At 35.5% G+C, this 144,179-nt stretch overlaps 3 protein-coding genes across 7 annotated transcripts; 1 reads left to right on the forward strand and 2 right to left on the reverse strand.

Moving 5' to 3' along the window:
* Positions 1 to 2,954: 2,954 nt before the first annotated feature.
* On the reverse strand, positions 2,955 to 44,808 carry NUP37 (nucleoporin 37). 2 transcript variants are annotated; one of them, XM_026013067.2, is made up of 11 exons: positions 44,741 to 44,808; positions 44,095 to 44,241; positions 43,247 to 43,464; positions 35,703 to 35,827; positions 32,117 to 32,189; positions 30,407 to 30,501; positions 12,939 to 13,029; positions 6,081 to 6,262; positions 5,542 to 5,592; positions 3,699 to 3,792; positions 2,955 to 3,215 (listed from the first exon to the last, which is right to left on the reverse strand). In XM_026013067.2, the coding sequence occupies exons 3-11, from the start codon at positions 43,400 to 43,402 to the stop codon at positions 3,102 to 3,104; spliced, it is 981 nt and encodes a 326-aa protein (XP_025868852.1). In that variant the 5' UTR covers positions 43,403 to 43,464; positions 44,095 to 44,241; positions 44,741 to 44,808; the 3' UTR covers positions 2,955 to 3,101. The 2 variants fall into 2 exon arrangements, with proteins under 2 accessions (XP_025868852.1, XP_025868851.1); XM_026013066.2 differs by lacking the exon at positions 44,095 to 44,241.
* A 55-nt stretch (positions 44,809 to 44,863) lies between these two features.
* PARPBP (PARP1 binding protein) lies at positions 44,864 to 116,901 on the forward strand. 4 transcript variants are annotated; one of them, XM_026013102.2, is made up of 11 exons: positions 44,875 to 44,967; positions 49,348 to 49,505; positions 62,431 to 62,658; positions 68,892 to 68,999; positions 78,302 to 78,472; positions 81,080 to 81,234; positions 90,428 to 90,611; positions 92,176 to 92,354; positions 94,725 to 94,806; positions 112,847 to 112,982; positions 113,613 to 116,901. In XM_026013102.2, the coding sequence occupies exons 2-11, from the start codon at positions 49,353 to 49,355 to the stop codon at positions 113,951 to 113,953; spliced, it is 1,737 nt and encodes a 578-aa protein (XP_025868887.1). In that variant the 5' UTR covers positions 44,875 to 44,967; positions 49,348 to 49,352; the 3' UTR covers positions 113,954 to 116,901. The 4 variants fall into 4 exon arrangements, with proteins under 4 accessions (XP_072580837.1, XP_072580836.1, XP_025868887.1 ...); XM_072724735.1 differs by lacking the exon at positions 62,431 to 62,658 and having other exon boundaries at positions 44,873 to 44,967; XM_072724734.1 differs by lacking the exon at positions 78,302 to 78,472 and having other exon boundaries at positions 44,882 to 44,967.
* Positions 114,122 to 115,445, reverse strand: PMCH (pro-melanin concentrating hormone). The gene is made up of 3 exons (XM_026013100.2): positions 115,197 to 115,445; positions 114,654 to 114,852; positions 114,122 to 114,366 (listed from the first exon to the last, which is right to left on the reverse strand). The coding sequence occupies exons 1-3, from the start codon at positions 115,443 to 115,445 to the stop codon at positions 114,317 to 114,319; spliced, it is 498 nt and encodes a 165-aa protein (XP_025868885.1). The 3' UTR covers positions 114,122 to 114,316.
* Positions 116,902 to 144,179: the final 27,278 nt, after the last annotated feature.

A 144,179-nucleotide genomic window follows, 5' to 3' on the forward strand; every position in this document is an offset into this window, starting at 1 on the left:
TTTTGGAATTCTTTCCCAATGCCTGTTAAAGTAAATGTTTTTGAATCAGCAAGGTGTTAGATTAAAGAAACAGAGTGTTCTCTCCTGTCCCTGTTACTGAGCACACCGACAGCTTGATAAAGATCTATTGGAACAGAATGTTGCTTCTGAGGACTTGACTATGCTCTCATGAGGAATATGTGGAAATGGACCGTCATAATGGTGATTTTTACTTTGTAATTTTATTTGGGCTCAAAACTAAGGCTATTACGGGTTTCATATAAAGTTGGGTTGAGTTTAACTTTTAGAGCTACAGGAAAACATGGGGAATAATCTGGAGCAAATACTTGTTCTCTCCTCAGAAATCAGTCTTGGGCACAATACTGTCTCATAACTTCCCAATCAGCATTTCTGGGATAATGTCAGATTTTGGACAATTACAAAAAACCAGACACAAATGTGCAAACCAGATTTCAATTTCTTCTTCACTGACATGAGATTTAAAACAGCAACAGGAACATTTCTAGGTCAGTGTCAATATGTAGTCACAAATTACCAAAGAAACAAATTGGAGTGCATGGGTGTGTGATTTTGTGTTTTGGCATGGGAGAGACATTGAAATATTCACGGTGTACAAGCCAAATCATAAAAATAAAATAGGACTTATGATCCCATCATTTTGAAAGAGTGGGATTTAGTTCTGACATCTTGCAGATTTGTGATATCCCGACTTTTGCTTCAATAATCCTAAATAATATAAGTTTTACAACATAACTTTTTTTCTTTCTACAATGTTTGTAAGTGAAGCAATCCTCAGGAAAACTTATTTTCAACAGAAGTCCTCTTAGATATACAGAAACATGGAAAAACTAAAAATGTGTATGGGATACATACACATACACAAAATCAGAACTCATGTTATTTATCAGGAATTAGAAGTTATGCCCAATAAAAATTTTTCATTAAATACTGCCTCCTGTGTTAGTCTAATTTAAACATAGTTTACCAAGAACAAAGTTTTCTAAGGAAAAAGAATGCCATTACATCATTTAAAGTAACTGGACACGGTAAAATTTAACAAATGCTTATTCAGGATAACCTGAATACTGTTCCTGAAGCTAAGAGGTAAAGATATCCCTCTCATTTCTTGAGACTTTAGTGTCACCAGAGTCATCATATTAATTTACAAATGAAACAACCATTTTCTCATTTTAAGGGTAACACTTCCCACCTCGTTAGCATAAATCCACAAATTTGGTCCTTATAGGACCCCTGTGGGCTATCTTTTCCCAGGACAGCTTCCCTTAACACATTGTAGTCTTATTAGGTTACTTCTTCAGACAAATTATTTTTGGGTAAGCTTTCATTCCCATTTCCTAAACAACCAAAATACAAGGCCAACGTACCTTTTCAATCTCCATTATAATCACAACCCATTCAATTACTAAGTCAACTTTCCTGAGGATAAAACAATTTTCAAATACACTGGCTCAATCTGTCATCTCAATATGTACCCCTTATTTTGGGGACACATCCTGAAATGACAAATTTTTACAAATTCTTTTGCCTATCCTAATGCTATTGAGGGTTCTCTGTTCCATCACAGAGATTGTTAAAAGGAAGTATATAAAAATTCCCTGCTCTTTGTCTTAAGTTTCAATCTGCTTATGAAAGGGTAAACTATTCCTACTATTTGGTAATATTTTATTGTATCAAATAACTGACTTGGAAATTGTTATGCTATGCACTTTTGTCATCTGTACTTTAAGCAGTAACAGTTTATACCAAACATCTACATAATTACAAAATTTATTGCATTAAAATTATCTGCAACATTTGTCTCTTAAAGCTAATTTTCTTGATTCCATAAGATATGTATTATAAGACATCTTATGAATAATAAAACACTTGAGTAAAAAAATTCATTGGCATTATTAAGTAAATATAACACCTAAATTCCTCAAAAATAAGAACTGTACATCTCTGAAATAAATTAATAATACCTACAAATCCCTGAACCATGAGGTAGACCATCAGAGGTGTTTTTATTCATGTTAACTTAACCCTCACAATAACTCCACGAGACAGTGACTCCTAGTTCCATTTTACAAGAGGAAATGCAGTTGTAGAGGGTATTAACTCACACAGCCGCAGAGTTTGTAGGAATCAATTTTTTTCTATACTTGACTGATAAACAGAACTATAATCTTATACTCTTCAGATTACAACATGATGTGTCCCAGAAACATGATATGGCTGCCTTGCATAATGATAATTTCAAGGATTTTGAGACGGTGAAGAGTTCTACTGACACTAGGTATCATCTCAAAAACATTTCAGTTTCTGGGGTAAAAATGGTGAAGATTCATAAAAGGCAGAGGCTGTCAAGATAGTAAATTATAATCTATATTTCAAGGTTATCTTTATTCTATACACCAGATAGAACTTCTAAGAATGTTGAGATGTCTAGTCAAAAGAAATCTGCATATAGTAAACAGGGTTGAGTAAATTGATCACATTTTTAAAAAATGAAAATCATTCTTTATATTAAATTGAATAATAATCTTTTATAATTACTGAGAAATTGTAAGAGCCTTACACATACAGACTGCTAACAAAAATGCATACACCCACACATATACATGGAACCACTTCCAGAGTAACACTGAAATGAAAGACCTTTACCTTTTGTAAATGTTTGTGTCTCTGAGAATTAGGAAAGCAGTATATATTTCAAGTATAGAGGACAGGATATACTTTGGATAATCCTCTGAAAAATCACAAATACATATGCTTCCTTAGTCATCTCTTTTCCAGAGCTGCTGAGTCAATTATAGTCTTAAAAGATGATTTAAAAAAATGTATGTGTGTGTTATGTGTACATATGTGTTTATATATGTGTGTGTGTATATATATATATATACACATATATATACACACACGCACGCACAGAAACACAGAACAGAGAAGGAAAATGATTTTTCAAACCATTATTTTATTTAACAGAAGCAACTGGGACATTTCTAGAGCGTACAGTATATTTGATATAAAAATAAGAAATTCTTCAAAATATGTATTAAAAATACAGAGTTTATGTATCTAAGGTACAGAGAAAATTTGTTCTACATTTCAGTTACCCAAAACAACAACTTGTGGTCTCCTCCAATTGCACACAGTGGGAGAGTTCTATGCCAGGAAAGACCAGATCCGACGGCTACAGAACCAATGAGGACAGGCTACAAAATACATGAAGAATTAAACTTAATAAATCACCAAAGTTGATAAGTAAAACTACCCTTCAAAAACAAGAAATGCATCGATAAATTGTTTTTGGTTAACATAGTGGAAAGAGAATTAAAAATTTGCTTCCTCATAGGTGAAACACACACATTATTTGTTTGCAGCTGGCTAGAATGAAGGATACAAATAACCTATGAAAACTGTTGTAGCTTAGACTCAAACATTTTTGTAGCCTAAACCAAGCAAGCAAAATTATTATATTTCAATGAAAAAAGAAATAAAATGCTTCTTACATGAATAATGGCAACAAGTCTGTTACCACCAGCAATTTAAACATCAAAAAATGCTTTCTTTTTCTTTTTTTTATGATAAGACATTCATAAATGTGTTTAGTTACACATTACAAATTTGGGGCTATGAGTAAAAAAGTAAAAAACACACATTTAAAAACACATGCCACAAAACAACTCCTAAATTACCTGAGGGTGTCCTAAATGATGAATTTGAAATTGACTTGCAATTTTGCCAGGATAACCAGTGGTTGCAAACAAGTTCTCATTAATTGTGGACCACCTGAGGAAAGACAAAAATATGCTTAGTATCTTAGAGATAACTATAAGCTTTTCTAAACAAGTTATTCCTTTTTGCACAAAACCGATAGTTTTGTAAGTCTAAATTTGTTAATACAGCTTTACAACTGGACTGGAAATTTCAGGGAAGTTAGCTATAAATATTTTCTCATTCTGTGAATATTTATTAAACGCTTATTACCATGTGCCACTTTGTTAGGTTCCAAAGTTACACAAAGTTAGCAGTTCTTATAACCAAAGGGCTAGCAGTGTGGTAGGAGATATAAACAAGGCATCAGACAAATATAAAATATTTCACAGTGCAATACATTAAAAAAAAATTTAACGTTCTCATTGACATTCGTTATAAAATTAGTGATAAATTCATGCATTTAAACTCCTTGGGATGAATACAAACAACTAGAATATTTGGATATTTGAATATTTAAGTTTCAAAATATCCCAGACATTGAAATACAGTGAATTAATGAATCAAAAAGCATTAATATAGCTTCAGTGACATGCCTAGTACTGTAATAAGTGCAAAAGGGAAGATAATAAGAAAAAACAAAGGATTTTTCTGACCATAAAAGAAAAAAAAAAAAACAAACAAAAAAGAAGAAAAAGAGAAAAGGCTAAAGTCAAGTTAATATTTTTATATGGGCAGACATTAGTTGTTGTCCAATAGCCTTTCTGACATTTTCTCAAGCTAACTGAACCCCAACTACATTCTGACAGTGTGTTCAACCCCAAGGGATGACACGCAATGAGAACAATTCCTAATAAGAGAAGAGTGCTCCTTCCTCTCCTCGTACTTTGGACAAGCTTGTACAAGGCTATGATGCCTGGAACTCTGGTAGTCATCTCATGACAGTGAAGCAACAAGCCCGAAGCCAGGCCGTGGTAGATGGATGGAGAGGGAGGGGGCTGAACTCTTGGCAGTGATGACCTACTAAAGCCAATCCTCGAGACTGCCTCCTTCAGAAGCCTTTACATCTCTGTGATGTGCTCACATTTCTGAAATCAGAGTGCACCTTACAATCTATGACATTCTTACATTTTCTTGAATATATTTTTTTATAAGGTGTACAAAAAATGATGGTGTCCCCAAGTCCTATAATTTTATTGGAGTTGTAAGAAATGTACTACTGGTTTTAGTCTCCGTTAGTAGTTTTCATGTTATTTGAAATTAAAAGCACCCTAATGACTACTTTATGCAATGGAATATTATGCAAAAATCAATGAGAAAGATTAAGATGTACATATTAAAGTAGAAAAAAAGTCACAGATACAAAATATACTGTTTTCTCATTTAAAGCATAATAATGAAGTTTACATGATTTTAAGTGCATAAACACAGGCCCGTGCATAAACACGGGCCCACCTACACTTTACATCTTTATCAGAACAAACTATAAGGAAGTATATAACCCAAATTGTTGGAGTGGTATTAGTGGAGTGGCCATGTGTTTTGTATTTTATAAAATTCTTCAAAGAAGGAAAAAAAAATTCTTCAAAGAAAATATTGGAAAACAAACCACTCCCTCACCCAGACCAAAAGACCAAAGCAAAGATGTAGTTAAGAAAGCAAAATAATCATCTATTAAAAAAAAATCAGAAAAGGAACACAAAAACAAACATGCCCCCAATACCTCAATGCAAAGGAGAAGATTGGGAAAGTATTTGAGATGGTGGCACAACATGTAACAAAATAAAATCATCAAATATAACTCCAACAAACATGGTACATTACCTGAATAAACAGGCTTGATCCATGTGGACAGGTCTCTTATCTTGAGGATAACTAAAAGATAACATTTTTGTATTTTATGAATTTATGTGCTGGTCTCAAGTAGAGGAACTTAAATTAAGGTTTAAACGGTATTTTTTCTTTAAAGGACACAATGCCCAATGTACTTAAACTGTGACAAAATTCCAAATAAGCACTGGATTAACATAAATGAAATATGACAGAGACATAGATCTGATTTAGAACCATGATAGAACACCATTGTTCAACAGAGTCAATGGTTTTCTTCTTCTTTTAACATAAACATTGCTCAGATCAAAGATTTCTTCCTTTGCATTGTTCTTCCTCAGTTACTATCTGTAAACCTGCAAAGCCTGGGCATATATCTCTGTTATGTAAGAACCAACAGCTCTGATCTTTCTGCAGGAGACTTGTTTCTGCTCTACAGTGAGGCTCAGGGAGACAAGAATGGCTCTGTGGACCATTTAGCAATAGCCACTGACTTTTTTTGTAAGCAACAGATAAATATACTAAGAAAGTACCTGGATCGAGTAATATCCCAAATTAACCAATCATTTCCTGCAACAGCTCCAACTTTGAAGGTATTTTTTAAACACCAGTGGGCTGACATTAATGGCATCTGTTCTGATTCAAGAGATAAAATAGCCTGTTGAGTCAAAAGATCATAAAACCGGATTGTTCCATTCTTCTCTGCAACCATCAGCTGTAAGACAGAAAAACAAAACGACAACAAAAAAAACTCAATTCACTAGCCAAATCTGAGGCAGAAATTCACTATTATATAGTAATATGCAAATATCTGCGTATATTACAAATGGGACATCAAATGTAAATGAAATAGGAGAGGCCTACATACAAAAAATTTCTGTCAAATATTTAAAAACTTACAGAAAATTGGTGAAAGACTCAGGAAAATTTGGTACAATTTTAAATGATGATGTATAGTTACCAGGAAAAAAAATAAACCCAAAGAATTATTCTGGGAAAAGCTATAGCTTCAAGTTAAGTAGTCTAGAATGGATAGAGAGCTAAGTGTGTATTTCTCAACAGAGATATATTATGTTTACACATCCTTATGAGATATGAATTTGTTCCCAGAATGGAAGGCAGCATAGTGTGAGGAACATGGCTGCTTCCTCCACTTAAAAGCTAAGTGACTGGCCAAATTACAAATCTTTGATTGGCAGCTTTCTCCTTTCTAAAATGGATATGTGAGGATAAGAATAGCTACAGCATTTTTGTGCTGATTAAATGAGCAATACATGGGAGCGCCTGGCTGGCTCAGTACATAGAGCATGTGACTTTTGATCTTGGGGTTGAGAGTTTGAGTTCCATATGTTGGCTGTAGAGATCACTTAAAAAAAAAAAAAAAAAGTAATATATGTAAAGCACCCAGTACAATGCTTGACAAATGTTAGCCACTCACTCAGTAAATAGTAGTTACTCTTATTTCAGTTTCTCCTTTATTCTAAAATACTACTGATTTAAGATGTTGAACTTGCTTGCTTCCTTCCTTCCCCTCTCCCTCTCCTTCCCTCCCTTCGTATCTAAGAAATATTTTATCAATGCAAAAATGATTATAAGATAAATTTCAATCTTACAAAATATTAAGATGTGAAAAAATTTATTTCTCAAAGAAGCAAGGCATTAGGATACTCACTTATGGCAGTTAAGGTAAAGAGATCACTATGAATGGTAAGTAAGTGTTGCCCAAATAAAATAACAAAATGCTTTAAAAACTTTCTGTTTTCTGTAAAGTTCTAACTTTTACAGAATGGTCTTGTAATTCTGATTATATAAAGGTGAAAACATTCCTGAAGGTGTGAAGTACCAGTGGTAGCCTGGAAAGAATGAGAGACTGAATATCAATAATCATGGGTGCTACTAATCTGTTGAGTGACCTGGAGTTTGCTTTTTTCCTATCTGTGAAATGTTAGATAATTACATCAGACTCAAAATGTTTCCATCTGGCTATAAGTAAGATTATATATCACAGTACTTTTCTAAACCCTTAAAAGTATTGTTACTACTTCTAATAAGATATCATGTCTGGCTCAGAACCACTGGCAATCATTCTATTATTCATCATCTAGGAGACCATCACCAAGCATCTGCCTCTTCCTTCCCCCACTGTTTACACAGACTTGAGTCTTATTATTCAGGGTAGGTAGAGTCTATTAAGTTGCTGCAAACAAGGAATTAGTGAATATTGAACACTGATCCTAGAGGAAATAAAGGGTTGGGTTCTTGTGAGTCTCTGGGCATAGTATTTTTTTGTAAGCTGACCAATATATAATCTTGTCTTATGTATGTTTAAAAATACCATATTTCATATTTATTGATTAACAGAACCCACAGCTGGGGTGCCTGGGTGGTGCGGTCGATTAAGTGGCTGACCCTTGGTTTTGGCTCAGGTCTGATCTCAGATTCTTGAGATCAAGCTCCTCATTAGACTCCACACTCAGCACAGACTCTGCTTGAGGTATTCTCTTCATCTTTCTCTGCCCTTCTCCTTCTCCTCACTCCTCAAATAAAATAAATCTTAAAAAAAACAAAAAACAAAAAACAAACAAAAAAAACCCCAACAAACCTCACAGCTACCAGCACTCTAGCTCAGGCTTGAATAAAGCTTATCTAACACAATGTATTTTCTCCATAAAGCACATCACAGCCTTCTGGCACTTAGGAATTCTAGACCGTATTTTAGCACTTATGCTTGGGGGGCCATTTTACACGGTGAAATCACCAACAAAAAGCACAAAAATGTAGCCCTAAATAGACCACAAATAGGACACTTTTTTTAGAGTATGAGGACTAAAACAAGAAGGCAAGAGCACTGGCCTCATTCAGCCTTAGCTGGAAATGTGCTCATTGGCCAACTCAAATTTCTTGTTACTTTGAGCATGTCTGTGACTGTGAAATGCCATGAGTACTGATACTGGGGTTATAAATAAGTTCCAGTGAGTAGACAAACTTGCAGATATGGAATCTGTGAATAAAGAAGATCAACTTTATATATATTATATATGTTTATGCAAAATACAATGATAATTTCAACAGAAGTCAAAAGTAAGAGATGATCCTTGATATCAAGAAATTTCCCATTTCAGGGCACCTGGGTGGCTTAGTTGGTTAAGTATCTGCCTTCGGCTCAGGTGACCCCGGAGTCCTGGGATTGAGCCCCCACGTGGGGCTCCTTGCTCAGTGGGGAGCCTGCTTCTCCCTCTGCTTGCTGTTCTGTCAAATAATAATGAAAAAGAGTTTTCCCATCTAGAGAAGAGAATTATGAAAAAAAAAAAAAAAAAAAAAAAAAAGGACCATAGACTATAAGTAGAATATTGGTAGTCTTTGCAATTACCGGATTCTTAATAGAAAAGAAAGAACTTAAAACTACTCTTTAATAGGCAGATGTTAAAATAATACTAATACTACTAACAATAACAACAGGTCAGTGACATATATGACAAGATCAAATTCAACACTGAGCTTTTATATGCCCTGTCTTATTGAGCCTCCTAATCACTGTATGAAGAAATTACTATCATTAATCCCATTTTTCAGAGGAGGAGACTGAGGCAGAGCCTGCAACTGCATTCAGGTCCTGAACCAAGGTCTGACTACAGAGCACATGTATTTCTTATTGTAAGTTGGACTGTGAAGGTCGGTGAATGGTCTGGTGAGCTATATATAGCTGAGGGTGGGGAAGCAGTGGAAATGGGAGGAGACCAAGGGAGCCTTACCAGAATTTATAAAAATATTTGAGATTTCGAGCCTGACTCTAAAAATCTTAAGGATTTCAGGTATAAATTATGGATTGTGGACAGGCAAAGTTCATCTGGGCCAGGTCCTAAATTAGGAGAGGCAACCAAAGAGGTGGTTTAGAAAAGACCTTGTTTGGGTGGGTCCTAGCTCTGCTGTATGATCTCAAGCAAATGACCTCACATCCTCATCAGTAAGAATAGAGCTAATAACAGTACCTATTTCATAGTGTGGTATGAGGATGGTATGATTTAATTAATATATGTAAAGGACTCAGAACAGTCTTAGCACAGTACAGACACTCAAAAAACATTCACTATTATTATAGGTTGAAATCAGATTGAATACTCAGTTATTTATCGTTTTTTAAACTATGCTCAATTGTGATGATAGGTTATTTTTTAGGTTGAAAGCAGAGTAAAAACGTTAAGTAAGTTTGGGAACTGCTGTAGCTAAGAAATTTACAGAAGAATTTTTCCTTTAGGACTTTTCTCAGAACCATAAACAGAATATGCATTGAATCTTCAGAGGGGAAATATCTTTTGCAGCACAGAACACTAGAACTTGAACTAGAGTGAGGTCAAATCTGTGACTGTGTGGCCTTGGGCTAATTACTTATTAGCCTTTTCATGCTTCAGTTTTATTTACCAAATGAATAGAAAAATGTTACCAACCTCAGTGTTTTGTGAAAATTACAAAAGAGAACACATGTAAAATACTCAGCACAGTTCCTGGCACTCAGAAAGCATTCAGCAAGTGTGGTTGTTACACTTCATGTCATTTAGTAACAGTCTACTCTCTAAGAGTCAGAGATGAAGATGTCCTCAGTCCCAATTCTCTTGATTCCATGACATCCTAAACTTTTGGTTCTGTTACTACTACCTGGTAAAATCCTAGCTCCAATTGTGGTTAATTAGATTTAAGTTCTTAATTTCTTGAGATATTTTGATTTTTGTATCTTTTACTATTAAATGCTTGCGCCTGCTTTGTGGTTTCCAGACTACATGCTCTTTTGTGTAGTTCACATCTCACATGATTTTCATAAGAATTCTATGACACAGGTAATCATGGACCTACCTCTCTTCTCTGGCTGCCTCATTTTCATCCAGACTAAGCAAAACAGAACAAAAATCCTGGGCTTGATTGGATATATCAGACCAAAGAGAACCACTAGATCACTTTAGTAGTAGTGTCAACAATGACAAACAGCTAAAATCGATCTAGTGCTTATTATGTGACAGGTTCTCTTTTAAGGACTTTCTAAGAGTTCACTTATTTAGTCTTCATGAGTTTCCATTTTACAAGAGGAAGAAGTAAAGGCAGTGACTGACAGCTTTTGTGACTTGCCTGAGATCACACAGCTAGTATGTGGTAGAACTGGGACTGGACTCCAAGCTTAATCACTTTTTTGTCGCTTTTCCGTATTTTAGGTTTTTGAGTTTAGGGGTGACATGATGAAACTGGTATTTTAAGATTAGCTTAACTGAAGTGAGCAAGAAAGATCAAAGGGTGGAGAGCCAAAACTTTTGAAACAGCTAAGCCTTGGCGAGAGTTACTTGTGGGAACAGAAAGGTGAAGGATGCACCTAATGACAGAGGAGTGTATTCTACTCATGTGTTCCTAGGGAAGGAAAAATTAAAAACCTGGAAAAGGCTGCATATACGGAAGGAAGACATCAAAGGCAAGGTCAGGATTTTTTGAGTGTATGTGATCTACAGCAGGGACTTCCAAACATTCTGAAGGCATGGAAGCAATAAATGGAGGAGGTGGGGTGGGATGGAGTTTTAATGATATACAGAAGAAAAACAGAAATTAACTTAAAGCACATGGAGGAAAGGGGTCTGAATCACAAGCATTAAGATACAAGTTTTGGGATAGAAGTTGTAAAAAAAAAGTTCTCATTTGTCATCTAGGTCACAGATTTTAAAAAGTAGCCTACTTGGGGTGCTTGGGCAACTCAGTTGGGTAAGCATCCAACTCTTGATTTCGGCTCAGGTCATGATCTCAGGATCTCATGATCTCAGGGTTAGTAGATTGAGCCCCATGTCAAGCTCCGTGCTGGATGTGGAGCCAGCTTAAGATTCTTTCCCTCTCTAACTGCCTTACCCCCTCATGTACTCTCTCTAGAAAAAAAAAAAAAAGGTAGGCTATTGTATTCATACACGGTAATATTAATATTTAGGTAGACCCACTGCTATAGGGGAGAAATCTGGCAGGAAATAAAATATAGGGCCTGGTTTCAAAAATAATACTTATAGACAGAACAATCCCTATTTATGTAATATGAATAAATTGCAAAATTTTACTCATGCAAATATATAGGCTGTATATTAAACAAGCTTTCATGGCATCCCAAGGCTCAGAGAACATACTTATATAGTCTGGTATATAGTCTGGGACATCTCAGCTCAGCATTACTTCCTCAGTGAAGGCTAATGTGCAGATCTGATTAATGCTTTTTTATGTCATTGATCTATTCACTGGATCTTTTTATTCCAACACTTAAAATCTGTGTTGCTGTATTTACATGTTTTTCTTCCTGATAAGCCATTCATTGTATAACTTAAGGGCAAGGGCTTTATTCATTCTTTTATCCCCTTTTACACATAGAATGCAGTATAGATGAGAACTACCCTTTCTAACAATTCACAAATACCTGGTGAAAGAAGAGTTGGCAGAGGAGAAAGAAAAAGGGAAGGTCTACCTATATGTGCTCAAGAGGACTAGAATAATGCAGCTTCAAAAAGCAAGTGAGCAAGGTTTCAAGATAGAAGTAACAGAAACGGTTTCCTTATCTGTTAAATGAGGATCGTCATAGTTGCTATCTCATAAGGTTGCTGTTAAGGATTAAGTGAGCTAACAAGAAATGCTGACAATGGGCCAAGTACATTTAGCACTATGTAAGGGTTTGCTATAATTAATCAAGCTCATCTTTTTGGGCAGTGTGAGGATGGAAAAGAGTCAATAGAGAAGCATGAAGACATTGGAGAGCACTAAAAAAGATACTGAGGGAACTGGCATGAGATCTACACAGCTAAAGAAATAACTTTATCAAGATGGACTTAGTAACTTCTTAGATTCTAGGGAAAGACAAAACAGAGTGATGTCCAAGAGAAGATACTGGCCAAGAAGAGAACTCTTTTGTTGAATGAATCCTATCTTCTCAATGAAATAAGAAATTAAGTCAATTGATAATGTCATAGTATAGTTTTAGAATTTTAGAGAGCTGTACTCTGAATAGGAGCTGAATAGCATTGCAGCCAGCTCAAATTTGCCTTATGCCACTGATGCTTTCTTGTGAGTATAGATTTTAACTTTTTTTTTTGTTTTTAATGAATACTGCTACTAAATAGTCTGAGTATCTGTCTTTAGATTGCAATCTAACAAAGAGTAGGAAAAACGTACTCTGAAAAAATGTCATTTATGGATGATGGCAATAAAATAAAAAATTATAGAGCGTTTTTAAGTTACAGAATTCTGGACTAGTCCAAGTGCATTTATGGCAATTAGAGTTTCTGAGGTAGAAAAAGTAACTGATTTTTCTCCTCTATGTATGCATGTATTACACATGTATAGGTCTTTTCAGCTTGATAAAAGAAAGCTAAGTTATAAATAACAACCTTAAAAGTTTCCTCAGGATGCCAGCACACACTCATTCCAGGGGAATGAAGAACAAAATGAGCTGTCTGCATTCCTTCCAAGTTCCAAATCCTAATTAAAAAAAAAAAAAAAAGGCATACAATGTTAAATATATTTGCTATATCACTACTATCACTACTAAAAAAAAAGGAAACTTCCATGAATTTATTCAAAGCTATTAACTAGAGAGTATAAGGCAGACATTTATACCTAAAGTATATGTTAAAAAACACTTATAATTTTAGAAAATGTGAAAGTAGTATGAAGAATTTAACCTTTATCATAACCAATCATGGAAAAACAGTCACATACATTTCTGATCTAACACAGCAACACTGTAACACAGTAGCCAAATTAAATTATTCATATGTGCTTTTATTTTGTGGGCAGAATCTTCCAGTTTCCAGTTCACCAAACAGGCTACATTCCTACTCCAGTTGTCATTTCAGTAACAAATAATTTCTGCCAGGGGTGCTTTTTACACACGCGTGTGCACATGCACACACACACCCTTCTAATATTCCCATTTTTCAAAATACCATACAAAGAAGCTAGCTTGGGGTGATGTGATGTGAATTTGGGACGATAATTTCTGTACTTAACTATTTCTTCTGCTTTTGGTTTTTCGTGCCAGAGGCTACTTCCTATCTTACACCCTTTCTGATCCCGCTCACTCCCCCAATTCTCCTTATCGAAGGTGGCCTTGATTGAAAGCGAACAGATTAAAGGTTGGCTGAAGGAACAGATACTCAGTTCCTCCTATCTTCCTTTCCTCAGTACCTGGCGAATCCATAGTAACAAGGACCAAGTGGCTCACTGACGAGGCTTTCCTAACCTCATGGTGGAGGTCAAAACTTAGCCTGGGTGACTCAGGGGTTTAGCGCCGCCTTCGGCCCAGGGTGTGATCCTGGAGGCCCGGGATGGAGTCCCACGTCTGGCTCCCTGCATGGAGCCTGCTTCTCCCTCTGCCTGTCTCTGCCTCTCTCTCTCCTTTTGTCTCTCATGAATAAATAAATAAAATGAAAAAAAAAAACCCACAAAATTTACAGATCTCAGTAATGGCACTCTGCTGCGAGAAGTGCGACTCCCTCCCCAAGCCTGAGAGCTGCCCCACTCATCCTTCCTGCTCACCACTGTTACCCCTCACTGGCCCAGAGTGTGGCAGAGCCGCATGGCAGGAAGCAGGAGGCAGAAGTGTGAACGGTTGACAAAGTATTCACACCACTCTGGTCTTTAAGAATTTATTTTATTTATTTTTTGTGTATTTTTTTATTGGAGTTCGATTTGCCAACATATAGTATAACACCTGCAGTGCTCATCCCATCAAGTGCCCCCCGTCAGTGGCTGTCACCCAGTCACCCTGTCCCACCGCCCACCACCCCTTATTCGTTTTCCAGAGTTAGGAGTCTCTCATGTTCTGTCACCTTCTCTGATATTTCCCACTAATTTTTAAGAACTAAGACAGCCCATTAGAATGGAGGTGGGCAGGGGAATGTGGTAACTGGGTCATGGGCAGAGGGGGGCAGCTGACGGGATGAGCACTGGGTGTTATACTATGTGTTGGCAAATCGAACTCCAATAATAAAAATACATACTAAAAAAATAGAATGTCTTAGACCTTTTTTTTCCCCTAGGGTTTATAGTTCATATCTCATTAGACACCATAAAATAATTTCAACAAACATTTAAAGTTTAGGGGAAGTTTTACTTCAAAAACAGTAGGCATATGGATTGGACAATACTGCTATTCTGTGCCAAACCACACAATTTCAAATATTTATTCTCCCTTGTAGAAATTATAGGGTCTCCAATTATGAAATGTTATAGTCATAAACTAATGTAAATGTTTTTCAAGATGATTACTTGATTAAATAATTTAGAAGTGCACTCTTTTCTCTTGCCAAATCAACACTTTTCATCTATATTTACTATACAAGAGAAACAATTACAATTTAATTGAAGAGGGGAATAACATTTACTAATGGTTTGTGCAATTGTGATTCACCCCTCACAATGAATAAAATTATTAATTATGGCAACCGAATATTTCTTTCTTCTCTATTGCCTCTTGCATAATAAAGTGCTGGGCTAGCATATATTTTACCACTACTGAAATAGTAAGAATGTTTGGCAAACTCAGTAAGTCTCATGAGAGAATCGTTTGAAGGCTCCATTCTTTTGAACTTATTCTAATATGTATCTGATTTTTGTTTGCTATTCTATAAATTGAATACGTACCAGGATACTTTCATGATTTTTTCCTTTTAAATGAAGAAAACCAAAGAGGTAGAAATTATGAATAAAGATATTCAACAAAAACAGGTCAATTAATGAAATGTATTTTAATATGGTCCAAGGAACCAAATTTTAGTCTAATTTTTGAACAGTATTTTATCCTGACAGAATCTGATGCTTAAAAAAACCCAAAACCAAACTGACTTAAAAATGAAGAGGGTGATCCAGATTACTTTACCATACTAGGATACAGTGATTTATGGTTTATATTTACATGCTCATTAAGTAATTCTCAGTAGTTGCATAATCCAAGTACTAAGTATGCAAAATACAACAAATTGGGCTGAAATGAGTTATCAAAACTACATAAGATACAGATGGTACACTTTAAGTTGTTAAATCTTATTTCCCTTTTTGATAGATTCCGTAATTAAGCTCTTCTCCAATCCCTTTGTAGAGCTCAACTCATTTTTCTGTCCTTACTTCATGGCTCATCTAGTTAATATTAGTTCCATCAGATAAAAATCACATTCTTTTATTTTTTGGATACAGTTTTTGCAGTTTGCTATACATAATAAAAAAACACAAATCTTAAGCATACAGCTCAGAAAGAACAGAACCCAAATTAAGAAACAGTATTTCCAGAACTCTGAAAGTTATCTCCTGCTTCCTTCTAGTCATCCTTCCTTGCTCTCTCACAAAAAAGCACCTACTATCCTGACTTCTAACAGTACCATGTACTTTAGCTTGGTTTCAACAGCATAAAAATGGAATCATAGAGTATGTATTCCCTTGGTCTGGCCTCTTTCACATATCATTAGATTTTGTGAGATTCATGAATATCGCTGCATGTTGTACATCGTTCACTCACACTGCTGTAGGTAGTACTCCAGTGAGTACACTGTGATGTATTTACCTATTGTACTGTTGACACTTAAGCTGTTTCCAGTTTTGGTCATTGTTAATAATGCGGCTATAAATTCTCTTGTATGTTTTTTAGTAAATACAGATACTCACAAACCACTCCTCCACCCCACCCCCGAGTATATACCTGGGCATGGAATTGATGGATTATAGTTTACAAATAGTTTTCCAGACTGGTTGCACCTTTTCTTTTTTCCTCTCATATTTCTTTTAATTATCAATGGAAAAAACCTATGCTTTGACAAATTTCCAACAAAAACAATCTTAAAACCATCATTTGTCTGACAGGCAAAATGTACTTTTCAGTTGGTCTATTTGTAAGGCAGATTTTTGAAATCATCCCCTTTTTCTTATATTGTTATTTTCACATATGTATATATGGATTAACTTGCATCAATTTTAAAATATGGTGAATACAATGTATAGTCAAAGCTTTTAACTGACCTCCTTTGACAGACTCTTCCTTTTTCCCTATGGAGGATTGACAGGAACAAGAAAGCTGTTTTCTAATAGGCCCACAACATGCAGTTTTTGTAGACTTAGAGGGAATATGAGTTTTTTGCTTATGAAGCCACCGTAAGTGGTGTAAACCCATGGTTATTTATTAGTGTAATGACGCAACTAATATAATACTATACGTAAGCTGACAGAATATCAATGTGAAAGAGCTGTTTTAATGAAACTAAGTTGGTGGGAACTAACTAAAGATAAATTTCTAACTTAAAAAAATGCTCTTAAATTAGGAAGGTGTGTCAGTAATAAAAGATTAAGCAATCAAAGTAAAAAAATCTAGATATATCTAAATTAAGAATTAAGCAAATGTTTTCACTGTAGACACTGTTTTATGGGTGTGGTTCATGCAAAAAAAGATCCAGTGCTAATCAACAGACTCATAAATTACAGAAAAATAAAGGTCTTGGCCTAAAATTAAAAAATTGGCAATTAGCAAATTGGTAAATTTTCATATATTTGCTATACATTAAAAGAAGGTAGGTAGACAATTTCTTAAAATGATTTCCTAAGCTTACTCACACTTTTTAAGACTAGATTAGTTTAATTATTTAATTAATTAAATTTTAATTCCAATGTAGTTAATATACAGTGTTATAGTAGTTTCAGGTGTACAATATAGTAATTCAGTAGTTCCATATATTATTCAGTGCTCATCAAGATAAGTGTACTCTTGAATCCCTTTCACCTATTTCATCTATTCCCCCCAACCTCCCCTCTGGTAACCATCAGTTTGTTCTCTATAGTTAAGAGAGTCTGTTTCTTGGTTTATCTCTCAACCCCCCCCCCCCTTGTTTCTTAAATTCTATATATGAGTGAAATCATACGGTATTCATCTTTCTCTGACTTATTTCACTTGGCATTGTATTCTTTAGCTCCAAATATGGTGTGTATACACACACACACGCTCCACATCTTCTTTATCCAATTATCTATTGATGGACACTTGGCCTGCTTCCATAGTTTGGTTATCATAAATAATGCTGTAATAAACATAGGGGTGCACATATCTTTTCAAATTAGTGTTTTTGTATTCTTTGGGTAAATACCCATTAGTGTGATTCCTGTATTGTAGGGTAGTTCTCTTTCTAATTTTTTGAGGAACCTCCATACTGTCTTCCACAGTGGCTGCACCAGTTTGAATTCCTACCCACAGTGCAAGGGGGTTCCATTTCCCTTACATCCTTGCCAACACTTGTTTCTTGAGGTTTTGATTTTAGACATTCTTATAGGTGTGAGGTGCTATCTCATTGTGGTTTTGATTTGCAATTCCTTGATGAGTGTTGCTAACCATATTTTTATGTGGCTATTGGCCACATGTATGTCTTCTCTGGAGAAACGTCTCTTCATTTTTTAACTGGATTATTTGTTTTTTTGGTGTTGAGTTGCATAAGTGCTTTATATATTTTGGTTACTAACTCTTCATGAGATATGTCATTTGCAAATATCTTCTCCCATTCAGTAGGTTGTCTTTTAGTTTACTAACATTTTGATTATTTAACGAACTACAGGTTTAGACCATGTGAGATAAGAGATTTCTGTTGTAATAGGAAAAAAATTAATAAATTTGAAAATTCATATTACTTTTTCCAAACTTACTAATAAATTTGTTTATAATGAATAAAATTACTTAAAGTTAATTATAACCACAGAAGCATACCTTTCAGGGACATGGAACATCACAAAAAAAGAAAAGCTGTTAGAGTTCATAGCCTTCTTAATATGCATAATCAAACACATGGAAAGATAATAGACTATAAAAGTATAATAGTATCAAGTTAAACTACCTTGACCAAAACTCAGGAGCTATATGAAATGTATTGTTTACCTATTTAAATGTTTGCAAGGGATTTCAAAGAAAAGCTTTTAAGGTAAAATTAATTTACTGACATATTAAGAAGTCAATATTACAGATTAAATCAAAGGACACTGGAGTACAGATAGCATCCCTCTTCAAGTAAAGGAAAATAAATGACAGTTTTGACCTAATTTGACTATCAAAAACCCCCTCCAACCCTGCCAACCCTGTGGTCCTTTCTAAGTTGAACTCTTAGATTTCAGCTGTAAAATGTACTGATGGAGGACTATCCAGATCTACGATTATGAATTACACTTTACTTTTGGTAGTTTATTATTAAAATTATTGCCTCATTTCAGGCTGAGCATTTTTCAGTAGAATATTAAGTATCCCTACCATATGGTATTTAAATGTAATTGTCCCATTTAATTAATAAAAAGGTCCCATAAGTTGAATGTTGGTGTATCGGAAATATGCTAGATATTCTCAAGGGTCTTTTAAATTGTCAATGAGGGAGATGTTCCTTCCGAGAATATGAAAGGAAATTTCCTGGGTAATACTATGTTCTTTATTTGCTCTCCATTTTTGGCATCTCATTCTCTGTTAAGGAGTTCACTGTAGAAGGAAACTTCTGCTACTAAATATTTCTGACAAAACAGACAAAAGAAGGAATGGATGACTTAAATGACACATCTGTAATTCATTTGACCATCTCTAATCAGTAAAGCAAAAAATACTAACCATAATCTTTCTTTCTTTCTTTTTTTTTTTTTTTAAAGATTTTATTTATCTATTCATGAGAGACACAGAAAGAGAGAGAGAGATGCAGAGACACAGGCAGACACAATCACTAAGTTACTCATCACAGTATGGATAATTTAGAAAAAGGAAAAACAGTATATTTCCTTAGTATGAGAACACAGAAATAGGAAGAAGTGAAACAAATTACAAAGTAATTTAGTGTAAAATGTCTGGTTTTAGGTGCAAAATCCAGGGATTAGATGGGCAAATCTTGACAGTGGGAATGGTAAATTAGTGTGGTGACAGTGGGGGCAACAAAAATGGCATGTTAGTATAAAATAAGAATTTTGTATAGGGTATATACTTTTAGTATGTGTCAGTATTTCAAATATATTGAGGACTAAGATTAGACTAATTTTGCTTTTTATTTTAAATGCTAGATACTACTAAGCAAGTAGTATTAATGTACCAGTAAATATTAATGATAAAAGAAACAGACTACCAGAAATTTTATTCACTTGAGTGTAAGAAAAATTATAAAAATGAAAATGGTAATTGCATTTGCTTATTATTTGATCCTTCAATAAAAAAGATAATGAGTCAAAATAGAGTCAATAATCAAAGGCTGTGTGTATTTTGAAGGAGAGACAAAGGTGGCCTGTTTCAAACACAATACTAATAAACCAAGTAGTATACATAAAATAATCTACTATTGTAAATCTTCACAAAGCCTTGGAAGAGTTAAAAAACCTTATAAGCTCACATGTTATTGCTTCATTTTGTTTTCTTGAAATTATAAACAAATTCGGCAGAAACTACAAGCTTATCATCACATAGGTGAGAAACCAGCTGAGGCTGCCCCAGGGGAAAATTAACGTCTTAATTTATGTAGAGAGATAGATTTTTGAAGGATAGGAATGAGAGAAATTTTGTCACATTTAAAAATAAACCTTAAAATTAAACTCTCAACTGCAAAGAAATACCATATGGTAGTTTTCAAACAGATCATATATAATGATTTCATCTTTAAGGAATTCAGAGTAAAAGGACTTTTCCTTTAACATAAACACCAGTAATACTATCCAGGAAATATTAGAATTTCATTATTTCCAAGAAAAATTTTGATATATGTTACAACCTAAAATTTGACTATTATGTTGTAAATGAGGGAAAGTAGTCCATATTAGTGACATAAATGGGCTTTCAAAATAAACCTGAAAAACGTTTATGGATCTGATTCTCATTTATACAATTCACTTACTGCAACCACACGAGGGCCACATAAAACAAGCTTAAATTACTGCAGTCACTGATATAGTAATACACCTTATGAAATAGTGGTTTTGTATTTCATCTACAAGGGCACATGAGAGAGAACAAAGAATTGATTATTAGAGAGGGGTACGACCAGTACACAATCATATAAAAGTTTAGTAAAGTCTTGCATCACTTTATAACTTTTACTCAGTTATAACCTTGCATTAACATACTACTTTACTGCATCAAATTTAAAAAGGTCTGCAAATATGATCAACAGATTTTAGTATATCTTTTGGATAGTTCTTATAAAGACAGAATCCTTACGTTCCATTCATTGGAGGAAAACTATTACCAAACCCAACACAAACTTTATTTATCCCATTCTTGAAGCTCTTGTTATAACTGTGCAATAATTATCTTCATTCAAAATGTTACAAAAAATTACATGGACTTTTAGAAGCAGAGAACTTTATTTCTGCAATTATTTAACCATACATTAATAATACATAATATAAATTCTGCTGATTTCACTTTGTACCTGGCATTATTTGGCACAGTTTACTTGCTCCTGATTAAGGGATTAACCTTTCCAAGGAATGCTTTACTGAAGGCTCCTTGTCCCCTTCTTTCTGTTTTCCTGCGAGGACTATTTTTAACTAGATCACATATTTTAAAATCCCAGTTGGAGTGGGGGTGGGGTAGGAACACTCCATCTTACCTATGGATTTTGAAGACTCTCAAATGTACATAACAATGGTAATATGGAAAGAACTTGACTAGCATGAGGTACAGGGAAGACATTTGATAAACATTCTTTTTCTTCTTGTACAATGTTTCAAAAAACAATACAACTGGCTTAGTGAACATCTTAGGTAATTTAGTATTCCCCTATCCAATGGTTTGGTTCTATTCCTAAAAAAAAAAGAAAAAAAAAAAGAAAAAAAAAGGCAATCTTATTTTTTATATGCTGCCCCTCTCCCATTCTTTTTAAAAATGATAAGCTAGAACATGACAGCTACTAATATCCCATGTTTTATAGACGAAATGAATAGCACATTACATGTTTCTATTATTTTAGTCTTAAACTAAAAATTCTTAGTTTCTATTTTTTTTTTAATTCTTAGTTTCTAGAAGCCAATTTTTCTTCACCATAAATTTTATCTAATATTTAAAAAGACTATTGGGGAGGTGGAGGAGGAAAGGGATTTACTTCTGACATCCTTTGTAGTAACAGTGAGTACTGGGTCTTCTATTTCTTTTGTATCCCCCAAAGTACTAAATGTTGGCTATACTAAATGCGTTTAATAAATAATTGTTGATCTGACTTGTTCTTACAGAACAGTACTGTTTTTAATATACAAGAACATCTGTTATTTGGCACTGACTTGGGAATAAGATGTTCTGTATTAGTGAGTTTTTAAAATAATAAACTTAACCCATTAAATACTTAAACACCATTTTCACCTTCTTTTGGAGGTGTGGGATAATTAATCTTTCTAAACGAATATGCACTTATTTACTTCTCAAATATTATAATATTTTTAACCTCCTTTTGATAATGCTGGATCATAACTATGGACACCGGTCCTGACATTTCCCTGTGCATATGTATACATATGCATACATGCACATATGTGTATATACATATACATGTATATTTAATTATATGTGTATATGTTTATGCACATGTATTTGAATATGGTGGAGATGATGAGGAACCATTAAGGAAATGGTATCAAACATGAGGGTGAATGGTTAATGCCATAATTTACCTGAGAACTGATCTTAAACACAAAACACATCTGTCAGATGTTTTGGTGATGGCAAGATGCTGTGAGAGGTACGGAGTGGTATTCATTACTTCCCTCACTCACTCACTGAGTACCTGCCACAAGGGCACCCTTGTAAAAGCTGTGATGACTCCAAGGTAGTAAAGCAGGGCTGACCCTGAAAAATACTTTACTAGTGCAAAGGCCAGAGCAGTCTCCTCTAGAGTAATTTTCCTTACCCCTACATAAGTCTGTTTCTCTTTACTCTTTTCCTCACCTATGAACTGGGCTAATAAAATATAAAGAGGGAACATGACATCATCATTTCAAGTACGGTATAGAATGTTTTAGCAAAGGCATCTTTCAAAAATTATAAATTCTTCATAAGTAGAAGGTAACACTTCTGTAGACATGACTCTACCATTCTATCAATTTTATTAAGCCCTACATAATGCTTGATTTTGATCAGAACACACAGGTAATCTGAATATCTGCTTTTTCAATAATATAAAAAGACTAAAACTTAATGAGTGTTAAAGTAGAAGCAGCATAATGCAGTAAAGCTAGATGGCCTAGAATTCTCCTCTATAAAAAGGAATAAGAAGAAAACTTACCACATAAGGATCAAGGATTAAATGAACGGATTCATTAAATGAGAATGTAATTTACAAAATACCTCTAGAGGTGGGGGTGTTTCAAGGTAGAATATACACTTTTTGCAATTTTTGCTAGCATTCCATCCCATGGCATAACAGTGAAGTATTCTGATATTATCCACATAAAAACTGATTTGCAAGAATATTATCTTTCCTTAGTTTTTCAACTTGACATCCTATAATTTGTCTTGTGTTATTTCTACTTTGAAAACATTATTTCCCTCTTTCACTTTCTATTACTTCTGACGTGAGTTTTATTCTAATAACCATAGCTCTACTCAGGGATATGACAGTGCAGAACTCCAGATGGCATTATTTTACATTGTACTTTATGCAAAACATATCCTTCGAACTGTGCATTGGCAGCCTTGCCTCTGCCTTACATTTTCCTGTCATCTTATTTTTCTGATATTCCAATTTATTCATTGTAAACATGGACAAAGACTACCTCATTGTCTTCTTATGTAGTCCTGAGTAATTCACACTATACTGTTAGTCTGTAACAATTTTTTTTTATAGAATCCTATAATACTATTAAGATACTAAAATTATTTTTTATGATTATGTATTTTGAGAGCTTGTTTGGAGGTTCTAGCAGGGGAGCGCAGCTACTCGTATACCCTTGACCGAAGAACGGTCCTCCTCTATTGGGGATGGTCGTCCTCTACAGCTTCGGGAGGGACGCACATGGAGTGGTGAGGGAGGAAGGGGACACCCGCCTAGCCAGCCAGATCAGCCAAATCAACCCTGGCGATCAATGGGGTGACAGATGTCGCAGCCAGATCGCCCTCACATCCTGATTATATATTTTGATAGCTTATATTTCTCTGAGTTTCATTTAAGACTGTATAGCTGGCATTTTAAAATATTTTTTATTTTTTTAAAAAGATTTTATTTATTCATGAGAGACAGAGGTGGGGAGAGAGAGGGAGAGAGAGAGAGAGAGGCAGAGACACAGTCAGAGGAAAAAGCAGGCTCCATGCCGGGAGCCCGATGCGGGACTCAATCCCGGGTCTCCAGGATCACCACCTGGGCCGAAGGCAGGCGCTAAACTATGGAGTCACCCAGGGATCCCCAAAATATTTTAAAAGGGGGATGGATACTGGGGCTGATAAAGAACTGCTAATTTAAATGAGAACTCAATTTTCTTATAAACTTGCATAGATCACAGAATACTAAAACTAGATGGAAGCTTAGATAAAATTTAAGCTACCCTCTTCTATAATAACATTTCCGACTATGAGTAGCATGTTGGTTCACAATTGAATTAATGAAGTTAGATTACAGAATATAGAGAGGACAGATCTAAAAATATTGTCAGATATGAATACCATCTTCTCAGGGTAAACATGAAAATTGTTACTCGGGCAGGTGAATGAGTTAAGAGTGCAGGTACTGGGGCCAGACTGCCTGATATCCCTGTTCCTCTACTTAACAGTTATGTCCCTTTCCACAATTACTTAGCCTCTCTATATCTTAGTATCCCCATCGTGTAAAGTGAGTATAAAATAGTACTTATCTCAGAATTGTTGTAAAAATTAATTAAATTTAGCTAGGTAAGGTACTTAAGAGTGGTGGTTAACATACAGTAAAGCACTCAATAAAATATTTACTAACATTTTTGCTTATTAATACTGCAATTAATTTACACAAAATACCTTTGTCAGTCTTGAAGAAGCCTGAATGGTTTTGAAATGATTAGTCACAAGTATAAAAGTAAGTCTGTGTTTCTCCCTCCCCTTCCTCTCCTCTTTCCCTTACTGTCCCAACACTCCAAAGAAAGAAAGAAAATAGGTTAGTGATGACTGAGTCTAGCACAGTGCCTGGTGCATAGTAGATGTCTGATATTTGCTGACTGAATGAACTAGTCTATGGGTTTATAGATTAGTTTATTCTCAATACATTTATTCTTTATAACTAGAGATAAATAAATGATAACTTCTTAAACCATATACTGACATACTAGTTTAGTATAAGTAAGAACTATATTCATTCTGATTCAGAATTTGGCAATTTCAATACAATAGATAAACGTTATGAACTTGTTCAGGGGATAGACTGTTTTGAAATGATGTCCCTATGGCCATAAATCTAGCTAATTATAATTCTGTGTCTCTCTTGGAAATGACAAAGTCAAACACTAGAAACCATGCATAGGTCAAAATATTTATTTTAAAAATTATTTTAAGTTGGCACTGAGTTAGTCAGAAATATTTTTTCTGCCCTTTATAGTATAAAATGTTAAGAATTCATATTGTAGTCCCGCTCCTGTTATATGGTCTTTTTGGTCATGGATGTAATGTGATATTCCTTTGTACTGACTGTAGTATTTCACATAACATATCTTAGTATTTAAAAAATTTATTGACTTAGTCACTTACTTTATTTTATGCACCATTTTAAAGTGCATGATTCACGGCCACTTAGTACATTTACATTGTTGTGGAACCATCACAACTCTCTAGTCCCAGAACATTTTGATTATCTCAAAAGGGAACACTATTCCTACTGAGCAGTCACTTCTATTTCCTCCCACTCCCACTGTTCCTGGCAATCACTTATCTGCTTTCTGTTTCTATATATTTGCTTATTCTGGAGATTTTATATAAATGGAATCTGAGAATATTTTATGTCTACCTTCTTTCACTTAGCATAATGCTTTTGAGTTTTAACCCATGTTGTAGCATGTATCTGTACTTCATTCCTTTTTTAGAGCTGAATTGTCTCTCAATATATGGATGTGCCACTTTTTGTTTATCTAGCCATTTGTTTATTTCCACCTTTTGGCTATTGTGAAGGGTACTGCTAGAGATATTCCTTTGTTAAATTTTTGTTTGAATACCTGTTTCAATTCTTTTGGATGTATACCTAGGAGTAGAATTGCTGGGTCACATGTTTAGCTATTTGAGAAAACTGCCACAATGTTTCCACAATATCTGCACCATTTTACATTCCCATCAGCAGGGTTTGAGAGTTCCAATTTCTTCACTTTTCCCAACACTTGTTACTTTCTACTTTTGTTTTTGATCTATCCTTGTGAGTGTGAAGCAGTATTTCATTGTGCTTTTGATTTGCATTTCCCTAATGACATTTGGCATCTTTTCATGTGCTTGTGGTTATATCTTTTTTTTAAAAAAAAGATTTTATTTATTTATTCATGAGACACACAGAGAGAGAGGCAGAGACATAGGCAGAGGGAGAAGCAGGCTCCCTGCAGGGAGCTTGATGTGGGACTCGATCCCAGGACCCTGGGATCACACCCTGAGCCAAAGGCAGATGCTCAACCGCTGAGCCACCCAGGCATCTCTATTTCACATTTCTTTTGAGAATTCAAGTGTATTGAAGTCCTTTGTCCATTTTTTAAAATTGGGTTGTCTTTATTTTATTGAAGTATAACTAGTATATAGTATTATAATAATTTTAGGTGTACAGTATGATGACCCAACAGTTCTATCTGGGTTGTCTTTTGTCTTTTTAATGTTGAATTTTAAGAGTTCTTCATGTATTTTGCATACCAGACCTTTATCAGTTATGATTTGCAAATATCTTCTTCCATTCTGTGAGTTGTCTTTTTACTCTTTGACAGTATCCTCTGATGTCCAAAGTTTTAAATTTTGATTAAGTCCAATTTATATTTATTTTGTTGTTGTTTGGTGTCATATTTAAGAACCCATTGCCAGATCCAAAGTCACATATATCTGCCCCTATGTTATCTTCTAAGAGTTTTTCAGTTTTATATAGATATTGTTGAGGATTTTTTAAAAAGATTTTATTTATTTATTCATGAGAGACACCGAGAGAGGCAGAGACACAGAGGGAGAAGCAGGCTTCCTGCAGGGAGCCCAATGTGGGACTCAATCCCAGGACCCTGGGATCATGACCTGAGCCAAAGGCAGACGCTCAACCACTGAGCCACCCAGGCATCCCACTGTTGATGATTTTTGCATCAGTATTTGTAAGGGATATTAGTTTACAGTTCTCTCGTGATACCTTTGGTATCAAGATAATGCTGGCATCATAAAATGACTTAGAAAATGTTCCTTCCTCTTCAATTCTCTAGAAGTATTTGAGAGATTGGTGTTGATTCTTCTTTAAATGTTTGGTAGAATTCACAAGTGAAGCATCTTGTCCTAGGTTGCTTTTTTGGGAAGTTTTTGATTACTGATTCAATCTCCTTATTTTCTATAGGTCTATTCAGATATTCTCTTTTTCTTGAGTTTTGGGAATTTTGTGTTTCTGGGACTTTACCATTTCATCTAGGTAAATTTGTTGGTTTGTAACTGTTCACAATACTCTCTTAAAAATATTTTTTATTTCTGTAAGGTCAGTAGTAATATCCCATTTTTTCTGATTTTACTAATTGGAATCATCTGTCTTGCTGAAGGTTTGCAAATTTTGTTTTATCTTCTCCAAGAACCAACTTTTGGTGTCATCTATTCTCTATTATTTTCTATTTTTATTTCTATTTTATCTCTGCTGTCATCTTTACTTTCCTCCTTCTGCTCCCTTTGGGTTTCCTTTCTTCTTTTTCCAGCTCTTTAAAGGTGTAAACTGATGTTACTGATTCCAGTTATTTCTTCTTTTTTTAATATAGGTGGTTATAGCCATAAATTTCCCTCTGAGCATGGTTTTGCTGCATCTTGTAAATTTTGTTGTGTATTCATTCGTACTCACCTCAGAGTAGTTTCTAAATTCCCTTATTTCTTTTTTGACTGTTTATATGTTGATATTTGTAGATTTTTCAATTTTACCTCGTTACTGATTATTCTACTGTGGTCAAATAAGATACTCTGCATGACTTTGACCTGTTAAAATGTATTTAGACTTGTTTTTAGGCTTGACATAATGTTTATTCTGGAGGATGTTTCATGTATACTTGAGAAGAATGTGTATTCTGGTGATGCTGAAAGTGTGAGTGTTTTCGTATATGTCTGTTAGGTCTAGTTGTTTATAATGTTCAAATCCTCTAGTTCCTTGTTGACCTTCAGGCTATTCTATTGAGTATGTATTTTTAAGCATGGTATCACCTGCACATAAAATTACTTCCAAGATGAAAGAGGATTTGCCTATGATTGGACAAGGATTTCATTTGTCCAAGTGAACAAATGAAACATGCAGACCCAAACTATGGTAGGCATTTCTTTAGTATAGTGATAGGGATGATTCCTAGGATATAAATAGCTATTTCCATTGCCCAAACCACAGCTGCCAGTTGGATGGTGTCTTTATTAGTAACTTGGCAATTAATTCTATACTTTGAATTAATGTAGATAGTTGTACTGAAATATTTTCCTCTTGTAGTCCTCTCGGAATCCCTTCTTCCATTTGTTATTATGAATGTATGATACTTATTATTCTTCCTTAAACTTCTTGATTTATGCTGTTTTATTTTTTTTTAAAGATATGTTTATTTATTCATGAGAGACACAGAGAGAGAGAGAGAGAGACAGACAGACAGACAGACATAGGCAGAGGGAGAAGCACAGACATAGGCAGAGGGAGAAGCAAGCTTTTTGCAGGAGCCCAATGCGGGACTTGATCCCAGATCCCGGGACCACTGCCTGAGCTGCCCAACCACTGAACCACCCAGGAATCCCTATGCTGTTTCTTTTAAAAGTCTCATATATATTGTTTTTGGCCCAAGAGGTTTGACTTTCTTTAATAGCCAATCAGAACTGTCCTTTACTTCTGATAGGAGAACTAACCTGATGAATTCTAAATTTAGCTCCCCAGCTATTGCTAAAATGATGTTATCAACCTCCAAATCTCAATGGCTTATAAAAATAAGCATAAATTTCTTGCTCACAAGTCTGCAGGAAGCTCTATTTCATAATACCAGATGGGTCCATATTTGTTCCATATGTTTCTCATTCTGGGACCAGTAGCTATCCAGACATGTTCATCTTATAGGAGACAGAGGACAGTAGGTCAACACAAACCAGGTAATCATTTCAATGTCTGCTTGTATCACAACTGCTAACATTGTGATGGCCTAAACAAGCTAAACCCAATGGTGTGGGAAAATCTCCTTCCATGTGAAGGGGGAGGGAGAGTAAGTATTTGTTGAACAATAACATCATCAACCACAGTCTAGCAAAATAAGGCAATTAGGGGCATCAGAGTAAGTTTTTCAAAAAGCTAAATTTATTTAAAGGACTTACTTTGAAGTTAAGCCTTTCTCCTTTTTAGAGTAACAATGTTCTTACTTTCATAAAATGATGGTAATAATAGAAGGCAGCAGACTTTTTAAAATTCTTATTACTTGACAAAAAGTTGGCAACCCTTTGTCAGTCCCTAAAATTTTAGGACAATTTTACTAGTCTAAAAAACCCCAAAATACTACTATAAGAAAAAAAAGTAATCACAGACCACTGAATGTAATCCCAGGTCTCTAGCTATTGTTCACTATTCAGAGGTTATTCCTTGGCTTGCAAAGTCACTTATTTTCCCCCTTCTCAAGTTTCATTATTCCAAATGCTTGTGATTAGGAAAGTCCATGAGTTAGAGAACTAAAATGTCATTATTTATATCTGTGATCTATTCTAAATTTTACCTTAAAAATTATCCCATTTACTCTTCAGGTCTCTATACAAACTTGGGGTTTGTAACACTTGAGGCCCTAACACCTTAATGGCATGTAAATTTTTCTGTCCTTGACATGAACATTTTCACAGGCAGTATATAAAGAATAATGACCTATGACTCTGTAAATTTAAAAAGATGAGCTATTATGATTAAAATTGAAAGAGTAGCTAATGGCTTTACTGCCAATGTGAAAGGACACATTTAAAGGTTTTATGTGTATACAAGTATTCACAAATACTAATGATTTTGTTATAGCCTTATCAAATATTAAAACTATGTGAAATAGCAGAGCTGTGTTTTTTTCCCACAGTACTGTTAAAGCAAATGAAACTGGCACTCCTTTAGAATTCCCTCATCTCACTCCTGACTCCTCAGCTTATTTCTACCTCCTACTCTTGCTCTTCATCTTGTTCTTTACTTGTGAAATTCTCCACTGTTAGGCACTATTAAAAAATGTTATAGCTCTCATCCATTCCAAACTGGGGAATGGGATGGAAGAAAAGGATATTGAAATGCACTATATCTACAGAAAACCTTACATAGAGACTTCAGATTTGTCAAAACAGGAAATTTCCCATGTCTTTTTTTAGCAAAGAAGATTTGCAATTCATTAAGCATCAAGTTATCAGACAGGATCTGCAAAATAAATCCACAATATGGCAACTGCCTTTTATTGCCCTACTGATCTTACCCAACAGTGGAGAATTTGACCCAATATATATTTAAATTTCATAAATGCATATATATATATATATAAACTAAGAGGCAGGGAAGTTTTCATTATCTGGGATGAGAACTCACTAGTTTTGAAACTTATGTCTGTGCCATGCTTATAATTAAATAAAGTGTGCATCTTTTACAACATTTTTATGGAGTATATATGAAAATTATATTTTCTGTAATTTTACAATGTAATTCTCATTAAAATAAGATGAAAATTGAAAAATGTGCTTTTAACGTAAGTAACATACCTGCAGGTATGATCATCACTCACACTTGCAATTTCTTGGCCTTCTTTGGGATCAAACACCAAGCCATTAATGAAATCTGAATGGCCCTCTAAAATCTGACATAAGGGGAAAAAGTAGTAAGAATACAGGAAAATAATCTACAATATTTCTAACTAATATTTTTACTTCACTGCCTTAAAAACTTTCACTGCATGCTTCCCTTTTCTATAAATATTTCTTAAGCAATCTGCTATTTTTAAAGCATGATTTAAACACCCACTTTACTGGAAGGTTTATCTTGGAAAGAAGCTGATCACTCAACACACTGCTATTAGCTTGATCTTTTTTTTCTAGTATGCATTTCTTATAAAAACACACACACACTTTTTTACTGTACCTGTCCTCATCTCACCTCCTCTCTCACTTATTATATAAAGCTTTAATAAAAATTAAAGCTAGAAGAACTTTCTAGGGGCACCGAGATAGAGCCTCCTGAACTTTTTAAGTCATTCCTACTGCTCAGCAACCTTACTGCCTAATAAACACATAGTAAGGATTTCACCTTCTGAGGTCTTTATTCACTTCCTCAATGTGCCTGCCAGCACTGGAGACAAGTATTAGAAGCCAATAATCATGACAAACTAGAAATTAATTTTTGTTTTGTGGTGAGAACATTTAAGACTTACTCTCTTAGCAACTTTCAAGTATAAAACCCATTCTATTAACTATACTAATTGTGCTGTACATTAGGTTCCTAGAACTTACTTATTACTGTAAGTTTGGTACCCTTTGACCAACTCATTTCCCCCATCCCTCATCTACTCATTTCCCCCAGACCCCAGCAACCACCACTCTACTCTGTTTCTATGAGTTTGGGTTTTTAAAATTCCATATATAAGTGAGATCATACAGTACTCATCTTTCTCTTATTTTACAGAGTTATTTATTATACTAATAGAAAACATATGCATAGGGTTCACTTGTACAAAGCATTGTTTTGTTTTATATGAATTAGCTCAGTCAATGCTCATAATCTTATGAGATAGATACTATGATTATCTCCATGTTAGAGATAAGGAACTGAGCACAAAGAAATTGAGAACTTGACCAGTCACACTGCTACTAATGTGGGAGAACTGGCTTCAAACCCTGGCAGTCTGGCTCCTGTGTCTGTGCTCTTAAGTGCTTTGTAATTCTACCTTGCCCTATATGCTGCACTAATCATTGGTTGTCTCGAAGTTGACTTTCAACTCTATGCGTGTTCATGTCTATAATACTCCTACTATACCCAAATGTGAATTTCTAATTCTCTCTCATTTGTTGTGCCTACCTAATATTTTAATAATATCAAATTTATAATCTGTAGTTCTTACTATAGCCTAAAATAGAGTAAATGAAATCCTAAACTGTATACTTTAAAGGTGACCATTATACGTCATTTTATTTTATTTATTTATTTTTATTTTTTTTTAATTTTTATTTATTTATGATAGTCACAGAGAGAGAGAGAGGCAGAGACACAGGCAGAGGGAGAAGCGGGCTCCATGCACCGGGAGCCCGATGTGGGATTCGATCCCGGGTCTCTAGGATTGCGCCCTGGGCCAAAGGCAGGCGCCAAACCGCTGCGCCACCCAGGGATCCCCTATACGTCATTTTAAATTGAGATAAATCCAATTAAAAAGGCAAAATGATGTTTTCAAATAAAGTTATGAATTACAGTTGTCAACATACCTTATATTCATTTTTATCTTGAAGATCTGAAGTAAATAATCTTATTTTCATATCAGCAGCTGAAGTACAAAATCTGGAATTAAGAAAACAAAAACCAACACAAATCAATAACCAGAGCTACAAGCAGAGACAAGGATGAATCTCACATACATAAAGTCAAATGAACAAAGCAGGACAAAAAAATGATATTATTATTCCATCTGTATGAAAGTTCATTAAGTAGGAAAAAATAATATAATAACTATATTGTTTTAGGGATGCATACATAGCTGATAAAACTATTTTAAAAAGATAAGAAAATGACTGCTGTAATAATCATGAGTTTAATTATCTTTAACGGGAAGGAAGAGGGTTGATTAGGGAGGGGCACAAGGGGTCCTTGGATGCTGGGAATGTTCTACTTCTTGACCTGGTGACCATTACATGGGTGTTTGTTTTACAATAATCCTGTTAAATTGCCCATGTACTTTTTGGGGCACTTTTTGGCATGTATGCTATATTTCATAACATACAAATAAAAGGTAAGAAAACGTAAAAAACAAAGCTTATCTACCTAGTTTTTCTCCTTCGAATTTATCCTACTATTGTTTTGGGTATTCATATTTTTCCACTCAGAGGAAACTCTACAACAGATTTTTCTAACAACATTACTAATGTGAGGGTTTCCTAACATACATCTCCTCATACTTACGTCATAAGAAATCATTTAAAAATCATCTCTAATAAAATAGAAAAAGGCTACTTTAGAAGGTTTTTAAAAGAAATATTCCAAGCAAAAAGGTTTATAAATAAAGTATTAGTAAAAGAGTAATAAGGCCATGTTCAGTAAAAACATCGAAAACAAAGGACTTATAGGAGTCAAAGATTATTTACTTAAAAAAAAATTAACGAAAGGATCTTATTAAAGGAACACACACTCACCAAACTTTATGGCAAACCTTGTGTTGTTCCACCTTTCTCCAAACGTTGCTACTTGAGTTTATATGCGTTAAGTGTATTTACACCATCCTTTAATTAAACCATAAAGCCTCAGAGAACAGAAGTAAGGTGAAGAGTTGCTCTCCAGCAAGTGTGAAGAAACGCAAGTAGGGATGAATAGAGAAAGACAGTTGAATGGAAGGCAACTAAACGCTAAATATAAAACTCTAGGAATGTGTTCTTTCTAACTGTAAGTTAAAGTTAATGATGACAAGACAGCCACCAAGTTTTACTTCAGTCATCTTGACAGGCAACTCTTTAGTTGTGATAAAAATAGTATTTACTTTGGAATTTATATATAAAAGTAAAATAAGAAGTATAAAAACTTACAAATAGAGTTTAATCACAATTGTGTAAAATTATTTATGAAAAAATAGGGCATTGGGTGTAGAGATGATTTTTGAAAATGTTTTTGTATATCCCAAATTTGATATAGTAAATATGTATTATTTTGTAACAAAAATATATAATTTACTTAAAAACAAAATTGTGCTGTCAGCTTGCTCTAAAAATATTATCTTTAAAAGTGATGGTTAATGTTCTGAATTTATTATATATATTTGCAGAATTTCAAAAAAAAATTTGAGGCTGCTTATCAAAAAGCAAAAACAAAAAATCAAACAATATAGCATATCCATTAAAAGGAGGACAGGAAAAAAGGCACTAAGCAAAGCCATGGAAGAAGGTACTTTGTATAAAGGAAGAAGACACTTTGTATAGCTTTCAAAGTCCCCTAGAGAATTTAGAGACTGAGGGACTCCTGGTTTAGCTCCAGAGCCTGTGAACATTTTCTTTTAACATAAAAGGAAATGAACAGCAGACTGGCTGTTGACAATGATATACGTATGTTAACAAGCACTATTATGTGATTATTTAAAATTCAGTTAGCTAACACCTGTATAGCTTATAGAAGGAACAAAACATCTTCACAATCTTGTAGGCAAATATTCTTTAGATAGGAAATAGGATGCATATGAAAAAGTGCTCAAAATTGTGAGTCATCAGGGAAATGTTACTTCAGTCCCAACGATAATGGCTAAAATTGAAGACTGACAACAATAAATGTTGAAGAGTTGGCAGAGCAAGTTGAACATCTTTAGATTATTGGTGGGAGTATAAAACAGAAGAGCCACTATGGAAACTGGTACTTTCTTAAAATGTTAAAAACCATACGTCTACCCTCTGATTCAGCAGTTCTACTCCTGAGAAAAATGAAACCATGTTATGTACTAAAAGGTATATACAGAGGTGCTTACAGCAACTTTAGTCATAATAGCTAAAAACTGGAAACTGCCCCAGTGTCTATTTAGAGGAGAATGGATAAACAAATAGTGGTATTTATACAGGGTAATGGAATATTCATCAAAAATAAAAGAATCACCAGTACTTGTAACATGAATAAATCTCAAAACCAACAAACTAGATTTAAAAAAATACGTTCTATATGATTCCATTTATACGAACTTCTAGAATAGACAAAATTAATTTCTGAAAATTACATCAACAGTTGCTTTGGCAAAGGATGGGGTACAAAGATTAACTGGAAAGAAAGAACCTTTTGAAGTGACAGAAATGTATTACCAGCACGGAGTATGCAAGTGTATGCACATTAACACTGATCAAATGGTACCCTCAAAAGTTGAAAATTTCACATGTGAATTATCCGTTAATTAAAAAAATTAGATTAGCTCAGTAAGAGCTAACTTATGGTTGCTACACTGTTACTAAAAGAAGTCATACCTTTTAGATTTCATATCTGTGGAAACAAGGCTAGTGTTTTGTAACAAACATTAAAAAACCTGACAAATACTGCCTTGTGAAGAAGGCCTCAGCAGGTAATGTTAAGATTTTTTTCAAAAAGCAATTTTCCTTTTCAAATGCTTTCATAAAAACTGAAGCCCAAGGATTAGAATTGCAGTTTTACATTATATGGTCTCATTCATTTGGGGAATATACAAAATAGTGAAAGGGAATAAAGGGGAAAGGAGAAAAAATGAGTGGGAAATATCAGAAAGGGAGACAGAACATGAGAGACTCCTAACTCTGGGAAACGAACAAGGGGTGGTGGAAAGGGAGGTGGGCGGGAGGTGGAGGTGACAAGGTGACGGGCACTGAGGGTGGCACTTGATGGGATAAGCACTGGGTGTTATGCTATATGTTGGCAAACTGAACTCCAATTAAAAAAATATATTTTAAAAAAAGAAAGAATTGCAGTTTTATGTACTGTTTAAACATGAAAATGTGACCTATGTGTGTAGCAGGAAGGTTCATTAACGACTCAACCAAATTTACTTATTTCAACAGAGTTGTACTTTGAGTAGGTGGTGAATTCAGGAAGAATCTGTGAAGACTTCAAATGATTCAGATAAAATTCAAGAGCTTTGGAGTCAGGTCCCAACATATACTCAAGGCATCACTACCATGTTGCATATTTAAATTACAAATTCAGATAATAAGCCTAAATTATGATATAATGGCTGATGCTAAAATATCTAACATCTAAAATTGGGGAAAATGGAAATAGAGGGAAAAAAGTCCTCATGATCAAAGGCTTCAGATCACATGAAACAAAGGATATTAATACTGCATTTAAAAACTTTAAACTTACTTGATTACTGGAGGCAATGAATCAAGTCTTGTTTCTGGGCTCCAAGCTATGCCATCAACTCTGACTCCATGCTGAAACGTTCGTAATGTTTTATATTGAATTCCTTCAACGTCTGCTTCTTCCTCCTAAGCATATACAGTCAATGTTTTAAGAAGTTATGAGAACAAATACTATAAACACCATAAACAAATACTCTGATTTCACTATAATGAAGAATTTATCAGGAGGCCATATATTCCTTTGAGAAGTTCAAAAACAGATTAGATATAGAAAATTAACCGGTTCATTGAACAATGACAGAGTTGGCAGAGCAAGCTAATGTCCCTAGAAGGACGGCCTGAGATAGAAGGAACAGTGAATAAAAAAAATCAAAAGCAAACAGGTAGGTTAATCTAAACAAATATTAATCATATAAAACACAACTTGTGGGTTAAAAAGAAAAGAAAAACAACAGAGAACTAAGATATGACAGTAAGTCTGGAGGGGTGGTAGTAGCTCAAGAGTCAAAGATCCTTATTTTGTTCACAAAGAAGTTAAAGATATTAATTTGACTTTGTGTAATTAAGTATGCATGTTAAAGAGTCTTTGGTAATCATTAAAAGAAGAGAAACAGCATGCCCGACCTCCAAATTATCAGGGAGGAAAACAATGAAAGGAGGTTAATAAAACATAAACAGTAGACATAAGAATATGCACATTGGCAAGTTTTCAAGAATGAAAAACTAAAAATAACCCAAATAGCCAACAGAAAAATAAAATATTAATTATAGTATATTTATATAATATACAACAATAAAAAAAAGAATTTTGACATGGAAGACTCCATCAAATACAATATTAATAGCAACATACTGCAGAAGAACATAATGCAGAATCATTTCAATTGATACAAAGTTTAAAACATGAAAAACAATATATTCCTTTGTAACACCTACATATATGGTAACTCTATAGAGAAAAAAAGGAATCACCAACACAAAATACAGACCTGGTTACCACTTGGGGGTGAGGAGGAAAGACAGTAAGGGAAGAATGCCCTGGGGTCTTCAAAGGAATGGCTAATGTTCCATTTCTCAAGCTGGGTAGTGGGCATTTGGGAATCTACTTAATTATTCTTTATACCTTATAGATAAGTTATTTTAAAATACTTTTTATAAGCTTCAACTATTATGATTTAAAAACAAGATAATTGTTTCATTTAAATCAATACCCTAGGTCTAGAGACTACAGCAAACTTTTTTCATGACAAATTTGCCCAAGGAATCCTCTGTATTAAGTGACTATAATTTTAAGCTCATAATGACTATAATTTTAAGCTCATAGAATTATAAAATATCATCAGGGAAAAAATTCGGAGCAGGTAAAACTTGTTAGGACTATTACCTGAAGGCCTGTTCTAAGAATTCCAGTTATCCTGAATCTAAATGCAAAGTTTTATAATGTGTACCTTAATTGAATCCTATTGGATGTGTTGGTTTTTCCAACATGGCCTTTGGGATCCTAGCAAAGCCATTTCACAAATATATTACACATGGCTTTCTCTACAGAATTCAGATGCCCCTTGGAAAATAACTTTAAATTTCAGATGAACTTAGAGTTAACAGCAAAAAGTTTTTCTCCATAAAAGAAAAAAGGAAATAGATATGTACCTATCAAAAACACTGTCAAATTTCATTACCTTATATTCTGCGTGTATAATAACTGTATAGCTAACAGCCAGATATACCAAGGTAGCAACCTTTAAGCAATTTAAAAATAAGGTTAAGAGAGCCTAATCATAGCTTACTTCATAGTTCGGGTTACATCTATTTTTCCACACTGGACAAGTCAATCTTTTAAAAATGAAGTTCTTACCATCAAAATACACATTACTTTGCTACTGTAACAATAGTGTTGACACTTAGGTCCTGTAATTCGTTACCCAAAGTATATATGGAGTTATTGGGTGGCCATGGAGATAAATCCCAGGGACCGTATAGCTTGAGCTTTATGTATTACTAGTGAAAACTTTTTTCCTGGCAGCAATGTCTGCCACAAAGCCAACTAAAAGGCCAGGGTGTGTGTGTGTGTGTGTGTGTGTGTGTGTGTGTGGTATAGGCAGAGACAAATGCTATTTTGGGTTTAGTTTGGGGTGTAGGCAGTATTGTACAGGCAGGAAATTAAGACACTTTGGACAACTTGCTACAATACAAATCATTTACACAAGGCTCCGGTGTATTTGAAGTTGGGGCAAAGCCAGGTTGATGAAAGGGCTCTTCTAAGGGTTTGAAATTGGCAGGCCCTCCCACCACACCTATTTAAGGCTAAATACTGAATTTTAGTCAGATGAGACTGTAAAGTTTACTTAGTCCATTTCTTTCACCTCACATTTGAATTTATATAACATCTGGAGAGAGTTTGCACAACCTTTCTCTGAACACTCTTAAGGACAGCAAACTAGCTATTTCTTGGGGGAGCTTATTCAACTCGGGTAGTTCTAATGAGAAGAGCTCTCTTTTACATTAAACCCAAATCTGTTTTCGTGTAAATTCTACTCACTGCTCCAAATTTTCCTCTCTGGCACCAACCATATGGATTAAGCCACAGCTGATCTTAAGTGAACACACCCAAATAAGCAGATTCCGTGACAGTCTTAAAGCACTATAAGCCACAACTCCACTCAGAGTTGACCAATAACACAAAATACATTTACCATTCTGAGTCTAATCCCTCTTTCACATGACAGTTTTAAGCATTTTAATATCATTCTGAAATGTCTTTAAAAAAAAAGAAAGGGCTTCAAATGCATTGACTCCTTTGCACATAATATACACTGCTGAGAAATGAAGTAAAGATTAAACAATCTTGGGCAGCCCGGGTGGCTCAGCGATTTAGCGCCACCTTCAGCCCAGGGCATGATCCTAGAGACCCGGGATCGAGTCCCACATTGGGCTCCCTGCATGGAGCCTGCTTCTCCCTCTGCCTCTCTCTCTCTCTCTCTCTCCCTCTCTCATGAATAAATAAAATCTTAAAAAAAAAGATTAAACAATCTAATCAATTTAGAGGCAGATATAGAGCTATGCTATCCAACGTGGTAGCCACTAGCCACATGGGGTAACTAAGCACTTATATACAGCTAGTTGAAACTGCGTATACCTTATAAAGTGCAAAATCCACACCACATTTCAGACTTAGTATAAAAATTATATAAAATATCTCATTAATTTTTTATGTTGGTTACACATGAAATATTTTGGATAACCTGGGCAAAATAATACATTATTAAAATTAATTTCATCTGGTTTTTACTTCTCATAATGTGGTTACTTTAACACTTAAATTTATATTTGTGGCTCACATTGTATTTCTATTGGACAGCATTGAATTAACTCTTTTTGGTAGTTTAATTGTACTGATTCATGGTGAACCTCCAGGTGACTAAAAACTGTAAGTAACCATTGTCCCTTCTAGCTCCAGCAGTCTATCATTTTAAGACTTTATTAAATTTTAGGTTGTTCAACTTGGCCCATTAATCCAATCTATTAATATTTGAGTTCGAATCACAGTGTCTGGCATACAACAAGTGCTCAATAAATACTTGCTAAATGTAGTTTATCCTTCATTTAGCATTAGGTATCCTTCTCAGCTTCATGTTCTATATAAGTTCAATGTGCTTGCTTAAATTAAATGTTCTCATTCAAGTGCCCTATTCACTATTGGTGATCCTTTGAATAGACTTAGAAACTTTCATGTTCCCTCTACCCTTTGCACATAGGACTTCTTACATCAGTTTTCTTACTGCATTGTTTTACATTTAAACATCTTAAGGTCAAGGTCCTTGCTGTTTTTAACATATGTATTACCAGTTCTCAGCTCCTGATTTGCATTTATACTTGACAAATATATGACACCAGTTAATAGTACTATTATTCAGCTCAAATTTCCATCATATTCAAAAGAACACCATAAGATTCTGAAAAATAGTTTGCTGAAATTTAAATCTACTGTATTGACAATGTTTTCCTAAGAGTCTTAGAATGAGGATTGCCTTTCCAAAAGGAATGTGGAAAACTTTCAATTCAATTTACCTTTCCTTAGTTTTCTCTCTCTTTTTTTTTTACAGTGAGGAAAAGATAATCTCTTAATATATGGTGTTAGAACTGGACAGACACAAGCAACAGAATGAAATTAGACCACTACCTTACATTATATACTCAATGTAAAATTAACTCAAACTGGGCTAAAGACTTGAATGCTAAGACCTGAAACCACAAAACTCCTAGAAGAAAACAAACACTATCAGTTATTTGACATCCATGTTGGTGATGAATTTTTGGATCTGATTCCAAAGTCAAAAATAAGGAAAGCAAAAATAAATAAGCTGGACTGCATCAAACTAAAAACTCTCTGCATTGCAAAATAAACCATAAACAAAATGAAAGGGCTATGTACTAAATGGAAGAAGATATTTGAAAGTCACTGTATGATAAGGGGCTAATATCCAAAATAAAGGAAGAACTCATACAACTCAATAACAATAAAATAAACAATCCAATTAAAAAATGGGTAGACGATCTGTAGATATATTTCCAAAGGCAATATACAGATGGCCAACAGGCACATGAAAATATGCTCATTATCACTAATCACCAAGCAATGGAAATCAAAAGGGAAGCATGAAATTGGATGCTATGGAACCTGAAGAATCTAACATGAGAGAATAGAAACAAATGAACACGGGGTAGTGGAAGGGGAGGTCGGCAGGGGGACAGATGACTGGGTGACAGCACTGATGGGGGCACCTGAAGGGATGAGCACTGGGTGTTATACTATATGTTGGCAAATCGAACTCCAATAAACTGATATACAAAAAAACCCCAATGTTTAATGGTGTTTAATTAGTTTAAAAAATAACTTTAAAGGAAACCAATAATTTATTCTGAATCTCCAAAGGCAAATTATTGGGACTCTATTCTCCTCCATAACTGTTTGAACTATGGCTTCAACCTTTTTGAATAGCAGCATGGAAGGAAAAGAACAGGTGTTTAGAAATGGAGTCTAGGAGTCCCTGGGTGGCTCGGCAATTTAGCGCCTGCCTTCGGCTCAGGGCGTGATCCTGGAGTCCCAGGATTGGGGCCCATGTCAGGCTCCCTGCATGGAGCCTGCCTCTCTCTCTGTGTGTCTCTCATGAATAAATAATTAAAATCTTAAAAAAAAAAAAAAGGATCTTATTTTTCATTACTAGTCATACAAATCCCTGAACTTCTTTGAAGTACAATGGAAACTCTATGAGGATGGGGATTATTGCTTAATTTTATTGCCAGTACTTGGCACAGAATATTTGTGTTAGCTACTTGCCAAGTTAATAAATCCAAATTTTTTCTTTAGGTTATTTGGCTAGAAGACCTAGCTTGCCAATCTGATAGGTCTGAGGATGAACAAGGACAATGTGCAAGACATGACAAGAGCAATACAAATGTTTTTTTGCTAGCTCCTTCTTCTAATTGTCTTTTTCTCTCTCTGCCACTCATTACCTCTGCCTTTCATTTTTCTGGATTTTTTCCTCCCTTCTTGACTTTCTTAGCTGAACATAAACTAGAGATAAAACATTTTTTCAGTATTTTTTTAATTTTTTTTTAATTTTTTTTATTTATGATAGTCACAGAGAGAGAGAGAGAGGCAGAGACACAGGCAGAGGGAGAAGCAGGCTCCATGCACCGGGAGCCCGATGTGGGATTCGATCCCGGGTCTCCAGGATCGCGCCCTGGGCCAAAGGCAGGCGCCAAACCGCTGCACCACCCAGGGATCCCATTTTTTCAGTATTTTTTAACACAATTCTGTATTCACAGTTATTAATTTTAGAAGTGATTAAATAAAAAGTTAGTTTCACCTGTAGGAAGCTGCTTTATTCTTTGGTGGGTTAGTAGCCTGTACCAGAAAAATGTTTTTTTCCCCTCAGTCTTTTTCAAAAGTGTGTTATATTATTTCTCTTAATCACGTGAGCTTTTTATGATCCTAATGAATTAGTCCAGCTAAAGTCAGGCTGTGGGTCATGGCTAGCAATTCCTACCCTAACCCTAAGAGAGACAATGCGGCACAATGTAAGAGCTTTTATATTACATTCAAATCCCAAAAACCTGAAAGCTTGAATTCATACTTTCTCCTTAGGATAAATATGCATGCAGTCTAATTTTGGATAATTTTACTTATTGTACTATAAAATGCTAAATTGCATTTATGATGTCAAAACACTATATTGAAATAAAATACTGAACTGCCTCCTGAGTAAAAGAGGAAATAATAATTATGTTTATAATAGTACCATTCTAGTGGTAAAGTTACTTTAAATCTTTGAAAACTGGGATCCCTGGGTGGCTCAGCGGTTTAGCGCCTGCCTTTGGCCCGGGGCGCGATCCTGGAGACCCGGGATCGAGTCCCACCTCGGGCTCCCGGTGCATAGAGCCTGCTTCTCCCTCTGCCTGTGTCTCTGCCTCTCTCTCTCTCTGTGGCTATCATAAATAAATTTAAAAAAAAAAATTAAAAAAAAATCTTTGAAAACTGATCACTGCCATATTACCTCACCCATTAACCTTAATTTGAGAAATATTGTTTTATGAATAATATTCTGGTAAACAAAGGATTAGCCAAGATTTCTGAGGGTTGAACTCTGATTGTTTAGACTCTTTCACATGTGGAACTAGCTTTCCTGTGAGAAAACATGGTGTGTGCTCACCGCAAAGCATCCTGCTTTGGTGATTAACCATGGGCCTGTGCTAGAGGGAAACAATGCCAAATTAATAACAGTTAAAGCATTATATATATGTGTGTGTATATATATATGTATATAATATGTATATATGAATTAAACATGCAGATGCCTTCCAGGAACTTCACATGATGTACTAACTACATTCTCATAAAATCCTATTAAGTATTATTTTCCTCATTTTTATATAAGAGAGATTAAGTACCTGCTCGAGGTCATATTGCTATTAAGAGGTAAAGCCAGACAGGGGTAAAAACCTAGGCATTCTGGCTCCAGAGTTCAATCTTAATGAATATGCCTAATTGCCTGTTCAATTAATAGGGTCTCATATTTTGTGTACTCTGGATTATGCTTTAGATGAATAAAAAGCATGAGAGCATACTAATAGAAAAGCTGAATATCACGACAGCTGTAAAATCTCCTAGAGGATCATTCTTCTAGGCTTGATTTCCATGTCAAAGTGGAATATAAAAAAACCCAGATTACTTAGATCTCATTTAATTGGTGTTTTCCCTGTACATACCAAATGTTCAATTAGTCACAACCTTCAATTACCAGAATATTCCATTTCTAATTATGAGGCAAAAGACAGGCCTCGTGGTCTTTTTTTTTCACTATTTAACGTTTGCACAAATCTCAGGCATGTATTACTGGAAATATCTTCCTCTGTAGTTCTTCATATATTTTTTTTATGACATTCAAACTCAATATGCTTTCCAACTTTAATCAGTTTACCAAAGTCTGTTTTTTTAACCAGTAAAATAGCTTCATTGTCAGTCACTGAGTTTTGTACACTAACCTGAAAAGTACACATGCCAATGACCACATAATTACCGCCACCATATGCAATTAGGTTTCCTGAATCCCCACTGTCAAAGGGATTAAATTCTACCACATGCACATAATCTTCACAATCCACAGTGTAGGCAGCACTTCTTGTGGCATCTTGCTTCATGTTGTATGTCAATACTTGAGCAGTTGTAATAAAAGAGCCTTCTACTGGACAAGGTCACGAAACTGTGGATTACAGCAGAGACACAACACAGATAGAAAATGTCAAAGTATCAGTCACTTTCAGCAACTGAATCAAAATAAGGACATGGTATTTCAGATGCCACAGGCAGCTAAAAAAAAAAATTCAAGTACTTGTTTAAATACTTTATAATACTTGCAGAATAAATCGTCATAATAACCTGTTTAACCAGAAGATACAGTGAGTACTTGACGATGTAAATCACTTTAGTTGTAAATATATTCATAAAAAATTAATAAGTTAACATTTACAGAGCACTATTTGCAGGTGCCACGTTAAGGATTTTACTAACATCATGACACCTAACACTTGCAAACCTAAGAGGAGGGAAATGGCTGCCACTTTACAGAAGAATCGAGACTTTAGTAGGTTAGTTGCCATGCCTGTAAGAGGAGATAGCACTTGTAATACTTTACTATGCGTTGGACACTAATCCTAGGGAAGAAAAACAGCCCCTCTGCCTTCAAGATCACAATATCCAGTAACAGTTATGACTCAGTGTGAAAAGCGCCATAACATAAGCAGATCGAAAATATAAGATCTGGAGAAAGGTGTGTCAAAATGTGTGATATAAAAATAATATTCATAAAACCAGGCACAAAAGTTCAACTAACCTGCTATGGCCTGGTGTGCACTCTGAAAGTAGCATTCCCAGATGAGACTCAGGAATGTAAAGAGGGTTTTTTTTGTTTTGTTTTCTCTCTTAATTGGACGCAGTTGTCCTGAGAACAGTTGGGCTCAGTAACGAACACATCAAGAACCTGAGAAGTATTTACGGAGAATGAAGGGAATCCCAACTCACGTAGCCTATAACCTAGTAAGCATACGAGTGGGAATCCGGGACCTGACATGTGTTAAGGGTGACCAGCAGGTGGATGCCCATAGAGGCACGGCGGTGTGGGGAATGGAAAAGACTCCAGGTCAGGAAACTCGGTCCCCTTATTGCTCCTTAAACTAGTGCCCACTCTCACTGCATTTCAGGGTTTCCCTGCACACTGCGGGGGGGGGGGGGCGGAGGGGGGAATCTGCCCTCTAAAACTGGAAAGGCAGAGGAGGGAAGGGATTGCGCTGCAAAGAGCCCCAACGCCTCTCCTAGACAGGCAAGTCCCGCGAGACCCCGCGACCACCTCCCAAAGCCTGAGGTCCGGGAGAAGACAGGGTGCGGCCCGGGAGAGAAGTAACTCGCAAGGACACCACGGGAGCGCTGGGCAGCCAGTACTAAAGCAGCAGGGACCCCTAGGGCTCCCGCGCGATACGCACCGGGGGCGTCGGGAAGTAGCCGCAGGAAAGGCGGTCTCCGCTGGGGCACTGCCGCGGCGCGCGCAGACTCTGCTTCCGGGTCAGAGGGCGGAAGCGCCGATTGGCTCCCGAGCCTTCCCGCGAGATTTAAAAATATAACTCGGGACGAACTCTCACCGTTTGAAGGCCGCAGCCTGGCGGGACTACTGTTACGTGGGGTCTGCACCTGCCGGCTGTTCCCGAGGCAGGTGAGTGTCATCTCTTGCCCGCCCGCCTGTCACACATTAATCTGTGATTCAGGCTGGGGCTGGTGACAGCCAAGTGACCATCCAGAATGTGATTTGTTTAGTGGCTTTGCTCTGTAGCCTGCTTGGGTCTGGGGGTGTAGAAGAGTTCCCGGTTATCTGGTGAGGAGTATGGCTGGAAGGTCCTGAGGGACGCCTGAGGGACGCCTGAGGGACGCCTGGAGGGACCTCCGTAGGTTCCTTAGGGTGGCAGGAAACCATGGTTCGAGTCCCAAGACGCGAGCAGACTCCAGTTTCACTACTTTCTCTCTCTCTGTTACCGTCTCCCAAAGAATATTTAGGATCTGCACCCTGACAGCGATGCCCCTTTTTTCATTTTCTTTTCTTTTCTTTTCTTTTCTTTTCTTTTCTTTTCTTTTCTTTTCTTTTCTTTTCTTTTCAAGATTTTATTTATTCATGAGAGACAGAGAGAGAGGCAGAGGGACAGGCAGAGGGAGAAGCAGTCTCCATGAGGGAGCCCAACGCAGGACTTGATCCCGGGACCCCAGGATCACCCCCCCAGGCCCAAGGCAGGCGGTAAACCGCTGAGCCACGTCCCTCTTTCTTTTTAACGGAGCACCTATTAAGTGCGTGACCCTAGGTGGATGTTTCCTTGTGTTATAGTTTTGTGAGGTAAGCGATATCTTAACTCCTTTATGCTTGAGGAAATTTATGTTCATCAGAGATTTTAAATACCGAAGGACGTACATTTCATACATTGAGGAACCAGGATGTGGGCCCTGGAATATCCGACGTAGATATTCTTTTACCATCTCTCACTATCACCCCAGTGATAATTTCCCGTGACACAGTTTTTGCTCCAGTGCAGTTTGGAAGCTAGTTTTTTCAGGAGAGTGTTCATGATCACTGCCACCTGCCACTGTTGCTGTATAGTGCCAGGCAGCCTGAAATTCCGAGTGCTTGTGTAGTCATCGTCTTGGTGACTCCTCATAATTGGCTGGAAGGTATTATTCCTGTTTTATTTTTTTCATATATATAAATGCATATTTATATAATATAAATTATATTTATATAATATAAATGTACAAGTATTATATATATATTATTCCCGTTTTCTGCGTGATGACACCTCACCTGGGCAGTCAGGGGTAAAGTAAAGCTTGTTGCCCACTAGCTGTGGAAAGCATGGGGACTGGACCAGAGTTGGCAAACTCTTGGTCTACTTGTTTTTGTGCAGCCATTTTCGGTGCTAAGAACAGATTTTCCATGTTTGAATAGTTGAAACAAACAAACAAAAAGAATGATATTTTGTGACATGTGAAAATCATGTAAATGTTCATTTCAGTTTCCATAAAGTCTTGTTGAAGCAGAGTTATGCACCTAGCCTACGTTTATGTATTGTCTGTGGCTGTTTTCCCACAGGCGAGGTCAAGTTGAATGGTTGTGACACAGACGGAGCGCCTTGCACCGCTTAAATATTTCTGGTTTAGCCCTTTCCCACAAGTTAGCAGACCCTTGGATGAGACTCTGGGCTTTTCTACGGATCAGACACGCTGCTGAAAGCTCAACTTGTACTTCTATCCTTGACTTTTCACAAACTCCTGTGACATAGGAACTATTATATTTTCATTTCAGGACAAGGAAGCTGAGGCGGGGGAGATGACTTAACTTGCTGTAGATCTCATGGCTAGTACATGGTGTGGCCAGGATTCAAAACGGTCTAGTTCTGGACTAGTTTTCATTCTTAGTAATCTGAACTCATATTACTTTTTTTTTTTTTTGAAAATTTTATTTATTTATTTATTTATTTATTTAGAGAGAAAGAGAGAGATCGTGCTCACACATGAGCGTGGAAGAGGGGCAGAGGGAAAGAGAGATCGCAAGCCAGACTGTGCTTGGGAGCAGGGTGGGGCTCAATCTCCTGACTCTGGGATCATGACCTAAGCTGAAATAGTGGGTCCCTTAACTGACTGAGCCACCCACGCACTCCAGAACTCTTATTACTTTTAAATAGTACCCTAAATAATTTAGTACTAAAGATTTATTTCAGGCGAACTGATCATATCACTGAAGCATTACTTCTTTCCTTTTTTTTTCTCCTTTAAGAAAAAAGGTGATATTTTAAAGACAAATAAAACTTTTAGCTATTTACTAGCATTTGTGCATATGTAGATATTTTAATTTATTGGTTTTCGCTTGTATCTTTAAGTTGCATTATTGATGCAACTTTGAATTCTTGCTTTGTAAATGTTATATGCCCATTTTCACCATCATATAAACCCAAAATACATAGTAAATATTTGGGATTCTATTTATGCCACATAAAAAAAAAGAAAAAGATAATAGAAAGAGTTAATAAATGGGTTGTGTACAATGAAATATATCCAAAATAAGATAATGGCATATGAACATGTTGGAGACTAGCATACAAAGTAGGAAAAAAACCTTTCAGCAGCCATATCTGTAAACCCGTAAAGAAAGGAATTGCTTTCTTAGATGGACTTGAGTATGTAAAGTAGTGAAACTACATCTAATTATTTTGAAAGACTTTTGTCTGTTAGGAGAAGTTATGTAATATAGTGATGTAAGAGCACAGCTTATAGAGTTTGGAGTTAAGTTTGTTTTGCGATTTGCTAGCTGAATGACATGGGGTATCACATTCTCCAGATGTAAAATGGGGATAATAGTGGACCCTCTAATAGACTCTTTCAAAGATTGAAGGAAGTAATAAATATTAAGCTTTTGAAAAGTTTCTGGCATGAACATAGCTCCTAAATATTAGATATTGTATTGGTAATCTGTTGTGTAACAAACCACCCCAAAACTTAATGGATTTAAAAGAGCAGCCATTTTATTTACTTACGATTCTGTGGACAGCAGTTTTGGCTGGACTCAACTTGGTGGTTCTGCTGGCCTTGCCTGGGATCACTAATGTGGCTGCAGTTCATCTGGTAGGTTGATTGGGGCAGGAAAGTCTAACATAGCCTCCCATGTCTTTACGTTGGAATTGGTTGTCAGCTAGAGTGCCTTGGTTCTCTTCTATATGGCCTCTCCAGCAGGTGAACTTGGACTTTTTCTTATGGTAGTCTAGAGTGGCAAGACAGTAAGGACTAAAGCTGCAAAGCCTTGTATCAAGAGGCCCTAAAACCTACCCCAGGTTGGATTTTGCTAAGAAGGCTCAGAGGACTCAGTATATAGTTGTGCCCACACCTATAATTTATTACAACAAAAAGATGCTAAAGAAAATCAGCAAAGAGAGAAGCTACATGGGGAGAAAGTGCATGGGATGAATTTCTGGGGAAATCAGGCATAAGTTTCCAAAAGTCCTCTCTTAGTGGAGTCACACAGGACATGCTTAAGTCCTCCAACAACAAATTGTGACAACCCATATGAAATGTTGTCTCCCAGGGAAGCTCTTTAGAGACTCAGTGTCTAGGGGTACTGATGTAGGCATTCTTGGTTTATGTTCCTAAGTTCCAGACTCAGAAGGAAAGCATGTGTTCAGCATAAACTATATTATTTGTATAAACAGTTGAGGCACAGTGAGCTACTCTTACTGGAAATCCTCCTGAATTCTAAGTTACCAGGTGCAGCCAAGGGCCAACCTTGTAAGAAATCTTTTTAAAAGATAGACATCAGGCCTACTGCATTAACTTTTCTGCATGGGCCTTTTGAGCACTAGGCTTGGAACCCCCATGATGTAATTCTTGCCATACTCAATTGGACAGGTTACTAGACTGACTCATACTTAAAGGGGTAGAAAAATAGACCACTTCTTTTTTTTTTTTTTTTTAAGATTTTATTTATTTATTCATGAGAGACACAGAGAGAGGCAGAGACACAAGCAGAGGGAGAAGCAGGCTCCCCCATGGGGAACCCGATGTAGGACTTGATCCCAGGACTCCGGGATCATGACCTGAGCTGAAGGCAGATGCTCAACCACTGAGCCACCGAGGTGTCCCAATAGACCTCTTCTTTTGAGACAATATGGGGATGGGAGGAAATTGGCCTTTCCCCCCCCCAAATCTACCACACATATTACCATTTATCTCAAAACAAATATTTTGAAAATACAGCTTTAATTAGCTGTGTCTATAGGTTTACAGAATTTGTGTATCTGTTTTGTATCAGTTTTCAGTTTGAAGGTTGGATTTTGTTATTTCAAAAGATTTGGCTTAAGAAAACTAAAGGAGAGGAAAATATGATTGGGCAGAAAGTGTGTTGTTCTGTTTCCCTAAATTTAATGAAAAGCAATCTTAGTAAATATGAAATGACCTCTTGTTCACTACTTATTTTTCTCTAACTCTGCTTCCTTACACATGTTAAATATTAGTTTCCAATTAAAGTAAATCTTTTTAACATTGCATCCTGTCCTACTTTCAGAGAGGATGGCTGCGCTTAATCAGAATTCTATCTTGGATATGATTAAAGAGTTCAGAAGGAATTGGCACACTCTTTGTAACTCTGAGAGAACTACTGTATGTGGTGCAGACTCCATGCTCCTGGCATTGCAGCTTTCCATGGCAGAGAACAACAAACAGGTTAGTAGACTATATTTAGGTTTACTTTTCTTTAAAAGTGAATTTTGGTAGCTGCTTATTTTAATTATATTCATTTCTTTGGAATATATGCCCTATGACAATATCAACACAATTATCAAAAATATCTCTACATATCTGTCAAAATATTGCAATTGGATTTGAAATGATTTGCTTCAAAATTAAGGCCTTCATATGTGTAATATAACATAGGACATGCACATTCAATGTTTAATTTGAAGTCTTAAAGTAAATGTGCAACTGCTCTTATTGTGGTTAAAAATATTTTTATTTATGATTTCTTTAAAAAGTTTTAGAAGGCATACATAAATAATGTTGATTTTAATATTTTGTCAAATTATTTTATGACTAATTTCACACTCTGTGGTATAGATTGATTATTCTTAAGCCAGGTTATGAATCAGAATCACTTGGGTGAGTTTTTAAACAATAGTGGCTTCTGTGCTTTGGTCTTGGAAATTTTGATTCTTCTAATCTGCACTCACTGAGACTCTGGAAATTGTCTTTTTAAAATCTTTTCTTAATCTGATCCTTGTGTAGTTGGCTTGGACCAAACTAGTTTTTGGAATGAGCTGTACGTAAAGAGCTTGAGGTGTTTGGGTGATAGAAAGATAGGCTGGAGTGGTAAGAAAATGACTTAAAAATTTTGGATTTCAGGTAATATACTTAAAGGAGGGGAAATCTTTGGATGGGAGGATTTTAAAGAAGGGATGAAGGAAGGAAAAAAAATCACTTAAGAAGCATCCAGGGGGATCAAAGTCTTGATGTTTTGAAGATAATAAGGAGATGGTTTTGACCAGAGAGGATTTTTGAAGGGTGGAATAGTTTTAGTGGGTCTATTGGGCTAGATAGTGAAATGACATTCTGGTGAATTATTTTAATCCTATATGTCAGTAGTTCCTAGATTTTTAGATTTCATATGTCAATAAAATTTCCAAAAAAAAAAAAAAATTAGACACTGACAGATTTGAACATTTCTCAAGTTGGCAAATAAGGCCATTGAGAAAAAATAGAACCATCATTTTGAAAAAAAAAATATATTAATGCCTAAAAATTAGAAATTGTATAATCTTAAAATGAGAGATAGTCTTTACTATACATGGTAGTTGGCAGTTTTGTGTGTTTAAAACAATAAATATTAAGATGAATTTTGAACATAGTAAGATTTTGACAAAATTCTCTTATACAGTCATTCTTTTAACAAGTATTTGAATTTTCACTATGTGCTAGACATTATTCTAAACATTCTGAAGGAAATCTCTGCTCTAATGGCATTAATCTTGTAGTGGAGAGAGACAGATAATACTCTAATAAGATATTTAGTATTTTAGGTCATAAATACTACAGAAAAAAATAAAACAGATACAGTTAAGGATTGTATAGAGTTTGGGGTGGAAGAGTTCTTGGCGGTTTGAAATACGATGGTCAAAGAAGGCCTTATCTACAAGTTGCCATTTGAGCAAAGATTTGAAACTAGTCATGGGAATTTTTGTGGGAAACTAGTCATGGGAAGGGATTACAAGGCAAAGGGAACAGCCGATGCAAGGACCCTGAGGTGGTATTATGTCTGGCATGCTCAAGGAACAGCAAAGAGGCCGATATAGCTGTTAATATAAATGTTAAGTGTTAATTTCTTCCCTTTGGGAGGTGTTTTTTTTGTTTTGTTTTTTTTGTTTTTTTTTAGATCCTGTGTGGCAAGCATTGGGGTTAAAATGATAAGCAAAACCAGACATGGCTCCTGCCTACCTTTTCCTGGTAGACATGTAGAGAAAAATACAAATAAATTCTAAACTATAGCTGTGAGAAGAGATATATGATGCTATGAGACCAAGGAGTTGACTTGCTTGGAGAGATCAAGTTGAACTGTAAAGGAAGAAGAAGAGTTAACTAGGCAAAGACTCGGGGGCACGATGATGAGGATGAGGGAGCAGCATATGCAGAAGCTCTGGGCAGGAGACCGCAGAGAGATTTGAGAAAATGGAAAAGAACCAGTGTAGCTGAAGGGTGATGGTGAAGGTTACACGTCCCATTTGTCTGTTTCTTGTTTTTATCCACAGTCATTGTTAAAAATCAATTTTATGTAGGTATATTGAAGAAAAGAAATGGAAGTCGTACTTTTTGGATTCTGTGTTTAAAAAAAAAAGTTAGAGACACCTGGGTGGCTCAGTGGTTAAGCGTCTGCCTTCAGCTCAGGTCATGATCCTGGGGTCCTGGGATTGGCTCCCCACAGGGAGCCTGTTTCTCCCTCTGTCTATATTTCTGCCTCGCTCTGTGTCTCTCATGAATAAAAAAAATACAGTCTTAAAAAAAATAAAGAATAAAAAATAAAAAAATAAAAAAGTCAAACTTTCAGAAAAGTTACAAGGATAGTACACTGAATTCCTTTATCCCCTTCACTTAGATTCACCAATTAGTATTTTGCCACTTTTGTATCATTACTATTTTAATATTTTTGTATGTGTACATAACAAAAATATGTAAATAAACACAAGTATGTATTATACACATGCATACACATTTATTCATATCACTCTGTATGAACCATTTGATGATAAGTAGTGGACATCCTGAGTCTTTGTTCGTAGAATGTACAACTCTTGCTATTGTACATTATGTGGGTTTTGACAATTATATAAGACATATATGCACCTTTATAGTATTTACAGAATTGTTTCACTGCCCTAAAAATCCTCTCTGCTCCACCTACTTATCCTTCCCTTTCCCTAACCCCTGGCAACCACTGATCTTTTAATTGTCAGCATAGTTTTGCCTTTCTTAGAATGTCATGTAGTTGGAATCATGTAGTATATAGTCTTTTCAGATTGGCTTTACTTTCTTTCAGATGCATTTATGGTTCCTCCACATCTTTTCATGGCTTGATAGCGCATTTATTTTCAGCAGGGAATAATATTCCACTGTATGAATGTATCAATTTATCCATTTACCTTTTACTTTTCTTCCAAACGATATTCAATAAGATATTCAATATTTAATAGCTTTTTAGTTTAATAATTATTGGATTTTCTGTTATCCTCTTTTTTTTCAGATTTTACTTTTTAAAGTACTATCTAAGCCAATGTGGGTATTGAATTTACAACCCTGAGATTAAGAGTCACATGATCTTTTGACTAAGCCAGCCAGGCACCCCTGTTATCATCTATATTCTTTATTTATATATTTATATATATTTATATATATTTATATATATCATCTATATTCTTTATTTCCAAGAGCGCTTTTGTTTTCTCTTTTTGAAATACATACTCATCTTGCTTCAAGCATATATTTTTTGTTTGAAACTATTAATATTTCTTGAGGCTTTCTTCTTCTTACGTAATCTGTTTCCTCCTAGTTTCTTATTTTATTAGTCTTATTTGGGAAGAATTTCTATTCTTCTATCAGAAACTTTCTTCCTGATGATCCTTGACCATGCACTTTCAATTAAGTGAACACTAAAATGCTTCCTGGAAACTCTGCATGGAGGATTAGGGGTTGTCAGCCTGTTCTGACTGGGCTCTTTGGCTGGGGAACATTTGATACCCATGTTTAAGATATCCCTTTTACAACAGTTTCTTTAAAAAGGAGTCTTTACACAAATGGTGTAAAGTTGAGCTGCCAATGTGTTGGGGGCTTGAAAGAAGTGTCAACATTTAGAATATAAATGGTCATGTGTTTCCTGTCATTTTCATTTGGGTACTCTTGTTTTCACTTGCACTCTTCAATCCAGAGACTGTTTTAACCTCTGTAGGGAATAAACCCTCAATCTTCTGCCAAAGTAGGTTAACTACTCTCCCCTTTTTCAGCAGAAGTTAATAATTAGGCAAAAGTGTAAATGAAAATACACTAACAATGAGACAGAAGAAAGGGACATTAAGGAGTCAATCTCATTTAAAATTGCACCCAGAACCATTAGATACCTAACAATAAACCTAACCAAAGTGGTAAAGGAATTGTACTCAGAATACTATAGAACAGGGATCCCTGGGTGGCGCAGCCGTTTGGCGCCTGCCTTTGGCCCAGGGCACGATCCTGGAGATCGAGTCCCACGTCGGGCTCCTGGTGCATGGAGCCTGCTTCTCCCTTTGCCTCTCTCTCTCTCTTTCTCTCTCTCTCTGTGACTACCATAAATAAATAAAAACATTTATAAAAAAAAAAAAAAAGAAAACTATAGAACACTCATGAAAGAAATTGAGCAAGACACAAAGAAATGGAAAAATGTTCCATGCTTATGGATTGGAAGAACAAATTATTAAAATATCTATTCTACCTAGAGCAATCTATGCATTCAACGCAATCCCTATCATAATGCCATCAACGTTTTTCACAGAGCTGGAACAAATAATCCTAAAATTTGTATGGAGCCAGAAAAGACCCCAAATAGCCAAAGGATCATTGAAAAGAAAATCAAAGCTGGTGGCATCACAATCCCAGACTTCAAGGTCTACAATAAAGCTGTAAGCATCAAGACTGCATGATACTGGCACAAAAACTGACACATAGATCAATGGAACATAATAGAGAACCCAGAAATGGATTCTCAACTCTGTGGTCAGCTAATCTTCAGCAAAGCAAGAAGGAATATCGATGGAAAAAAGTCTCTTCAACAAATGGTATTGGGAAAATTGGACAGCCACATGCAGAAGAATGACGCTAGGCCATTTTCTTACACTAACCACAAAAATAGTCAAAAGTGGATGAAAGATCTAAATGTGAGACAGGAATCCATCAAAATCCTAGAGGAGGACACAGGCAGCAACTTCTGTGACCTCGGCCACAGCAACTTCTTGCTAGACATATCTCCACAAAGGCAAGGGAAACAAAGGCAGAAATGAACTCTTGGGACTTCAAGATAAAAAGCTTTTGCACAACAAAGGAAAACAATTGACAAAACCAAAGGACAATTGACAGATGGGAAAAGATATTTGCAAATTTCTTATCAGGTAAAGGGCTGGTATCCAACATCTATAAAGAACATATCAAGCTCAACACCCCAAAAACAAATAATCCAGTCAGGAAATGTGCAGAAAACATGAACAGACATTTCTCCAAAGAAGACATACACAGATAATGGCCAACAGACATGAATAAATGCTCTACATCGCTTGGCATCAGGGAAATACAAATTGAAACCACAATGAGATACCACCTCGCACCAGTCAAAATTACTAAAATTAACAAGACAGGAATCAACAAATGTTGGCGAGGATGTAAAGAAAGGGGAACCCTCTTACAGTGTTGGTGTAATGCAAGCTGGTGCAGCCACTCTGGAAAACAGTATGGAGGTTCCTCAGAAAGTTAAACATAGAACTACCCTACGATCTAGCCATTGCACTACTAGATATTTACCCCAAAGATACTAATGTAGTGATCTGAAGGGGCACCTGCACCCCAAAGTTTATAGCAGGAATGTCCACAATAGCCAAACTGGAAAGAGCCCAGATGTCTATCAACAGATGAATGGATAAGGAAGATGTGATACACACACACACACACACACACACACACATATACACTAGAATATTACTCAGCCATCAGAAAGGATGAAATCTTGACATTTCCAACAATATGGATGGAACTAGAGGATATTATCCTAAATGAAATAAGTCAGTCAGGGAAAGACAATGATCATATGATCTCACTCGTGGAATTTAAGAAACAAAACAGAGGATCATAGGAGATAGGAAGGAAAAATAAAACAAGATGGAATCAGAGACGGAGACAAACCTCAAGAGACTCTTATTCACAGGAAATAGGGTTGCTGGAGGGGAATTGGGAGGGGAGATGGGGTAACTGGGTGATGGGCATTAAGGAGGGCTCATGATATAATGAGCACTGGGTGTTATATAAGACTGATGAATCACCACTCGACCTCTGAAACTTGCATACATTTAATGCTAATTAATTGAATTCAAATTAAACAAAAAAAGAAATGAAAAATGTCTAAAAGATTATCCACAGAGGTAAGCATGATACTGAGGCTACTCCAGAAATCTCTTCACTGGCAAGTATCTTCATCATTACCTTCTGCTGTGCAGATTTTTTTCTAGCGGGCATAGTAAGAGTATTGACCTTTAGAGGCTTTGACTTCCTTTGGCAGGGTGAGGAGGGTGATCTAACTTCCCATCTTTTTTATGCTGAGTTTTGTCTCCTAAACTTTGTGCTCAGAGTTCATAAAAACCAGTTTCCTTATTGCCAGAGAATGGTAGTTACCAGGAAAATACAGGCGCCACCATTTGCTTACCTCTTTATATTTGGCACTTGCTCATTGTTTTTGACCTTTAGTAATTTCCCTTTTCTTATGGTCAATTCAGTCATGCTTAAAAAAAGTTTTCCTATTTTCTCTTGTAGCTTTAGGTATTTTATACCAGGAGGGGTCTCTGCATATCCAGTCAGGCAGATTGCCCTGTTAATGTGTCTGTTTTAAAATTATAACAGATGGTATACATTCTTTCTGCATCTCGTTTTTATTATCCAGCATTGTTTTAAGAACTCTTTAGGTGCTGATAGACAGAAAAGTTCATCTAATTTATTCATTTTAACAATCATCCTTTGTATGACTGATATATTTTACTCATTGATGGACCTTTGGGTTGTTTGAAGTTTGATATTTTTGGTATTTTTGCTATTATAAACAATTCTTCATTGAAATGAGATGTCTGTGCACAGAATGAGAGTTTCTCTAGGCCCCATACACAGGAGGTCATATGATAGATACATCTTTAATTTAACTTGATGCTATCACATTGCTCTTCAACTTGGTTATTAGAATTTACATTTATATCAACAGTATAGGAGAGTACCATTTTCTTATTTTTCGCTATATTAGATATTTCATTGGAAAAGAGAAAAATAATTTTAATTTTTCTGTTAACTAGAGCATTTAAACATCTTTTAAAATGCTTATTTGACTCTTTAGGTATCTTCTTTTTATTGTCTACTCATACATATCCTTTGCATATTTTACCACTGAGTTATTTTTTATCTCTTTCTTACTCTTTTTTTAAAAATTTTTATTTATTTATGATAGTCACAGAGAGAGAGAGAGAGAGGCAGAGACATAGGCAGAGGGAGAAGCAGGCTCCATGCACCGGGAGCCCGATGTCGATTCGATTCTGGGTCTCCAGGATCGCACCCTGGGCCAAAGGCAGGTGCTAAACCGCTGCGCCACCCAGGGATCCCTCTTTCTTACTCTTTAAAACAGTTCTGCATGTACTTTACTCTCTTTGTAACACACTTTGCTGATAGCTTCTGATGCACTCTATTTTACCTACCTTCGCTGGATATTTTCCCCTTACATTGTTTGCCAGTATTTATATGCCAGACTTCTCTACTGAGTCCTCCTTGGTGTGACCAGGTAGTTACTGGACATTTTGCCTTGATGCCCCAGTAAGGTCTCCACATCAGTTTTTAAAAGTAGACCACATTGTTTCCTCTCTCAGCTTAACATCTTGTTCATATTCTTAGTTGCAGTCTTATATACCATTGTTCACTCAGTCACTAGACTACCCAAGTGTCATTATAAAGTCTCTTTCTTTTGCTCTCCATTGCAATTCATGTTGAAGTCTTTCCAATTTTACTGCCTGAGCATTAAAAAAATACTCTCCCTCTTTAGCAACCTGAAGAAATGGTACTAAGGTAATTAATAGATTCTGAGGATATTATATAAATGGAATAGAGTAGCTAAAGGTTAAACTTTGGTGGCCATTCACTGGAAAATGAGGAGAGAAATTGAGGCAATTATTAAGAATCATTATTGAGGCAATTATTAAGAATCATTATTGTATAGTAATGGCAGGCTATCGTTTTGAAATTAAGCAGACCATGTTCAAATTACCTTCTGTTTATTTATGAATATTTTGAAACAAATATATCAAAAAGGTAAGTGAAATGTACCCTGAAGAAAACTTAGTTTTCACTGCAAAAATTTTGATCTGTTGAAGCACTCAGTTCAAGTCATTTTTTTCTTCAGGGCTTGTCTGTGGAGTACTCACTCAGGATCTCTTTCTACTTAATTTTCTACTTGCTAATTCACTTAATTCACTGTGAAGGTTCAGACTCTGGGTGGGAAAGAAGAAGAGAGGTGAATTGCAACTGAACTTTTCTCTTTGTGTATGTGTGTGCCTGTATGCAATGGAGATGGTGGGCTGCAATTCTGATTGACTCTAACTCTCAGATGGAGTTAGCTCAGGCAGCCCCAACTGCCTGACTCAGACTTCTAAGTCACTCAGCAAGATAAAGCAGCATGCACATATCCCTGCAAATGCGTTCATAAGTAGTAGATCGTCATAAAAGTTGGAGTTGGTTGTATATATGCTTCGCCTATATTTTTCACTCTGTGATTGAGCTCTATTTAGGTTTTTAATTCTCAAAAGTTTGAGGATGCAAGTCTCTAAAGTATGATTCTTCCAGCTGAATTTGACTACAATAAAACTTGAGAATACCTAGTGGAGTTGTTAGCCTGTCTATTGGCACGCTTGTTTTCTTAGCTGCTTTAATGGAGATAAAAGGTATATGAAAATAATCTTTGAATTTTAGGTTTTCTGAGGGCAAGTTTTTTTTTTCTTTTAGCTTAAATCAGATGACCTCTAGGAGTTTTATACTGCTAGAGATTTAACTTATTATTAGATTCATTGAGGACCATATGGCAAATATATATGACTTTTATTATTAAGTTGCAAATAGTGTTTTAGTTTTTCCTTTCTTTAGAATTGACTTCATGGTCTGATTCTGTCTGGCAATTAAATTATAAATGCTGTTTTTCATCTTAAATAGCTTTAAGAACATTACAAATATTCTATCGGGTGAAACAAAGATTTTAGTTTTATAACTTCATGGAAAGTCACAGCCTGTGGTTGACTGTCAGATTTGAAAATGACCTAACATTGACATAACAAAATAAGAAGAAATAGATTTTACAATTGTCTTACATTTATCTACCCCCCAACAAAAAAACCCAATTATTATACTTTGAATAAGAAGAGAGGAAGAAAACTGACATGTTTTGATCACGTACCATTTATCAGGCATTCTTTAATCTGTAAAATCTCACTTTATAACCAAGGAAAAGTATTCATAGGATCTGAGTATTTTACCCAAGGTCACAGAGCCAATTAATGCTCTTAAGTGGATCTGCTATCTTTTCTGTTTTGATAACAACAAAAATTCCAGTTAGTTAAAAATGTAAAATTTAAGTTTTTGAATAATTATAAAAATAACTTCGGCAAAATATACAGAGTACAAGTGCTCTGAAAAAGTGCTCCTTTTTTTTCTCATTTTATTCTTATGAAATACAATCCTTTTTATGTCCATCAGAGAATTAAAACATTGACCATCTTGAACTTCCTTCAGATATTAGCCAGCTGGCATGTTTTCCTAGCAAAACATTTTCTGATTTGACCACGAGCTCTCTGAATCAGTTGTTATTGGTTTGAATAATAGAATATGCTGTCATGGTGGGCACCTGATCATGAAAACTGATATCTGGAGTACATTTTTATTTGGATTTAAAATGTTTTTACAATCCCAGTATAAACACTGTTAATCTAGTCAAGACCTTTTCTCACAAGATCAAGAGTTTGTGTAGTTTAACTAGAGTCAACAAAATGAGAATGAATTGTACATTTACATTAGACAAAATTTTAATTTATTTTTAACATAAAGGATGTCATATCAAAATAGTTTTAGGAATTTTTGAGATAAAACAACTTAGTTTCCAAACTCTAAATAGCTGGATTTATTTAATTTAAATACCATTTGGAAATTTTATTGTGTAATTTTTGTGGGATTGCAAAGTCAAGTACATCATTTTTGATGCAATGCTGAGAAATTACAAATCTTTCTTACATCTGGGTTATGGATTCAAGGTTTGAGAGTTACTACTTCTTTTGGTTTTTCATTGAATTAGTTTCATGAAATATAATTTTTTAAAAAGTTTTATTTATTTGACAGAGCACACACATGTGTGCACACACAAGTGGGCAGGTTGGCAGGCAGAGGGAGAGGGAGAAGCAGTCTCCCTGCTTAGAGAGGGAGCCTGATGCGTGACTTGATCCCAGGACCCTGGGATCATCACCTGAGCTGAAAACAGACACTTTAACTGACTGAGACACCAGGTGCCCCTATAATTAATTTTTATAATTTTGATGTAACAGGTCTCTCCAAGGGACAGTAAGGATAATTTTCTTAGTTGTCTCCATATCTGTGAGTAAAAAGTTAATTATTTTAAGGCAGTTTGGACATAATTGTCTTAAATTGAGATAGTTAACTAGAAGATGTGGCTGATTTTTATAAAAGAAATATAGATTTAAAAGGGTTGGATATGTAAAAAATAGTATATTATTTGGCTCTGTTTGATTCTTTTTATTATTCTTCATTGGCTGAAGATGATGTTATAATTTTGGTTCCAGTGAATTATAGTTTTATTAAAATATCCATCCATCTTTCAGTGCAAATGATGGAAAGATCTTGGTGTTATCAGAAACTACTAACATATTAAGGAAACCTAACTGTGGAAGAGAGCAACATAATACATTCCACTAAATTACATATGGGTACTTAAAAGTATTTGTTATTCATGCTGCATTGGAAGGGAGTAGCTAGAATTTTTTACTGAATTAGGGCTAGCATTTTTTGGAGGGCACCATTATTAATATTTGGGATATTAAGTGGGAGCAGAATGCAATCAATTAAAAAAAGCCTTCAATTCAGCATGTCTGCTGACTAATATATCATGTTGATATTGAAGAAGAGAAAAACAGAACAATTTTAACTCAGTAGGAACACCCAGCAACTTAGAGAAAGAAACCATGGCTTTTTAGTACTTGTTTATAGTTTTGTGTGTCCATGAGCAGAGAAGAATCTAAATTCTCTGACCCAAGGTTTTAGTACTGATATTTTGCTTTCCCTGGAACAGTAATGAAATAAAACATGGTTTAAAAAATTTAATTTTTATGATCATGTTTTAAGACTAACAGTTTGGAAGTGTGTGGTATATGGTAATTCACTATGGCTTTGAAAATTTTATTTTATTTTATTTTTTTTTTAATTAATTTTTATTGGTGTTCAATTTACCAACATACAGAAAAACACCCAGTGCTCATCCCGTCAAGTGTCCACCTCAGTGCCCGTCACCCATTCCCCTCCAACACCCGCCCTCCTCCCCCTCCACCACCCCTAGTTCGTTTCCCCGAGTTAGGAGTCTTTATGTTCTGTCTCCCTTCCTGATATTTCCCAACATTTCTTCTCCCTTCCTTTATATTCCCTTTCACTATTATTCATATTCCCCAAATGAATGAGAACATACACTGTTTGTCCTTCTCCGACTGACTTATTTCAAATAAGAGATTAAATATACGTTGGCAGCAACCTCTTCAACCTCAGCACACACAGCAACTTTTTGCTAGATACATCTCCAAAGGTAAAGGAAACAAAGGCAAAAATGAACTCATGGGACTTCATCAAGGTAAAAAAAACTTCTGCACAGCAAAGGAAACAGCAAAACTAAAAGGCAACCGACATGATAGGAGAAGATATTTGCAAATGTCTTATCCGACAAAGAGCTAGTATCCAACATCCAACATCTATAAAGAACGTATCAAGCTCAACACCCCAAAAACAAATAATCCAGTCAAGAAATGTGCAGAAAACATGAACAGACATTTCTCCAAAGAAGACATACACAGATAATGGCCAACAGACATGAATAAATGCTCTACATCGCTTGGCATCAGGGAAATACAAATTGAAACCACAATGAGATACCACCTCGCACCAGTCAAAATTACTAAAATTAACAAGACAGGAATCAACAAATGTTGGCGAGGATGTAAAGAAAGGGGAACCCTCTTACAGTGTTGGTGTAATGCAAGCTGGTGCAGCCACTCTGGAAAACAGTATGGAGGTTCCTCAGAAAGTTAAACATAGAACTACCCTACGATCTAGCCATTGCACTACTAGATATTTACCCCAAAGATACAAATGTAGTGATCTGAAGGGGCACCTGCACCCCAAAGTTTATAGCAGGAATGTCCACAATAGCCAAACTGTGGAAAGAGCCCAGATGTCTATCAACAGATGAATGGATAAGGAGGATGTGATACACACACACACACACACACACACACACACACACACACACACTAGAATATTACTCAGCCATCAGAAAGGATGCAATCTTGCCATTTGCAATGATGTGGATGGAACTGGAGAGTATTATGCTAATCGAAATAAGTCAGAAACACAATTATATGTTTTTTCTTGTATGTAGAGTATAGAAAACATAGGATCATAAGGGAAGGGATGGAAAACTGAATGGGAAATCATCAGAGACGGAGACAAACCATTAAGAGACTCTTAATTATAGGAAACAAACAGGGTTGCTGGAGGGGACAGGGATGGGGCATGGGGTAACTGGGTGATGGGCATTAAGGGGGGCACGTGATGTGATGAGCACTGGGTATTATGTGCAACTGATAAATTGTTGAAAACATCTGAGACTAATGTACTATATGTTGGCTAATTGAATTTAAATGAAAATACATTAGAAGAGCTGAAAGGAACTAAATATTAACAAAATCAAATGTTTCACCAATCAGTGCTACTTAAGTACAGATCACTGCCCACACATTCCTCAACTGAGTAGAAGTTTAGTGAAGAATGACTATGTATTTGCTAATTTTGTCAAGCACAAACTTGCCATAGTTATCTTTTATAAAACCATCAAAATCTTTTTCTTTCATATCTGGTTTTAAAATTATTCCATAACTCAACTTGGATGTTCTCTTCAATAATGTAGCCTTTTCTATTGAATTTTTGAACAAAATTCAATGTATACTCCCATCTCAATTATAAGTAATGAATATTCTGACATCCAACTTTATCTTTTTATTTTTGGCATTGTCTCTTTCAGCACAGTGGAGAATTTACCGTTTCTTTGAGCGATGTCTTATTGACCTGGAAATACTTCCTACATGAGAAATTGAACTTATCAGTTGAAAATATGGAAGTGATTGACCATTATGAGGACATTAAGAGGACTTATGATGATTTCTTAAAGAAGAGTAATATGCTAGATCTGATTGATGTTTATAAAAAATGTATTTTGATTTCTAGTTGTGAAAATGCCAATATATCCCCTGTAAGTATTTTTTTTTTAAATTCTATCTTAAATGAAAATTTGGCTAGATTTATTTCTATTTTAAACTATGGTGTTAGCATTTATAATACCTTGATAATGCTTTTGCTTTTCAGATGATGTTAGAAATAGAAAATCTAGCTGCCTGAAAGTTATTACTGGAAAGAAATATTTCAGTGGTAAATTTTGCTGAAATTCTGTTATTATTTGGTTGAAGCAGCTTCTTACTAGATCAAAAAATTTTAACAAAGAGATCAGTTCCAAATGTGTGATTTCTTTTTGAATTTGTGCCAAGGATTGCTTTTCTATTTTACTTTCTTGGTTTAATGTGCATCTGTTCTTTTGGCATATGTTGTATAAATTATTGCAATGACTCTTTATATGGATTAAAAATACTATTTCACTGAGATGAGGTATCTTTTGTGATGACAGTATGATGCAATAAACATGAAGTTATATACTATTCCTTTTTTTTACATGTACACATATTCATTGTTTTATTTTTTATTGAATATAAATTTTAAAACTAATGGGATGCCGTCCTTTGCAGTTTGGTTTTATATACATTAGACTTGATATATTTGGATGTGTCTAGTTTGTTTTAAAGTGTTGAAATGTATTTCTTTATCTTAACGTTTGCTGGGTACCATTAAAGTAGTAGTTAAATACTGGTAATAACTAAATAATTGTAGATATAATTAGAAGAAAATGTTTATTGTATTTTCTAAGATATTAAAATATTTGATAAATATTTCCATCTGATACTTGGAAATCATGTTTTGGCTCCTTGTAATAGGAACCTCCACAGTAACAGTGGTTTATGAAAATGGAACTTTATTTCATTCTTTTATAAAAGGAGTCTTAAGGTAAGCCTCTGGGGCTGATGTGATAGCTCTGTGGTTATCAGATACTGAGGATATTTTTGTCATTCTGCCCTCCCATCTTAGTTTTTGACCTCTACCCTCAAGATCATTTGTGATCCAAGATACCTGTTGGAGCTTCAGATTCCTTATCAGCATTCCTAGTATTAGGAAGTAGCAAGGGAGCACAGCACTCTCCTTTCCTTTTAAAGAGACATAGCTCTTTTGCTTGCATGTCCTTGCCCAAACCTTAGTTACATGGCACACCAAGATGTTAGGGGAGATGGAAAATAAAGTTTTTTTTTTTTTTTTTTTCTGGGTAACATGCCAGAATAAAAACACAATCTCTGTTACTGAGGAAGAAGGGGAGAGTGGATGTTGGCAGGCAGTTTGCTGTCTTGGGCTCAATGGGCTATAATGGAACCCTTTGCCCTGTTATAACTTTCTTTCCTTTCTTTTCTTGTTCTTTCTTTCTTTTCTTGTTCTTTCTTTTCTTTTCTTTTCTTTTCTTTTTTTCTTTTTTCTTTCTGATTTTATTTATTTGAGAGAGAGTACGAGAGAGAGCATGGGGTGGGGAGGGGCAAGAGGGAGAATGAGAAGCAGGCTCCCTGCTGAGTGAGTGAGGGGGTTCAATGCAGGACTCTACTCAGGGCTTCCTCCCAGAGCCCTGGGATCATGACCTGAGCCAAAGGCAGACACTTACCCAACTGAGCCACCTAGGCCCCCCTGTTGTAACCTTCTAAGACACCCAAGCATACATACAATATGGTAATGATAAGTGTGAGGGAAGATAATTTTTTTCCATTTCTCCCTACCTTATTTTATTTGCTTGTAGAAATAATTTTTGACTACTTTTCACATGGTTATTTTAGAGAGGCTAATCAAACATAAGTATTTGATTGTAGGAACAACAAAGACAATCTTCTGATAAAACCAATGGGAGTAAAATCTGCCTGAGGTTTTTGGACACATTATTTTCATCTTATCCTTTGCTCCTAACTCTTATTGTAAAGCTCTTCATTTAAGTGAATCAACCATACTATGAGATATATAGATCTACATTGGAGGGAGTTCTGTGTCTCCAAATGTCAGCATGTTCTGCAGAACATCAGGAGTGGAGTGGAAGCTGCTGAGATGATAGTATGTGAAGTTGAAATTTTTCTGCACTCAAAATGGAAGATTTGATCTCTCATATTTGTTTGCTCCAGGGAAATTTCCAATGAAGAAAAAGTGAGCAGGAAGACAGATCCCTAGATTGATTTCCTCAAATATGCACTAAAATAACCCTAACTTATGCTAGAAGTGTCTTTAAAGAAAACAAACAAACAAACAAACAAACAAGGAGTTATTTATTTATTTGAGACAGAGTGGGGAGGTGCAAAGAGAGAGAATCTTCAAGCAGATACCCTACTGAGCACCAAGTCTGATGCAGGGTTTGATCCCAAAACCTGTAAGACCTGGGTTGAAACCAAGAGTCAGATGCTTCACCAAATGAGCCACCCAGGTGCCCCTGAAAATGTCTTTAATGCTTATGTATCTTCGTTTCTTATTTATTGTAGCCTAAATAAGGCAGGAATTACGAGGAATTAAGATAAAGGTAAGACAAGGCTGTTCTGGTAGCATGATAACTTGAACAATGCCCCTTTCCCCTGTATTTCATACATATAATTCCTCTTTTGGGGAACAAGGATGCAGGGTCTGTGGACATCTGGGAGCTTATAAGACCTTGGATTCTAACTGGAGTCCAAGTAGAAGACAGTTGGTACAGTTGGTACAGTTTGCTTTCTCATGAATTGAACAATTATCTGAAAACCATTGGAGACTTGGGCTGAGGAGAAGAAATAGTAGATCTTAAGAAGAGCTTAGCAGCCCTCAGAAATCTGGGAACTTCTGGGGAAGGTCAACAAATACCCTCTGTGAGTGTGCCAGGATTCTTTGATTCTCAGGAAGCCAAGAAGGAGCTGAATGGGTGAGCATACTATTGGTGATCCTTCAAAGACCTAAGAAGACTCTCCCTTGACTTAAGCAGATGACTGGCATCCTGTTTATTTTTCCACTGATGCTTCATAAAGACTAGAGACTATTTCAATTTCTATTGCTTCTAAAATTGTTATCACTTCAGGTACCTCAACAGTCAAGGCTATAAACCCCAAAGAGCCAATGAAGAAAAACAACAGCCACTTAAGGAATCCCAGCAGCTACAGAAAGATGAGTTACCTCAGAAACACATGTGCCCAATAAAATAGAGCTCTTAGTGGTGAATGACAACTTGAATCCATAAAAGTAAGAAATTCAAGGATACACCTAAACATAAAACTTTCTAGGTTTAAAAAAAAGAAGAAAAAAGGAAAGTTTTCCCAACACAACAGATGAATTCAGATACAAATTCATATTCTGAAAGTCAAATAAATATTTAAAGCACAGAGAGAAAAGTATGAAGATGAAGAAATCATGAAGGAAAAGTTAAGAAACTTGGAGACTGGATTTAACATGACAAATGATAGGAATTCCAGAAGGAGAAAAGGGAACAGATGCAGAAGAGGCCATGATTAAATAAAATATTTCTTGTAACCACATTTGTTATAAAATTTCCCTGAGTCTGTTAGTTTAGAGTCTTTATGAAGTTCCAGGCTATATTGAAGAGAAAAGACTCATACGTAGACATCCTGGTAAAATTCCCAAACTCTTAAGGATGAAGGTAGATATAAGTTTTCTGGTGGAAAGAACAAGCTATTTAAAAAGAACAAAAATTAAATAGCATGTCCTGAAAGAAGAGGGCAGTGACCTAAGGATCTCATCTTCAACAAGATAATCACTTAGCTAAGTTGAAGGATTTGTGAGGATATGCAGAAATTTGAAGAATGTCATATTCATACTTCAAGTGAAGAATTTGTGTTTTCAAAGACCATAATAATTAAACAGATGACCTGGAGAGCAGATAATTAGGGGATGGTAGTGAGCAATGAAACTTGGAGTGTATGTGTGTCGAGTTAAAATGATACGGAAATATGTATGCTAAAATGGAAGGCTTATGCTAAGGGAGATTCTGATACTGGTTTAAAGTTCATTGGATTTAGCTCATGACCTGAGCTAAATATTGTAGTTTGTTGGGGAGGTGGGAGCCAGGAAGTAGGAGGCATTATCACTTTTAAATAATGATAGAAATGGATCTGATGTGAGTATAGGAACATGAGGTAATCATTAATGGAATGGAGAAATATAGTTAATATGAGGATAAAAAGGTATAAATCAGTAAAATTAATAATGTATCACAAAAAAAAACTATTGTGATTTTTGTGCTTACCTCAGAAAGCTTTATGCTTTATTATCTAGAATCCTTGTCAAATTTTTAGGTCTAGGAACTCCTTTGCACTCTTAAAAATTACTTAGGACTACAAGGAGATTTTGTATGAGTCATGTCTGTTACTAAAGATTAAAATTGAGATACCTTTAAAGTAACAGTTATTAAAATATTGATAACAAACCTATTACATGTTAATATGAATAGTATTTTATGAATAAGTTTTCCAAGAATAAATTGTGAGGCTAGTGACCCTGTTTTACATTTTTAGAAATATCTTTAATGTCATGTGTGATGGAAAATAGCAGGATTCTCATGTCTGCTTCTGTTTGGTATGTTGTTTTGACTGATATATCAAGAAAATTCAGATTCACATTGGTACGTAGTTGGAAAAGGGAGAACCTCCTGGGTCCCCTGAATGGGTCTTAGGAACCTCAGGAGTCCTTGGACCATATTCAGTGAACTGATCTAGAATATTGTACTTTACATGTCATTAAACATGAAAATAGTTTTAAACCAGAGGGTAATACTATCCCATTAAAAAAAAATAACATTGTGTTTATGGAAGAATAAATCTTTGCTTTTAACATCTGTTCTGAAAACAACCACAAGTGTGAGGACTACCTGTGTTCAAAATTTGTTATATAGTAAATTCTTTTTGAAAAAGAGACATACCAAGAACCAGACTCTTAACTATGGAGGACAAACTACAAGAGCAGCAGGGGATAGGGAGAATCAGGTGATGAGGATTAAGGAGTATACATCTTGTGATGAGCATGGGGTGATGTATGGAAGTGTTGAATTGCTAGATTGTATACCTGACACTAATGTAATGCTATATGTTAATTCTACTGGAATTATAATAAACATTTTTTAAAAAAACAGTGATTGTCAGGCACACCTTCCCAAAGGATTTTTCTGTTGAAAGATAATGACTGTGAATTATTTCATAACATCAATTTTTTAAATATTGAAAAGTTGCACTGTAACGTCATTGGTGGTCATTAAATGTTTCTGGCTAGTATTTAGAAAATAGGTATCTAAGTTGTCCTTTGTTTTTATTTTCTTTTTTAAAGATTTTATTTATTTATTTATTTGAGAGAGAGAGAGAGAGAGCATGAGCAGGGAGAGTGGTAGAGGGAGACAGAGAAGCGGGCTTCTCACTGAACAGGGAGCCTGACAGGGGCTTGGTCCCAGGAGCCCAGGATCATGACCTGAGTTGAGGGCAGATGCTTAACCGACTGAGCCACCCAGGTGCCCCCTAAGTTGTCCTTTGTAACAAAGGAGTAGAAGTCAAAACTTATTTTAAAAAAAGTAAAAAAAGTAAATTCTTTTTTTAGTGAACTTGAATTTTGAGATTCAACCTATGAACAACAAAATCCTAGTCTTTCTAGTTCTTTTCTTTCTTATGATTAGCTCTGAGTTCCAGCTCATCATATTAGAAGAATAGTGGTAAATGCTATTGCCTTTTAAGAAGTATATATTGGTGAATTGTTTTCATTATAATTTTGCAATCGCTGAGAGGATAAGGGGTTTGCAATGTCATTAGGCTTTGTTAATTCTGTTCGTAGGTTCTCTCCAGGTTTGCTCATTAGGAATGGGGTATGCGAATACCTATGTGACCTTAGAGCCCTTAGAATAAATAATGTGGAGATGTTCAGTGCTGTGCCAGGGTGAAAGCAAATATCTCTTTATAATTATTTTTTTTATGGAAATTCTTATTTTGCTTGAAATATGCTGTTAGGACACTAGGTTTATTTATATATAAGTCCAAGATGAAGCATTTATTATGTGCCTTAGGTAAGCCCTTTGTCTTTAATTTTCTTCTATAAAGATAAAAGGCTTAGATTAAATTTCTATGGTTATCTTTTAACTCTCAACTTGTAAACTCTTTGAGTATGGCCATTGGAAACGGCAGCATTTTGTTAGAAAGTTTAATTCCATGTATACTTACTGTCAACAAAGATCGGGTAATAAAACTGTACGCGGGATGACACCATGTAGAGCTTGGTGTGAAATAGTACTTATAGTTGGCATAGCACTGTATTATTAGTAACCTTCTATGTTTTCTACAGAGTCAACTACGGGATTTTCTGTCTGGGAGACAGTATGAAGTAGCTGATGAAACTGATCTTTATGTACCAACATCACCAGTGAGTAGACACAACCAGGACAATGAAAAGGTACTGATAAATTATGAGTAAATTAAAGTAGGATATGATCCTCTTCAAATAACTATAATTTGATTGTACATTACAGTTATTTTGTTAATTTTTAAAAGTTTTTAATTTGTTTAAATAAAACTGTATTTGCAAAGAATAATACATTAGAGACTGGTAAGAGCCTAATAGTTTCTTCCTGGTTTTGGGCCAAGGTAATAGGCACTGTGTAAAAATAGTTATCACTCTTCCTTTTTTTTTTTTTTTAAAAGATTTTATTTATTTGAGAGAGAGAGAATATGAGAGAGATCACAAGCAGCATGGAGGGGTAGAGGAAAAGAAAGGCAGACTCCCTGCTGAACAAGGGGGCCCGATCCAGGGCCCAATCCCAAGACCTGGGATCATGACCTGAGCCGAAGGCAGATGCTTAACCAACTGGGCCACCCAGGTGCCCAGGTATCACTCTTAAGTCTCTGAAAAGTAGTTGGAAGGTCTAGGTTGCCAGAGTTCTTTGAATCTTTGTATTTGGTAAAGTCACTTATGGTTTTAAATGAATGAATCTTGGGAGGATATGTACAATTGAAAAATCTGTTCTGTCCCCTTTACAGTAGATAACTGATTCATCACAAATTGTAATAATAGAGTTTGTTGTGCAAACGAACCATAGAAAACGAACCACAGGTTTGGTCAAATATAATTTACCTTCAGTTAAATACTATGCTAGATACCTAATTAAATATAGTAACCCCTTACTAACCATGAGAGTTATGTTTATAGAAGTTTCTATGATAAATAAAATCATTATTGATAAGATAAAAAATAAGGATATTGAAAGAAGTAGTAAAATTACATTCAACTTATCAAAATCCATCCTCTTCATTCAATTTGATGAATTATCTTCTTCATTGTTTTAGGAACCGTTGCTAAGGCAGATTCTCCCATAAGTCCTGTGCCAAACAGATAACACTTTAAAAAAAATTTGTTTGTCACTGGCCTCAAATAAATATCTGTGCATTTACTTCCTAGACTTACTAATGTGCTTGAACATCTGCATCTAATATTTTTTCTGCTGTATTTGAAAGTTAAGTTTCTGACATCATGACACTTAATGCCTAAAGTCCTTCAGCATATCATTTCCTGAGAATAAAAGCATAATCATAATATTAACATATATAAGAAAACTTAAGTATTCTCTAATATCATTTACTATCTACCCTATTCAGATTTCTCCATTTGTCCCTCAAATGGTTTTATATTTCTTTAGACTCTTAATCTAGAAGTATTCCCCTCCATCTTTTTCTCTTATTTATCTGTTTAATTTCTCCTGGTATTATTTATCTTGTTCCTGTATTTCTGGTAAACTGGAATTTTTATTCAAAAGCTTGCTTGGGGGCACCTGGGTGGCATAGTGGTTGAGCGACTGTCTATCTTTGGCTCAGGGCATGATCCCGGGGTCCTGGGATTGAGTCCCACATTGGGCTGCCTGTGGGGAGCCGGCTTCTCCCTCTGCCTATGTCTCTGCCTCTCTCTCTGTGTCTCTCATGAATAAATAAATAAAATCTTTAAAAAAACACACACACAAAAGCTTGCATAGATTGAGGTTTAATGTTCGTAACATTGTGGTGGAGACACAAACTCAAGTTGTCCCAAATTGGCAGATATCTAGGATATAGATGTCATTTTCCCTTTGCTATGAGCAGAGATCTGTGGGGTGACAATGTATAAATATCCTGTCCCCCAGCAACCTTTCACCTACTGGTTTTACACATGTGTTCATGATCGTTTTCTGAATCAATTATTTCTTTACTGTTTGCAGAATGGTGAGTTTCTAACTTTGTCCTATCTTTATATTAATTTGCTGCCATTTCTCAGTAAAGCAGAGCTTGATAAGATAAAGCTATTTAGGGAAAGAGTTCCCAAAAATGGCAGAGTCACAACCTAATTCTCTTTCATTATCAGTTTAGCAGTTGGGATAATATTTATAAGATGGAATGCAAATTAGATTTTTTCCTATTTATCTTCTTTATTATGTGTGTATTTATTACCACGGAATGATGAATTTTTATTTATTCAGTTTTAAAATTAATTATACTTATTAATCTTTGATGCTAAAATGGAGGGATTCCCTTCAAGCTGGCTTCTGTGTCTTTTTCCTATTAGACTTCTGAGCACTTCCCTTTTTTCTGGTACAAGAGAATATTTCAAGCCCATTTTTTTAAAAATATTTTATTTATTTATTCATGAGAGGCACAGAGAGAGAGAGAGAGAGAGAGAGGCAGAGACACAGGCAGAGGGAGAAGCAGGCTCCATGCAGGGAGCCCGACGTGGGACTTGATCCCGGGTCTCCAGGATCACGCCCTGGTCAAGCCCATCTTTGAATGTTTTCTGCCCAGATATGATTCTTTTAGTGATTTTAACTATTTTCTCTTGCTTGAAATTAATTTTTCATTTACATTGTTTCCTTCCTCTTTTCCTCCTTTCCTCCTCCTACTGATAAAATGTTCACCAAATGCCTGGTCTTTCCTCATTGGTACTTGAGTACATTAATTTACCCCCAGAGTAGATCACTTGCAAATCTCCTCTGTGATTTATCTTATAGGATCTACAAGGAGGAAATAATAACTGTTATTGTGCCTTTTAATTAAGAGAAATAAACTGATTTGTACATATATAAAATACCTAAGCATTTATAACTTTGGCTTACAGGTATAAAAGGTTGAAGGGACATCCATGAGAAAAGAGTATAGCATATAGAAACTAATGCATCTGCACTGCAGGCATATAGTTTTCTCATTTAAAAAAAAAAAAAAACAGTGATAGTTTCATTGTGTGAATCCTCCACTTTTCTCTTGCCTTCCTAGGTTGTTTTCTGAGTATTTTGTCTACTAGTTAGCTGATAGATTAGGTTTTATGCGGACTTTTACAGTAGCAGCTATCCTCTCAACTATTTTTCTGTTACTTGCAGACTTCTAATATTTTCTTTTTGGAAAGTATTTTTGGAAGGCAATATATTTCTATTAAAATTCCAAAGTGACTTTTTGGGCTGAAGTCTTACATAGATATATTTTGATCACAAAATGTACCTTACTAATGCCACACCAGAGTCATCAAGTAGATGAATGGCATGAATTTGAGAAACGATACTTTTGTTTCCTTATTTTATTTTTCCTAAGGTTCTAAACTGCTTTAGAAATTCTGAAGTAAAGAGGGGGAAAATGGAGTAAAGGCCCAAAAAGAAAATCATCAGTTACATAAAAAATTCTATCAATATATTAGTGCTAGTCCAACTTTTTTTTTGTCATTATATGTAAGAATTTATGTGTTGACAAAGAAAGTAAAAAAATACCTGTAGAAATTGTTAATCTCAATCTAGAAAAATGGACTTTCTTCAAATTGTGATTGAATATCTGCATTTCAGTAATAATTAAGGGATAAGAAAAGAAACTTGGAATTGCCAGAAAGCTTAAATAAAATTGTTCAACTTCTAAACAAACATTGCAAATACTTTGTGGTATGGATTGAATCAGTTTATTAAATAAACAGAACATTATCTTTATTTTTGGTATCTTGGTAAAAGCTTCAATCTTGTGGATTTTTTCAATTTAGACCCTTGCTTCTGGACATCATAACTGTATTTATGTGGAGTGCTTTTCCAGAGAGCCTCTTTAAAACACACTTGCAAATACAAGAGCAGGGAAACCATAACTGCCATGTTATATGACCATAATGATAGGGATAGATTTCCAATTGCAGCCATGAGTTAAAAGAAACACTCTTGTTTCTTGGAGTGAGGACTCCAAGATGTTTTTCCCTGATGTTTGTCTAGTGTCATAGATTAAAAGGGCAGAATTGGTTAGCCCTTAAAGAGCAAGTTGTAGATGTGGAGGTTTAAGCCCCAGTTTGTACCCAGTAAGGATCAGATACATACATTTTGGTAATTCTCATTTTTGGACATCAGAAGCACAGTGAAACAGGGATTGAATGAAATTAAAAGTAGAAAGAGTAAAAAAGTTTGATTGCAGTATGAATCTCACATTTTCTCTGCTTTGATTTTTCACAAAATACGTTACTCTTGAAATGTGAAGGGATAAGATAAAGAGATTCATATGTTTCAGACTGTTGCACTGTGAGGTTAAAATGGAAACTTTTGTATTAGAGATTCACATGAAGTATTATAATTTACACTGAAAGTAAAGAATGCTTGAAATATAAGCAGAAAACTATGTTATGACTTAAGTTATAAAATTTTAGGATGGATCCTAAAGATTTTAATTTAGTTGTACCTTGGAGCAATTTTCTTTTTAAGGCAATGTAATATAAATATGTGAGTGCTTAACTTGATCCCAAGTACTTTTTTATAAATGGTTTTCATTTTGAAATATCTAAAATGGCCAAATACGTGTATTAAGTTTTTTTCATTTATCATTGAACACAAACTAATTGAGAACCTAATAACAAAAATGGATTGATTACCTACTACAGTGTCAGTCATTCTTTTAGGCTGTAACAATACATTAGTTGCTCTCCTGGAACTCATGAAGTAGTAGAAAGATTAAGAAAATACACAGCATTGGAAAGATCTATGCAGGGAATTATAATTGATCTGTATCGAGATGACAGGATTATAAGAAAGGGAGTACATGAATTGCTATTCTATACTGAGATATCATGGGGCCTCTCTGCAAAGATAACATTTGTCCTATATGTTTAATATTCAAGAAAAAAATTTTTTCATAGGGCTAAAAGTAAAGCTTTTTTTGAAAAAAATCAATTTTGCCTAAATTTTGAGTCCATATTTAAGGTAACCTTTTCCTGTCCAGTAAAGTTTTTTTAAATTGACCCTGATTGCCTCTCATGTTTCAAGACTTGTTTTTCATAAGAAATTTAAATAACTGAAAAGCATGTTACCTTTAAAAGTGCTTTTAATGCATGTGTGAACCTGAGACGTCCTTAATAATTGTTTCAGAGACTTCCTAATAATTTGTAATTTCTTTTGATTTGTAATTTTTTTGCTACCTTTTAAAGCTCTCTTTTATGCTTCCTAATTTAAAATTGATTAAACAGAATATGAAAAAAATTTAGGAAAATATTTTCTTAGTTTACAGATGATAAATTATGGAGTCTTTAGCTAAGTTGTCAGTCACTGAAGGACTTAATGAATTTCATGTTTTGAGAAGGAATTGAGTATAGAATTTGTGGAGTCCATCTTTCTAAGGGAATAGGCAAGGAGAGGATTTCAGGTAAATATGTGGGAGCGACATTTAAGAATTAGATACAAACAAGATTCCAGAACAAGAAGATGGAGTGGAAGGAGTTGAGAAGGTGATGAGAATTCCATAAAAATAATTTAATTTTGATGAAATCCAACTTGTCAGTTTTTTCCTATTGTCAATTGTGCTTTTGGTGTGATGTGTAATAATTCTACCTAATTCCAAGTCATAAAGATTTTTTCCTTAGGTTTTCTTCTTAAGTTTTACAGTTTTATACTGTACATTTATACCTATCATCTGCTTTGAGTTAATGTTTATAAAAAGTGTGAGGTTGGGGTATCTGGTTGGCTCAGTTAGTTAAGCATCTGACTTTGGCTCTGGTCATGATACCAGGGTCCTGTGGTGGAGCCCTACATTGAGCTCCTTGCTTAGCGGGGAACCTGCTTCTCTCCCTCCCTCTGTTCCTCCCCCTGCTTTTGCGCTCTCTCTCTTTCTCTCTCTCTCAACCCCCCTCAAATAAATAAGTAAAATCTTAAAAAAAAATGTGAGATTTAGGTGTGTTTCATTTGTTTTGCATATGGCTGACCAATTGCTCCCACACAACTATTGAGAAGTTGTCCTTCCTCTGTTGTTTCTTTTGCACCTATGTCAAAAATCAAATGGCCATATCTGTGTTAGGTCTTTGTGAACTTTGTTTCATTGATTTGAATGTCCCTTCATAAATACTATATTATCATGATTATTGTAATTTAAGATAATTTTTCAACATATTTAATATGTTTGCTCCAATGTCTTCTGGCTTACTTTTTGATGGTCTGTTAACCTTATCATTGTTCCCATTATATAATCTGTCATTTTGTTCTGGTTCTGGTTCTTTTGTTGTCAAGATTTTTTCTCATCTTTGGCTGTCAGAGTTTAATTATACCACAGGAATGATATTCTTTGTATTTTTCCTACTTGAATAGCTTCTTAGATCTATAAATTAATGTTTTCTACCAAATTTGGGTTGCTTTTGGCCATAATTTAATGAAATATTTTTTTCTGCTTCTGCAGGGATTCTAAGTACATGCCCCACAGAGCTCTATGGCTTTATTTTATTTTTTTTCTTCTTTTGTTTTTCTGCTTTGGTGATTTATATTTATATATTTGTAAGGTCACTGATAGTTTTCTTCCACCTTCTCCAAGTTGTTGTTGAGCTCACCTAGCAAATTTTGTTTTGGTCATTGTACTTTTCATTTTTAGAATTTACTTTCTTTATAGTGTTCACTTTGCTGTTGTCATTTCCACTGTTAATTCATTGATAATATTTTCTTAATTCATTGAACGTATTTTGTTTGGGTTCTTTGAATATATTTGTACCAGCCACCTCAGTGTTTTGCTGCTAAATCTAACATCTAGGTCCATTTGGTGTTAATTTTTATTGACTGCTTTTTATCCTAAGAAAGGGTCACACTTTCCTTTTATTAAATTGTCCAGTAATTTTTAGATGAAAACTAAACATTAGAGATAATATTTTATAGTGATTCTGGGTTTTGTCATGTTCTTCTGAGGACAACTGAGTTTTTATTCTAGTAGGTAGTTTTCTTGCCGGGATTTCAACTTCATATTTTGTCGCCTTGGTAGGTAGCTTTTTGGATATCTATTCTTACAGTTTCTCTTTGCTGTTTTTTGTTTGTTTTGTTTTTTGGGTTTTTTTTAGGTTAGCTTTTGTAAATCTTTCTTTTGCCTGCCAAATATGACAGTCAGCCAAGGATTTGGCAAAGTATGGAGCTCATTGTTTCCGTGGATTCCTTTTTTCTAGGGATTTTCCTGAATTTTCCAGTTGTTCTGACAAGTTTTGGCTCTGTACACCTAAAACTTCAAGCCTGTCCAGCTTTAGCTTTCTGAAACTTCAGCTACACGCAGTTGTGGAATGCACTCAATTTAGCAAACGTTCCAACTCATAGTTCTGGTTCCTCATGGCTAAATCTTTCTTAAATATATTTCTTTTTGGTTTTTGCCTGTATTTTTGATGGGCCCTCAAGAGTCTCCTCCATGCTTGTGCAGTTTCACTGTTAGCTAGGGATTTGGGCTCTTTATACTCTCAATTATTTCCAAGATTTTTCCCTTTAAATTTCTAGCTGCTTTCCCAGGCCTGGATTCGGAGGGCACCTTTATAGTAACTTTTATCTGCACAGCCATAATCATGAAAATTGGGCCAGTAAACAACAAACTATTCATTACCACACTACCTTCCTTGCCTTTTTTTTAAAAAGTAGGTTCCATGCTCAGTTTGGAGTCCAAAGTGAGACTTGAACTCATGACCCTGAGATTAAGACCTGAACTGAGATCAAGAGTTGGATACTCAACTGACTGAGCCACCCATGTACCCTTGATTTATTCCCTTCTTATTGCAGTTCTGTTAAAGTTAGATATTCCTCCAGTTTCTGTTTACCTTCTAGATACTTTCCAGTATCTTTAAATAATATTTAAAATTTCTTACTTACTCTTTTATGTTTATTATCTGTGAGGTTTATGCGATCACTCACTTCTCCACTATTACAGGAAGTTTAGGGCCTTTTTTATTTGATATTTTATTTATTCATGAGAGACACAGAGAGAGAGGCAGAGACATAGACAGAAGGTGAAGCATGCTCCCTGCAGGGAGCCTGATATGGGACTCCATCCCCAGACTCTGGGATCACGACCTGAGCTGAGGGCAGACGGTCAACTGCTGAGCCACCAAGGCGTCCCTTAGGGCCTTGAATAACCACAAATTTGTTATTCTTAATGCTTCTTGTTGCAGTTTTTTTAAAATTAAATTCTTCTCTAGCGTGGGTCTACTTTTTGTGTGCTTTCCCGGGTCTTTATGTTTTCTGTTTTTAAAATTTTACCTAAAAAAATAAAAAAATTAAAAATGAAATAAAATAAAATTTTACCTAATAATTCATAGTTACCTGTGGGAGTTACCAGGTACTTTCCCAGTACTAGAAGTTGCAAGGCCTAAAATAGGTGTAAGTAGATAATTTTTTTTTTTTTTAGATTTTATTTATTCAGGAGAGACACAGGGAGAAAGAGAGGCAGAGACATAAGCAGAGAGAGAAGCAGGCTCAATGCAGGAGGCCCGATGTGGGACTTGATCCCAGGACCCCAGGATCATGCCCTAAGGAGAAGGCAGATGCTCAACTGCTGAGCCTCCAAGTCGTCCCTGTAAGTAGATAATTTTAAGAACAAGATCATTGAATGCCCTGGTTTTTAAACTGCTTGACTTGACTATAAAAGACAAGTACAGTATATTTGAAAGAACTGATGCCTAGGATGCCTGGGTGGCTCAGTGGTTGAGCATCTGCCTTTGGCTCAGGGTGTGATCCCGGGATCCTGGGATTGAGTCCTACATGGAGATCCCTGCAGGGAGTCTGCTTCTCCCTCTGCCTGTGTCTCTGCCTCTCTCTGTGTGTCTCTCGTGAAAAAATAAATAAAATATTTTTTTTTTAAAAAGAAGAAACCACGGATGCCCATATTAAATTCTCACAAATATTATTTATCTTGTACTTGAACAGTCTGTAACTCTGTTTTAGTAGTTAATGTCAACATCAACTACTTGTTATTATTTTCTTAACATTTGCTTGAATCTCTTCATTGTAATACGTACTTGGTTATTTGGTATTGTCAAAGTCAGTATCTAATAATTCTCCCCAAATTAAAAAATTTAACTATTTAACTTCAGCCCTTATATCTAGCCCTGTATAGGTACAGGACCAAATAATGCCAATTGGCTCGTTCCCTAAGCTTTAGGGGGCTTCATTATTCCTTGTTATTTAGTGACAAATATCTGCAAGGCAATGAGATCCAGCCTCATCAGAAATGCAGACCTTGGACTTTATCCTTTATAACATTTTCTAAGAGGTGTTTTTCAACAATTATGATAGTTATTTGCTCATTGATACTTAGCACACTGGTTTCATGAGCAAGGATATATTAATTGTCCAACTCAAACTTTTGTTATATGGCAGTTTTCTTTTCCCAAAGAATTGAGTGAGATATTGTTATTGAATGGTCATACTATTTTTACTGCATAGAAAAAAGATTATTGACTTAAAATAACTTCAATAGAGAAAATAATATTTTGTTGTACAGGTGCAGTTATTAGCAAGAAAAATTATCTACTCATATTTAAATTTGCTGGTGAATTTGAAGAATGACTTGGCTCTGGCTCATATTCTCAATATTCCTGATAGAGGACTTGGAAGAGAAGCCTTCACTGATTTGAAACATGCTGCTCAAGAGAAAAAGATGCCTATCTTTTTGGTATGGACATGTTAAATTTTCAGGATGTTTTAAATTAAAGATTCTTATGACAGTAGATACAAGTACCTTCATATAGAATTCTTTTTTAAAAAATAATAAATTTATTTTTTATTGCTGTTCAATTTACCAACATACAGAATAACACCCAACGCTCATCCCGTCAAGTGCCCCCCTCAGTGCCCGTCACCCAGTCACCCCCATCCCCCACACTCCTCCCCTTCCACCACCCCTAGTTCATTTCCCAGAGTTAGGAGTCTTCCATGTTCTGTCTCCCTTTCTGATATTTCCTACCCATTTCTTCTCCCTTCCCCTTTATTCCCTTTCACTATTATTTATATTCCCCAAATGAATGAGAACATATAATGTTTGTCCTTCTCCGATTGACTTATTTCACTCAGCATAATACCCTCCAGTTCCATCCACGTCGAAGCAAATGGTGGGTATTTGTCGTTTCTAATGGCTGAGGAATATTCCATTGTATACATAAACCACAGCTTCTTTATTCATTCATCTTTCGATGGACACCGAGACTCCTTCCACAGTTTGGCTCTGGTGGACATTGCTGCTAGAAACATCGGGGTGCAGGTATCCCGGCGTTTCATTGCATCTGTATCTTTGGGGTAAATCCCCAGCAGTGCAGTTGCTGGGTCGTAGGGCAGATCTATTTTTAACTCTTTGAGGAACCTCCACACAGTTTTCCAGAGTGGCTGCACCATTTCACATTCCCACCAACAGAGCTAAAATAGAAATTTTAGATTAAATAGAAATAGGAGGATTCCCTTTTCTCCGCATCCTCTCCAACATTTGTGGTTTCCTGCCTTGGTAATTTTCCCCATTCTCACTGGTGTGAGGTGGTATCTCACTGTGGTTTTGATTTGTATTTCCGTGATGGCAAGTGATGCAGAGCATTTTCTCATGTGCATGTTGGCCATGTCTATGTCTTCCTCTGTGAGATTTCTGTTCATGTCTTTTGCCCATTTCATGATTGGATTGTTTGTTTCTTTGGTGTTGAGTTTAATAAGTTCTTTATAGATCTTGGAAACTAGCCCTTTATCTGATAGGTCATTTGCAAATATCTCCTCCCATTCTGTAGGTTGTCTTTTAGTTTTGTTGACTATATATTCTTTGCTGTGCAAAAGCTTCTTATCTTGATGAAGTCCCAATAGTTCATTTTTGCTTTTGTTTCTTTTGCCTTCGTGGATGTAACTTGCAAGAAGTTACTGTGGCCGAGTTCAAAAACGGTGTTGCCTGTGTTCTCCTCTAGGATTTGGATGGAATCTTTTCTCACATTTAGATCTTTTATCCATTTTGAGTTTATCTTTGTGTATGGTGCCAGAGTGGTCTAGAATTCTTTTAACTATGATAAAACAACTTTTAGATTGTGAATAGCTGTTCTTCCTTTGTATTTGAAAATCTATGGTATTTTTATTTATTACCATATTATTCAATTTATCAGGTGAGAATTTCTCTGAAGTAGTATTTTCCTACATGTGTTCTACAGAGTTGTATCTCTGTTAAATTCTCCTTTAATAAATATTTCCAAAGACAAAAGTCCCTGTTAAATGCTCCTTGAATAAATGTTTCCAAGGGCAAACAGTTTGGAAAGAGTGTCTACCTTTATTGGATATATGTAATGCATGTTTGTGTATCAAAAGCTCTGATACCTGCTTAAATTAACCTTGTTACTTAATCTGTTGTTTCCTGAGTTATTTAACCATGGAACTTTCTTCTAAATTACTGAAATTTTATGGAATTTGTTTTAAGATACACTTTAGAACATATCATCTTTTTTTTTTTAATTTTTTTATTATTTATTTATGATAGTCACACAGAGAGAGAGAGAGAGGCAGAGACACAGGCAGAGGGAGAAGCAGGCTCCATGTACCGGGAGCCTGATGTGGGATTCGATCCCGGGTCTCCAGGATCGCGCCCTGGGCCAAAGGCACGCGCCGAACCGCTGCGCCACCCAGGGATCCCAGAACATATCATCTTTAATGGAAGATGCTCTTAAGTGTAGCCACCATATATGTATTGTTAATTTTGTAAAGGCAAGGCCTTTTGAACTACACATGATCAAATAATCCTAAAATGTGAAAGTTAGATAGGGTTTTGTGATTATTTAGTCTAAATATTTAGTTCATAAATAAAGAAGATAAAGCTTGGAAGAGTTGTATTAATTGCCCAACCTTGAATAAATAAACACAGTTGACACTGAAAAACCCCTTTGTTTCATATAAAAATACCAAAAATTTCAATCTATAAAAGAATATATTCATACACTAGTATTTTATAATGAAAGAATATATTCATACACTAATATTTTATAATTACTGGCATACTCTTATGAATATATTCTTATGCTTTTAGCTTGTCACCTAACTTGGCTCCTCAGATTCTACTTGCATTACCATCACCCTTGCTGGCATGAATGTTGCATGGCCTCTGTTTCTTTATTATTTGCTTCCAAATCAAAGTGACATGAATCATAAAAAGTGCTTACTTTACCTGCATCTCTAGAAATAATATAAATGTACCCAGCTTCATAAAGTTTTATTTTTAACTTACTAAATCATTAAACATAACTAAATCATTTATTTTAATTCATAGGTGGCCACATCATTTATTAGAACACTACAGCTTGGAGGGAAGGGATATGCACCATCACCATCTGATCCTTTAAGGGCACATGTAAAAGGACTGTCTAATTTCATTAACTTCATTGACAAATTAGATGAGATTCTTGGAGAAATACCAAATCCAAGGTAATGACTTTTCATAAATTACAAATGTTTGGTATAAGTATGTCTTGAAAACTTTACTGAATCAGATGTAGACTTGAATATATGAGCTATTGAAATGACCAAGCATCAACAGTAGGGAAAAGATGAGTAAATTATAATCTCATGACCTTCCCCACTAAATTTCTGCCTATCTTTGATTCTAAATTTTTGCCAAAGTCAAGTGGCATGTACTGTTTGTCTTTTTCTGGAAGAAAGATTTTTGAGGACTGGACATGACTGAATAGATAATTTCCTTAAAATTTCTATTTTAGCACTAAAGGAAGCCTATACCAAGAATGACTAAGGGAATTGACAAAGATGATGAAATCTTTATTCTATTTCTTGTTACTTTTCCCCCCTTTTCCTGGGTGTAAATCTTTGATTCATCTGGAATTTGTTTTTATATGATACTGAAAGTAAGAGATTCCTTATCAGATAGAGTCCCATTTATAATATATGCATATTGGATGATTAGTAATTTTAGTATTAATTTTTGAGGGGGGCAGAAGTGGGTTGTATATTTCAGCAATACGGTAAATCACTGTCACTTTGGTTGGTATGCTTTGACAAGTACTAATAAAAACAGCTAGTACTTACTGAACACTTTTTAGGTGTCAGGCTCTTTATGGGGATTATCAGTTGATCATTACAATAACCTTACAGTATAGATACTATATAAGTACCCAGTTTAGAGAGAAAGAAACTGAAACACAGGGACTAAGTAATGTACCTCAGTCACATAATGTTATTAAGTAGCAGAGCTGATATCTGAACTCAGTTCTGATCTTGGAACCCATTCTCTTAATCACTGCATCTTATTTCATGAAACTTCTTTTCATTTTAAGATCCTAAGAATTTGTTTTCTGGATTTTTTTCTCAGTTGCATCCTTCTGTCTTTATGGATATCCATTATAACAAAGTAAATTTGGAAGAAAGTTTTGAATATGTTTTTTAGGCAGTATCAGTGTCATCTTCTGAACTTTCAAGTAAGGTATTCGCTGGCTAATTCTTCTGAGAATGTGCCAATAACTTTAAAAAATATACTTTTAGAAAATATACTTTTAGCAAAGCAAATATAAGTATATTTTGTTAAAGTCAAATAATGAAAAAGTCCTTCACAGATTGACTTTAAATTTTTTTGTATTTGTTTTCATTTAGATGAAAATTTTATGCATCTATTTGTTGATTTGTTTTTTCCCATTCGAGACCTTATTAACTTCTACCCTGGAAGATGGTAATTTGCCACTTACACCTTCCTGGCACCCCCTTGTCTGCCTCCTGTTGCACACACACAACTTCTCTTCTTTCATCTTTCTAATATAGTTATACCACAATTTCAGATTAAAATATACATCAGAATTTATATTATTACGCATCTTGTAAATACTGCCTATACCTAAGCTTTGTGATATGCTGTCACTATACTTCCTTTCTTGTACAAATTTTTGTGTTTCTTTCCTAGAGTTAATAATCATCTACTTTTTTCTTTTGCTTTAGTTCCTATAGATTTATCATTGATTCTTTATTGAGTTTTTCAACAAAACTATTCATATTCTTATAGTTAGATTATGGATCAGTTCTGGCTTTTGCCCTTCAGGACATTCCTTCTGGAGAGTCCTCTATATTCCTCATTCAGTGTAGACTTTTGCTTGGTAAGCCTGTTCCACAGTGGTAACCAGGAAGCTTCATTACTTTGTGAATTTCTTTGGCTCTGCCTTGTTTTTTGGATCTCAACTATATTTTTAATTGGTAAATCTCTTATTTTTTTAAAATAAAAAACAAAAGACAAAAAAAGAGAAGGCCATATGAGTAAAATATTTTATTTAAATTCGATTTGCCAACACAAACCATAATACCCAGTGCTCATCTCATCATCTCACATGGCTTTCTGAGAAAAAATAGGAAGCCAGTATCTTTATCATTTTCTCACATTCGATTGTTTATGATCTTGTATCATTTCATGTCTAAGATTATTATATTTATTTTTTAAGATTATCTGCTTCCTTGGATGGTCTTTGTTTTATCTAAGTTGAATGTTTTCATTTGTTTTGCCCTCTTTCATGTTAGAGGTATTTCTAAAATGTGTGGTGATTCTGAACAGTCCTTTCATCATATTTAAGAATGAGACAATGGAAAGCTGATTAGTAGGTCTGTACAATGGATTTCATTATAGTATGGTAGTCATTTGGCTCTTTTGTTTGGGATTCTCCAAATGTTGGTAACTACAGATCTTTGCTTTGGGAATTACCCCAGAATGTCCAGAATGACATCCTTCAGTCTCTTTCGAAAAGCTGTTAGCCTAGCTAGTAGCATTCTGGAATTTGAGGTCAGGTGGGGGGTTGATGCTGAGTCTCTCTCAGTTCAGAATGTAGACTTTTACTCAGTCACTGTGTCTTCAGTCCCTGTTGCCTTGAGGTCCAGAGCTGATCTGATTTAGTTTCTCTAGAGTAATCTTGCTTTTTATGCTGAGGGGAGAGAATTGCACTGGCCTGACTGCTCAGCATAGGAGAGGAGATTTAGGTGTCTGAGTGTTTCTGATGTAGACTCAACCAATAGAGTCTCTTATTTGCAACCCTATCTTTATTGTAGCCATCAGTTTTGAAATCAATTTCTGAGAATTTCTGGGGTTGCTTCTTACTGGTGTCTCTTTTAGTAGTTACTTATATTTTAGCTTTCTCTGTTCTGAGTAGTCAGCTACCACATGTCCATCTGCTTTTCATTTTTCCATGCTTTCATTATATGTCTCTGCTGTCATCCGTGATTGTCGTCTCTAACATTCTCTTTCTTTGTGGATTTAAAACACTTGCCTCTTTCTCATTGTTAGTGCAATTTTAGGAGGGAGCAGATAAAAATGCTTATATTCAATCCAATATAGTTTTTTATAATTACATTTCCTTTGGAGGAATTTCTGGTAGGGATAAATTATCTACAGGATAGAAGTACATTTTAGAGGCATTTAGGATGAGAGAATAGACTTAAATTATTTAATTTATCAGTGAATTATTTTGGATATCCTGTCTTGTCAGAGTAAGAAATTACTCTATGTTCTAGGGAAGACACTGAAGAAGTAGGTATCTAAATAGTGAATATGTTCATATGGGTGTCTAAAGAGTCCACTTGAGCAATCTTTCTTTTTCTTTTTTTTTTAATAAATTTATTTTTTATTGGTGTTCAATTCTGGGTCTTTTCTGATTCCACAAAAATCTTAAAATAATTTGTTCCAACTCTCTGAAGAAAGTCCATGGTATTTTTGATAGGGATTGCATTAAACGTGTAAATTGCCCTGGGTAACATTGCCATTTTCACAATATTAATTCTTCCAATCCATGAGCATGGACTATTTTTCCATCTCTTTGTGTCTTCCTCAATTTCAGAAGTATTCTGTAGTTTTTAGGGTATAGATCCTTTACCTCTTTGGTTAGGTTTATTCCTAGGTATCTTATGTTTTTGGGTGCAATTGTAAATGGGATTGACTCCTTAATTTCTTTCTTCAGTCTCATTGTTAGTGTATAGAAATGCCACTGACTTCTGGGCATTGATTTCTAATTGTTTAATATGTATTTCTCCCCAGGCTATAAAGTCTATGCGGGTTTTATTGGTTTTCTGCACTAATATTCCCTAGTCCTAGCACAGTGTCTGGCAGAGTAGACACTCAGTATTTATTTACTTGTCTGTACTTAACTGACTCACAGTAATTCACTTTTCTACTCTATTGAAGCTGTTCTGCCAAAGATCACTTGTGATCTAGTTGGTGTAGACTTTTTTGGTCTCTTTTGAGTCTTCAAATTTGATGGTTTTCTTTCTTAGAACTCTCTTCCCTGTACTTCTGAGATTTCATTCTCTTATTTTCCACCTACTGGGACTGCATATATGCAAATTATTACTCTATATTTCAGTGGGATTCAAACCTCTTTGCTGAATTTCAAAAATATATCTTTAACTATATGTTGTGACCTCAAGGGCAACTAAAACTTAACATGTTCCAAACTAAATCTTTGTCTTTTCCTGAAAACCACTTCTCCTTCTGAAGTGCCCAGTTTGACAAAGCTGTCTTTCTGCAGCTGCCTAACCAGAAATCTGAAATATATCCTAAACTCCTTTTTCTCCTTTCTCTTTCCCTTCAGACACCAGGATCCATCAATTCTTAACATTTTTGATATTCTTCTCATCTCTATTCCTATATTATTTGTTTTTTTTTTTAATTTTTATTTATTTATGATAGTCACACAGAGAGAGAGAGAGGCAGAGACACAGGCAGAGGGAGAAGAAGGCTCCATGCACCGGGAGCCCGACGTGGGATTCGATCCCGGGTCTCCAGGATCGCGCCCTGGGCCAAAGGCAGGCGCCAAACCGCTGCGCCACCCAGGGATCCCTATTTGTTTTTTTTTAATGGAAAATCTGTTTTCAAACTTTTAACCTTTCTTGCCTGAACTTCTTCACTTCTCTCTGAGTTGTTTTTTCTGCCTCCAATTTTGAGTTACCCCATCCTGTTGTCCTTACTGCTGCCAGTGGTCGTTCTAAAACAGCAGGTGTTACTCTCGTAATTAAAATCCTTCAATGATTTCATGTTAGGTTCAGGATAAGGCTTACAAAAATCTCAATATGATATAGAAATTCTATAGGCTCTAACTCCTGCCTGTGTGTTGTTCTAGCCTCTGTCTCTCAACCTTAAAACTTAAAGATAAAAATGTGTTTAATTCTTATAACTGAGTATAATAGGATAGAGTTAGTAGGGAATCACAATAATTGTTGAATCAAAAGGAGGATGGGGAATAGACAGGGAAGAAATGAAAGAAAAACTGAGTCTCACATTTCCCTCTCTACTGCCAACTTTTCATCAGGCCATATTAGCTGTAATTTGGTTGTATTTCTACATTTTGCCAGTAGGTGCCACCATAAAATGCATACTATACTTTCCTGAAAAATCTTAAATTAAGGGTTTCTTGTTACATAAAATAGTTCTGTTGTTCAAATATTTAAAATTATGTATTTCAAGTTTATAATAGCAACTTGAATTCTATTTATTGGACTAAATATAATACATTTATAGAATGTTAAATCTAGTTGAAATTATCCAGTCCAAAATATTGTTACATTTTTTTTCTCATTTACAAATATTCTAGAAGCATTTTTGATGTATCTTATGGAGCACTTTTAATCATACTTAATTTTAATTTTTAAAAATTTATTTAAAGGTTTTATTTATTGAGAGAGATAGAGAACAAGTGGTGGGGAAGGGCAGGGAGAGAGAAAAGCAGACTCCCTGCTGAGCAGGGCTCAATCCTATGACCTAGAGATCAGGACCTGAGCCAAAGGAAGATGCTTAACCCACTGAGCCACCCAGGTACCCGCATACTTAATTTTTACAGATATGTTTTAGCAAGTAGTTATCTAACTCTTGAATATGGTAGGGGAAAGCCAACCCATATAGTAAAGATATTCAGTAATTACAGTGAAATATTACCAATCTGTTTGTATTATTGCTTATTGCTCTGTCTCAGTCACTAGGTATTAATACAAGCCTGTGGATTTAATTGTGTTTTTCTTTAATAGTTTTTTTTTTCTCCCTTTTTCTGCCCTAGGGCCCTTTTTTTGTTGTTGTTGTTTGTTTGTTTGTAAAGATCTGCAATTTACCTCTTTTTCACTTAAATTCTTCTACTAATATTTGTCCAGAGTACTCATAATATATCTTCTGGGATGCCTTCCTGAATAACTGCTTTTTCCCTTACCCACCCACTCAGACTCCCTCAGTATCTCACTTTCTCACATGATCAGTTGTGACCTCTTAAAGAGAAAATATGTTGTTCATTGTGTCCCAGTGCCTAACACAAATGTCCTGGTGTCATTTGAGTTAAAACTTCAGAGATGCCAGTCTCTAGAAGCAAGAGTCTGGATTATGCCACCATGTTGCTGTGCAGATATTTGGCTCTTAGGAGAGAATGTATAACAATGGACTGGTTGTAGCACTGGTGTTTGAGGTATTTTGCCGAGGTTAAAATGTTGAGCTTCATAATATCTGAAACACAAATTTTATAAATTTTTTCCTAATATAACTCAGGGTATTATATCATCTTTAATATTTTAGGGTATTTGTTCTTATAGAAAGAGTGAGAAAAGGAGGGAAAGGTGACTTTAACCTAATACCGTTGAAAGCATTTTTTTTTTGTTCTTGTAATTGACATTAAAACACTCTTTCATATTTTATTATCCTTTTGAATCTTTTCCAAAACTCTTCCATTAGATTACTTCCCAGAGAAAGCACATAGTGTTGTGTTTTCATTTTGGCTTCATTTCATCCAATTACTTTCTGTGCTTTTGATTGAAAATCAAGGGAAAACACTGAAAAAGAAAGTGCCTATATATATATATATATATATATATATATATATATATATATACACACACACACACACACACATATATATATATAACAGTTATATATATATATATATATATATATATATATAACAGTTCTTAGAGTTTACTCAGACTTCTGATTACACATTTATGGCAGACTAGGTCCCCTGGTTGACCCTTCCACTGAAAATTGCTAGTAATGCTGGATAGCATATTTTTAAAATACTTCTTGAATGAATTGATGATTAGGCATATGTAATGAAAATATAAGCCGAAAACTAGGGGAGGGAAGAAAGCCAGAGAGGGGAGTCTAGAAGGGAAGTGAGCTTTTATTTTGAGAGTATTTAGCAATTCGGAAGATCTATTCTTACAGCCTCTAGAGTCTGAGAGTGCAAAGACAAAGCCCAGGGACTGCCTAAGGTGAGGAGTCTATTGGAACATACCCACTCTACAGGGCTACCACTCTGTGAAATGAACTGAGAGTAAGGGCTTTAGCCTGATAAAGGGTTTCTATAAAACCCTACTTAATGGTAAAATGTTTTAGCATCCTATTTAGGATTTAGGACAAGATAAGAGTTCTTGCTCTTATCATTTCTTTTTTAGTGTACTATCAGATATTCAATTCAGTGTAGTAAGGCAAGGAAAAGAAAAAGGAGATTTAACAATTAAAAGGAAGAAATTAAAAAAAAAAAAAAGAAAGTTCTATTTGATGATAATAGGATTGTAGATGTAGAAAACTCCAGGAACCTAGAGACAAATTATTAATATTAATAATAGTGTTTAACAGTGTTGCTGGACACAAGGTCAATAAACAAGCCATTGTATTCCTATGCTGTCACCAAATATAAAACTTTAAAAAAGAAAAAAGAGCTTCAAGAATATAAAATACATTTAAAAAATCTAATAAAGTCATACTAATCCTTCCCCTTCAACTAGTTCAGGTTGAAATTCTCTGATTGCCTTTTTCTACCCAGGGCTTTGTGTCCTGATCAAAGTGCTACCAGAGATTTTTGTCTTCAGGAAAACCCATTTATTCTGCTTGCCTCCCATTTAACAGCTCCCAACTTTCCACTCTAGCTCTTGTTTTTCCCTTTTTTGGGGAGAGATTAAGTGGTACTTAGAGATTTCCCCCGTTCCTGCCAAATTCAGTAAGATATTCCCCCAGAGTATTTATTTAGTCTGCCATAGTGTAAGTGGAAAGTCCATAAGTACTTTTGTATCAAAAATAATAATAATAGTAAAAAATATATATCTTATGTCTTACTATTAAACATTTTTGATTGTTGTGTGTGATAATGGTCATTTACTCAACAAACGTATCATTTCTTCTGTGTGCCAAATATAAACTGGTAGTATAAAGATTAGTAAATATTGTTCCTTTCTCAGGGAGCTCTTTTCTTTTCTCTTTTCTTTTCTTCCTTTATTTTTAAATGAAATGTTTCCCAAGCTTATGTAGTTGTCAGAATCACCTGTAGTACTTTTAAAACAATGCAACTGTTATGTATCCTTCTCAGCAGTTTGTGATTCAACAGGGTATGAGCTGGAGTTGATATTTTAAACAAATGCTGAATATGATTCTGATAATCAGGCAAATGTGGGAGACACTAGTCTAATCGAACATTAAGTGTCTCTGCAGTTTTCTTCTCTATCTTGCCTTCTCTATTTGGAACAGCTATTTGAATGTAAACAATCATATTTCCAGTATTTGTTATGAAACCTGGCTTCTTCCCCAAAACATCAAACCTGGTAATTAGGCAGTCTGGATAAAAACTTTAATTCATAATTTCCTTTATGCTGCCATGAAAGTCACAGAAAAGTTAAATAACATACCCAAGGTAAAAGGCAGAGGTGGGAAGCAGGAGGTGGGAGATGGGATCTGTTATTCTGTGCTCTGGCAGCTGCCTTTATAGCCAGGACATACCACCTTCTTCAGCACCATGCCGCCTTCCCAGGGATACCTTTAGGGAGAGAGATCTCCTGACTTTTAAAAAAAAAAAAAAAAAAAAAAAAGGCCTCTCCTAGTGTTGGGCACCTCTAATTTCTTCCTTGCAATAGATCAAACTCCTTCTTCCTATATATTTCTTACAATTTTTTAGGTCAGCCTTCTAGAGCAGGAACTGCAACCTAAATTCATTTCAGGTTCAGGCTTAGTATAAAGAAATAATTGATTTCAGGTTTTTAAAAACACTTGTCTATTGAACATAGTTGGTCCAGTCATTGGTTTGCTTTAGATCAATATTAAATAGCCTTAACTTCCCCCTTGCACACAATAACAATTCTCTTATCAGAATGCAATGTCCTGTTTCGGGTCAGTCCTCACCACCTCCTTCCTAGCCCAGAACACTCTTGTGTTCTTGGACAAGCTGTTTAACCTTTTTGAGACTCAATTTTCTCATCTGTTATTTGAGAATAATAATACTTACTGAATTGATTTTAAGATTAAAGTAATGTAGGATTCTAGGTATTCACTGAGAGATAGTGTTTCTGTTACCTTGTATCTAAACGTACATATTTTAATTATATTATGTGTGTATGGCTGCACTGCACCTGAAACTGTTATTATATATAACTAAAATATTTCCCTTCAGCTTTCAAATCAGGGAAGAAGTAACTTTGTTGAAATGGCTTGCTTTAAGAAAAACCTTAATTTTCTTGCTCATGGTTCTCATTCTTTTCTTAAATGTGTTAGTTTGATTTATGAGATCAAAGTCATATTTTTTGAAAAGTGTTGATTAACTTTGAGAAGTTTACTTTCAAGCTCATACGCATAGTGTCATTTCTAATACTATTATAAAGGTGATCTTATTTCTGTCTTCAGCATTGCAGGGGGTCGGATACTTTCAGTGATAAAGATGCAGCTGATTAAAGGCCAGAACAGCAGGGATCCTTTTTGTAAAGCAGTAGAGGAAGTTGCTCAAGATTTGGATTTAAGGATTAAAAATATTATCAATTCTCAACAAGGAGATGTAGCTGTTAGTACTACTGACATCAGTCCTGCCCGGGTAATGAACTTTTTATTTTTCATTATCCTTCTATACAAAACATTGTCACTTCTACTTATTATGGAAATGGTTTACTATTGCTACTTAAGCCAGAAGAATGTTTTTCCTGTGTTATGAGATATTGGAAATTTATGTTTCTCAATAGGATTATCAACTTGAGTAAATCATAACATCTTTGGGCCAAAGTCTATTTGTTAAAGTGGAGTATTGGATAATCTTCAGTATCCCTTGTAGCACTAGAAGTTTATAATTCTTAGTGGATGTTAAAGTGTTTTACAGTGTTTTTCAGTAATTATTCTTATGGAACCATTATTTTGCCGTCTATTCAAATATAAAATAAGAGCTGGGTTTCTCTGGTTCTGATCCCTGTATTAGGTACTGTGTAGAACAGCAATAGAAATGGTTTCTATTCAGTTTATTTTTCTTAAGTATAATTATTTCATCCTTATGATCTGTTGGTTTCTATCTCTATTACCAGCCTCCTGCAAACATGAGGAATTTTTCCTATGCTTAGTAATCTTTTAACTATATAGTCCCAGAATGTTTACCTCTTTCTTGTTTTTTTCTTTTTTTTTTAACATAGGTACTCAATCATTGTACAGTGTTAGTATTATAGGAGAAATTGGCTACCATCTTTCAGCTGTAGAAAAGAATTTGGGAGTATGTGTGATAATCCATTTGTTGCAGTTTAATTACTCAAGCAACAAAAGCCCCCTTCCATATGTGTGATTGTGATAATCTGTGTATGAAGAAAGACTTTTGCTTATGTTTTATTATTCATCTATTTATCCACAGTCTTTGGGAACCATTTTTAATTGTTTTTCTGTAACAATGTATGTTTTCGGATGTATTTGAAGATGGGACCTGGGGGAGATTCTGTGTTGTTGCCCCATGTGTTTTATGTTTGTTAACACCGTGACTAGCACTTTGTCATGCAGTTGTTGGTTACTTACTTATTTTATCAAGGAGACTATGGATTCCTTGAAGTGGAGGTGTTTACCTCTGTAGCCTAAACTTCAAACACTGTGCTTAGGACTTGGTATGTGTTTATCAGTGGATTACTGAATGAATGAATGTCAACTCATTTTTTTTTTAATTTTTGCATTTGAATAGATCTTTACAGCCATCTATTTGGTTTGGTATTCAGATCAACAGAACCCCATCTCTCTTTGGCATAAGAAAGAGAAAATACACAGGGAGGCTAAATCCTGAGGCTAAAGTCACCAAGCTAGCTAGTTACTAAATTTTCTGACTTAAAGCCAGATGTTATTTTGACCAGAACCAATATCTTTCTGTGATGCTATTATGCTATTATTTTCTATATTTTCTATATTCTTTTATGCTTTGGGAAGGTGATAAGATTGATTTTAGTATGACTTGAGGGGGAAATATCACGTGCCTTAAAGCCATTTCCCATGGTTGATTTTTTTTTTTTTTTAATAACATAAACAGTAGGAGACCAGTGGCACAAGAAATGAAAAAGAATGGCTGATCACCAACTCTGGTGATTGTTAACTTTTTTTTTTGATTGTTAACTTGTACTTAATAGTATTTATTGTTCTAGCCAAAGTCTTATGCCATAAACCATGGGACTGCATACTGTGGCAGAGATACTGTGAAAACTTTACTAGTTCTTTTGGATGAAGAAGCAGCCAGTATGCCTACCAAAAACAAAGCAGAGCTTTTATATGATGATGAAAACACAGTTCATAATAATGGAATTTCTATTCTTACACTTTTTAGGTAAGTAATGTAGAAGTTATATGTATGTGAGTATTTAGTCTATAAAGGGAATTTTTGAAAAAACACCTCTTGGATTAAAAAGAAATATATTATGGTAAGAAACTTAGAAACTAGAGAAAAGTATGACGAGAGAAAACAAGTTAAAAGGAGATTGAACATTTGGATATGAGAAAGTTTTTATAAAAATATAGTATTTTATGAGAGTATGGCAAGTATTTTTGTTTTTATTTTTTGGTGCTTGTATTTTGCTTTGGAAATATTTATTTCCTTTGCTGTGTATATCAAGAACTTTGGTAACTGCTTTCACTCATATTATCTCAGCCCTTGTACAACATCTTTCAGTGATATCCCCACTTCATAAGTAAAAAAAATTAGATACTTGAGAGACAGAGATTAAGTAATTTGCCTAAGACGGTACAGTTAGCAAGTAGCAAAAGTGTCTTACCCCAAAACCTAAGGTCTGTCCTCCAAAGATTGTACTGCTGTGCACGAGAACAGGAAATGGGGAATATAAAAAATAATGAAAGGGATTAAAGGGGAAAGGAGAGAAAAATCAGTGGGAAATATCAGTGAGAGTGACAGAGCATGAGAGACTCCTAACTCTGGGAAATGAACAAGGGGTGGTGGAAGGGGAGGTGGGTGGGGGTTTGGGGTGACTGGGTGATGGGCACTGAGGGGGGCACTTGACGGGATGAGCACTGGGTGTTATAGTATATGTTGGCAAATCGAACTCCAATTAAAAAAAAAAAGAGAGAGCATGTATACCAGACTACATGGGAGTTGACATCTGTCGGTTCGTCATCGTATGAAGAAAAATACTTAACTAAATTAATGTATTGATATTCTGGACAAGACATTGATACGCTCCAGTTTTAACAACAACTAGGTCAAACACTGAGTAGGTTGGTAGTGTTTTCCATTAATGAACGTTCATTTGTAGAAAAATGTAAAGTTTTAGAACGATTTTAAATTGTATTTAGTACCTTGTGGAGAAACTTTACAAAATCATCCTACTTGTTTGCTCTCTTCTATTTTTCTTTTCTCTTTGAAGAGAAACTTTGTAATGACCTGTCATTGAGTGTTGTCCTCCAATTTATTTAAAATCTTCACCAGCTTTCAGTGATTATTATGTTATATTTCAGTGTGATATAATTTTCCCATGTTCTATCTTAAAAGTGTTCAAATATTTTCGTAACAATGAAAATTTATTCTTTCAATGATTTATGAAAAAAGCGAAAAGAAAATGAACCTTGTTTTTTTTTTCTTTTATTTCTGTTTAACAAAGTTTGCTTTTTAGATAAAAATATAAATGATTAAATTTTCTCTCAGATTCAATTCTACCCTTAGAGAAAGTTATTTTGTGTTTATAGAATTTTATTAAACAAAATCAATCCCTACATCCACTTTATTTATTTATTTATTTATTTATTTATTTATTTATTTATTTATTTATGATAGTCACAGAGAGAGAGAGAGAGGCAGAGACATAGGCAGAGGGAAAGCAGGCTCCATGCACCGGGAGCCCGATGTAGGACTCGATCCCGGATCTCCAGGATCACACCCTGAGCCAAAGGCAGGCGCCAAACCGCTGTGCCACCCAGGGATCCCCCTCCAACATCCACTTTAAAGAAGTATTTTTCTCAGCCATGTGGTCACACATATTTCAGTTGTTTACAGTTACCTTAACATTTGCAATTGTCATTGTGCAGACAAGTGCCAATTCATGGTAAGGTGAATTTTTAGTGGTCTGCATTGGAATGATAAAATTAAGGACAATGTGGTGTATGAATATAAGTCAATGTAAGGTTATAAACTAGTGTTTCTTAGAATAGACTATTCTTTATCCTTATATAACAGTCTTTTGAGTTAAAGAGGTTATGACTCTGGCTCTATTAAGCCAGAAAGGAATTTATTGAGGAATCCAGGTTTGTCTGGCTCCAAAGCTCCAGTGTTTCTTTCTCCATTGTGCCTTCTTTGTCCTATTTCTAAACTGTATTTTTCTCTTGAATTCCCCTGCTACAGCACTTGTCCTTTTTTATTTTAAATTTTAGTTGTGTGGATATCTTATTTCCTTAGGCTTCAGGAGTCTGAATTCAGGACAATGAATTAATCTACTTTCTATCCTTTATAATATCTTGCACAGTACCATATGTATATTAGAAACCCAAATATGTAGTGACTGAATCAATTAACTTAGCAAATTATCAATACTTAGAACTCTCATTAGTAGTACTAACACTTTTATACAGTGCTATAAACAATTAGATTCAGTTGTCTTTTTATTTTATAACTGCTTTTGGGTAAGAGAGGGGCAAAACCAAGTTAAAAAGCTACTTTTGTTTATATGTTTTTTGCTTTCTTTGGACATAGATCTCCCACACAAGTGAATAATTCATCAATGAAATCCCTAAGAGAACGCATCTGTCAGTCAATGCAAGAGAAAAAAATTAAGGTACGGTTTAATGTACTGTCATAAAAATGATAAAAATGGTTTTATTTGTAGAAGAAAAATAGAAAGCTGAGCTGGATATTATAAATATACATTGTACTTGGAGCCATAAGACTTAAATGGAAAATGAATTGTGGCAGTGACATATAGAAACTTTACTCTTATACAATCATGGCTGATTAGTCTTTGGCTTATTCAATCTGCTGGACCTAAATGAAGGAAAGAATTAAGTACTTGCTATTTTAAGTGTTCAATACATATTGTTCAGTAAATGAAGGCAAAAGTAAAGAAGATATGATGTTCTCACTTACATTTCTCACATTTTAAGCTGATTCTTGAAAGACTAAATAATTTCCATTTTGTTCCTGTCTGAAGACATACAGCAGAATATCATTCATTGTAGATTAAGACAAGAACATTTCACATTCTTTATTGATTAGAGCTATTCTTTATAACTTTATTTTATTTGAGCTAAGTTTTTCTGCCCTCATTCAAACATTTGTTCCTGTAAGTAGCCAATAATGTGTTTTTTTTTAAGTATTTAAAATTTTCTTGGTCTTATTTTTTTTCTTTTTCTTTTTTATTTTTGGTCTTATTTTCAAAAAGAAATTTGGTCTTAACTCATTCGGCATACATTTATTGAGCATCTGCTATGTGCTAGATATTCTTCTATGGTTAAGAATTCATTCATTTGTTCAAAATTTTCATGTAAAATTTACAATTACCTTAAATTATCAAAGTTATTCATCTTCATACAACTTTAAGAACTCTAATTTGTATGCTTTTTATATCGCATTTGGTAAGTTAGTCCCAATTCGCAGAACTTTTAGTTATCTGTTTCATACCCAAAACCCATTCAATTTATATTAATAAGTCTTATCTTTGTTTTGGTTATTTGTTGTCAGTACTTAATACCTGTGGAATATGTCAAGGAGTTTTTTTTTTTTTTCTTTAATTAATTTTTATTGGTGTTCAATTTACCAACATACAGAAAAGCACCCAGTGCTCATCCCGTCAAGTGTCCACCTCAGTGCCCGTCACCCATTCCCCTCCAACACCCGCCCTCCTCCCCCCTTCCACCACCCCTAGTTCGTTTCCCCGAGTTAGGAGTCTTTATATTCTGTCTCCCTTCCTGATATTTCCCACACATTTCTTCTCCCTTCCTTTATATTCCCTTTCACTATTATTTATATTCCCCAAATGAATGAGAACATACACTGCTTGTCCTTCTCCGATTGACTTATTTCACTCAGCATAATATCCTCCAGTTCCATCCACGTTGAAGCAAATGGGTATTTGTCGTTTCTAATTGCTGAGTAATATTCCATTGTATACATAAACCACATCTTCTTTATCCATTCATCTTTCGATGGACACCGAGGCTCCTTCCACAGTTTGGCTATTGTGGCCATTGCTGCTAGAAACATCGGGGTGCAGGTGTCCCGACGTTTCATTGCATCTGAATCTTTGGGGTAAATCCCCAACAGTGCAATTTCTGGGTCGTAGGGCAGGTCTATTTTTAACTCTTTGAGGAACCTCCACACAGTTTCCCAGAGTGGCTGCACCAGTTCACATTCCCACCAACAGTGCAAGAATGTTCCCCTTTCTCCGCATCCTCTGCAACATTTGTGGTTTCCTGTCTTGTTAATTTTCCCCATTCTCACTGGTGTGAGGTGGTATCTCATTGTGGTTTTGATTTGTATTTCCCTGATGGCAAGTGATGCAGAGCATTTGCTCATGTGCGTGTTGGCCATGTCTATGTCTTCCTCTGTGAGATTTCTGTTCATGTCTTTTGCCCATTTCATGATTGGATTGTTTGTTTCTTTGGTGTTGAGTTTAATAAGTTCTTTATAGATTTTGGGAACTAGCCCTTTATCTGATATGTCGTTTGCAAATATCTTCTCCCATTCTGTAGGTTGTCTTTTAGTTTTGTTGACTGTATCCTTTGCTGTGCAAAAGCTTCTTATCTTGATGAAGTCCCAATAGTTCATTTTTGCTTTTGTTTCTTTTGCCTTTGTGGATGTATCTTGCAAGAAGTTACTGTGGCCGAGTTCAAAAAGGGTGTTGCCTGTGTTCTCCTCTAGGATTCTGATGTAATCTTGTCTCACATTTAGATCTCTCATCCATTTTGAGTTTATCTTTGTGTATGGTGAAAGAGAGTGGTCCAGTTTCATTCTTCTGCATGTGGATGTCCAATTTTCCCAACACCATTTATTGAAGAGACTGTCTTTCTTCCAATGGATAGTCTTTCCTCCTTTATCGAATATTAGATGACCATACATTTCAGGGTCCACTTCTGGGTTCTCTATTCTGTTCCATTGATCTATGTGTCTGTTTTTGTGCCAGTACCACACTGTCTTGATGACCACAGCTTTGTAGTACAACCTGAAATCTGGCATTGTGATGCCCCCAACTATGGTTTTCTTTTATAAAATTCCCCTGGCTATTCGGGGTCTTTTCTGATTCCACACAAATCTTAAAATAATTTGTTCTAACTCTCTGAAGAAAGTCCATGGTATTTTGATAGGGATTGCATTAAACGTGTAAATTGCCCTGGGTAACATTGACATTTTCACAATATTAATTCTGCCAATCCATGAGCATGGAATATTTTTCCATCTCTTTGTGTCTTCCTCAATTTCTTTCAGAAGTGTTCTATAGTTTTTAGGGTATAGATCCTTCACCTCTTTGGTTAGGTTTATTCCTAGGTATCTTATGCTTTTGGGTGCAATTGTAAATGGGATTGACTCCTTAATTTCTCTTTCTTCAGTCTCATTGTTAGTGTATAGAAATGCCATTGATTTCTGGGCATTGATTTTGTATCCTGCCACGCTACCAAATTGCTGTATGAGTTCTAGCAATCTTGGGGTGGAGGCTTTTGGGTTTTCTATGTAGAGTATCATATCATCGGCGAAGAGGGAGAGTTTGACTTCTTCTTTGCCAATTTGAATGCCTTTAATGTCTTTTTGTTGTCTGATTGCTGAGGCGAGGACTTCCAGAACTATGTTGAACAGCAGTGGTGAGAGTGGACATCCCTGTCTTGTTCCTGATCTTAGGGGAAAGGCTCCCAGTGCTTCCCCATTGAGAATGATATTTGCTGTGGGCTTTTCGTAAATGGCTTTTAAGATGTCGAGGAAAGTTCCCTCTATCCCAACACTCTGAAGTGTTTTGATCAGGAATGGATGCTGTATTTTGTCAAATGCTTTCTCTGCATCCAATGAGAGGATCATATGGTTCTTGGTTTTTCTCTTGCTGATATGATGAATCACATTGATTGTTTTACGAGTGTTGAACCAGCCTTGTGTCCCAGGGATAAATCCTACTTGGTCATGGTGAATAATTTTCTTAATGTGTTGTTGGATCCTATTGGCTAGTATCTTGTTGAGAATTTTTGCATCCATGTTCATCAGGGATATCGGTCTGTAATTCTCCTTTTTGGTGGGGTCTTTGTCTGGTTTCGGAATTAAGGTGATGCTGGCCTCATAGAATGAATTTGGAAGTACTCCATCTCTTTCTATCTTTCCAAACAGCTTTAGTAGAATAGGTATGATTTCTTCTTTAAATGTTTGATAGAATTCCCCTGGGAAGCCATCTGGCCCTGGACTCTTGTGTCTTGGGAGGTTTTTGATGACTGCTTCAATTTCCTCCCTGGTTATTGGCCTGTTCAGGTTTTCTATTTCTTCCTGCTCCAGTTTTGGTAGTTTGTGGCTTTCCAGGAATGCATCCATTTCTTCTAGATTTCCTAATTTATTGGCATACAGCTGTTCATAATATGTTTTTAGAATCGTTTGTATTTCCTTGGTGTTGGTAGTGATCTCTCCTTTCTCATTCATGATTTTATTAATTTGAGTCTTCTCTCTCTTCTTTTTAATAAGGTTCGCTAATGGTTTATCTATCTTATTAATTCTTTCAAAGAACCAACTCCTGGTTCTGTTGATCTGTTCCACAGTTCTTTTGGTCTCGATATCATTGAGTTCTGCTCGAATTTTAATTAACTGTCTTCTTCTGCTGGGGGTGGGGTCCATTTGTTGCTTTTTCTCTAGTTCCTTTATGTGTAAGGTGAGCTTTTGAATTTGAGTTCTTTCCAGTTTTTGAATGGATGCTTGTATTGCGATGTATTTCCCCCTCAGGACTGCTTTTGCTGCGTCCCAAAGATTTTGAACGGTTGTATCTTCATTCTCATTAGTTTCCATGAATCTTCTCAATTCTTCCTTAATTTCCTGGTTGACCTTTTCATCTTTTAGCAGGATGGTCCTTAACCTCCATGTGTTTGTGGTCCTTCCAAACTTCTTGTTGTGATTAAGTTCTAATTTCAAGGCATTATAGTCTGAGAATATACAGGGGACTATCCCGATCTTTTGGTATCGGTTCAGACCCGATTTGTGACCCAGTATGTGGTCTATTCTGGAGAAAGTTCCATGTGCACTTGAGAAGAATGTGTATTCAGTTGAGTTTGGATATAAAGTTCTGTAGATATCTGTGAAATCCATCTGGTCCAGTGTATCATTTAAAGCTCTCGTTTCTTTGGATATGTTGTGCTTAGAAGACCTATCTAATATAGAAAGAGCTAGATTGAAGTCACCAAGGATAAGTGTATTATTATCAAAGTATTTCTTCAGTTTGGTTATTAATTGGTTTAAATATTTGGCAGCTCCCACATTCGGGGCATATATATTGAGGATTGTTAAGTCCTCTTGTTGGATAGATCCTTTGAGTATGAGATAGTGTCCCTCTTCATCTCTCACTATAGTCTTCAGGGTAAATTTTAATTTATCTGATATAAGGATGGCTACCCCTGCTTTCTTTTGAGGACCATTTGAATGGTAAATGGTTCTCCAACCTTTTATTTTCAGGTTGTAGGTGTCCTTCTGTCTAAAATGAGTCTCTTGTAGAGAGCAAATAGATGGGTCCTGCTTTTTTATCCAGTCTGAAACCCTGCGCCTTTTGATGGGGTCATTAAGCCCGTTCACGTTCAGAGTTACTATTGATAGATATGAGTTTAGTGTCATCATATCTATTCAGTCCTTGTTTTTGTGGATTGTTCCACTGAACTTCTTCTTAAAGGGGAATTTTAAGAGTCCCCCTTAAAATTTCTTGCAGAGCTGGTTTGGAGGTTACATATTCTTTCAGTTCCTGCCTGTCTTGGAAGCTCTTTATCTCTCCTTCCATTTTGAATGAGAGCCTTGCTGGATAGAGTATTCTTGGTTGCATGTTCTTCTCATTTAGGACCCTGAATATATCCTGCCAGCCCTTTCTGGCCTGCCAGGTCTCTGTGGAGAGGTCTGCTGTTACCCTAATATTCCTCCCCATAAAAGTCAGGGACTTTTTTTCTCTTGCTGCTTTAAGGATCTTCTCCTTATCTTTGGAATTTGCAAGTTTCACTATTAAATGTCGAGGTGTTGATCGTGTTTTGTTGATTTTAGGGGGGGGATCTCTCTATTTCCTGGATCTGAATGCCTGTTTCCCTTCCCAGATTCGGAAAGTTTTCAGCTAGGATTTGTTCAAATACATATTCTGGCCCTCTGTCCCTTTCGGCGCCCTCGGGAACCCCAATTAAACGTAGGTTTTTCTTCCTCAGGCTGTCATTTATTTCCCTTAATCTATCCTCATGGTCTTTTAATTGCCTGTCTCTTTTTTCCTCAGTTTCCCTCTTTGCCATCAACTTGTCTTCTATGTCACTCACTCGTTCTTCCACCTCGTCAAGCCTCGTCGTTAGGACTTCTAGCTTGGATTGTATCTCATTTAATTGATTTTTAATTTCTGCCTGATTGGATCTAAATTCTGCAGTCATGAAGTCTCTTGAGTCCTTTATGGTTTTTTCTAGAGCTACCAGTAGCTGTATAATAGTGCTTCTGAATTGGCTTTCTGACATTGAATTGTAATCCATATTTTGTAACTGTGGGAGAGAGGGCTGTTTCTGATTCTTTTTTTTGAGGTGAGGTTTTCCTTCTAGTCATTTTGCTCAGTGCAGAGTGGCCAAAAACAAGTTGTATTGGGAAAAGGAGAAAAAGAGAGAGGAGGAAAGAAAAGAGAAAAAGAAAAAAGAGAAAGAAGAAAAAAAAAGGGGAAAAAGAGAAGAAAAAGAGAAAGAAAAAGAAAGAAAGGAGAAAAAAAGGGTGGGGTGGGGTGGGGTGGGGGAAGCAATCCGAAATCAAGAAGAAAGAAAAAAACGCACAAAACAAAACAAAAACAAAAACAAAAAAAACAAAAAACAAAAAACAAACAAACAAAAAAAAACACAGGGGAGTATCTTCCGATTCTGTATAATTTAAGTCCCTTGACTTCCCCTGGAACTGGTCCCTGTCGCTGGTCTTCTGGGGGAGGGGCCTGCTGTGCTGATTCTCAGGTGTTAGCACTTGGGGGAGCTGCTCTGCCCCTGCCTGGTGCAGGGCTCGGTGGGGGTTGTTTACCCCGTGAGGCCCCGGGAGGAAGCCACAGTGGCCGGGGCAGCTCTGGGACCCTGGATTCAGCTCCCGCAGTAACTCCGGGGCTCTCCGTCTGCAGGGCCTGGGGGCTCCCGGGCGGGGCCGCTGATCTGCTCAGCTCGGGGCAGGAGCGTCCTCGCTGTCCTGGGCCCTCCCGGCCTCTGCCTGTCCCGGGGGGAGGCCGGATCCTGGGCTGTGTCCCAGCGCCCTTTGCTCCGGGGCCTGCGCTGTTGGATTCGCGCTCCCGGCGGTGCAGGGAGCCGCAGACCGAGTCACTCTGAGCTGCTCCCAGAGCCGCGCAGCCCCCTCCGCGCGGAGCTTCTTCCTCCGCCCGAGCCGCCGCCGCTGAGCTGTTCCCGGAGCCGCGCAGCCCCCTCCGCGGAGCCGCAGCCCGAGCCCCTCCGAGCTGCTCCGGGTCCCGCCGAGCGCTGCAGCCCTTAGGGAGCTCGGCGCATCTCCTGGGGCGCAGTTCCTCTGTTACTGTCCCAGGGAGCCCGAGGGCATCCCCGCCTTTCTGGGGATCCTGCTCCAATTCCCCGGGAGGCCTTTCCACCCGGGAAGGTCGGTGCAGCTCCTGCTCCTCCAGGACGGGGCTCTCCTGTCCTGGGGACACTCGCCCCGGCCTCAGCCCGGCTCCTCGCGGGGCCCCTCCCCCTTGGAGGCCTTTTGTTCCTTTATTTCTTTTTCCCCGTCTTCCTACCTTGATAGAAGCGCGAACTCTTCTCACTGTAGCGTTCCAGCTGGTCTCTCTTTAAATCTCAGGCCGAATTCGTAGATTTTCAGGATGATTTGAATGTTTTCTAGGTAATTTGTTGAGGACAAGTGACTTGGAGACCCTGCTCTTCCGCCATCTTGCCCCTCCCCCCGTCAAGGAGTTTTATACAATTTTTCTATGAGTAAAATTCGTCAATCCTTTGTTATATTACATAAGCACTTATAGTCAAGGCATAAGATCTTTTTGAAAAAAATCCATTCTTTCGACTTCATTAAAACCAGAAATGTAATGTACAAATTCTTTAATTTTTTTTCCCTGCTATGGATACTGACAAACTTTAATATTTTCATTTAAAGATCATTGGTATAATACCCCTTAGTTCTACCCATGTCAACGCAAATGACAATATTTCATTTTTTTGATGGCTGAGTAATACTCCATTGTATTTATACCACCTCTTCTTTATCCATTCATCGGTCAATGGACATCTGGGCTCTTCCCATAGTTTGAACTAGAGAGTTTTATGCTAAGGGAAATAAGTCATTCAGAGAAAGACAATTATCAAATGATTTCACTCATCTGTAGAATTTAAGAAACAAAACAGGGTTGTAGAAGAAGGGAGGGAAAAATAAAATGATGAAATCAGGGGAGACAAACCATAAGAGACTTAACCATAGGAAACAAACTGAGGGTTGTTGGAGGGAAGAGAGAGTTGGAAGGATGGGGGGTAACTGGGTGATGGGCATTCAGGAGGGCATGTGATATAATGAGCACTGGACTGGATATGATAGATCACTGAACTCTACCTCTGAAACTAACACTATATGTTAATTAACTGAATTTAAATAAAGAATAAAGATCAATGGGATATTTTGTTAGAATTAACTAAATCAAAATGAAAAAAATCTATTTTAAGAATAAGGTGGGGTTTTTTAATTTTATTTTTTTTTAGAAACTGGTAAGAGTCAGCTAATTTACTATAAAATGTATAGTCAAATTTAGAAAGTTTTGGGAAGTAGAGGAGAGATTATCTAATGCTGTCTCATTTATGGATGTGGAGACCAAAATCTTGAGAAAACACCTTGTCCAAGATCTCATAACTACTATGAAATGTGGGCAAAGCCATGGTTAAATACTAATGAAATTATAATTACATTGCTACCTTTACTTAATAGTGGAGCTGGCTTAGTCTATATAGCTCTGACACAAAATGGCAATAGAGAGAGGAAGGAATTGGTGTTTATGATTATATCTTACTGTACAATGTCTTTATAAAAGCAAACTGTGAAAATAATTGGTTTAGCCAGGTATACAGCAGAACCATAGCCAGCTAAAGTATTTTGTTGGAATAACAAAAAAAAATTATTAATATTTACTACTAAGTTATTATGGAAAAGTAGTTTAACAGCTTCTTGTCTTATTGTCTGGTTACTTTTGCTCTTTTGGCATATAGTTCTTTTTTAATCATGGTAAGAATACATGATTTACATTTGAAATGGTGTCTTGCAAAGAGCACTTCAAAAATAGAAAATATTAGGGTACTTAGAATTTTGATGTCATAGATGATAATTGATTGGAAGTATCCATGTCATTATTATATGGGGCAAATGAACTTTTCTTAGATTTTAGTTTATCATTTATAAATAAAAATAAACACCCCTCTTATCGTAAAATCTTACGAAACCATATTCATTTTAAGTCCTCAAGTTTTATTTCCTACTGTTGCTTATTAGGAAACTTGTCCATGGTGGTCAAATAAATTCTACTGTGATAGATAGGAACCTTTAGGGAATGGTTACATCCCAACACCCCCTCATCCCCCATTTCAAGCAGTTTATACAAGTATCCTCATATCTCTTTCTTTAAAGATTTTCCAGAAGATACTTACCTCCTTATATCTCTGTAAATTAATTGTATTCCTTTCATGGTTTAGCAGTATTTTGTGCATCAGGCACAACTGAAAAGTCCCATGTACAGGTGTTTTCCTTATTCTGAGTTTAATGTTTTTGCCCATATACATACAATAATACATAGGATCATCAGCAGCAACTGATTTAGTAATTTAAGTGAGCTGATCAGGAAAATGCTGGATTTTTAAAACAAAGTAGCTAGGACAGTGAAAATTAGGGTTTAGGTGGTTTGAAAATAGACTGGCTATAATTCTGGTACCTTTGTAAGTAGTCAGGTCAATGCTCATGGTGTTGGAAAATTCTTAAATAGATATCCAAGTTGAACTTTTAGAGTCTTAGAAAACTCTGGGTACATCTAAATTAAAATGTTAGATTGAGCTTAACTCATAGAATTTCTCTCTCCTTACAATGTTTATAAAATAGTAACTAGCAAAAGCATACATCGAAAGCAAACAATAAAGAATAATACAACTAGATACAATAACTTCAAAAATGAGGCCAAGGAAAGAATCTGAAGATTTTGGGGGGAAGAGTCACAATATGACTTAATACAGCCGCAGTCCCCAGATACTATACTAGTGAGAATTATCACTAATATATCTCAAACTGAAGGGCCAACTTCAGTTGTGTGTGTTCCTTTTTTTTTCTTCCCCCCTTATTAGAGAAATAGTAGAAGTGGCAATGAGGGGATGCCTGGGTGGCTGGCTCAGCAGTTGAGCATCTGCCTTCAGCTCAGATCGTGATCCTGGGGTCCTGAGATCCATTCCTGCATCGGGCTCCTCACAGGGAGCCTGCTTCTCCCTCTGCTTGTGTCTCTGCCTCTCTCTGTGTGTATCTCATGAATAATAATAATAATAATAAAAAAAAAAGTGGCAACTAGATAGTAATGAGTAATGTGGTTAAAATGTGGAAAATGAATGCTGGAACTTATATACTTACATAGATGAAGCCTCCAATGCCACATGATGAACTGGGGAAATTATCCAAATGACCCCCTTCCATTTGAATGAGATATAGTGGCTAAGTAGACAGAGTAAACCTTCTTACAGTACATATAATGCATAATAAACTCCTACGGGTAAGTGTAGCACCCGGAACATTTTCAAACGGTCTCCTCTGCTGTGTCCACCATTCCTCAGGCTACTGAAAAATGAGGAATGACAAAGTATGTGGCCTTCAAAATGTAACTGAGGAGAAAATAAAATGCTCTCAAATAAGGAGGGAACAGAATCAAGAAATCACTCACGGACTTAGAGGCTTCTGTTTGGAGCTAGGATATGGTGGCAGAAAACCATTTCTGCTACAATAACAAAATGAAAAGCATATAAATGGGAGAGAATATATTTTAAAGACATAGGAAAGCTATGTAAGCAAAGTGGTTTAAGTAAACTAAAAATCTGAGGAGGGTAAAGTCCTTCTGAGGTGAGCACCTTATTATCAGCTTCTTTCTTCCCCAGGATTATTTGCCAGTTTTAGATACATGCCAAGGATTGATATTTGGCCACATAAAGGAACTACTGATGGAAAGAGGGACCAACAGACTGTGGATATCTGGAGGGCTGGCAACAGTTTGGAACCTTTAGGAGCCCTGAATGCATGGTTATTTTTACCTAGCGCACATATTCTGGATTTTGAAGCGGAGTGGGAGGCCGAAGAGCTTGTTTGGTAAACTAATATCATCTGTGCTCTTGGGCGAGCTAGAAGACAAGGCTCTGCTTGAGGAGTGGGACCCACGTTCAACATGTGGCTGTCTCCTTTCACATATTTGTCATATTTGGAAATGAAGTAAGATGAGAGGCCAAAGAGTACAATGTATAAACCTCTGAAAGGCAAACTGAACCCTCCCCCCACCCAGACTTTTAGGTCAGAGATGATAGAGATTCGCAACATTCTTGACTTAAAGCCTGGGAAGGACATTCCTGAGGAAGAGATTAGAACCAGAAGTCAGATGTAAGTTATGACACATGTAACTGAGCTCTTGGTCAGCCCAGTCCCTGACTGCATTGAGGTTATCAGCCCTTTGCTATGTCTACCTACTAGAGACAAGGGAAACCTTTCTAGTGGAAGAAGGTTCTTCATCGGGAGCCTCTACACTTTCTTTACACACAGTATCCAGCATGAAATAAAATATACTGGACATGAAAAGAAATAGGAAGTCTTGTCTTTTAATTAAGAGGAAAAACTAACAATAGTGGCAGATGCACAAATAATCCAGATATTTGAATTAGCTGACAAGGAATTGAACATTTTTTGATATGTAAAAGTTAGGAAAAGATGGGCAAAATGAATGAAAAATTGGGGAATTCCAGCAGAGAATTAAAATCTATGAAACTGTATAGAGACATTCCAGAACTGTAAAAACATTATCTGAAATTAAGAACTCATTACTTGATTTTAATAGTAGACTGGATGTAGCATTAGGTTGCAAAACTAGACTTGAAGATAGGTTGTTAGAAAAATTAGAAAAAGTCTAACATGTGCCCAATTAGAGTCCCAGAAGGAGAGGAGGAAATAGGAAAGAAATGGTATTTCCAGAAGATAAAGTGATTGTAATTTTTTCCCAAAGCCTAATTGGTCCTTTTATATCAGTTGATACTTAGAAGACAAAGGGAACAGATGGGAGGTCTCTCTTACTAATATAAAGCTGCATATGGGTTCCAGTCTTAGAGACTCAGGAAACAGAAAATGTCTCAGAGTCCTTTGAGGATCCATTTGCGGCACATAAAATGGCACAGAAAGGGGCACCTGGGTGGTCCAGTCGGTGAAGTGTCTGCCTTCGGCTCAGGTCATGATCCCAGGGTCCTGGGATATACTACATGTGGTTAGCAGAATATAAAAACAGTTACAGTTCTGGTGGATTAGATAACCACAAAAGAAATAACTAGAGACCAATAAGTAAAGGAAATGGTGCTCTGACCACGAGAGTTGAGAATAAGATTTAAATAGAATGGAAGAGAGACTTCCAAGCTGAGCACATAACCTGATGAAAGTATTAGATTATCTCAGTGGTATAGACTGTATATTGGGTAGTTGTAGAAAATAAGTGAATAAATAGTATGAGGCAAGGTTAAGGAAAATGTGGCTTTTGTGGTTTTAAGGAATAGTCTTTTTTTTTTTTTTTCCTTGTAGGGTTTATGTGCATGAGAACCTAAGAAAGGTGGACTATTTAAGACCTGTAAAGGGACGGTGGATATAATAGGGCCTACAGACTCAGATGCATAATTCTCAGTACCTAAATATGAGGTAGGTTTTCCCTGTGTGTATGCATCTCTCTTGTTTCTTTACCCAATGGCGTCACCACTCTGTTGAATAGAGGAGTTTACTTTGTCTAGACATGTTTTTCTATCTCAAAGCTTTTGTCCTCAGAGTGATTTAGGTGTTCTTTGCCCATCTACTTCTCTCATTTCTGTATCACATGGTTTCCTTTCGTTCTGTTAAAGAGTAGAATCCATTCTGTAAATCTCTTTTTCTTTCTCTAAGCCTTTGCTTACTCATGTCTCTGTTCCCTCATGCCTTCCTCTTGCATATATATATATATATATATATATATATATATATATATATATATCTGTTATACTGTTCAAATTTTACTTATTAATTGATTCATTCACCAACATGTATTATTAAATGCCTCCTGGGTACCAGACAATGTTCTAGGCACCGGGAATAGGGTAGTGAACAAAACAGACTAAAACCTTGCCCTCATGGACAGGTCTTCCCCAAATATTTGTAGGGCTGAGATACAAGAATATAAACAAAAGTCACTGGCCCACTCCTGGATCCCCTTTCAACCCTTATTCTGTGCCACACTCAGGGACACTCCACCAAGAGGTGTGCACACTCTACTCTCCATCACCCTCGCCATAAACTGTAAGTCCTTGAGCCTAGAGCAGGAGGCTAGTCCAGTAAGGAGGGGAGGGCCGTAGGAGGGCCAGAGCAGGTCACCAGTTGCCATACTAAGGGTTTCATTCATGGAGCTTCCATTTTAGTTGGGAGAGGCAAATAATGAACAAAACAAGTGAATCACGGGAGCATTAGAAGGTTAGTAGTGCTGTGGAGTGAAATAAAGCTGCAGAAGGGAGTAAGGAGAGTGTGTTCCTTTGTGTGTGTTTTGGCTTTAAATAGGATGCTCAGGGACTCCTGGTGGCTCAGCAGTTGAGCGGCTGCCTCTGGCTCAGGGCATGATCCTGGTCCCGGAATCAGTTCCGCATTGGGTTTCCTGCATGGAGTCTGCTTCTCCCTCTGCCTGTGTCTTTGCCTCTCTCTCTCTCTCTCTCTCTGTGTGTGTGTGTTTATCATGAATAAATAAGTAAAATCTTTAAAAATAAATAAATAGGATGCTCAGTAGATGTTTTTTTGAGAAGGTGACATTAAGCAAAGACTGTAAGAGAGTGAGCAGCGTTTTTCATTAGAATGAAAATGGGATGTTTGTATTAAATGAAACTAAAGTTGAATTCATTGGGCTGAAATAAATTGGCATTTACTGAGTACCTACAAAGTGTGAAGTGTTATATTAGGCATTTTATATCCTTCATTCCAGTTAATCCTTGTTCACTTCTAGAAGGCATCATTTTCTAGTCTTATAGTTAGTAAGTAAAAGAGCAGGGTTTGTATTCAAGTATAAGACTTCAAAGACGTCATGCTATTTCCAAAGAATAAATAAAGGCATAGTAATTATAGTGAAGAGTCATAAAAAAGTAATGCAACTACTTTTGCTACTATTGTGTGTAGTAATACTACTATTATCTTTCTTAACAAAATAAGTGAAATTTCACTGATGAAGAAATAAATGATTATTTGATGCATTTACAATCCATATACCATTAAGGGTAGCAAATTTGTTCTTTTGAAAAGATAATAATATATGAAAAGATATATTTAGAATTTATTTTCAGTTACATATTACCTATGTGTTTTGAGAATAATTTACTTTTTCTTTTTTTTATAATTTTTTAAATTTAATTTCCTTTTTCAAACTTGCTGATATATTTATCAGCATAATGGGGCTTACCACTTTCATTATCTTATTAGTGTAGCTAACTCTGAGAATGACTGCCACTTTTTGGTGTTTTGACTCATTTGTTTTGATTTAAGAGGAGTCAGGCTTTCCTATGTGAAGTACTATTTTCCTCAAAGTGGGAACCTACTAATAATTCCAATTTAAAAAGAGCTTGTGGCAAAAGGACTTTTCCAATTCTTGGCAAGTTTGAAGTTCATTGCAATTTTACTGTGGATAGAAATCTTTCCAAAGGGGGGAAATCACTCTACAAAGGAAAACATTCAATCCTTTTCTGTCATGTGACTTGAACATAAAATGATTTTAACAGCCATGTATGAATCTGGACATTATTCTTAGTTGTTTAGTACTTCAAAAGCACTTTCAAGAGGGAATTGTTTTGCTTGTTTGTGATTCCAAATCAAATACACAGAAAGATTTGGAAGATTTACAACAGGAAGTAATCTCAATTCTATGTAGCCACTAATCTTGTGCAGAAAAATTCAACTTTTATGAACAAAGGAAAAGCAATCTCTTTTAAGTTATGAGTACAAGCCAGTGCATTCTGTATTGTTTCAATAACTAAAATGAAGATGCTGATTATAAGTTCAGTTTTTGAGTGGCATTCCTAGAATAATTTTAGAGCTGGCCTGGTCCTGAGGAATCCAATTTAACATATTTCTTACTCTGCAGAAAAATTATCCTCATATATGTTATTGCATTAATTAATTGCATGGTATCTACAGGGATCTCTAGAACTTATATAGTCCTTTTTTTTTTTACCTGTATTTAATTCTGATGGTTATGTGAAATAAATATTATTCCTATTTGTGGATAAGTGAGAGGTTTAGAGGTTTACCTGAAATCATCTAGTTTATAAGTGATAGGGCCAGTATTAGAAGGCAGTTCTTTTAACTGCAAATCTGATTCCTTTCCCATCACATCATTGTCTTTTTGTGCATGATCAATGAAAATCTCTAGGTCTTTTTCATTTGTTACTTTTAAGTCAGGTTTTCCTCATCATCATCTGTAATGGATATTTTGAACTTAAATATAGGAGTTTGGTTATCCTCATTCATCTTCATCTTATTATTTTCTACTTATGGTTCTAGCTTTCTGCTTTTCAGTCTTGAGTCTGTTATCCAATTTATTTATTATTTCTTCCAGCAGCAGGTCAACAGCAGGTTTTATAAGTAGAATGTCTTGACTATAAGAGTCATCCTAGTAATCTCTTTAATATTCTGGGTGCCTATCACATAGTTGGAACTAAGTCATAATTGATTTTAAAAAAAGAGATTTTTGTAAGGGCAGGGAAAAGAAAACCCATATATAATTTCTTACAAAAAGAAAAACAAATTCCTTCAATGTAACTACTTAGTTACTTCTTTTGGAAGTAAGTATTCCAAGATTACCATAGAACTGTTGTGGTTCTCATGTTTTGATATTTTTATAAGTGATATTTTTTGTAGTGTATAAAGTGGTTAACTATTTCCTTTCACATCTGAATTCCTGCTCAGTATTTTAAAAATCCATTGCCTTATAATTCTGGTTTTCTGAAATTACCCTACTGTCACCGAGGCTCACGAATTTCTCTCTAGGAGGCTTGAAGATAGGAAATCTAGTATAAAGAGGGCTATGCACTTATTTTGTCACTGTATTTACATAGCAAGGAAAGGTTTTAACTTAGATATACATCAAAAATTACTAAGAATAACACAGCTTTCTAAAGAAATGTTTATTTTTGCGAACCATGAGATTGAGAAAACATCAATTTTCTTTTTTTATATGTATATTTTTTTATTGGAGTTCAATTTGCCAACAAATAGTATAATACTCAGTGCTCATCCTGTCAAGTGTGCCCCTCAGTACCCATCACCCAGTCACCCCATCCCCCCGCCCACCTCCCCTTCCACTACCCCTTGTACGTTTCCCAGAGTTAGGAGTCTCTCGTGTTTTGTCAATTTTTTGTACTAAATATATAATTATTGTATTTATATTTAGAGTGTTTTGTGGGTAGTGCTGATATAGATTCTGTGGTGGGATGCTAGAATCCTCCAAGCTACTCACAGATGCATTCACCGTCTGGGTACTTTGAAAGTGATCCTAGCTAGTCACCTAGCATTCATTTGCGTTCATGGGCTTACCATACTCTTTATAACTAATTTTGGGCAATAAGTTTAAAATTTTCCCTAAGCAGTAACTCTGATCCAATGAAAGATATGTTGTGGGATGTCACAGATAATAATAATGATAATATTAAAGATATTTCAACAGTACTGGTTTTGCAGATAGAAATAAAAGGTTTTTAATAACATTATAGTAATAATGTGATGTAATATAAACTTTTAAAAGTTCATTTTATTAACAAAATCTATTTTAATAGCTTTATTATTTGATTTAATTATGTATTTTTGGAATTACTAAAGTCCAGAAAAGTCTAGTTAAAACCTTTAGTTATATTTTAGGGCATCTCATGATGGAAACTGTATAATGGTAGTTATATTCATATAGATTCAGGATCCGTCATCCATAATCAAGAGCCTACTCTCTTGTATTATTTAAAATAGTTTTTGATTTTTTACATTTTTACATTTCTTTCAATTTTGTGAATTTTTGTGCTTAAAATGGACACTATCAAACTCCAGTTGTCTAAATTTTGAAGCAAATTAAACATGACTTTTAGTGATCTGGGAACTGGAACTCTCATAGACATACCATTTGTTAGAAGGATATAAAACTTGTCATCAAAATAAATAAATAAATAAAACTTGTCATCCTGGGAACACTTGCTTTTTGCCTTTTTTTTTTTTTTTGAAGATCTATCTATCTATCTATCTGTCTATCATCTATCTATCTATCTTTCTATCTATTTAGAGAGAATAGGTGCTAGCAAAAGCATGGGGGAAGGGGCAAAGGGAAAGGGAGAAGGAGAGAAGCAAACTCTTCGCTGAGCATGGAGCCTGGCCTGGGGCTCAATCTCAGGACGTTGAGATTGAAATAGAAAATTGGATGATTAACCGACCGAGCCACCCAGGTGCCCTTTGGAAACGCTTGCTCTTATGAAGCAACTGGATTAATTTAATTTCTTTTAAACTGAAGCCTGTGAATTTCACTGCCATTATTTTTGCAAACATTTAAGTTGATTAATACAGTAATCTTTCTGAATGTATAATATTAAACTAGTCAATATGAAATATATAAAGTGCTATTTCAGACTTTATGAACTGTATCAACCAATATTTTGTAAGTAATATTCAGCATAATGTAATTGTTTTGAAGTGTTAAATTTTTGAATTGTTGAGGTCCTCTTTATTCATTTATCTGAAATTTAAACATCTATTTCTGAAAATGCTTTGACATCTCAATTTGAAGTTATCTCCTCATGATAACTAGACTTCATTACACATCAGCTATGATTACTGAAATTTGCATTATCCATATATGTTACTTTGTTCTGAAATTAATTTCTATCCCTAAAACAGCCACTGGTTTTATGTTTGCAGAATACATTGCCAAAGCTACTTTTTTGACATCCTTTTTTGTGGTTAAGAATTAAAATTTAGCTTTCTGATTTTCTCCTACTTATGATCTTTGAAGATAAATGCAAGAGTTTATTTTGAATATTTGACCAATCACTTGGTCATATCTTCCTAGAATGGTATATTTGAATCATCTTTCTTATTTTCCTAAATATTCAAGTAGTCACATATTCTGAATCTAAAATTGATTTTTCTAAACTCTTACAAAAACTATAAAAAGTTTGCAGTTTGCATAAAGTTGGTATTACTAAAAATAAGAAAAATTCCAGTTGTAACAATGGATGCGATTGTAAACTATGAAACATCAAGGGTTAAAAGTTTCCATTGCATAATGGAATTTTTAAGGGAAATTTTTATATCTTGATTACTGTAGAATATATTTCTATCTGGATAAAAAAAATAAATCAAAATAAATCAAATAAAATAAATTGCAAAATCTTCTTTCTTCCTGTTACTAGATGAAGCAAACCTTAATTAGATCTCAGTTTACTTGTACTTACAAAGAAGACTGCACAATAAGCAAGGATAAATGGAATGATATTAAGTCAGCATCAAAGCCTTTGTCTATCCTTCATGTGGAAAATGACCTTTCTGGTAATTGAACTTATTTGAGTAATTAAATGACTATTTAATTCTAGTGTATTAATTGTTTTCTTTTTTAAGATTTTATTTATTTATTTGAGAGGGAGAGGGAGAAAAAGCATGAGCAGCGGGAGAAAGGAGAAGCAGACTTGATCCCAAGATCCCAGGATCAGGACCTGAGCCAAAGGCAGATGCTTACCCAACTAAGACACCCAGGCGTCCCACATTGGTTTTAACTTAATTAAAACTAGATTTTGTTTTGCAAAGTATGAAATGTAAAATGTAAAGTTTTATATTTTTAAGACCTGGGTTTATTTAAAAAGTTAAATCTAAGTATGAATCTAGGAGGAATAGACAGTTTGATTTAAGTAAATGTATCTAAGAAATAACTTGTCATGCATTTAAACAAAACAAATATTTGTTATTTGGAAGGATAATAAATGATATGGTAAATGGTAAAATGAAAAGTAATGGGATAGTAATGTAGCTGTATTTGCTCATCATGTAATTTATAGTGTTATGTGATTACAAAACAAATTTTTAAATATTCTTTAGTGATTTTTAAAGTTTATTGTAAAATTTTCACATGGAATAATACTAAATATTATAAAATTTCTTTCCTCTTTTCATCTTGCATAACAGAAGGTGTAAATTCATCTGTTGGAAGGCCAACAATTGGAACAAGTTCTGGAAATGTTCATCTGGACAGAAGTAAAAGTGAAAAAGTAGCAAGAAAACCAAGTAGTCAGACAGGAAGTAAAAGCTCAAAAAGGAAACAGGTGGACTTAGATGATAAAAATAATCTCTGTGATAATGAAAATGAACCAGCGCAACATAAAAATGTTAAGATACCCAAGACATCAAACAATTTCCAGAATAAATCGTGTGGCAAAATAGTCAGAGTAGCAAAAAATAACAAGTGTACAGCCAAGAATAAATTGATTACTGGCCAGACAAAGTTAACTCAGTTTTTTAGACTATGAATTTGTTTTTTATGTGCTTTAGATTTCTGTGTATATTAAACCATTCACCAAGGGCATCTACTTAATTTTTAAGAGATCAAGATGTAAGTTGTGATCCTTTGTTATATTAGTCTGAAGTGTATATAAGATTAGTATGTTAAGCATTTAAAAAACACTAGTAAGTCATAATTATGCAGAATATTCACAAAGTTTAATGCACAGATAAAGCATATCATTTAGGCTACAGATACATCTTAATAACTGCTTTCTTTTAAAGCAGACATTTAACATAATACAAGTTATAGTAATGTTAAGGGCTTTTTCTCCGACGGACAGTTAAATGATTTTGTTTTCTTCAGAAATGATGATGTGGTCCAACAGGTTTCAGACTTGCCAACAAGGTCGATAGACTCTTCCCAGCATGCACCTGAGCACTGGAGGGAAAAAAAAGTTTAAATTGTTTAAAGCACTATTATTATCACACAGAATTTATTAGAAATGAGAGAATGGGTCTAATACAGCTAATTCTGAATAAATCAAAATTACAATAACTCTTAAATGCTTTTTAGCCCCACATCTTTGGCAGGGGTCACTTAATGTCAAGTCTAATTGAACCATGGTCTTAATTGATTTTGTTAAGATTGGATCCAAATCCAGTTAAACTCAGAATTCTATTTTATGGTATTAGATATAAGAATTGAATTTTAAAAAGACTACTCACTGTCAAAATCTCTCCTTCCTATAGGAAATTTAGCTGAATTTTCTTCATCCCCAATTTCTCTCTTTTCTTGTGTCGATTCAGTATTCTGAACTCCATTCTCAGCTGGAAAAGCTACAGATCCTTTTAGTGCAAGATAAGGTTTTATAGCCAGATTCAGTGGCAGACCATGATTTAAGAAATTATGTTTGGAGCCTGTGTTCTGTAAAGAAAAGATTGATTTGTGTTTTAGCTGCCTTACTGGTAATAGAACTATAATATATTTATAATATTCTCATTGATCAGTTCAGAGATGTTTTGCACTGTTTTGACTCTTTAAAAATACGTTAGATACAAGTTTTTGGGAAAAAAACTTTTGGATAAGAGGTATTGTTCAGAGTGGAAGAACAACCTGGTATGTATGAAATTTTATTGTTTTCCTAAAGCATAATGTGACTGTTTATATTATATATACTTCTGTTTATAAAAGTATCAACTTACTTTCAAAGATATCTTAAAAATCATTCAGATTTCCATCAGAGAAAGGATAAGTCACATGCTACTCACCTTTGAATTTTTGTTTTCCTCATCATTCATGAAACTGCTGTCATCATTTTTGTATTGTTCCAGAGAAGGAGCAACAACTGATTTTTGTGGAGTATCTTCCTTCTGAAGGGCTTTCCCCAGCCTGAATGTATTAAATACCATGTCGTCTTCTAAATTTCTTATGGACTTGGATGCTGAAAGTAAAATGCCTTGAGAAAACAGAGAAAAAGTTAGTATTAATAGGTAGGAAGAAAGACTCATTTTTGCCATTCTTAGTTTGATGTTTGCATCGAGTCAAGTAAGGGTATGTAAAATGAAGAAAAATTTCTCAACCTACTCTGTGATTCCTACCTTATATATATTCCAGCTTGAATAGAAAACACTTCAAAGACCTAGACTTTCATCATTTTAGGAATGACTCATCAGATAGAGGCAAACCCCTTGTATAGCTGCTAATACCTACATTGTTTTGGTTTTAGTAGCATATTGTTTATTTTGAGTGTGAATTTTCTCAGAATCCGATTAAGATCCTTGGTAGAATGCTTTCTGTTGAGTAGATTACAGTCTCTTGAAAATGGATTGTTATTAAGGAAGACCATAGGACACCAGGCTCTCCATATTCTTATTGTTTTCTTCTGTATATTTTCCAATTAAATATGATATTAAAACTAAAGTTATTTTATTTGAAGTTGATAAAGATAAAAGTGTTATTTACTTTTAATCCTGACTAAATTGAAATAATCTTTAAAAAGGATTTTCTTTCATAAATGCTCAGTTTAGTCTTTGGTGATTAAAGTATATATGCCTGTCAGTGTGGACAAAAAGTCATTCCTAATATATCAAAAGTTGACCTGTGAGGTGTGTTTTATCTTTGCATTTACAAAAGAATATTATATTTATTAATGAATTTAACAATTAATGAATAAGAAGCTCATGAAGAGAATATTTTTATGTTCCATAAATATCAATTTTGGATAAATATGTTGTAGTGATTCTTAAACATTTAACTATAATTTTTAATTTTGACCCCACCAAGTAAGATAATATATTCTTTTATTTATCTTCTGGTACATATGTGCAAAATTTTTTCTACAGTATATTCCTGGGTATGGAATTTCTGAGTCCTGGAATACACATATTCAGCTCTACTGATGCCAAAATACTTATAGAATAGTAGTAGCCAATTTAAGCTCCCACCAGCAAGGTTTGACAGTTCCCATTGTTCCAAGTCCTAACCACTACTTGGGTATCTTATTGTCCTTTTAATTTGCATTTCTCTGATGACCTAAAGAAGTTGAGTGTCTTTCCAAATGTTTATCATTCCTCTTATATAAAATGCCCTTTAAAAAAAATCTGTGTCCATTTTTCTTTTGGGTGGTTTGTCTTTCTCATATTGATTATGGGAGTTCTTTATATATCCTGGATATTATTCTTTGTTAGTTAAGTGTGTTTTAAATATTTTTTTTCTCACTTTGTGACTTGTCTTCTCAACCCCTTTGTGTGGTGTCTTTTGGTGAATCAAACTGCTAAATTTTATTGTTTAAATTTCTTTTTTTTTCTCTTTATGGTTAGTACTTTCAACATGTTAGAAATTTTTTTCCAATTACGAGATCATTAACATATATCTATACATTCTAAAGTTTAAATGTTTTGATGTTTACATTTAAATTCTTAATTCATCTGAAATTTTGTATATGACGTAGAATAAAAATACAATTTTACTTTTTCCTGAGGTCCTTACACATTTCTTCATCTTGTCTCCACTAATCTGCACTGACATCTCTGTAGTATATCAACTTTCTGTGTACATGTGGGTTTATTTCTGAACTCTTATTTCACTGCCAAATCTAGTCTTAATTGTTATAATTTTAAAATAATTTTTGATAACTGTTAGGTCAGGTTTCCCAGCCTCCTATTCATCTACCAGTTTTTTTTTCTATAGCAGTTCCTGAGTACTTTTGTCCATTTTTTTTTTTCATATAAGTCTTAACATCAGCTTTTTCAGCTTTTCAGCTTTTCAGCTTTTCAAGCTTTTCAAGGTCCATGAGAAACTTTGGTGGGATTTTGGAGGGAATAGTATTGATTCCATAGATTAATTTTAGGGGGTAATTGAGACTTTTAAGATAATTCATTTTCTTCCCTGTGAACATGGTACTTTTCCATACTTATTTAGATTGCTTTAATCTTTTAATAACATTTACTATTTTCTTCATAAAGTTCTTAGTTTTTGTTGAAAGAATTATAATCGGAGAAGGACAAACATTATATGATCTCATTCATTTGGGGAATATAAAAAATAGTGAAAGGGAATAAAGGGGAAAGGAGAAAAAGTGAGTGGGAAATATCAGGGAGGGAGACAGAACATGAGAGACTCCTAACTCTGGGAAACGAACTAGGGGTGGTGGAAGGGGAGGTGGGTGGGGGGTGGGGGTGACTGGGTGACGGGCACTGAGGGGGGCACTTGATGGGATGAGCACTGGGTGATATTCTGTATGTTGGCAAATTGAACACCAATAAAAATAAATTTATAAAAAAAGAATTATAATTCTTTATAATTAAAATTAAACTATCTTAGTTATTGTAAATGATAGTTTTAAAAAATTTACCTTTTCTACTATTATTGCTGGTTATACATGTGCAATTGGCTTTTTTGTAGTGCTCTTCTAAATAAAATACTTTCTAAGTTCTTTTTTAATTCCAGATAGTTTAAAATTTTTTTTTAATTTTTATTTATTTCTGATAGTCACAGAGAGAGAGAGAGAGAGAGAGGCAGAGACATAGGCAGAGGGAGAAGCAGGCTCCATGCACCGGGAGCAATTCCAGATAGTTTATAAATGTGTTAATTCTATTGGATTTTCCATGAAGACAATTGATATAAATAATAAAATCATGGCATTTTATTTCCTCCTTCTAAGTCCTTCTATATTTGTGTGTGTGAGTGTGTGTGTGTCTGTGTGAGTGTACATACTGAGACTGACAGAACCTCCAGTAAATGTTGGAAATGTAGATAACAGACATCTTTGCAGTATTACTGATTTTATAGAGTGGTTTGCCATAGAGGATGATGTTTGCTCTTTTTTTTTTTTTTTATAGATGTTCTTCATAACTTGCAGGATGTTCTCTTCTGTTTCTGCTCTATTAATGGTTTTTATCATGAATTGTTATTGAATGTTATTGGGTAGTTTTTTTCTGCATCTATTGAAGTGATCATATCATTATTCTCCTCAGTCTTTCAAATTTTTCTCATGTTAGTTACATCAACCATGTGTTCATGAAATAAACCTTTTAAAAATATTGGGATCAACGTGGTAATATTTGATTTAGTACATTTTATATTTATTAACATGACAGATTGTTATGTACTTTGCCTTCCTTATTTTTCCTTTGTCTAATTTGGCATTAAGGTTGTCTAGCTTCATAAAGTGAACTGAGGAGTAAGTTTATTGCTTTTCTTTTTTCTTCTGTAAAACTATTTGAGTGTGGTTTTTTCTTGGTGGGATTTTTTTTATGATTAATTCACTTTCTTCAGTGACTGTAGAAACATTCAGCTTCTTTATTTTTTTAGTTTGTTTTGGGAATTTAAATTATTATAGAATTTGCCACTTAAGTTTTCAAATTTGCTAGTATAAAGTTATTAATAATATTTTCTTCTACATTTTTTTAAACCTTGCTCCATGTGTAGCTGTATTTCTTAATTATGTTTATTTGTAGTCTTGTGGTCTCTGCCTATCTCTCTTTCACCCCTCTTTTTTGATCAGACTTGTTAGAGGTTTATCAGTTTGGCTAGCCTTTTCAAAAACAAACTTGGTTCTGTTGCTCTTCTCTGAATTTTTCTATTTCATTATTTTCTACTTTTTATTATTTTAGGGGGTGTTATTTTTTAAATTTTATAATTTCTTAAATTAGAAGAATAAATCATTACTATTTATACTTAAAAATAAGCATAAGGCTGTATAATTCCCTTTATGTATCATTTTTTGCTACTTCCTACAATTTGATAAATAGAATAATCAATGTTTAATTCCCAGTTTTTATTGTTTTCATTATTATTTCTTCTTTGACTCCTCAATAACTTAGATATTTTCAACATTTCAAATATATGAGAATTGAAATTGTGGGGGAGAGAGTACCAAGTTCTAACAAAATTGTTGTCAGAAGTCTTGGTCTATAAATTATAGAGTATTTGAAATCTCTCTTAGATTGAACAGTATGTAATTATGATTTTCAGCTATTTTTGACGTATATATACCAATTTTGTATGGTTCACCATATAGAAACTTGCCTTATGGCCTGTATATCTTTATTTTACATAAAAGGTCTCTTTATTCTTGAAAAGAATATGTATGCCTTATTTTTGAGAGCAAGGTACTATGTCCATAAGATGAAACATGATAATATGTTGTTTAAATCTTGTATGCTTTATTCATTTTTTGTCCACATGGACTATCAATTATTGAACGAGATATTCACAAATCTTTCACTACAATGAACTTATCTAATTCTTGTAGTTTGCAATGTTTACCTCATTTTGGGCTGATGTTATTAGAACACTCAAATCAGAAATTGTTTTATATTCCTCATAAACCAAATCATGTATCATGACCCTCTCCAGCTTTAATAATGTGACTATTACTGTTATTTTTTCCTGTATCTTTATGTTTTAGATGTATCTAATGTAAATACTATGTAGTTGAATTTGGAATTTTTAGTCTGACAATCTTTGCCTTTTCTTGGAGACTTTAGTCTATTTACATTTACTGTTTACTAAATTACTGAGATTCAGTACTACTATCTCATTTTGTAATTTTTATTTGTTCTGATCTGTTTTTCCCACCCAACCTCCCTTCCTTGCCTTCTGGCTAAATTTAATCTATTTTTTTATATTGTTCTTTTAGAGGGTACTCTAGATATTTTATTTATTTTTATTGATTTGTTTTTTATTTTTACTTTTAAAGATTTTATTTATTTATTTATTTATTTATTTATTTATTTATTTGAGAGAGAGAGAGAGAGAGAGAGAGAGAGAAAGAGCTAGAGAGAGCACAAGCAGGAGGAAGGGACAAGGGAAGAAGAGAGGGAGAAGCAGACTCCCCGCTGAACATTGATGAGCATGGAGCCCAACACAGGGCTGGAATTCAGGACCATGAGATCATGACCTGAGCTGGTCAGAAGCTTAACTAACTGAGCCACCCAGGTGCCCTACCCCAGACACTTTAACATCATCTTCAGTTATTTATGTTTAAGTTAATATTTTTTGCCCTTCTTCCAAATAATGTAAACACCTTAGAATCTTTAACTCCAGATATTCCTAATTTGTATGCTATTATTTTCTATGATTCAATTTCTATTTTATTTTTTAATGAAGTGAATTAGACTATTGTTTGTTTTATACTGTTAACAATTTGTTTAGATTTACCTACAAAGTTACTATTTTTTCTCACCATTCCTTTTTACATCTGAGATCTTCCTTTGACAATCATCTTTCTGAAATACAAGTTTCTGTAATATACTGAATTAGATGCTAAGTTAGAGTTAGTTTTGAACTAAGTTTTGTTTTAATTAAATGTATTTTGTTTTTCTGTCTTGAAAAATAGAGTCAGTGACCATATAGTTATTTAGTTGACAATTATTTTCTCTTAGTACATTATTATTTTATTTTCTTCTGATTTTCATTGTTACTGGTGAGATATCACTTGTCGGTTTGAATCATGATGTCTTTATAGGTAATCTCTATATTCAGTCTGGCTACTTTTAAATCTTCTCTTTGGCTTTGATGTTCTGCTGTTTCATATGATGTATCTGGGTTTGATTTCTTTTAATTAATCCTGGCTTAGATTCTGGAATCTTGAGGTTTGAGTGTTTCTTATGAATCTGGAAAATTATTAGTTAATATTCATTTGAATATTGCCTCTCTCTGTTCTATTTGTCCTTCTGAAATTCCCCATAGATATAAATTAGGCCTGCCTGCTTACTCTGTCCTCCAGATCTTTCCTACTTTTTCTTTCTCTCTCTGCATTTTATTTTTTTATTTTTTTATGTTTTTTAAAATATTTATTTATTTATTTATGATAGACGTAGAGAGAGAGAGAGGCAGAGACACAGGAGGAGGGAGAAGCGGGCTCCATGCCGGGAGCCCGACGTGGGACTCGATCCCAGGTCTCCAGGATCGCGCCCTGGGCCAAAGGCAGGCGCTAAACCGCCGAGCCACCCAGGGATCCCCTCTCTCTCTGCATTTTAAATAATTATTCAGAGTTTTACTCCAGCTTACCAGTGCACTTCACTTGTATCTAATCTGCTGTTTAACCTGTATATTGAGCTTTTAATTTCTTATATTTTTTATTTTTAAAAATTCAGTTGCTTTTTAGATCTGCCTAGTCAGTTGAGGTTTTCCATTTTTCAGCATATTTAAAATCTCTTCTTTTATTGCTTTAAATCTTTTAAACATTTTATTTTTAAACGTTTATATTTATATCTAATTATTCTCGTATCTGCAGTTTTCTCCTGCTTGATTTTATAGTTTCTTATTTCTGCTGATCCCTAGCTCGTGGTATCTTCTTCATGTGTTCAGTGAATTTTCATTTTTTGCATATATTCATTGAACTGTGTCTAGAGGAGTTCTTGAGATTCCTGTGTTTGCTTCTGCCTGCCCGTGGAGCGTAGCAATCCAGGGTCACTTTAAAATTTCTGCTTGAGGATTTTCGGGCCACAGAGTCAGTACAAATACCAAACTAAGTTAGTATGTCTTTGTCTTTAGGAATTCTCAGGACAGTATATATTTTTTCTTCCCACCTCCCCTCTCCCCCTTCTTCTCAGAGTCATTGCCAACATACTTTCCTCTACTAGCTGGATTTTTTGTAGTTTACTTCCTTATGGGGGTTCCCAGCTTTGTGTGGGATTTTCTGATCTGAGCTCTCATTTTACTTGGGTCCTAAGGTTTGTCTTCTGTCCCAACATATGTGGGTCATTAAAACCAGGTGCTAGGCCACCAGGAATTCACAGAATCTCTCAGGGTCAATGCTGTCTCTAACCCTTTTTAACTCCTGTGGAATATTGCATTTTTTCTTTTCTAGCTTCCTATGGTGTCCCTTATTTTACCACTAGTGTAGTCATACTTTATAAAAGATGTTTTTGTTGAGCATTTTAAGATGTTTTTTTACTGAGAGACGGTCTCTACACGAATATATGCCAAATTGCTGGAATTGGATGTATTAATTCATACTTTAGTGTAAAATTCTCTCTGCAAAAAAGAAAATCTCTCTGCAAAAAAGAAAATCTCTCTGCAAGGGAATCTATTTGCACAAAATGTACATTTAGTATATTAAAGTATTTCCTTTTTAACTCTTGTGTTACAAGGGTATATTTCAAGTTCTTGGATAGTACTGTTTAATATTCTGATTTCTCTAAGTATATTTTATTAGACATGGAAATAGCTGCTGAGTCTTTTAGGGACTATTAAATCTTATTAGGCATATGTTTTCTGAGAGTGTATTTATAATAAAAGACTCTGAAATCTTCTGAGCTTGCTCTTAGGGCTTCTTTATCTTATGTATGTATGTATGTATGTATGTATGTATTTAAGACAGAGAGAGAGAGAGAGGCAGAGACACAGGCAGAGGGAGTAGCAGGCTCCATGCAGGGAGCCTGATGTGGGACTTGATCCCGGGTCTCCAGGATCACGCCCTGGGCTGAAGGCAGTGCTAAACCGCTGAGCCACCTGGGCTGCCCGCTTTATCTTTTTTATATTGTTAGTTGTGCCTTGGTTTGTTTCCCAGGGTTTGAACCTGCTTTGAAGTGCTATTTAATCTATAGAGGTCCTGGTTAATGGTAACCTTTACTTTAGCTGCTGCTTTAGAAGTGTAATAAATATTTATAATTATGTGTTTTGTTTTAAATTTCCACTAGATGGGGAGCCTGGGTGGCTCAGTGGTTGAGCATCTGCCTTCGGCTCAGGGCGTGATCCCAGGGTCCTGGGATCCAGTCCCACATCAGGGTCCCCACAGGGAGCCTGCTTCTCCCTCTGCCTATGTCTCTACTTCTCTCTCTGTCTCTCATGAATAAATAAATAAATCTTTAAAAAAAATTTCCGCTAGTTAAATTGGTTTGGCTGATTTTCATCCAAAATTAGGACCAAATTCAAACCATTTTAACAGTTTAGAAAAGTTAGTTAATATTTTCCTTTATTTTGCTTAAATTGTCCTAGCCTCTGAACAGTGTGAGGTTTTCCCATTACCATTTAATTAGCGAGATAGTTTCCAATTTTCTTAAATGATAACTTAAGAAAAAAACCAAACAAACATTGGTTACTTTGATGTGCAATGGAGCATAGTAGATTTCTTTTCAATTGATGCGGAAAATTAAGTGTCCCCAAGTGGTAGAAAGGAACTTTGAAGAAGAAAAGCTATTGCCAGGTGGGCTTGAGTGGTTCAGAAAACCTTGGAAAGGCAAAAGGTTTATATCAGATGTGATCTTCATATTCTGAAGAATTACTAACACCAAATATTTGAAAACTGCTTTACTGAAATTTTCATTCCTCCAATTAACAGATCTTTGCCCCGTGATACTAGTAACTGCAATACAAATCAGAGGGATTGGTAATTGTTTTACTGAGAACCCTGAATTTTTTTGTAGGTTTTATTTTTTTTATTCATGAGAGACACACAGAGAGAGGCAGAGATACAGGCAGAGGGAGAAGCAGGCTCTCTGCAGGGAGCCCAATGTGGGGACCCCAAGATCATGCCCTGAGCCACAGGCAGATGCTCAACCACTGAGCCACCCAGGCATCCCAAGAACCCTGAATTTCTTAGTGGCCAGTATTATGAGTCTAAAAGCCAAGATTGCTCACTTATATTACCAAAAGATATAAGAAATCTTAAATTCCTTCTTAAATTTATACAGGAAATGACTCGTATACCTCTAACTAGATTCTTTTGTTTTTGTTTTTGTTTTGTTTTTTGTTTTTTTTTCTTTTTTCTTTCTAACTAGATTCTACCATTAATATTTTACTATGTGTCTTTTATTATCTGTCTTTCCATCCTTCCTGTAATCATTGTATTCTTCTAATGCATTTCAGAATATGTTTATCAATATACTTTCCATTAAATACTTCAATATGCATATCATTAGCTAGAATGTAATATTTGCTTACAAATTTTTCTTTTAAGGGGAAATTTACAAAAAATGTAAAATTCATAAATGTGCATTTAGTGAGTTTGGACAAATCTATACACCTAGGTAACCCAAACTGCTTTCAAGATAAGATTGCCATCACCCAGCATCACCCAATTTTTTTCTTTTCTTTGCCTCTTCATAAGTAAATGCCTCCCCTCCTCACCCTAGTCCCCTGCTCTGAGGCAATGTTGGTGTTGATTTTTTGCACTGTGAATTGGTTTTACCTGTTCTGGAGTCTTACAGTACTCAGTCTTTTGCATAAGGCTTCTTCCACTCAGCATATTTCACCTTCATCTGTGATGTGTGTGAATCAGTAGTCCCTTCCATTTTATTACCATTGTTTGAATAAATCACATTTGGTTTATCCATTCTCCTTTTGATGAACTTTTGAGTTGTATCTGTTTTTTGTTTGTTGTTTGCTGTTATAAATAAGGTTTCTATGAATATTTTTGTACAAGTCTTTTTGTGGACCTGTTTTTATTTCTCTTAGGTTAATACCTAAGAATGGAATTGCTGGGTCATAGGGTAGATACAGATTTGATTTTTCTTTTTTAAGATTTTATTTATTTGACAGAGAACAAGAGAGCACAAGCGGGGAAAGCGCCCAAGGGAGAGAGAAGCAGGCTCCAAGCTGAGCAGGGAGCCTGACCTGGGGCTTGATTCCAGGACCCAGGGATCATGACCTGAGTGGAAGGCAGAAGCTTAACTGACTGAGTCACCCAGGTGCCCCAGAAATTATCAGATTATTATTTTTTTAATTATTCTACCATTTTATACCTCAAGAATTTATTAGAGCTTTGGCTGCTCCACATCCTCACCAACATTTGATGTCAGTCTTCTTAATTTTAGTCATTCTGGTAGATGAAGAGTGATATCTCGTTTTAATTTACATTTCCATATTAATTAATGATGTTGAACATGTTTCATGTACTTATTAGCTATTCACATACCTCCTTTTGTGAAGACTCTGTTTAAATATTTTGCTTTTTTGGTGGGGAGAGGGATTTTTTTAAATTGTTGAGTTGTAAGAAGTTTTTAAATACCCTGAATTCCAGTCTTTTATTCGTGTGTGTGTATGTGTCTGTGTCTGTGTATTTTTCATCTCCTGACTTATCATTTTCTTACTTGGGTGTTTAGATGAACAGAAGTCTTTAAAATTGGTAAAGCCTAATTTATCAGTTCTTCCCTTTATCATTATTACGTTCTGTGTCCTAAGAAACCTTTGTGTACCTCCAAGTCTCAACAGTATTCTCCTGTACTTCTTCTAAAATCTTTATGGTTTTGGTTTTTACATTAGGTCTATTATGATCCACCTCAAATTAGTTTTTGTGTATGGTGTGAGTATGAGGTAGAGTTTAAAGTTCCTTTTTTTTTTTATATGGATATGTAGCTGTTTAGGTACCATTTGTTGAAAAGATTTTCCTTTCTTCGTTGTGGTGCTTTGGTGCCTTTTTCAAAAACGAAATGGCCAAAAGTACAGACCTATTTTGAGACCTTAATTTTTCATTGATATAATTGTGATTATACCATATTATCTTGATGACTGTAGTCTTTTTTTTTTTTTTTTTGAAGATGTTCTTTACTTATTCATGAGAGACATAGAGAGATGGGCAGAGACACAGGCAGAGGGAGAAGCAGGCTCCCTGTGGGGAGCCCAATGTGGGACTTGTTCCCAGGACCCCGGGGTCATGACCTGAGCCAAAGGCAGATACATGCTCAACCACTGAGCCACCCAGACATCCCAATTACTGTAGTTTTATAGTAATAGTGAAATCAAGAGTATAAGTGGCTCAACTTGGTTCATTTTCAGAGCTGCTTTGAATATTCCATGTCTCAACAAATTTCATGTTTGAAATCTAGTGTATATTCTTTTATTGCTCTGGAATTAAGCCAGAAATCTTTAATACAAAACTAGCTAAGACTACCTTCGTATATTTAGATGTTAAACAACACACTTTTGTGTAATGTATTGTTGAAGAAAGCAATCACAACAGAAATTCGGGATATTTAAACTGAGGATAATGAAAATATGGTATAATGTGGGGTTTAGTTATGCAGTGCTTATGGGAAAATATATAGCTCTGAAATGCATATTTTAGAAAATAAAAAAATTTAAAAATTAATTATCTAAGCTTATCTCTTAGGGAATTAGTAAAAGAAAGCAAAGTAAACTCAAAGAAAATAGAAGGGAGAAGTTACAAAATATAAGAGCAGGACTCAATTAAATAGAAGGCAATCATAGAATTGAAAAATTTTACAAATTTAAAAGTAATAACTTAGTTATTTGTAGCAAGATTGATTAAGAAAGACAAAAACACAAGTTACTAATACCAGGAACATAAAGAGAGAACATTGCTACAGATTTTATGGACATTAAGAAGATAATTGAATATTTGAACAACTTTTTTTTTTAAGATTTTATTTATTTATTCATGAGAGACACAGAGAGAGGCAGAGACACAGGCAGAGGGAGAAGCAGACTCCCTGCAGTGAACCTGATGTGGGACTTGATCCCAGGACCCCGGGATCATGACCTGAGCTGAAGGCAGATGCTCAACCACTGAGCCACCCAGGTATCCCCTTATGATCAACTTTCTGCCAATAAATTTAGATAAGATGGATCGGGGATTGGCCAAATTCTGTAAAGGCCAGATAGTAAATAGCTTAAGCTTTGTGGATTATACAGTCACATCCAATTAGCGCTGCCATTGCAGCAATGTATAAATTGCAGCTTGTATAAAGCTGAAAGCAGCTTGTATAAATTTTAATAAGGCATGGCTGTGTCCCAATAAAGCTTTATTTACAAATGCAGACATCCTGAGGGACATAGTTTGCTGACTCCTAAGATAGACAAATGCAGTAGAAAAAAAAAAAAGACACCAAGACTGGCACAAGAAATAGAAATCTAAACATTTCTGTATCAAATAAATTGAATCCACAAATTAAAACCTTTTTCCACAAAGAAAACTCCAGGCTCAAATGCTGGTGTAATCTTCCAAACAATAATACCAATCTTTCAAAAACTCTATCAGAAAGTAGAAAAAGAGGACACATTTTCTGTGGTAGCTTTGTAATGTATGACTTTGCTAGGCTGAATTGTTTTCCAAAATTTCCTTCCCTTTCTATTTCCAATTGGAGTCAGCCACAAGATACATTTTTATATGAGACTTAGAGGACAGACTTGTGAATCAGCATTCATTTTGTAGCCTGCACATGTCGTTGCCTACCTGCTGGTTCATCAGGTTTTCCTGGGCAGCTGTCAGGTCTGCTACTGCCATACCTGCCCCTGGGCACACTTACAATTTTTCTGAGTCCTGGGATGTGCCTGCATGCGTGCGTGCGTGCATGTGTGTGTGTGGTTCTGTGATAATGGGCATGTCAGATGCAGCAAGATCAGATACAAGTTTCAGTCTGTTTTCACTGGTTTCAGCTCATGCTTGTGGGTTCAGCTTTGTCCTATTCTTCCCTACTTTACATCCTATCTTTCCTCCCCAGCTGCCTGCCCTATGGACTCTAGCATCAGATGCCGCAATTTTCTGGAGACTGACTAACTAGCTTCCACAATTGCATGACAGAATCCCTGTAATAAATCATGTATGTGTGTGTGTGTCTGTCTGTATATGTTTTGGGTTGTTTCTCTGAATCCTGATAATTTCCCAAGTCTTATTTTGAGTTAGCATAAACTTGGCACCAAACCTGACAAGGATATTACAAGGAGGGAAAATAATAGGCCGGTCTTTCTGATAAACATAGATGTAAAATTCTAAACAAAATATTTTCAAGTAGAAACTAGCTCTATGGAAAGGATCCTAATTCATGTCCAGGTGAGGATTATTTCAGAAATGTAGAGTGGTTTAACTTTTAAAAAAATCGGATTTAACCATATTAAATGAATAAAGGAATTAACACATGATCATCTCAATAAATGCAGAAAAGCACAGGGACCAGCTGTGTCAATCACTACTGGGTAAGATAACTGGGAATTCATCTTTGATTTAGCCATGTGTGAGACACTTGATGACCTTGATGAAGTTTCAGTGGCGTTGATTGAGACTGAACCCCTATAGGAGAGGATTTAAGAAAGAACAGGAAGAGAATAAGTGGAAGTGTTAAATATAAAAATTATGGTAACAGTTTATGCTGAGGAATGCAGAAAAATTGGGCTGTGGACGAAAGGGTGTGGCACCAAGGGGATATTTCTCTTTTAGATGCTATATCATGATAACAAAGAGAAATGGCATTGCTAGAGTCAAATAACAGAAGATTTTACATGTTATTGGCAGTGTGGAATAAAAAGGACATTCATTCCCCTTCCCAACCCTTAAGTATGTGTGGTGGTTAAAAGATCAGTGAAATGGAGAAGGTTTTAAGGGTGTTTATTACCCAGAAAGCATAGTACAAATTGGAGCGGGAGAAGGGAGGAAGCACAGAGCTGTTTGGAGATGACTATGTGGAAGATTGATGACTGGAGGGCTCACATTTGGATGGAGAACAAGAACAACAGAGTATATAGCAAGGTGGATTTGGCTGGCAAAAGAATGAGTCCCAGCACTTCTTAGAAGGGGGAGGTGTTCATGTAGTAGTCAGGGAAGGGCAGCTAGCTCCTGGTGGGCATTTAGGCCATTGAGAATTTAGCAGTGAAAGTAGGAAATGTCACTTCTGAGGGTTAGGATTTAGTTGATGAGTTGACTCCAGTCTTTCTGGAAAGAATCTACTTCAGTCTGTCTTCAATTTGAGGGCTCAGGAGAGGTTCAAGGCTCATGGCCTTCAGGCCCAGGCTTGTAGGGAGGGCTGAGAGATTATTCATGGATATGGGGCCCAGCTGAGGGTTGTGGAGGCTATAAAGCTTTTCAGCTTTGCTCCTATAATGCGGATAGGTAGGGTATTTTGTGAGCATGCTCAGTACGGTGGGTTTGTGGGATGGTAGGTGGAAGATGTAGGGAGAGTTGGTGATGCTTTACTGGAATTAGCCCAGTGAGTATGAGACCAGGTGAGTAGAAACACTGGTATCCTCAGGCTTTGCTCCACTGTCACAGCTGCTAATTGATTTAAATATTTATATTGGCTACAATACAATCACATACAAATATATTTGAATTATAGGCCTGCCTTGCATGAGGTTTCCTCTTTTTATTTAATTGTATAAAGATTTAAATTCATCTCTATGTGCACTAGTGGACTGGCTGTTTTCCTGAATCTCATTACTGAATGACAAGTTGCCATAAGTGTCATATAAGCAGAATTAATAATTAAAGAGCCAGATGAAGGACCAGTTCTAGTGAATTATATATTGCCTGTAGTTAAGAGCTTAGAAGATTCTTGAGAATTGCCTTAAAACCTTAATGCCATGAATCAAGATATAAGTAACATTAAGAGTTACATGAACATGCTTGAGATTATGTTTGTGGCCAAATTTTTCAGTTGCTTGCAGAGAAAATTCTTGGATATTGTTTTGATTCTTTGCAATTTTGGAGTCATCTGATAGCATGCTTCCAAAATAACAATGTGATGATAGCTTTCAACATTGGGTTACCAAAAAGGATCGTTATATTGTATACATTGATTCATAATTTCAGGTTTCTTCACCATTATGGTAAATACTACATTGAGACTTCATTGTTGCACATGTTTGGAATCTTATGTTTGTACTCTCATGGCTGTCTTCAGGCCTCAGACATTCCTAATTATCACATTGAGAACTCTAGACTCTCAAAACATTTTGAAATGGAATGGTTTCTATTATGTAGGATGCATATGAGATTCATTTGTTCTACTTCATTGTTTTGTGTTTGTGATAGAGATCGAATCAGATAGAAACCTCCTGATATCCATAGACACGCCAGTCTTCATTCTGTTTGTACACGGTGCTCTTTGCTCCCATCATAACTTTGTTCATGTTGTTCTCTGTCCTTAACGTTCCCTCATTTTGTCCTTCCACCCATCTAAAACTAAAATATCTTTCAATACCCTTCTCTTTTTAGCTTTCTCTGTGTATTATAGTCACCTTTTTCTGAACTCCTTCATGTGTAATACATTATTATCCTGTTTAGAAAACAATTGTTTCTTACATTCATTAGTTTACCAAGGCCCTATATACTTGCACAAGCTTGCCTTGATGGCTTCACTCATTCATTGTTTTCTGTATCTCTCCCACTGTGGGCAGAGTTGACCTACCTACCCCTGACTTTGGCCTCAGTCAGGTGACTTGCTCTAACTAATGAGCAGTTACGAGATATGCAAGCAGAGGCTTGAACCCATCTTGCACACTGGGGATTCTCTTTTGAACCTCTGCCATCATTGTGATAACATTCCCCTGCTAGCATCTGGAGTGAGTGCCACGTGGAGCAGAGTGCCCAGTTGCTACAGCTGAGAACTTCCTGGATCAGCAGTTACCAATTCAAACATCAGATATCAAAGCAAGTCCAGTTGAGGCCAACAGAGCTGCCTAGAGACTTTCAGCTGATTCTGGAAGCACAAGCTATAAACAAAGTTTGTGTTGTTACACAGCACTATTGTAGCCATAGATAATTGATACAAATGTCCTGCCTGGCCTGGCCTTCCTTGCTAAGTCTCTTACTATTCTCTTCTTCCCTTTTTCATCACTCTCTGTATTGGCCTTCTTCCACTCCTCTGATATGCCAAGATCTTTCTTGTTCTAGATCTTTGCCCTACTCTGTTCCCTCTGTCAGGAGCATCTTCCTCCTATTAAGATAATAGACATTTATCCTTAATCATCATGAAGCTCCGCTCAGATGGCATGATTTCTGAGAATGCTTCCTGCCTCCTCTGACCTCTTCCTAGTTGTTCCCTGTTCCATCTCTTTTTTTTTAAATATTATACACTGTGCTTATTGTTTTCTAAAATTGTCTTATTTGTGTACCTGTCCAGGAGTGTAGAGACTTTGTTTCTGTTTACATCTCTATCCCTGGTATTAACAGAATCTGGGGTACCTGGGTGGCTCAGTTGGTTGAGCGTCAGACTCTTGGTTTCAGTTCAGGTCGTGATCTCATGGGTTGTGAGACAGCCCTGCATTGGGAATCTGTGCTCAGCAGAGAGTCTGCTTGAAGGTTCTCTCCCTTTGCCCCTCCTCTCACTGATCCACAAGCATCCCCCCTCCTCTCAAATAAATAAATCTTAAAAAAAAAAAAAAAAGATTCTGGCATATTGTAGACTTTCAATATATAAATGATAAATGCAGTACACTTTCAATAAATAAATGATAAATATTTGAATAATTTTTTAAGAACAGTACAAAGTATGATAGGCTCCTAGGGCTGCTGTAACAAATTACCATAAACTTGGTGGCTGAAGACTACAGAAATGTATTTTTCACAGTTCTGGAGGCCAGATGTCTGAAATCAGGCTGTAAGCAGGGGCACAGTCCCTCCAGAAGCTCCAGGGGAGATCTTTCATTGCCACTTCCAGCTTCTGGTGGCTGTTGTCATTGTGGCTGGCTGAGTCTCTCTCTCCTCTGTCTTCATAAGTTCTCCTATTTTGTGTCATCTTCTGTGTGTCTGCCCATAATAACCCTCTGCTCCTCCCCGTAAAGATTCATGTAATGGCATTTAGGGCCCACCAGGATAATACAGGAGTATCTCTTCCTCTTAAGATCCCTAATGTAGTCACATCTACAAAGACTGCCCCCCACCTTTTTTTTTTTTTCCAGATAAGGCTTCGTATACACATGGCCATGTGACTTAACCTCTCTGTGCTACTTCCCCTCCTTCCTCTCCTCTCCCAAAGAAAGTTCTTTGTGAAATTGAGGAGTACCCGCTTCTGGTCATTAGACTGTAAGCTAACTAAGGGCAGAAGGTTTTGTCTTGTTTTGTTTCATGCTTCTCCCTGCGCCCCCCCCTCCCCACCAAACCAAAACTTTATTTTCAATATAGCATCTAGAGTAGACCTTTGAAAATGCAAGTTGAATTAGTTGTCAAATCAGAAACCTCCAAAAGTTTCTCATTATTCTTAGAAGCAAATTTCAGGTTGTGTAGGGGTGTCCAAATCCCTCCTTCACGTGGTGGCCTCTCTGACAATCTGATCTCTTCTTCTGCACTCCGAAACTTGCTCTATCAGGTCCGGTCACATTGGTTGATTTGTGATTGCTTGAACTTGCTGTTTCCGTGCCTGAAAGTCTTTCCCAGGTCTCTACTGGCTTGCCTTATTACCTCTGAGTTGTGTCTCAGATTTTGTCTTCTCAGTAAAGTCTTCCCTAGCCAGCCCTTTCCTTGTACACCTTGCCCCACTGCCCCCACTTTCTTTTTCTCCTTAGAGCTCACTACCACCTGACATGCTATTTTACTAATGTCTTTGTTGCCTGGCTGTGTCTATGCACCAGCATGTAGACTCCATGAGGACAGAGATTTTATCAGTTTGTTCACTGCTGTATCCCCAGAGCTTTAAATAGTGTTTGGCACACAGCAGGCATTCAATACACGTATATTGAATAATTCATTGAATGCTCTGCGATTTGATGGTCCAGTTAGCTATTCAGCACCGCTGTGGCCTGACACTGTATGGAGATATTAGTTCTCTGGGTTTATTGGTATTCTGAATGCTTGCTTGACTTTGTGCTCTTAACTTTTAGTATTATGTATTTGAAATGCTGTTAATTCTCCAGATAGTTAAAAATGGCTAATTTCTCTTCCCTATTTTTACAACTTTTTGGAGTGGAATTCTCAACCTCTAAGCCATCTTTCTTAGATTTCTTTTAGTTGCATATATCTTGAGGGCATTGGTAATGGGGAGAAAGGGAGACTTTAATGGAAAAGCATAAGTTAGGATTCCCCATTCTTGACTTAAAACTCCAAAAAAATTCTTTTTTTATAAAAACCAAGCGAGGCTATGTAGCCTAAGATGCATAAAGGGTAATGTAGTGTAGTTGCCCTAGTCACATTTCAAGTGCTCAGTTGCCATAGATGGCTAGTGGCTATCACATTGGACAGTGCAGTTATTAGAACATTTTCATCATTCCGTAAGGTTCTACTGGACAGCATTGTCTTAGACAGTGGAGCTGTGAAGATTAATTCAGATAATAATATACAGTTATTTTTATGTTTTGTCTCCCCACAGGAAGTGTAAGTATAGTGTTTCATGATTGTGCCTTTATTCATTCAACAGATGCTTACTGTGTATCCAATAATACCTGCCTGGTGGTGTGTCAGGCAACCGGGAAATCAGTTGATGGGAGAGCCTCAGGCCCTTCCATATGAAGCTTATATTCTAGTAGGAGAGATACTCACCAAATAGCCAATCATAGTTGATGGGAGAGCCTCAGGCCCTTCCAGATGAAGCTTATATTCTAGTAGGAGAGATACTCACCAAATAGCCAATCATAGTTGATGGGAGAGCCTCAGGCCCTTCCATATGAAGCTTATATTCTAGTGGGAGAGATACTCACTAAATAGCCAATCATACGAATAGCTATAATCTGCAGAGTGCTGGGTGTATAGTAGCTGTTTAGATCACCTTTGGTTAATTAACGAACATGTACAGTGTCACCAACTTCTTAGATCCTCACAAAGTGCAGGCATAAAAAGTTCCATGGTAGCTCATAGTTCAGGTCTATAGTCAAAAGTTTCTGTGCAGTCAATAAATTTGGTAATATTCAGACTGTTTCTGTATTTTTCTTATTTCTGACATAGAGCAAAGATTATGTCAGTTCCCTGTGGTTTAAAGCCACAGTTATTCTGGGAGTGCACAGTTGCCATCATTGAACAGTAGCCGATCCAAAAGAATTCCAGCCAAGATCTTGCCAATGATGGAAAGAAATGATGTGTCCTGGCAGTTTCCAAGAAGTATATTTTTCTTGTTGATGGCAATCATTGTGTCTTTGAGGCTTATCATATGTTGTGACATACATATATGAATGTTTCTCAGAAAGCATAGATCATGCTGTCAGATTTGTTCAAACACTACGTACCTCTGTATAATTCTCAGCTAATCGGATGTTTAATAAGTGTTTTCAGTACTGCTACTGCTGTCGATGTTGCCAATGACATTCGATAGAAAGTTCTACAAGTGCCATGAAGACTGGCACTTTATCATTGTTTATTATTTCAATTTCATTTTTCCCTTCAAATCAGCAAGTCTTGCTCATGCTATTAAGTCCTAGAATTCCTTCTTTAAGTAAGAGGGTATGAAGTGTAATTTACACCTATGAGAATTATTTTTGTTATTGATTTCTTCAGACTTCTCTAAGGTGGTATGTCTGTGTGTGCTTTTTATTGCTCGACACACCTTGTTGAAACTCATAATTATCAAAGGGATTGGGACACCTGAGTGGCTCAGTGATTGAGCGTCTGCCTTTGGCTCAGGGCATGATCCTGGGGTCCTGGGATCGAGTCCCATATTGGGCTCCCCACAGGGAGGCTGCTTCTCCTTCTGCTTATGTCTCTGCCTCTCTCTCTCTGTCTCTCATGAATAAATATATAAAATCTTTGAAAACATAAAGGGATTATTGCACTGGTTAATAATTAGCTGAGTAACATATTTACAATAGAGGCACCTAAATAAGTTGAGAGATTTAGTTTCCCTATGCAAAGAGGAGTCTGGGAATAATCAGGGCAGGGTGGCTCCAGAGCAGCTCTGTCACCAGAAACTAGGTTCTCTCTTTGTTCTTGGCCTTTCTTAGTATTGGATCCTATTCCCAAGGTCACTGTGGTAGTTGCAGCAACTCTAGTCATCATATCTGTATTCCTGGCTGAAAAGATGTGGAGCGGAGAAAAGCAAATCTAGCACACATCAGCTGAAGTCCCACAAGGTATGTCTGTCTACCTCTCACAAAACCTCTCCTTATTGGAAGGGAAGCCAAGAAGTAATTTTTAGATAGAATAGTATTGAAATTCTATTAAGTAGGAAAAGTCAGGAGTATGGATGTTATGTTGATAGCTTACAGTCTTGCTTACTGCTTAGCACTGATTATTGTTGGTAAACTATGGGAAGGGGGGAAAAACTGCTGTTTTAAGAGTGTGAAATTGCTGACAAGTCAGCTTTTATTTTTTTACTTTTTAAAAAATATTTATTCATCAGAGACACACAGAGAGAGGCAGAGACACAAGCATAAGGAAAAGCAGGCTTCCTGCAGGGAACCCAGTGTGGGACTTGGTCCCAGGACCCTGGGATCACGGCCTGAGCTCAAGGCAGATGCTCAACCACTGAGCCACCCAGGCGTCCCAGTCAGCTTTTATTAACATGACTTAAATGTAGCTCCATGGAAAGCAAGAAAAATACACTTCGTACTTTTATAAAAGAAAACCTGATTAAGGTAATGAGATATTTTTGGTAAATTTTGTTTGACTATAGCTAGTCAAATATTTCCTGTGACCTGAAATATCATTCATTCAGGAAAGAAAAATCAAACATGTAGTAGGCATCCAATAAATCTTACTGAAATTAATCACATTGAATATCTTTCTTTGGTAGAAGTTTGTCATGCATGTGATTTCCTTATTAATACAGGATAGTGTTATACTGGTGTGATAATTAATGCTACTTGATGAAGGATGTCAGCGTATTATTTCTTTTTTATAGTTCAGTTTTCTCATTTTAAAATATGACAAAACACCAAAAACCATAAGATACCTAGGAGTAAAACTAAAGAGATAAAAGGTCTGTACTGTGAAAACTAAAGAACACTTGTGAAAGAAACTGAAGATGACATAAAGAAATGGAAAAGCATTCCATAGATCCTGGATTGGAAGAACAAATATTGTTAAAATGTTTATGCTATCCAAAACAATCTACACATTCATTGCAGTCCCTACTAAAATGCCACCAGCATTTTTCACAGAACTGGAACAAGCAATCCTAAAATTTGTATGGAACCAGAAAAGTTCTCAATTAGGCAGAGCAATATTGAAAAAGAAAACCAAAGCTGAAGGCATCACAATTCCAGATGTCAAGCTCTCTTACAAAGCTGTGATCATTAAGACAGGGTGGTACTGGCACAAAAACAGACACATTGATCAGTGGAACAGACCAGAGAATCCAGAAGTGGGCCCACAACTAATTTTCGACAAAGCAAGAAAGAATATCCAATGGAAAAAAGACAGTCTTTTCAACAAATGGTGTTGGGGAAACTGGACCACTTTCTTACACCATACACAAAGATAAATTCAAAATGGATGGAAGACCTAAATGTGAGACAACTCATCAAAATCCAAGAGAAGAACACAGGAAGCAACCTCTTTGACCTCAGCTATAGTAATATCTGCAGAGGCAAGGGAAACAAAGCAAAATTGAACTCTTGGCACTTTATCAAGATGAAAAGCTTCTGCACAGCAAAGGAAACAATCAATAAAACTAAAAGGCAACCTACGGAATGGGAGAAGATATTTGCAAATGACACCTATGATAAAGGGTTATTATCCAAAAGCTAGAAAGAACTTATCAAACTCAACACTCAAAATACAAATAATCCAATTAAGAAATGGGCAGAAGACATGAATAAATATTTTTCTAAAGAAGACATGTAGATGGCCAACAGACACATGAAAAGATGCTCATCATCACTCATCATCAAGAATACAAATCAAAGCCATGATGAGACACCACATCATACCTGTCAGAATGGCTAAAATTAACAGGTTAGGAAACAACAGATGTTGGAGAGGATGTGGAGGAAGGGGAGCCCTCTCACACTGTTGGTGGGAATACAAACAGGTGTAGACACTGTCGAAAACAGTGTGGAGGTTCCTCAAAAAGTTAAAAATAGAACTGTGACTCAGCAATTGCACTATTAGGTATTTACCCCAAAGGTTACAAAAATACTGATTTGAAGGATACATGCACCCCAATACAGCAGCATTATCAACAATATCCAAACTATGGAAAGAGTCCAAATATCCATTGATGAATGGATAAAGAAGATGGGGGGCACGCATGTGTGTGCATGCACGCACACACACACACACACACACACACACACACACACAGGAATATCACTCATTTATCAAAAAGAATGAAATCTTGCCATTTACAACAATGTGGATGGAACTAGATTAATTATTATGCTAAGTGAAATAAGTCAGAAAGACAAATACCATATGTTTTCACTCATATGTGGAATTTAAAAAACAAAACAAATGAACATATGGGAAGGGGAAAAAAGAGAAGGAGGGAAACCATAAGAGACTTAACTATAGAGAACAAACTGACGGTTGTTGGAAGGAAAATGGGCAGGATATGGGCTAATGGGGTGGTAGACATTAAGGAGGGTACTTGTGACTAGTACCAGGTGTTAAATATAAGTGATGAATCACTAAATTCTGCTCCTGAAACCAATATTTCACTATATGTTAACTAACTAGAATTTAAATAAAAACTTAAAGTATGACAGCAACATTTGTAACGGACTTATTTTAATAAGACTTTTCATATTTGACCAATTAGCAAATATTTAGTGGAACTTTTGGCCATTTTATTGTAAAATAATGCCAAAAAACCCCCAAAACACAAATGTATAGCTTAATGAGTTATTACAAGATAAAATAATCACCACTCAATAAATCTCTGTGTGCCCAATCTCAATCTCAGCGTCCCAGTTAACACCCCCAAAATAACCATTATTGTTTTATAGTAATCAATTTTTTGAATTTCTCTGTACTTTGAATACTCAAGTGTGTGTGTGCCTAGACACCAGAATTTAGTCTTACTCATTAAAAAAAAAAAAAAACACACCCTGAGTCTTAAAAGTTTCTTCTTAATATGTAGGTTTTCCCTCCATCATTTTCTTTTATTTCCCCCCACAATTTATCTTTTATTAGCCCAAAATAATTGACCTGTAGAATTTCCTCAGGATTTTGCTAATTATATACTCATGGTGAAGTTCAACTTATTTCTTTGCCCTCCTTATTTCATGCAAATTGTGGTAGGATCCAGAGACTTGATACAACTCATGTTTGATCCCTTCAGCAAGTGTATAAAGGATGTTCTTTGTTGTTGTTGTCTAATCAGTAGGTACATAAATGTTTATTATTAGGTTTGATGCTTATTTGGGGCTTGAAAATGGTGAAATTCTAATTTTATCATTCTTTTCATTTCTAATTTGAAATACTTTTATAAGAGATGTTTCTTCTTTATGTAATACTTTGTTTCTTGGTGGTACATTGTATATGAGAAATGCAAGATAGATGCTTGATTTTTCCCCTTATTTACAGTTCAGAATAATGAATTGCATCCCTCTCATTCTCAAAAGGTGGTCATTTACCTTTTTTTCTAAATATCAATATGAACTCATGGATTTAACCATATTTGCTGTGTTTCAATCACTTGAGATTATTACCCAAATTAAAGCTTAAGTTCCCCCATCTTTGGTCAGTGGGAGCCTCTTTACATGGACTCCTGAGGGTGTGATAGCTTTTTTGCTATCTAGTATGACCAAATGTTCCAGGTTCATCTTGTGCATTTCTTTTACTAGACTTGAAGTTGTCATTTCTTCAGTAAGTCTTGAAATAAGAGTTGGAATTTCAATGCAGAGATTTCCTGGTAGCAGAGATTTCATTGCTACTGAATTGGTCATTTTTTTCTAAGCCTCTTCAGTGGGTAGAGCGAATAAAAACAACATATTAAATAAAATATCTGACGAATTCATACTACTGCTTTCAGTTTAAATTCCCCTATCGCAATTTTTAACTCAGTCTGTTTTGTGTTATATCTGTATCTTCGTTCCCCTTCCCATTGAAAATCCTAGTTCTCAAGGACACAGATGATATTAGAGTATCTCGTAATTATTCCTTTATTTTTTCCTAAATTAAATATATAATCTCAAAATATTAATCTATTAATAATTCCACTACCAGTATACTCAGTATATATACTGAATATGGTGTTTTTTGTTTTTTGCATGTGTCCACTCCATTTTTTAAAGTTGCACAACAGTTGGCCATTATCTGAGCATATAACCATTACATAACTACTGTCTTCTGTTCTTTAAGCACTCATTTTTATTTTATAATATTTATATGGCTAATGTTCATTGCTAGACTTATATTGATATCTCTGTAGTCATTTTGGTTGATGAAGCTAATTCTCTGGGAGGTTCCTCAGTAAGGGCTCATAGGAACAATACTCCTTGAGCTTTTGCATGTTATTAAATCATTTGCACCCTTTATCAGTGAAGATCAGTTTTGCTGGATATAAAAATTTTAGCTCACATTTTATTTTCTTGAGTATCTTAGATATGATTATTTTAACTGATGCTCGCAAGCATTTGATTAAATTCCACAGCTGTTCATGGAAAAAAAAACAACTTAATATGTTAGGAATAACATATGTCAGATACTAACACCAAAAAAAAATAGCCTTACAACATTTCTACTATTGTCAGGATTAAGAGTTAATGCTCACTGTTATCACTGTTTTTCATCATTGTTCTGGAAATTCCTGCAAATGCATTAATAGCCAGAAACAATTTTTTCTGGCATTAACCAGAGTGGAGGAGACAAAATTACCTTTGTTCACAGATGAGTGTCTAGCTAAAAATGCTACAAAAAATAAAAATAAAAAATAAAACAGAATTGAAAACAAATATGTTGAGTGTGATAGCCAGAGCCAATGTCTATAAACAAAATCATTAGCTCTCCTATTGTGCAGGAAAGGAATAACTCAGCAGGCCTGGGTTTCTCAAACCCTGCACACTCCCAAAAACTGCCCATTTTGAGGACTGGCCTTTGGCTGGCCTCGGGGAACTGAGCTCTTGGAATGTTCTTTCTAATAAGAGTGTTTTTGTTTTGTTTTGTTTTGTTTCATACCTGAGGCCTTGAGCCATGCTGTACTAGTTTGTCCAAATAGTTTATGCTAACAATGTGATTTAAGGTTTGTTTCTGAGATTTGGAATTAAGTAACTGATGTTTATCATGCAAGAGCTATATATCTACCTGAATGGCCCCCCAATTAAAAAACCCAGGGCATTCAAACTTGGGAGAACTTCCCTGGCTGGTGACACTTTGCATATATTGTCACACATTGTTACTGCATGAATTCAGTGTGTCCCATGTGATTCCAATAGGAGAGGACATCTGAAATCGAGCCTGGTTTTCTCTGGATTATCTCCCATATACTTTTCCTTTTACTTCTTTCTATTCTTTCACTGTAATAAACCATAACCATGAGTGTAACAACTTCTAAGTCCTATATAGGAGTCCCAGTGAATCATTGGGCTTGAGAGTGGTCTTGGGGACCCCCAACACATCTATATACTGAGAATATCTGTATGGAAAATAAGACCCCATTTATCAGAGTGACAAGAATATCTGGAATATATGTTCTACCTATAGAATACTTAAAAGTTTAATAAGGCTTAAAATTAAAGACTAATAAGTTTTGAAAAGACAAGATGAAAATTTCACTTTGAGATTTAAGTGAAGACTTGAACAAATGAATAGAGAGGGCTTATCAAAATATCAATTTTCTCCAGATTACTAAAAAAATTTTAATATAGTTCTAAATAAAACCATAATAATACTACTAATAAAAACAATTACCTGAGAAAATAGTCTGTATATTTTGGGGAAAAGAATTCTGAGTAGGGCCTTGCCTCCAGATAATAAAATTTATTTTTTTTATAGCTAGAAGAATTTTTTTTTAAGATTTTATTTATTTATTCACTAGAGACAGAATGGCAGAGACACAGGCAGAGGGAGAAGCAGGCTCCATGCAGGGAGCCTGACATGGGACTTGACACCAGGACTCCAGGATCACACCCTGGGCTGAAGGCAGGTGCTAAACTGCTGAGCCACCCAGGGATCCCTATAGCTGTAAGGATTAAAATAGTGTGGTACATTTAGAACCAGGAATAGGTAGATAAATGAAATTAATGGAAACAAAGCCAAATACTTATTAGAATTTAGTATAAACTAAAGACTACCTTCAAATCAATGAGGAAAAGTTGTTTATTCAAAAACTGGTGTTCAGAAAATGGACTAACCATTTGGAGAAAAGTTAAGTTGGAACTCTATTAGTCTTTAAAGAAAAATGCAATTCAGGTATAAGTAAATATTTAAATTGTGAAAAACCAAACCATAAAAGGATTAAAAGAAAACATGAGAGAATGGTCAGATAGTCATGGTATGAAAAGACTTATATGTATTCATTCCCAAAGATGTACTATTAGAGAATATATCTAAACCTCATAAATATTTAAATCTGATTTCTGTATGCTAAAACAGCAACACTGTAAAAATCCTGTCATTCTGCTAATGAAGAAATGCAAGTTAAACTCCAGTAAGTTCCTATACTTTTCCAATTAGATTGGCAGTGATTTAGAATAATGATAAAAGCTAGGATTTGTGAAGAGATTTGGAAATGAGGACTCTCATAAGCTCTAGTGGAAGTGTAGATTGATAAAACATTTTCAGGAGGTAATTTGGAAATCTGTGCCAAAATATGTATCCTTTGCCAAGTAGTTCCACATTTAGAAATACTTTTTAAAAAAGATTTATTTATTTATTCATGAGAGACACAGGCAGAGGGAGAAGCAGGCTCCCTGTGGGGAGCCCAATATGGGACTCAGTCCCAGATCCCAGGATCATGCCCTGAGCTGAAGGCAGATGCCCAACTGCTGAACCACCCAGGCATCCCTAGAAATCCTTTTTGAGAGAATAACCAGGAAAGAAGCCAAGAGGTATATATAAAAAAATGATTTTTGAAAGATTAGAAACTGTTTAAATTACCATAAATAGAGAATTGGCTAAACACATTCTGGTACAGCTATACTTTGTGGTCACTAGGGATGATGATATAGGTATGTGTTTGTGCACATGTGAAGATATTAGTATATTATTTAATGAAAAAGTTACAAAGCCATTTTAAGATACTTTTTAAAAACACTGTGTATGCATGTGTGTCAATATTGTACACTGCAATACCAATAATGTTATTTCTGGGTAGGAGGATTATAGGTATTTAAAATACATGTATTTACTTTTCTTTGTGTTTATCTGTATCCTGAATTTCCTATATTAAACCTTGTTAAGGAAAAATAATGAACTAAAACTAGTTCACTCTGTCTGCTTTAATAATATCAGGATTCATGTGGAAAATATGCTTTGATGGAGAAATAGCTTTTAAAAGAATGGTTTGTAATTCACATAGTTAACTTTTTTCAGCCATCTTGTTACTGATTCTTAACTGATTTCACAGCTCCAGATTGGGACTGCCTTTCCCTGCACCAATGCATAATTTGATCTACTTCCTCAATTTTTTACCATTCCTGTTTTGTCTGTGAGTAGCAAGCCGTTTCCCTTTTGTCATGACCCTAGAAATCCCCACACCTGATAATTGCCCTGTGGTCAGTTTTGTTTGAAAATGCTTTCCTTTAGAGAGTAGTTATGGATAGTTGTGATTGCTCAGGATAGTATTTGTAAAGATTTGAATAAAAGTACTTTTAGCTCTAGGTTTTGGTGGTGAGAGAGAGATTAAGCATCTAAATTGAATATAGCAGCCTTGCCTTCATTAAGCTCTTTAGAGAGATGTCCAGATATGTTTGGTTATAGTGTTCTATCAGGAGAAGTGAGGAGGCCTAGGTGCTAGTACTTCTAAGATAAGGATGTTCAGCAGGGCTTGTAGAGAATGTCATTCAGAATTTGGCTTGCTCACAAATGACTCTCTTTATATTTCCTAAGATAGAGGCTCTGGCTGGGTCAATATGGTGTTTTTTTTTTTATTAAGTAAAGGTTCATGCCAAGCAACTTCAGATGCATTTGACTTCATATTTAGCCACTGTGGATTTCTGTATGAGCAAATTATCTATCACAGTGATGAAAAGAATGAGACATTGCTGATGCTGTGATTACAGTTGACCTTTTCATCCTTGATTTTGGTGGATCAGTGTTCCTTGAAACTTGCCCTTAAAATGGACCATCAGTATGGAACTCCAAGGCTCTCATTGAAAGAGTTTTTTTTCTGAGCTGGCATCCACTCAAGCCAGTAGATTGCAGTACACTTATTGAGAATGACACAGTTCTTGATTTTATGTCTGATCCATGGCTTACATTGTCTTCACCACACCAAATAACTGCTATGAAGTTTTATAGCCCTTATTTCCTTTACTTCTTGAACTTCTTTTTCCTCCTACAGTTCTACTCTGTTCCTATGGTTCTGTAAAATCCAATGAGTTTTCTAAGCCTGAAGACTTAGACCTGGATATTTCTCTTTCTTCCAACCAGCTTCTTTCCTAAGATGGCATTGAAGATGTTGTCGTGTTTGTTTAATACTTAGTTATTATTGTTATAATCGATAATAGCTATTTTATTTCAATTCTGAACTAAAATTGTTGGCTTGCTTTTATCATTGAGCTATGGTTTTTAGGAATATTCACTCTAGTTTTGCCACTGACTGATTTAATTAAGTGGTAGGTTTTAGGAGGACAGAATTTAAGAGAAGTTTTCAGAGAGAATAAAAAAAAAAAAAAAAAGTTCCAGAGTTGACCTTACAAAATTCCTACCTAGGCCTATCTTTTCTCCCTGTAGTTAGTCACAACAGTTGGAGCACCGCTTCTAACACTGGCACCAAAGGGTTCAGTTTTTCCACTCTCTCTCCCAGAGAAGATCAGGAAGTGCAATAAGGTTCATGAAAATTTAAGCTTGAAGTTTAGAAAACTCAAAACAACCCAAACCCTCAAACATTCAGTTTGGTTTGAATCTTGGACAAAAGCTTGCTATGCAGCTAGTGGAGTCATTCCAGCTTAAGGGCTGTAGTAACTTCATTTCGGGGCTAGTGATGGGAAAATTATGAAACCATAACTTGGATCTTATTTTAACAAAACCAAGAAACAAAAACACTTACTGGAGAATCTGCATGGGAAAGGGGGCCTACCTAACCCCAATTGCTGCTATTTTA

The sequence above is a fragment of the Vulpes vulpes genome, chromosome 10 (assembly GCF_048418805.1).
Source record: "Vulpes vulpes isolate BD-2025 chromosome 10, VulVul3, whole genome shotgun sequence".
In the NCBI taxonomy this organism is placed as follows: Eukaryota; Metazoa; Chordata; class Mammalia; order Carnivora; family Canidae; genus Vulpes; species Vulpes vulpes.

Bases quoted from the DNA above. Each gene is read 5' to 3' on its own strand.
- NUP37 (XM_026013066.2), bottom strand. From the start codon at position 43,402: ATGAAGCAAGATGCCACAAGAAGTGCTGCCTACACTGTGGATTGTGAA. The intron at 5,593-6,080 runs GTACTTTCTTAG...GTTATCTTTTAG, and splicing joins TGGGATATTACTCGATCCAG to TTATCCTCAAGATAAGAGAC. The intron at 3,216-3,698 runs GTAATTTAGGAG...TGTATTTTGTAG, and splicing joins ATCATTTAGGACACCCTCAG to CCTGTCCTCATTGGTTCTGT.
- PARPBP (XM_026013102.2), top strand. From the start codon at position 49,353: ATGGCTGCGCTTAATCAGAATTCTATCTTGGATATGATTAAAGAGTTC. The intron at 94,807-112,846 runs GTACGGTTTAAT...TCCTGTTACTAG, and splicing joins TGCAAGAGAAAAAAATTAAG to ATGAAGCAAACCTTAATTAG. The intron at 112,983-113,612 runs GTAATTGAACTT...CTTGCATAACAG, and splicing joins TGTGGAAAATGACCTTTCTG to AAGGTGTAAATTCATCTGTT.
- PMCH (XM_026013100.2), bottom strand. From the start codon at position 115,445: ATGGCAAAAATGAGTCTTTCTTCCTACCTATTAATACTAACTTTTTCT. The intron at 114,853-115,196 runs GTGAGTAGCATG...TTTTCTTTACAG, and splicing joins AGGAAAACAAAAATTCAAAG to AACACAGGCTCCAAACATAA. The intron at 114,367-114,653 runs GTGAGTAGTCTT...TTTTCCCTCCAG, and splicing joins AGGAAGGAGAGATTTTGACA to TGCTCAGGTGCATGCTGGGA.